Below are 144179 nucleotides of genomic sequence, written 5' to 3' on the forward strand. Positions count from 1 at the left end.
GTCAAGACTCTGTTTTTGTTTTGTTTTTCTTTGTTTCTGTTTGTTTGTTTGTTTTTTTGAAAGCTCCTAGTCTCAGGTGGAAGCACACAAGCACATAGGCCACGGTGAGTCAGTGTTACCATCTATGAAGTCAGTATCCAAGAAAGACCTACTGAGCTTTGCCAAATGTTCCTAGGAGGACTGGTCCGTTTGGATGGATGTTGTTTGTATCTGTGTTTAAGGGCTCCAGAAAGTACAAGGAATACAAAACGACAATGACACTTTTCATGTTTAGAGGCCCCGCCTGTGGCTTCCATGTCTTGATTGCCATGGGGACTTGAACGTGCTCTGCCCAGCAAATTCCCTGCCTGCATGTGACTGGATGGTCTCAAGGGTGTGACTCTGCAGTGTGTTCATAACGCTGTGGTGAAACATGACTGTTCTATTTTTGGTTTTCATTTCAGAGCCCTCAAAGAGAAATGCATTAATCTTTCATCTGTAGATTAATGTCTTACTTTTTATTTATATTTTATAAATCTTTTGCCATATCTTTTTGCTTCTTCAGTCTCCCAAAACAATCTTAATCGTAGATTTTACATTATTCTTCAAAAAATATAAATTATTAAAATCTGGTAAATGTTCTCTCCTTGATAATTTTTAGAATTATTTTAGACAATTGGGGCTGCCTGTGTCTGTCTTCAAATCTTATCATCTTGTATTATTAGAAGAGTCTTGTATTATTAGAAATCCATTTACCTTGAGAAAACTTAGATAAACAACAACAAATGAAGAGAGTGATGGCATGAGTAAGAAGGTAACCCTATTTAAATAGTGCAGGTGACTCCCCCTGACCTACCCCCAAACCACCCTCAACTCTGTCCCACTCACAGAGCGCATGCCTCAGTGAACTTGAGTTGGGAGCCATGAATCTGCCATGTCCTGGGAACCAAATATGATTCCAGTATTTAAAGACATACCTTCTTCAGGCATTACCCCTAAATGTAAGCCAGCCACATTTGAGACTCAGAGTCAGGATTCAGTCCCAAAGTTAGAGGAAAACAGCCAGTGCTGGGTGTTTGGAAGGCAGCATGTTGCTCTCCAAAATACTACCCTCCTCTGCCATTTTCCAAAGGTAATTTTGACTAGTTATGATTTTTACCACGTACACCAACTTCAGAAGTAAACCTTTATATATGGTATGAATTATAGTTTTACATTCAGTCCTATTCTTATTCAGTATCACGTTCATGTTTGATTCATCTGTCATATCCCTTGCAGCCCCCAGTGCAGTGCCTCAAACATGAGGTGTTTGAGAAACTGAATAAATAAGTTTCCAAGGATTGAGAAACACCTCTCTCTGATGGCCCCTGTAACCCATGTAACAAAGAAGTCACCGGATGGCTACTATCATATTGATACTAGCTAGTTTCTCCAAGTGTGGTGCCGAGATCATCTGCTTCAGAATTAATCAGGATTATTTAAAAGTATTAAAAGTAAATTCATGGGTCCCACCCTATGTCTCTTGATTCAGCTCCTCTGGGAATGAGGCCTCAGAGCCGGGCCATCAGTGTATCTCTAAAGCTCCTGAGATGATCCTAACGTGCTTGCAGGGCTCAGAACCATTGTGTCAGACACTCTTTCTTCCACTTCAGCCCATTTACAATCTGCAATATTCGCTACATTCAGCTAACAGTAGACGCTAGGGAAGAAGGGGAGAAGATCAAGGAAAGCAAAACAACATACAAATGTCAGGTCTGTGGGAAAGCTAAACCCTGGGCAAAGTGCTGCACAGCATGTGCTTTCAAAAGCAGTCAGCATCAACGTCAAAATAACTGGCTCTCACCAGGCTGGTAAGAGAATGACATTTGATGGATGTGTCAGAAAGAGGCTCTTTGCTACCTCATGAATATCGCCTATTAGCAATTTAAATTGAATCCATGTTGCTATTCCTAGGACTGGCTCATGGTGCACCTCATTAAAGTTAGAAGAAGATAAATTAATTCCTTGTTTTAGAGAACAAAATGTTTGACTATTCCCTGGAAGAAATAATACCTATTTTGAATAAGTTACTTATATAAAACTATGTCTATTATCTGTTATATGCTTCCCAATAACTATGTTCCATAAGTAGGAAACCTACTACTGTCCTCATGTTAGACAGGGTAGAGCTGGGTGGAAAAGGTAAAGTAGCCTCCTCAAGCCACATACCTGGTAAGTGCAAGATCCCAGGTCTTCTAACCCAAATCCATTTTTTTTCTCACTCAAGCTCATCAATACCATACTTCCTGTAAAAAAGAAAAAAAGATTCAGATTACATGGAAAACTCTCATCCACTTGCATCTCTCTTATGAAACTTATTACTTTCTCTTTTATATTTTACAATTACTTACAGAGCCAGATATTTCTGACTCTTCTACTTAAAGAGGGATGGTATATGTCTGATTCACTTTTATATTCCCCACAATACCCAGCCCTGAAAAACGGTAGGTAGTGAATAAGCATTTCTTGGGTAATTATATGAAAATAAGAAACAGATATATTTAATATTTCACTTTGTAAAACTTTATTTATTTATTTATTTTCTTTTCTTTATTTATTCTTTAAAAAAGAAAAGGGATACATGTACAGAACGTGCAGGTTTGTTACATAGGCATACATGTGCCAGGGTGGTTTACTGCACCTATTGACCCATCCTCTAATTTCCCTTCCCTCACCCCCCACCCCTCAACAGGCCCCAGTGTGTGTTGTCCCCCAGTCTGTGTCCATGTGTTCTCAACGTTCAACTCCCACTTATGAGTGAGATCATGCACTGTTTGGTTTTCTGTTCCTGTATTAGTTTGCTGAGGATGATGGCTTCCACCTTCATCAATATCCCTGCAAAGGACATGATCTCATTCATTTTTGTGGCTGCATAGTATTCCATGGTGTATATGTACCACATTTTCTTCCTCCATTCTGTCATTGACAGGCATTTGGGTTGGTTCCATGTCTTTGCTATTGTAAATAGTGCTGCAATAAACATACACGTGCAGGTGTCTTTATAATAGAATGATTTATATTCCTTTGGGTATATACCCAGTAATGGGATTGCTGGGTCAAGTGGTATTTTTGGTTCTAGGAATCACCATACTATTTTCCACAATAGCTGAGCTAATTTACATTCCCACCAACAGTGTAAAGGCATTCTTGTTTCTCCACAGCCTTGCCAGCATCTATTGTTTCCTGACTTTAAAAATCACCATTCTGACTGGTGTGAGATGGTATCTCATTGTGGTTTTGATTTGCATTTCTCTGATGATCAGTAATGTTGAGCTTTTCTTCATATGTTTGTCAGCCAAGTAAATGTCTTCTTTTGAGAAGTGCCTGTTTATATCTTTGGCCCAATTTTTGATGGGGCTGTTTTCTTTTTTCTTGTAAATATGTTTAGGTTCCTTATAAATTCTGGATATTAGACCTTTGACAGATGAGTAGATTGCAAAAATTTTCTCCCATTTTGTAGGTTGCCTGTTCACTCTGATGATAGTTTCTTTTGCTGTGCAGAAGCCCTTTAGTTTAATTAGATCTCATTTGTCAATCGTGGCTTTTGTTGCAATTGCTTTTGGCATTTTTGTCATGAAGTCTTTGCCCATGCCTATGTTCTGAATAATATCACCTACATTTTCTTATAGGGTCTTTATGGTTGGGGTTTTACATTTAAGTCTTTAATCCATCTTGAGTTAATTTTTGAATAAGGTGTGAGGAAGGGGCCCAGTTTCAGTTTTCTGCATATGGTTAGCCAGTCTTCCCAGCACCATTTACTGAATAGGAGATCCTTTCCCCATTGCTTGCTTTGTCAGGTTTGTCGAAGATCAGATGGTTGTAAATGTGTGCTGTTATTTCTGACATCTCTGTTCTGCTCCATTGGTCTATATGTCTGTTTTGGTACGAGTACCATGCTGTTTTGGTTACTGTAAACTCGTAGTATAGTTTGAAGTCAGGTAGTGTGATGCCTCCAACTTTGCTCTTTTTGCTTAGTATTGTCTTGGCTATACGTGCTCTTTTTTGGTTCTGTATGAAATTTAAAATAGTTTTTTCTAATTCTGTGAAGAATGTCAATGGTAATTTGATGGGAATAGCATTGAATCTATAAATTACTTTGGGCAGTATGGCCATTTTCATGATATTGATTCTTCCTATCCATGAGGGTGGAAAGTTTTTCCATTTGTTTGTGTCCTCTCTTATTTCATTGAGCAGTGGTGTGTAGTTCTCTTTGAAGAGGTCCTTCACATCCCTTGTTAGCTGTATTCCTAGGTATATTATTTACTTTGTAGTGATTGTGAATGGGAGTTCCATCATGATTTGACTCCCTGCTTGCCAATTGTTGGTGTAAAGGAATGCTTGTGATTTTTGCACATTGATTTTGTATCCTGAGACTTTGCTGAAGTTGTTTATCAGTTCAAGAAGTTTTGGGGCTGAGACGATTGGGTTTTCTATATACACAGTCATGTCACCTGCAAACAGAGATAACTTGACTTCCTCTCTTCCTATTTGAATACGCTTTATTGCTTTCTCTTGCCTGATTGCCCTGGCCAGAACTTCCAATACTGTGTTGAATAAGAGTGGTGAGAGAGGGCATCCTTGTCTTGTACCGGTTTTCAAAGGGAATGCTTCCAGCTTTTGCCCTTTCAATATGATATTGACTGTGGGTTTGTCATAAATAGCTCTTGTTATTTTGAGATATGTTCCAACAATACCTAGTTTATTGAGTGTTTTTAACATGAAGGGATGTTGAATTTTGTCAAAGGCCTTTTCTGCATCTATTGAGATCATCATGTGGTTTTTGTCTTTGGTTCTGTTTAGGGGATGAATTACATTTATTGATTTGTGTATGTTGAACCAGCCTTGTATCCCAGGGATGAAGCTGACTTGATCGCAGTAGATAAGTTTTTTGATGTGCTGCTGGATTCAGTTTTCCAGTATTTTATTGAGACTTTTCACATCAATTCATCAGGGATATTGGCCTGAAGTTGTCTTTTTTTGTTGTGTCTCTTCCCGGTTTTGGTATCAGGGTGATGTTGGCTACATAAAATGAGTTAGGGAGGAGTCCCTCCTTTTTGGTTGTTTGGAATATTTTCAGAAGGAATGGTACCAGCTCCTCTTTGTACTTCTGGTAGAATTCAGCTGTGAATCCATCTAATCCTAGGCTTTTTTTGGTTGGTAGGCTATTAATTACTGCCTCAATTTCAGAGCTTGCTATTGGTTTAATCAGGGATTCAACTTCTTCCTGATTCAGTCTTGGTAGGCTGTATCATCCAGGAATTTATCCTTGTCTTCTAGATTTTCTAGTTTATTTGCATAGAGGTATCCTGATAACAACTGGCATGCCCTTTTCTTTAAGAGCATCCCTCTCTGTTCCTCTTACAGTGCCACTATAACCAAAATCATTACTAACCTTGTTGCCAGTCCAGATTTTGAACACAAATGGGAATTGTATACCAGGAATCAACTACGGCTTAAGAAATCAATGTTTCAATTCCAGATCAAAATGTTCTTTCTTTTAAAGTGAAGGGACAAATAGACCACAGCTCTATCCTTAACAAAGAAAAAGGTTTAAAAAAATTATTTTGGCTGGGCACGGTGGCTCACACCTGTAATCCCAGCACTTTGGGACACTGCGGCAGGCGGATCATGACGTCAGGAGATCAAGACATCCTAGCTAACACGGTGAAACCCTGTCTCTAATAAAAATACAAAAAATTAGCCGGGCCTGGTGGCGGGTGCCTGCAGTCCGAGCTACTCGGGAGGCTGAGGCAGGAGAATGGCATGAACCCAGGAGGCGGAGCTTGCAGTGAGCTGAGGCCACTGCACTCCAGCCTGGGCAACAGAGCGATACATCTTCTCAAAAAAAAAAAAAAAAAATCAGGATTTTTTTCACTGGGAGGAGTGATGAGTAGGGCTAGAAGGGGGAGTTGGAAATGATTAGTTTCCAGATTTGAATGTCAAGTACAGGGTGTACTCGCTTTGTAAAATTCATTGAGCACTTTATATTGAACTTAAAGTAAAAGTTCACTCCTAAAAAGAAGTGAGACTCTTGGCACCATTTAACAATGGTGAATAGTACACTGATTCAAACAAGCTTCTACTGGGTATGATGTGGGGGATCATTTCTCCACAAATTGGAGGTTTTAACAGCCATGTTTCACATCTGGTCAGAATTCAGGTGCTTGTGAGTTGTTCCTTTGATCTGGAATTTTTCTATATTCACATTTCACTTTCCTCTGGATTTTTACCTATTATAAAGAGTATCTTGATACTATCCATACTCAGCCCTCTTATTATCTCACTCACCCATGCACCAAACACTCCTCAGGGCATGGACTATATCTCTTTGGTTTTGTGATCTCTTCACCCAGCTTGGGGTAAGCCCAAATTAAGTATTTAATGAATGTTCAGATTCTGAGATCTTCAAGGGCATGGACAACATCACTATCTGTAGAGAGACTTGTTCCTCTGTACCTGGCCAGCCACAAGACAGGCAGATATCAGAAAGCCTCCTTTCACCTCTGGTGCCATTATCCTCTAAAATCATCAGGGCCCACAGTTCATAAATAATTCTTTCTATTTCTTTCCAGAACCACAAAGCGTTTTCAGAATTCATAAATGGATAAGTTCTTTCAAGAACAATATGAAGAATATTCCTAATCCAGTGGCTCCACATGCAAACTTTGCCTCCTGACCACCCAAGGCATCATTTTAGTCAACTACATCTCCTTCTGGAGCCTAACTTTAGAAAATGCTTCCCACATTGTCTCTTTTAGAAGACAATTTTGATACATGATGTTAGAGGAAACAACTACCTCAACAAGTTTGAAACTCCTTCTAGAAATTGCTCAGCAGCAACACATACTGCTTTTCCAGTAAAAGCTCCTATTTGACAAAGGCGAAACTCCTTGGCCCCACCTGGTGGTTGCTGAATCCAGCAAATTCACCTTTTGCATTTAAGACCCTATCAGAAGCTGTACTTTGTCCTTTGACATCTATGGGGTTATAGATATTGAATCTCCTTGGATGATGAAGTGAGGTCTCATTCCAAGTGCTTAAGATAATGAAACCTGTATGAGGACAGATGATGCAACATCAGCAATTTTTGCAGTGCTATGAATTTCAGGTGGCGTGTTAATTCGAAGTAGGTTACGAGATAAAATACATGAAAAAGATACTCCAAATTTAAAACACGACTTTCATGCAATAAGCATAAATGCTTCCTCTCTAAGTTAAGATCTGGGGCATAGTCTGTAAATTTTAGATGCACATTTTCCTCTTTTGATACCAATTTCTGACTATAGTAAACCAATAATTCTGAGGGCTCTGATTAAACACATTGAACCTAGCAAATATTTGTACTTCCCTCTCTTAAACCCATTGAAATGACAGTAAAGATATGCAAAAGGACAGGATATGAATAGGTGAAATAATTAGGAAATTCTCTTAAAAATGCATGGCATATGGGATTACACTAACAGATAAAATAGAACAGAGAAAAATAACTATTCAGAGTACAAGAGAAGCCGCAAGAGAAGCTGCAGTGAAGGTGGAATCTGTTACTCTATGAAGAGACCCCTGGCATTGGGAACCTGAAAGAGAGCAGACACTAATAATGCATCTGGCTAAAGAATTTGTTGGCTGGCTTTTGGGTGGTGCATAATGAGGAAGGTTTATGTTTCCGACGTCAGTAAGAAAAATTAAGGGAAACTAGAAATTCCAGGAAAAAGAAAATGCTGTACAAAAATTCATGACAAAAATATGAAGCATTATTATAGGAATTATGGAGTCTAAGAAAACAAAATCTTGACTTAGAACTTGAAATATTCTACTTTAAGTAGATCTGATTTACGAATATAAATTATATCTCCTCTACAGCTGCACTCTGGTTCTGCAGTGAATAATATTGAACAATATCATAATATTATAAATGATGTTTATCTATTTTTGCTTCTCTGAATCAATATATAGACAAAGCGATGAAAACTTAATTAAAATTTCCATTCAGAATGTAAATGTTTTAAACCTTGGCAATATAAAAGTAGTGGTAGAAATGATGAAAAGTAGGAGTTAGAGGTGGGAAGGAGAGATGGGAGAGCATGTAGGAGTGACCGACTCCATATCATACACCATGATATGTCTGAAGTTGACAGAACAAGAAATAAAAGTCAAACATATTATTTAAAGTATAATCAATAGAAGAACAAAAAGAAAAAATGGGAGCAGATACAGGGAAAAACGAAGCAGAGTGGTTGCTATGAGCTGAAATAGTAATCTTTTACAGCAAAGAGTTAAAAGACAAGCTTAAGTTGGTAAGACAAGCTTAAGTTGGTAAGACAAGAAATAGATATTAATGTTGTATGAAATAGATACTTCGAGTTATAGTGATAATCCCTGGAAGAGCTAAAGACAGAAAACATCATGGGTGGTAGCCTCTTGAGAACCAGACTATGGATAGTGGAACTAGACACACTTTTCATCTGGCACCCTTATTTTTTATTGAAATTTTATTTCCATGAGCATGTACTTCTGAAATTCTGATTAGCATGCTGACATTATAACATCCCAAGTTTCGAACCTTTTTGATTTTCTAATCCTCAACCAATGAGGCAGTGACTGTATATAATGATCAAACTTGACAGCAGGTTAAATTTCCATGGTCTTCAACTCTAAGGTGAGTGGCCCCTCACTAGAGCTCTCCAAGTCTGACATATATTGCCTTCAGAACTGTAGAAGCAAACATTTCTGAACTATTTCCAACTACCTACTTGTTTGTCCTTCCAAGATTACCAGTTTTCTGTGGATGTCATCTTCTCTTACAACCAAGCATCATAAATCCCTCATAGATCTCCTTCATGAGGTGTGCTGTTCAAGTCCGAGAATGCCTCACTTTTAATGATCAGAAAAGAAAAAGCTGACAGAACTGAAATCTTGACAATAGGAACTTTCAACCTTCAGCTCTAGCAGAGGGTATTAATTTCACTTCTGGAGCACTCATAATCTAAGAAACTTCTGGATCCTAATGACAAGGATGGAAACAACAGTTATTAAATCCCGTAAATATCCCCTCTGCCTAATTATATAGCAAAGCCAAATGCTGAAGAACCACGGGATAAAATATAATGCTATGCATTCCACTTCCAGAGATATGAAGCTGCCATTTTTTCCTTCACTCTCTGTCTTCGTCCAGCCTCCAAGCATACCCCTAGCTTCACTTGACCTTTCTTGGTTCAACATATCCCCAGGATCACTTCACTTTGCTTGCTTTAACATGTTTTCATACCACGTCACCTTACTTGCTTTAGCACATAATACTGAGAGATGAATAAAATGAAAACTTCAGCTGAAATGATCAAAACTGCTTAATGGAAAAAAATACTGAAGTTTGCCATAGTAAGAAAAAAAAGAGCATAAATTTTGAAGTAATACAAAGCTGTCATAGGGTTTCAAACTAGGAAGTTCAAGTACCTTGGGTAAGGTCACACAGCTTGCAAATATTAGAGTCCAGCCCACAGTTGTTTTCTTAACTAAATAATGATTAGGCATAAGGGAGATGATCATCCTCGAACCTATAAATCTACTACAAACTTAATGAATATTGCCTGGCCTGAAAATTGATGATGCCACAAACTTTTTTCTACATATTGGCAAATTTCTACTGAGGTTTATTCTAAGCCTTGATGGGGTACTTAAGTTCAGAAAAATAAAAATATGGATTTTTTTCCTCATATAAACCACAAAGAGACTGGGACAAAAATCATTCCATCTAATTACACCAATCACTGAGAAGAGTAAATATAAGAGTGTTTTATTTCTGAAAAATTAGAATTATTTTAAAGGTAACCTATTTGGATTCCAACATTACAGAATTAACATAAAGTATATATTCCCTAAAACACATCAAATTTTTATCCGGTTGTCCTCTTCTTTATATAGCTAAATGTGAAAATGTAAAATGTATTAATTATTAAGGGGTGCAGTAAAAAAATTAAAACAATGCCTTAAATCTATACTAGCCACTTCTATAATATTAGCTACACTATTTTACCTCTAACCTTGGGATTTATATTGCTTGCTAGAATTAATCTGCAAATAGGTTACATCTTATCAGGCAATACCAACTGGTATTAAGCCGATATTAGAGCTTCACTAATAGAGCTGGTTGTTTGGAGCACTATGTTAAGAAGGAGTCTGATGTTGTCCACGTTTAGTGGTAAGGAAGACCCTAATCAATTAAAAATCTTTACTATGGAAGCAAAAAGAGAGAATGACAGTATGTGCTTATTATCCTTGTCAGGTGCTCAAATCTAGCACATTTTAAAACTCTCAGTAGTTTTGTATTTTTTAAATTAAAGCAGTCTTACAAGTTGAAATTCTATAATATAAAAACTCTCCTTAGACTCAAGAAATTACCAAAATTAGCAAACTTGTCAGGACTACTCAAGTTGCCCCAGGAAGAAGATGGATATATTCCAATACAAACAACAACGTGTCATTTGGATTTCTGGAGGGAAAAATCAAAGGAATCAAACGACTTGGTAACAAAAGTTCTCTAACTTAGCACCATCCTTCTCTAAATCCAGTCAATCTAGGAGTCATAATTATACATAGACTAGAAATGTTAAATTTTCTTTAACATTTTCTTTTTAAATAATTGAGTAAACAGAATAGACAGCTCAGTAACAAACCCATATGAAACATGTGTATATAAAGTTAACATATAATCAAGGAGAGATCATGAATCAGTGGGAAAATGAAGCATGATTCTGGGCCAGCTAATTAGCTATTTACATTTTATTTAAAAAAGTTCAATTAGATCCTCATCTCACACATATGTCAAAATAATTTTTAGGTGGATTAGAATCCATGGATTCTATGGATTAGAGCATGTCTATTATACATTTAAGTGTAAAATATTATATCTTTTTTGAAGCCTACAAAAAAGATATAAAATTTTAATGCTCTCTGACTAGATAAATATTTAAGTTTAAATGCAATGGAAGTAACGACAAAGAAAAGATCTGAGCCATAACTACCAAAAAAATTTAAACATATGTGTATTTTAAAAACACCAAAGCAAAAATTGGAAGAAAAAACTAAAGGAAAAAAAACCCATTTAAGTAAACTGCTGCAGTAAGAAATGTTTTGATTACCAAGAGCAGGCATCTATTCAAATGATTTCCCTGTGAAAAACTTATGGAGAATCTGACTGAGACAAAGTATAGGAAGTATAGCTGTATCTCATGAGAATAGGAAAATGGTTAGGCAGCTACCGTCTCCACCTCCATTCCTCACTGGTCCACATGGTCTCTTTTCTCTGGCCCTGCGCACACTTCCTTCTTTCTTTCTCCTGAGGAGAGAAAGAAAACCATGCCTGATCCTCCTCTACAACTTTAGTTTGCATGTGGCTTTGACTGGCTTTAGTGCCAAATCTGGCTCCAGAACCCAGCACCATCTTATTGACCCAGTCCTTCAGGGCCTTAGTCCTAAACTTCTGGGAAGACAATATAATAGGCCCAACTTGGGTCAGGTGTTTACGTATGGTTCAGTTAGGTGCGACCACTGGGGAAGGGGTTGTCCTATGGACATAGAACTGGTGAGGCCTACCTGCTTCTCAGCAGGTCTGGGTGCAAAGCATCTTCAGTGAATGGATGTAGGAGGAGCAGACAGCAAAGACACTACACATTTCATGGAATATAATGAAGTTCACATGGAGCTTCATCATAAGAAGTTAAGTAAGAAAAACCTACTGTAAAGTCTTATGGTCAAAATTCTCTCTGATATGTGGAGGGAGAGAGGCATGGATATGCTAGCCATACTAGACAAGAGTAACTTTTGTTAATCTGATGTATTGCATTCATTTGTACTTTCCAAAATTTTTACCACAAACATGGAGAACTCTGATAATCAGAAAAGAAATAAAGTAAGAGGCCAGAGGAAGAAAGTCAAAAGTGTGAAAACTAAGTGCCAAATATACAATTTAGGTTGAGTTCTCAGGTCATTTTTTGTGACATGTTGCAATTTTCAATCCCATTACTCCCCTCTACACTCATGGCTAGACTCTAGACTCAGTTAATGACAGACGCTTCCCTGAAGACCCCACCAACACTCACTCCACCGTTCTTGTGGCCATGTTGACCAGATGTCCTTCCAGGCTTTCTCTGTTCAGTGGCTGCTCCTCATCCCTCATGGCACGAATGAAAGTCAGCCTTCCTCAATTGCCATTACCCCAACCCAACTCCTTTTCCTCTGTGTCTCTCAGCCCAGTCTTCCTTGGCTGTTTATGCCTCTGTCCTTCCAGACATAGTTGAAGCTGATTTTAGGGAGATAGTCAGTCATATGAATGTTGCTTCATAAAGCAGCTAGCACAGGACATGAGCAAAAGTAGGTTCTCAATGAATGTTTTGCTGAATAAATGTTGAAAGTTTAAGGAATTATTTCTGTATTTCAGATATTTCAAATTGTCCTTATACTAAAAAAGCATTTTACCAAAAAAAAAAATAAATAAAAGTTTGTGGCATACTGAAAAAATCATGGACTTCAGAGCCCAGCAGATCAGTTTTGAATCCCAACCTCAACTCACTAGTTGGGTAAATTAAGCTTTTCTGAGCTATTTCCTCAACTTTAAAATGCAGGTAACAGAGTGGCATCAGAAACATGATAGAAAAGGAAGCTCCTGACTCTCCCTCTGCCCATGGATGCACCAAATAAACATCTACCACAGACCAATTCCCTTTAACAAAAGGTCTGGCTGGGTGCGGTGGCTCACACCTATAATCCTAGTACTTTGGGAGGCTGAGGCAGGCGGATCACAAGGTTAGGAGTTTGAAACCAGCCTGGCCAGCATGCTGAAACCCCGTCTCTACTAAAAATACAAAAATTAGCCGGGCATTGTGGCACACGCCTGTAATCCCAGCTACTTGGGAGGCTGAGGCAGGAGGATTATTTGACCCTGGGAGGCAGAGGTTTCAGTGAGCCAGGATGGCGCAACTACACTCCAGTCTGGGTGACAGACTGAGACTCCATCTTGAAAAAAAAAAAGAAACAAAGAGAAGGTCCAAGACCAACAGAGAGGCTCCTACCCACTGACAGCTGAGAAAACATCTACACTGAAGCTGAGGCACACTCAGGCATGGACCCCATGCCAGGCCCTGCACCATAAAATTTGGAAAGGAATCCCCCACACCCAGTCTCTCCCTGTGGAGAGGAGGATCTGGACCCCCAAAATAGGGCTCTAACAGTAAGTTTTCCCATGGTTTGACTCTTAATTTGCCAACTATGGGAGCCGAGGGGATTATACACACACATCCCTCTAGACTTAAAAAAAAAGAAAAAGAGGCAAGTGCACACCAACTCCGGGGACTTCAAACATCCCTCCAGCAGCCACCTGTTGGCCCTGTTTCTAACTAGCTTACAATGGGCAGTTAAAGGGACAGTCAATTATTAAACCACCACCAGCCTAGGATAAGTCTGCATTCACACCAAGTATCCTAACTTTTTTTTTTTTTTTTTTGAGACAGGTCATCACCCAGGCTAGAGTGCAGTGGTGCAATCTCAGCTCACTGCAACTTCTGCCTCCCAGACTCAAGAGATCCTCCTGCCTCAACCCCCCAAGTAGCTGGGACAATAGGTGCCTGCCATCACACCTGGCTAATTTTTCTATATTTTGTAGAGATGGGGTTTCGCCTTGTTGCCCAGGCGGGTCTCAAACTCCTGGACTCATGCAATCTGCCGGCCTCACCCTCCCAAAGTGCGGGGATTATAGGTGTGAGCCACTGTGCCTGGTCTAGCCACCCTAACTCTTATAACATCTACCTAAGGGATTGCAACCTAAATCTCCTAGCTCTGGGAGCAGAAGAGACTGGCATATACACGTATCTCTAAACAACACGCAAAGAGTTGTGTTTTTAAATGAGTATGCAAGCATCTCCAGGGATTTCATCTCCTTGCAGAGAAGGGGCTTAAGACATAATAAAACTCCCTGTTTCTCCCCAGAAGGGGTTTAGGATACATATTGAAAGCTAATTTTTAAAGCTATCTCCCAAAGGACTCCATCCTAAACCTAGTAGCTCTGACAACAGAAGGGACTATGCATATGTGAGTCTCCCTTGATCGTGGAACAAAGAGGTGGTTTTAAACAGGCATTCAAAACTTCTAGAGGCTATACTCTCTTGGAGCAGTTCAGAAAAGGGGCAGGAATGTACAGCTCTCACTTTCTCTTCAATAAGGGCCTATAGCACACACTTTGAGTGGCTCCTTGAGGACTTGGTTTCTAATCAACTTGCATTGAGAGCTAATAGAGCAAAGAAGCAATGGCCTTTAGGTAGCCAGAGCCAGAGCACAGTACTTCACAAGACCTTCCTCTAGCTCACTCCAGAGACAAATCCAGGCCTATTCCTTCCTTCTGGAAAGAATTGGCCATGTGGCCAGCCCACAACCTGCATAACTCCCACTCAAGGGACTGTCTCCTTAATGACCTAGCTACAGACTTTGCAATCCTAAGTGACCCAAGACCACAGAAAACAAACAAGTGGATGTATAATTATCCCAATATTAGCAACTACCCCTCTAGGATTAGAAGGTAAATCCTGACTGTGAGAATAGACATTTGCTGCAGATCCTCTCTTCAACTTACTGTACCTGCACCCAGTCACACCATGGAGATACAAAGAACTGGGATACACATCTAACACCCTAAACTTTCCAGCTACATCTTAATAACCTGGGTCCTAACATACCAGTCTCAGGTTACTATCAAGATGTGGCACATCATAAGCTCCAGTGAGCCACCAAAAACAGAGATAACAGTCTGGACAAACACAAAGATTTGAGAGGCACCTTAAAATCTCTGGCCAGACAGATTGGTGAAAACTCATATACAAAGTCAGTCTAATAACATGAAGAGAGAGATAGTTAATCTAATGCTCAGAAACAAAAACAGAGAATCAAGGAAGTGAAGAAACAGAGGAATATATTTCAAACAAAAGAACAAAGTAAATCTCCAGAAACCAACTTGAATGAAGTGAAGTTTTATGATTTGCCTAATAGGAATTCAAAATAATGGTTATAAAGATACTCACAAGGTCAAGACAGCAATAAAAGAGCAAGCTGAAAACTTCAAGAAGAGACAGAAAGTATAAATAATTACCAAATGGAAATCATAGATCTAAAGAGTGCTATAACTGAACTGAAAATGTAAATAGAGGGGTTCGAGAGGAGACTAGATCAAGCAGAAGAAAGGATGAGTAAACTTGAAGACAGATCACTGGAAATCATCCAATCTAAAGAGCAGAAAGAAAAAAAAAGAATGAACAAGAGCAAATATAGCTTAAGAGACTTCTAAGACACCATCAAGCAGAACAATGTATGCGTTATTGGCATGCCAGAAGGAAAATAAATAGAGAAAGGGAACGAAAACATAATCAAAATAATAATTGCAGAAACTTTCCCAAGTTTGGGGAGGGAATTAGAAAGCCAGGTGCAGAAAGCCCATAGCACACCAAATCAGATAAACTCAAAGAGACCCACACCAGGACACATCATGGATAAATTGTCAAAACTTAAAGACAAAGAGGGAGTGTTGAAAGCAGCAAAGGTAAAAGCAAATTGTCACATGCAGGGGAGTCTCTATACAAATTGTTACATGCAGGGGAGTCTCTATAAGACTATCAGCAGACTTCTCAGCAGAAATTTTGCAAGCCAGAAGGAAGTGGGGTGATATATTCAAAATCCTAAAAGAAAAGGACTGTCAACAAAAAATATATGCCCAGCAATCCTGTCTTTTGGAAAACAAGAGGTGATAAGGACTTTCTCAAACAAAAGCTGAGAGAGCTTATCACTACTAGATCTGCATTACCAAAAAAATGCTAAAGGAAGTTCTTCAATCTGAAGGAAGGGCTGCTAATTAGTATCATAAAAACATATGAAATTATACAGCTCACTAGTAAAAGTAAACACACTGTCAAATCCAAAGCACCCTAATACTGTAATGGTGATAGGCAAATCAATTATGTCTCTAGCATAAGTGTCAAAAGGCAAAACTACTAAAAACAATGCAAGCTTCAATAATTTGCTAAGGGATACATATTACAAAAAGATGTGAAGTGTGACATCAAAAACATAAAGTGTGGAAGAAGGGGGAGTAAAAATGGAGAGTTTGTGTATATAATAAAAATTAAGCTGCTATCAGTCTAAATAAACTAGTTATACATATAAGATGTATTATGTAAGCCTCAGGATAACTACAAAGCAAAAGCCTATGATAGATACACAAAAGAGAAAAAGAAAAAACCAAAGCATACCACTATAGAAAGTCATCAAATCACAAAGAAAGCAAGCAAAAGAGGAGGTAGGGAACAAATGATCTACCAAACAATTTGAAAACAACAAAATCGCAGGAGCAAGTCTTTATCTATCAATAATAACCTTGAATATAAATGTATTAAGTTCCTCATTTAAAAGAGATAGAGTGACTAAATGAATTTTTAAGAAGACTCAACTATATGCTACCTACAAGGATACTTGTCTCACTTTGTAAGGACACACAGACTGAAAGTAAAGGAATGGAAAAAGATATTCCATGCAAATGAAAACCAAAGAGAGCAGGAGTACCTACACTTATATCAGAGAAAATAGACCTTCAGGCTAAGACTGTTAAATGAGACAAAGAAGGTCATCATATAATGATAAAGAGGTCAATTCAGCAAAAGTATACAATAATTATAAATATATATGCACCTAACACTGGAGCACCCAACTCTATAAAGCAAATATAAATAGACCAAAAGGAAGAGATAGACTGCAATACAACCATAGTAGGGAACTTCAACATTCAACTTTCAAAAACAGACAGATCATCTAGCAGAAAATCCACAAAGAAACATCAAAGTTAAACTACAGTCTAGAATAAATGGACTAAGTGACATTTATGGAACATTTAATCTGACAGATGCAGAATACACATTCTTCTCATCAGCACATGGAACATTCTTCAGGATGGACCACATAGTAGGCCACAGAGAAAGTCTCAATACGTTTTTAAAAATTAAAATTATATCAAGTATCTTTTCTGAGCACAATGGAATAAAACTAGAAATCAATAACAAGATAAACCTTGGAAAGTGTACAAATATACGGAAACTAAACAACATGCTCTTGGAAAACAAATGAGTTGAGTCAATGAAGAAATTAAGAAGAAAATATAAAATTTATTAAAACAAATTAAAAAACGGAGACATAACATACCAAAACCTATGTAATATAGCAAAAGTAGTAGTAAGAGAAAAGTTTATAGCAATAAATGCCTACATGTAAAAAGTAGAAAAATTTCAAATAAACAACTTAATGATGCACCTGAAGGAACTAGAAAATCAAGACCAAACGAAACTCAAAATCAGAAGAAAAAATAATGAAGATCAGAACAGAAATAAATGAAATTAAGACTAAGAAAATATAAAAGATTAACAAAAAAATTTGTTTTACTGAAATAAATAAAATTAGAGATGAAAAAGGAGACATTACAACTGATACCACAGAAATAAAAAGGATGATTAAAGACTACTATGAACAATTATATGCCAACAAATTGGAAAACTTAGAAGAAAAGAATAAATTCATGAACACACATGATCTACCAAGGTTGAACCACGAAGAAATAGAAAGCCTGAACAGGCCAATAACCAGCAATGAGATTGAATCAGTAATAAAAATTCCCCCAAGAAAGAAAACTCCAGGACCAGATGTCTTCACTGTCTAACTCTACAAACTTTTTACAGAAGAACTAATACCATTTTTTCTCAATCTATTCCAAAAAACTGAAGGAGGGGGAATTCTTCCAAGCACATTCTATGAAGCCAGTATTACCCTGATAACAAAACTAAACAAGAACACAAACAAAAATGAAAACTACAGGCCAATATCCCTGATGAACATAGATGCAAAAATCCTTAACAAAATACCAGCAAACCAAATTCAACAGCACATCAAAAAGATTATACACAAAGATCAAGTGGATTCATCCCAAGGATGCAAACATGGATCAACATATACAGAATCAATAAATATGATATATTACATCAACAGAAAGAAAGACAAAAACCATATGATCAGCTCAATAGATATAGAAAAAGCATTTGATAAAATTCAACATCCCTTCACAATAAAATCCCGGAACAAGTTAGGGATAAAAGAAACAAACCTTAAAACAATAGAGGCAATATATGACAAATCCACAGCTAACATCATAATGAAGAGCGAACAGTTGAAAGCCTTTCTTCTAAGATCCAAACAAGACAAAGATGTCTACTTTCACCGTGTTTATTCAACATAGTACTGGAAGTCCTAGAGAGAGCTATTAGGCAAGGGAAAGAAATAAAGGACATTCAAATTGAGAAGGTGATAGTCAAACTGTTTCTGTTCACAGATGACATGATTTTATATTTAGAAAACCTAAAGACTCTACAAAAAAAACTACTAAAAGTAAAAAATAAATTGCAGGATAACAAAATCAATATACAAAAGTCAGTCCACATTTCTCTGTGCCAATAGTGGACAATCTGAAAAAGAAATTAAGAGAGAAATCTATTCCCAGGCAAGATGGCCGAATAGGAAGAGCTCCAGTCTGCAACTCCCAGCAAGACAAACACAGAAGGCAGGTGACTTCTGCGTTTCCAACAGAGGTCCCTGGTTCATCTCACTGGGAATGGTTAGACAGTGGGTGCAGCTCATGGAGGGAAAACAGAAGCAGGGTGGGGTGTCGCCTCACCCAGAAAATGCAAGGGGTAGTGGAACTCCTCCCCTACCCAAGGGAAGCCCTGAGAGACCATGCCATGACGGATGGTGTTATCGAGCCCAGATACTATGCTTTTCCCACAGTCTTCGAAACCTGCAGACCAGGAGACTTTCTCAGATGCCTACACCACCAAGGCCCTGGGTTTCAAGCACAAAACTGGGCAGCTGTTTGGGCAGACACTGAGCTAGCTGCAAGAATTTTTTTTTCGTACCCCAGTGGCACCTGGAGCACCAGCAAGACAGAACCGTTCACTCCACTGGAAAGGGGGCTGAAGCCAGGGAGCCAAGTGGTCTAGTTCAGCAGATCCCATGCCTATGGAGCCCAGCAAGCTAAGATCTACCAGCTTGAAATTCTTGCTGCCAGCACAGCAGTGTGAAGTTGACCTGGGACACTCAAGTTTGGTGGGGGAAGGGGCATCTGCAGTTACTGAGGCTTGAGTAGGCGGTTTTCCCCTCACAGTGTAAAAGCCTCCAGGAAGTTTGGACTGGGTGGAGACCACCGCAGTGCTGCAAAGCTTCTCTAGCCACATTGCCTCTGTAGATTCCTCCTCTCTGGGCACGGCATCTCTGAAAGAAAGGCAGCAGCCCCAGTCAGGGGCTTATAAATAAAACTCCCAACTCCCTTAGACACAGCACCTGGGGGAAGGGGTGGTTGTGGGTGCAGCTTCAGCAGACTTAAACAATCTGCCTGCTAGCCCTGAAGAGAGCAGCAGATCTCCCAGCACAGCGCTCGAGCACTGCTAAGGAACAGACTGCCTCCTCACGTGGGTCTCTGACCCCCATGCTTCCTGATGGGGAGACACCTCCAGCAGGGGTTGATGGACACCTCATACATGAGAGCTACAGCTGGCATCTGGTAGGTGCCCCTTTGGGACAAAGCTTTCAGAGGTAGGAGCAGGCAGCAATCTTTGCTGTTCTGCAGCCTCTGCTGGTGATACCCAGGCAAACAGGGTCTGGAGTGGACCCCCAGCAAACTCCAGCAGACCTGCAGAAGAGGGTCCTGACTGTTAGAAGGAAAACTAACAAACAGAAAGCAGTAGTATCAACATCAACAAGAAGGACAACCATGCAAAAATTCCATCCGAAGGTCACCAACAGCAAAGACCAAAGGTAGAAAAATCCACAAAGATGAGGAAAAACCAGTGCAAAAAAGCTGAAAATTCCCAAAACCAGAATGCCTCTTCTCCTCCAAAGGATCACAACTCCTCGTCAGCAAGGGAACAAAATTGTATGGAGAATGAGTTTGACAAATTGACAGATGTAGGCTTCAGAAGATAGGTAATAACAAACTCCTCCAAGCTGAAAGGGCATGTTCTAACCCAATGCAGGGAAGCTAAGAACCTTGATAAAAGGTTAGAGGAATTGCTAATAGAATAACCAGTTTAGAGAAGAACATAAATGATCTGATGGAGCTGAAAAACACAGCATGGGAACTTTGTGAAGCATACACGAGTATCAATAGCTGAATCAATCAACTAGAAGAAAGGATATCAGAGATTGAAGATCAACTTAATAAAATAAAACATGAAGACAAGATTAGAGAAAAAAGAATGAAAAGGAATGAACTAAGCCTCCAAGAAATATGGGACTATGTGAAAAGACCAAATCTACATTTGATTGGTATACCTGAAAGTGATGGGGAGAATGGAACCAAGTTGGAAAACACTCTTCAGGATATTATCCAGGAGAACTTCCCCAACCTAGCAAGACAGGCCAACATTCAAATTCAGGAAATACAGAGAACACCACAAAGATACTCCTCAAGAAGAGCAACCCCAAGACACATAACCGTCAGATTCACCAAGGTTGAAATGAAGGAAAAAATGTTAAGGGCAGCCAGAGATAAAGGTTGGGTTACCCACAAATAGAAGCCCATCAGACTAACAGCAGATCTCTAGGCAGAAACCCTACAAGCCAGAAGGGAGTGGGGGCCAATATTTAACATTCTTAAAGAAAAGAATTTTCAACCCAGAATTTAATATCTGGCCAAACTAAGCTTCGTAAGTGAAGGAGAAATAAAATCCTTTACAGACAAGCAAATGCTGAGGGATTTTGTCACCACCAGGCCTGCCTTACAAGAGCTCCTGAAGGATGTACTAAACATGGAAAGGAAAAACTGCTACCAGCCACTGCAAAAACAAACCCAAATGTGAAGACCACCAACACTATGAAAAAACTGCATCAACTAATGGGCAAAATAACCAGCTAGCTTCATAATGACAGTATCAAATTCACACATAACAATATTAACCCTAAATGTAAATGGGCTAAACACCCCAATTGAAAGGCACAGACTGGCTTATTGGATAAGGAGTCAAGACCCACTGGTGTGCTGTATTCAGGAGACCCATCTCACATGTAAAGACACACATAAGCTCAAAATGAAGGGATGGAGGAAGATTTACCAAGCAAATGGAAAGCAAAAAAAAGGGGGGTTGCCTGATAAAACAGACTTTAAACCAACAGAGATCAAAAAAGACAAAGAAGGGCGTTACATAATGGTAAAAGGATCAATGCAACAAGAAGAGCTAACTGTCCTTTAACATCCCACTGTCAATATTAGACAGATCAACAAGACAGAAAATTAACAAGGTTATTCAGGACTTGAAGCCAGCTCTGGGCCAAGAAGACCTAATAGACCTCTACAAAACTCTCCACCCCAAATCAACAGAATATACATTCTTCTCAGCACTTCATCACACTTATTCTAAAATTGACCACATAATTGGAAGTAAAACTCTCCTCAGCAAACGCAAAAGAACGGAAATCATAACAGTCTCTCAGACCACAGTGCAATCAAATTAGAACTCAGGATTAAGAAACTCACTGAAAACTGGACAAATACATAAAACAAACACAAATAAACAACCTCCTCCTGAATGACTACTGGGTAAATAACTAAATGAAGGCAGAAATAAAGGTGCTCTTTGAAACCAATGAGAACAAAGACACAATGTACCAGAATCTTTGGGACACATTTAAAGCAGTATGTAGAGGGAAATTTATAGCACTGAATGCCCACAATAGAAAGCAGGAAAGATCTAAAATTGACACCCTAACATCACAATTAAAAGAACTAGAGAAGCAACAGCAAACAAATTCAAAAGCTAGCAGAAGACATGAAATAACTAAGATCAGAGCAGAACTGAAGGAGATAGAGACATGAAAAACCCTTCAAAAAAAAATCAATGAATCCAGGAGCTGGTTTCTTGAAAAAATCAACAAAATAGATAGACCGTTAGCCAGACTAATAAAGAAGAAAAGAGAAAATAATCAAATAGATGCAATAAAAAATGATATAGGGGTTATCACCACTGATCCCACAGAAATACAAACTACCATCAGAGAACACTATAAACACCTCTATGCAAATAAACTAGAAAATCTAGAAGAAATGAATAAATTCCTGGACACATACACCCTCCCAAGACTAAATCAGGAAGAAGTGGAATCCCAGAATAGACCAATAGCAGGCTCTGAAATTGAGGCAGTAATTAATAGAATACCAACCAAAAAAAGTCCAGGTCCAGACGGATTCACAGCCAAATTCTACCAGAGGTACAAAGAGGAGCCGGTACCATTCCTTCTGAAACTATTCCAAACAATAGAAAAAGAGGGAATCATCCCAAACTCATTTTATGAGGCCAGCATCATCCTGACACCAAAACTGACAGAGGCATAAAAAAAAAAAAAGAAAATTTCAGACCAATATCCCCGATGAACATTGATGCAAAAATACTCAATAAAATACTGGCAAGCTGAATACAGCAGCACACCAAAAAGCTTATCCACCACGATGAAGTTGGCTTCATCCCTGGGATGCAAGGCTGGTTCAACATACACAAATCAATAAAGGTAATCCATTACATAAACAGAATCAATGACAAAAACCACATGATGATCTCAATAGATGCAGAAAAGGCCTTCAATAAAATTCAAAACCCCTTCATGCTAAAAACTCTCAATAAACTAGGTATCAATGGAACATACCTCAAATTAATAAGAGCTATTTATGACAAACCCACAGCCAATATCATACTGAATGGGCAAAAACTGGAAGAATTCCCTTTGAAAACTGGCACAAGACGAGGATGCCCTCTCTCATCACTACTATTCAACATAGTACTGGAAGTTCTGGCCAGGGCAGTCAGGCAAGAGAAAGCAATAAAGGGCATTCAAATATGAAGACAGGAAGTCAAACTGTCTCTGTTTGCAGATGACATGACTGTATATTTAGAAAACCCCATCTCAGCCCAAAACATCCTTAAGCTGATAAGCAACTTCAGCAAATTCTCAGGATACAAAATCAATGTGCGAAAATCACAAGCATCCCTATACACCAGTAACAGACAAACAGTGAGCCAAATCATGAGCAAACTCCCATTCACAGTTGCTACAAAGAGAAAAAAATACCTAGGAATACAACTTAAAAGGGACGTGAAGAACCTCTTCAAGGAGAACCGCAAACAACTGCTCAAAGAAATAAGAGAGGACACAAACAAATGGAAAAACATTCCATGCTCATGGATAGGAAGAATCAATATCATGAAAATGGGCACACTTCCCAAAGTAATTTATAGATTCAATGTTACTCTCATCAAGCTACCATTGATTTTCTTCACAGAATTAGAAAAAACTACTTTAAATTTCATATGGAACCAAAAAAAGAGCCCATAGAGCCATGACAATTCTAAGCAAAAAGAACAAAGCTGGAGTCATCATACAACCTTACTTCAAATTATACTACAAGGCTATGGTAACCAAAGCAGCGTGGTACTTGTACCAGAACAGATATTTAGACCAATGGAACAGAACCAAGGCCTCAGAAATAACACCACACATCTACAACCATCTGATCTTTGACAAATCTGACAAAAACAAGCAATGGGGAAAGGACTCCTTTGGGAAAACAGGCCAGCCATATGCAGAAAACTGAAACTGGACCCCTTCCTTACACCTTATACAAAATTAAGTCAAGACGCATTAAAGATTTAAATGTAAGACCTAAAACCATAAAAACTCTAGAAGAAAACCTAGGCAATACCATTCAGGACATAGGCATGGGCAAAGATTTCATGACTAAAACACCAAAAGCAATTGCAACAAAAGCCAAAATTGACAAATGAGTTCTAATTAAACTAAAGAGCTTCTGCACAGCAAAAGAAACTATCATCAGAGTGAACAAGCAACCTACAGAACGGGAGAAAATTTTTGCAATTTATCCATCTGACAAAGGGCTGATATCCAGAATCTACAAAGAACTTAAACAAATTTACAAGAAAAAAACAAACAACCCCATCAAAAAGTGGGTGAAGGATATGAACAGACACTCAAACATATGAAAAAAAGCTCATCATCACTGGTCATTAGAGAAATGCAAATCAAAACCACAGTGAGATACCATCTCATGCCAGTTAGAATGGTGATCATTATAAAGCCAGGAAACAACAGATGCTGGAGAGGATGTGGAGAAATAGGAACACTTTTAACTGTTGGTGGGAGTGTAAATTATTTCAACCATTGTGGAAGACAGTGTGGCTATTCCTCAAGGATCTAGAACTAGAAATACCATTTGACCCAGCAATCCTATTACTGCATATATACCCAAAGGATTATAAATCATTCTACTATATAGACACATGCAAACGTATGTTTATTGCAGCACTATTCACAATAGCAAAGACTTGGAACCAACCCAAATGCCCATCAATGTTAGACTGGATAAAGAAAATGTGGCACATATACACCATGGAATACTATGCATCCATAAAAAAGAATGAGTTCATGTTCCTTGCAGAGACATGGATGAAGCTGGAAACCATCATTCTCAGCAAACTAACACAGGAACAGAAAACCAAACACCGCATGTTCTCACTCATAGTGGGAGTTGAACAATGAGAACATATGGGCACAGGGAGGGGAACATCATACACTGGCACCTGCTGGGGGTGGGGAATAAGGTGATGGATAACATTAGGAGAAATACCTAGTGTAGATGACGAGTTGATGGGTGCAACAAAACACCATGGCACATGTATACCTATGTAACAAATCTGCAAGTTTTGCACATGTATCTCAGAACTTAAAGTATAATTTTAAAAAAAAGAAAGAAATCTAATTTACAATAGCTACAAAAACAAGATAAAACATCTAGGAATAAATTTAACCAAAGAGGCAAAATATCTCTACAGTGAAAACTGTAAAACATTGATTTAAAAATAATCGAAGAGGACAAACACAAAAAATAAAAAGATATTCCATGTTTACGGATTGGAAGACTTGATATTGTTAAAAAGTCCATAATACCCAAGGTGATCTACAGATTCAATGCAATCTGTAGAAAAATACAAATGACATTCTTCTCAGAAATAGAAAAAACAATCCCAAAATTTGTATAGTATCACAAAAGACTCCAAATAGCCAAAGCAATCTTGGGCAAAAAGAACAAAGCTGGAGACATCCCACTACCTGACTTTAAAATATAATACAAAGCTATAGTAACCAAACAGCATGGTACTGGCATTAAAATAGATACACAGACCAATGGAACAGAATAAAGAACCCAGAAATAAATCTATGTATTTACAGCCAACTGATTTTCAATGAAGGCATCAAGAACAAAAATTGGGGAAAGAACAATCTCCTCAATAAACTGTTTTGAGAAAACCGGATATCTACTTGCAAAAGAATGAAATTAGACCCTTACCTCCCACCATGTACAAAAATCAACTCAAAAGTCATTAAAAATTTAATCATATGTCCCAAAACTATCAAACTACTAGACAAAAACATAGAGGAAATACTTCAGGACATTAGTCTGGGTAAAGACTTCTTAGATTCATCTCAAAGCACATGCAACAAAAACAAAAATAGGCAAATGGGATTATATCAAACTAAAAAGCTTCTGCACAGCAAAGGAAACAATCAACAGAGTGAAGAGACAACCTAAAGATTCGGAGAAAATATTTACAAACTGTTGATCCAAAAAGGGATTAATATCTAGTGTATATAAAGACTCAGACATTAGTAGCAAAGACAAAAAAATCCAATTAAAAAATGAGCAAACACTCTAAATACACATTTTCTTAAAAGAGGCCAACAGGTCTATGACAAAAATGCTCAACATTTTTTGTTGAGGGAAACGCAAATCAAAAACACAATGAGATATCATCTTACCAGTAAAATGGCTATTATAAAAAAGACAAAAAATTCAAATGTTGGCAAGAATGTGGAGAAAGGGGAACTACTATGGACTGTTTATGTGAATGTGAATTAGTACAGCCATTATGGAAAACAGTACGGCTGTTAGCCAAAAAACTAAAAATAGAAATATAATATGATCCAGTCATTCCATTACTGGGTGTATATCCAGAGGAAAGCAAATCAATATGTCAGAGCTACCTGCACTCCCCTGCTTATTGCAGCACTATTTACAGCAGGCAAAATATGAAACAAACCTGTGTCCATCAACGGATAAATGGACACAGAAAGTGTGGTATATATACACAATGGAATATTATTCAGCCATGGAAAAGAATGAAATCCTGTCATTTGCGAAAACACAGACGACCCTGGCGGACACTGTGTTAGTGAAATAAGCCAGGCACAGAAAGACAAATATCACATATTCTCACTCATATGTGGGAGCTAAAAAAGTGGATTTTATGGAGGGAGAAAGTAGAACAGTGGTTACGAGAGACTGAGAATGGAAAGAGGAGAGAGGGATAAGAAAAGATTGGTTAACAGCTACAAAATTACAATTAGGTAGGAGGAATAAGTTCTAATGTTCTGTAACACAGCAGGGTGACTGTAGTTAACAATAATTTACTGTATATTTCAAATTAGCTAGATGAAAGAATTTTGAATATTCCCAACACAAGGAAATAATAAATGTTTGAGGAGATGGATATACCAATTAACTTGACTTGATCATTATACATTGTATATAGGCATCAAAATATCACATGTACTCTATAAATATGTACAATTATTATGTGTCACATATTCTCATTTATGGGATCTAAAAATCAAAACAAATTTTTTAATGCAGGTGACAACATCTTGCAGAACTGGTTTAAGAATTTTAAGTGAAATATATACAGGCAAAACTCATTTTATTGCTCTTTGCTTTACTGCACTTTGCAGATACTGTGTTTTTTAAAAAGAGGTTTTTTACAAAGAGGTTTGGGGCAACCTTGCATTGAGAAAGCCTATTGGCACCATTTTTCCAATAGCATTTGCTCATTTCATGTCTCCGTGTCACATGTCGGTAATGCTTGTGATATTTCAAATGTATTATTATTATGATGATGTCTGCTTTGGTGATGTGTGATCTGCAATCTTTGATTTTACTATTACAATTTTGGGGGTGCCACAAACAGTGCTCATATCAAGTGCATCATATTAAGATGGAGAACTTAATAAATATATGCTGTGTGTGTTCTGATGGCTCCACCAACTGGCCATGCCCCTGTCTCTCTTTCTTTCTTTGGGCTCCCTATTCCGTGAGACACAACCATATTGACATTAGGCCAATTAATAATCTTCAATGATCTCTAATTCTTCAAGCAAAAGGAAAAGTCTCATGTTCCTCACTTTAAATCAAAAGCTAGAAATTATTAAGTTTAGTGAGTAAAGCCTGCTGAAAGCCAAGATAGACCAAAGCTAGGCATCTTGCACAAACAGTTAGTTCTGAATGGAAAGAAAAAGTTCTTGAAGGAAATGAAAAGCGCTTCTTCAGTGAACACACGAATAATAGGAGAGCAGAGCAGCCTTATTGCTGATAGGGAGAAAGCTTGAGTGGTCTGGATAGAAGATCAAACCAGGTACAACATTCCTTCAAGCCAAAGCTTAATCCAGAGCAAGGTACTAACTCTCTTCAATTCTGTAAAGGTCGAGAGAGGTAAGGAAGGTGCAGAAGAAAAGTATGAAGGTGGCAGAGGTTAGTTCATGAGAGTTAAGGAAAGAAGCATCTCCATAAAATAAAGTACAAGGCGAAGCAGCAAGTGCTGATATAGAAACTGCAGCAAATTTTCCAGAAAAATCTAACTAAGATAAGTGATGATGATGGCTACACTAAACAACAGATTATCAACATAGGTAAAACAGCCTTCTCTAGGAAGAAGGTGACAGGTAGGATGTTCGTAGCTAGAGATGAGAAATCAATGCCTGGCTTCAAACCTTCAAAGAACAGACTCTCTTTTTAGAGGGTAATGCAGCTGGTGACTTTAAGTTTAAGCCAATTATCATATGTCATTCAGAAAACCCTACAGCCCTTAGGAATTATGTTAAATCTACTCTGCCTGTGCTCTATAAATGGAATAAAAAAAGCCTGGATGACAACACATGTGTTTACTGCATGGTTCACTGAATATTTTAAGCCCACTGTTGAGACCTACTGCTAGGAAAAAAAAAAAAGATTCCTTTCAAAACATTACTCCTCATTGACAATGCACCTGGTCATCCAAGAGCTGTAATGGAGGTATACAAAGAAATGAATGTTGTTTTCATGCCTGCTCACACAACATCCATTCTGTAGCCCAGGGATCTAGAAGTCATTTTAACTTTCAAGTTTTATTATTTAAGAAATTCATTTTGTAAGGCTTTAGCTGCCACACATAGAAATTCCTCTGATAGATCTGTGCAAGGTACATTGAAAACTTTATGGAACGGATTCACCATTTTAGATGCTATTAAGAACATTCATGATTCATGAAAGGAAGTCATATCAACATTATCAGGAGTTGGAAGAAGTTGACCCAACCCTTATGGATGAGTTGGAGAGGTTCCAGATTTTACTACATGAAAAACTGCAGATGTGGTGGAAATAATAATATTAGAATTAGAAGTGGAGCCTGAAGATGTGACTGAATTGCTGCAAGCTCGTGATAAAATTTTCACAGATGAGGAGTTGCTCCTTATGGATGAATAAAGAAAGTGGTTTCTTCTGATAGAATCTTCTCCTGGCGAAGATGCTATAAAAATTGTTGAAATGACAAAGGATTTAGACTATTATGTAACTTATTTTATTACATAAAATTAGTTAATAAAGCAGCAGCAGGGTCAGAGATGATTGACTCCAACTTTGAAAGAATTCTACTGTGGGTAAAATGCTATCTAATAGCATTCCATGCTACAGAGGAATCTTTCATGAAAGGAAGAGTCAATTGATGTGTCAAACTTATTTGTGGTCTTATCTTCAGCAGCTATCACACTGATCAGTCAGCAGCCATCAACATCAAGGCCAGGCCCTCCACCAGCAAAAAGATTGTGACTCATTGAAGGCTCAGATGATCATTAGCATTTTTCAGCAATATTTTTAACTGAAGGTATGGTCATTATTTTTTAAAATATAATGCTATTATGCACTTAACAGACTAAAGTATAGTATAAACATTACTTTTATATGCAATTGGAAACCAAAAAATTCGTGTGGCTCACTTGTTTATAGTGATCTGGATCCAAACCCACAATATTTCTGAGGTATGCCTGTAAAGTGACTGGTACATTGTAGGCACTTAATGCATGGCAGCTATTATTCATATTGGACCTGCTAACTTAATTGATGAAATAGCTAGGGAATACCCAGAGAGTCATGTACTTGTAGAAAATGTGTGATATTTATATTACTTCCCAAAGATTATTTTTAAAAATTTCATCACCAAAAATAACCAGTATATTTATAGATGTATAGAAAAGCTAGCACCTCTACAATGTGCAGGGCTAAAAATATTACGTGAAATCCTAGAAATGCTAGGATCTACAAGGGCTGTCTGACTAGCATTCAACACATCATTTCGGATTATCTTCTAAAGCTGAAAGGCCATTAATCCATTAAAACACATTATTTTAAACAAAACTCCGATCATCAAACTGTACTACTACTGTGCCATTCTGGTAAGCGGGGTCAGATTTTTTCTTTTTTTATTGGTCTTTTTTCTTGGTTGCTCCAAAATGAAACATGACTATAAAGTAAGATAATGGGCTTCCTTATGTGATGGTAAACAAGTTCCAAAGAGTTCCTAAGATGTCTCACTTAATACCAGCACAACTGAAATGGAAGCAAAACTTCCAAGAATGACGACTCATGACTTAGTTGTGGAGGCTGGAGGTTCTGGCATGTTCATTTTTAAAGACCAATTTCAGCACTTTATAGTTCCATTTACTAGAAATAGAGTCTGGAAGACTCTATTTCTAGAGTGGGTCTTATGGAGGCAGGTGGGGCAGGGGATTGTAGGGAGGCCTCCTCTAAATTATTCTGGACAGTCCATCATGCAATAGATTGACCTTCATGTCAGCCTGCAAGTAGATATTTTGAGGGTTCACAGATACAGAGGAAAGTACTTTCAGATGTTAGGAATTAAAAATCCTCAAGATATGCATGTGAATAATATATGCAGACAAATGTATCTTGGTTTGATGGTTTTTTCTCAGAGTCCCAGAAAATAAATTACTTAGTAAGCAATCCCAGCTTATAATGTGGTCTTTTAGAGTAAAAATATCTGAATCTAATCCTCCTGGAGTCAAAATTGTGCTAAGCACTGTTTATATCTAACAATATCATAAGTCTCTAATCTGTTGTATATGATATTCTATTGCCAGGCAAACTCAGTATTTATCAATTAGAAATTGGGAAGAAGCAGATTTTATTTTGCCTTTAAGTGACTCTTTGCATCCAGTTCTTCCTCCTCAACAAAATTTTGCACTTTGGGGTTAGTTACAAGAAGTATTTCCTCCCTAAAGCTCCACCAGGTTGCCTTCTGGTAGAAACTGTTTTTTCACGTGCCACAGACCCTGGAGGGCAGGACATCCAAGTTACAACAGTTCAAGCCAAGTGGCTGCAGGACCCATACAGCTGTGACTTCTGTCAGCTCTTAAATAAAACATTAGACATGTGTCTATTGTTTGTGAACTGTCCATGGTCCCTTTTCAGCTGGCTGGGGTTAAAGGGTATGTAGATTAGTAGGCCAGCTGTTTGGTAATTGTCACAGCCAGTTACTCGGTAACCTATAGTACAGCATTCTCTGGAGGTAATGTCTTTGTTGCTAAGCAATGAATTCAGGTAAAATGCGTTTCCCTGGTTCTTTTCGGTCCAGTTTTAGAACACAGGGTATTGGTTACATCGTCTTCTCCCACAGCCCATTCACACCTCTTTTGTTTTTCTACCCAGGCCATGAAATGAGTGCCGATAAGTTGGGACAGCCCTGTTTACTGGGACTTATCAACTGCTAATGCAGTCCAGGAGTAAGCAAATGGCTGGGCAGCAGTATTTCTTGGGATATGCTCTAAGGTAGCCACTGTCATAATGTCCCTTCCAGATCTTAGTTTGGGAATTGGCCAATATATCCATCAGATGGGCACAAAGAAGAGCAAAAACAATGGCAGGAATGTGATGAGAAGAAAGGTCAATGGATGCCTGGTGATGTGTGCCCACGTCAGTTACCAACTTTATTATTATTATTATTTAGTTTACATTTTGAAATACATACTTGCCCTCAATACTTAAGCATAAATGTTCTGTTACAGAGACCAAGAGCACTGGGTAAGAGGGGACTGTGACAGGAAAACCTCAGTTTAGTCCCCTCAGAATAGGTTTGAGCCATCTTCCTCCTCTAAGGAGTTTGCTGCAGACAACATCAACAACCAGCTTCTCAACTACATTTCTTCCTACCTTAAAATTGTGAAGCCATTATGACCTGATGTTACAGGAGATCATCTAAGGTAAGCCCCACTCACTATGTTGTTTCCCCGGCAGTGTTTCAGTAGAAGAGATAAAAGAAAAAGTGGTGTTTGGGTTCTCGGAAAAACCTATTAATTCAACTGAGCATTCTTACCACTTTCTGTGGAAAATCACGGTTCCTCAGAGCAGGGTGTGGGTTCTATCTGGGACTCTCATGTGCTGGGGCCCTGCCACCATCACTTCTTCCATGTGTGAGCCTCACATTAGCTATACCACACCAAATAGTTAGCAGGTAGACATTTTCCTCCCAAAAATGATATTCATGTTCAAAAGCGTTCACAAAGAAATTCCTTTCAATGGCAATCGCCATTAGGAAATTTTAAAGATTTCTTTTTTTCATGGTGAACCAACATATACCACAGAATATGAAAATCATGGGATACAATGTGCTTCAAGTCCAGCACAGAAGCTATGCTCTTGCTGAAGCTCTTGCTCAAGACTCCCAGCTGGCAAAAAGGGCCTCTGCCAGGCAGCCACTGCCCCACCTCACTGGGTGATGGTTAACAGCAACAGGGTCTGAAACACAACTCCACCTTTGATCTGCAACGTGGCCTTCAGCAAATTACCTGGCCTCTCTCTGCCTCAATGCCCTCATTTTTTAAAATGGGCATAAAAATAAGGTTGGTTAAAAACAGGGTTGCTATGAAATAATACATGAAATAATACATATGACCCCCTAAGTGGATAATAATTGCTAGCCTTGGTTATAGTTACGTCTCCTTTGGAGCCCACACTGTACCAAACTAAACAAACAAATGCCTGTTTAGTGTCCACTGTGGGCAAGGCTCTGCTTGTCAGTTAAAATCTTGTTAGAGTGAATGAAAATAAAACATTGAAACGAAGAGCACTTTTGGTATTCACTACTTAAGGTTCTTATATGATTTTTCTAGAGAAACAGACCTATAGAGAGTACTGGAGTTACACAGCAGAAACCTATACCGTGTGTGACATGCACCTCTACTTGCGCAGAAGTTTTTATGCCTGTATGTTTGCCCAGTGAGCCCACTGCGTTTGGAGGAGGCGTGGGCGTTTAGCTCTGCAGCTTCCCCTTGGCCCAGCGAACCACTGGCAACAACTAATGGTCAAGAAAGATGTTCAAGTTGTTGACTTAGGAAAGGATGAGGCAGAGAAAAGAAAAAAGTAAAAAGGTCAGGTTCAAAGCGTTGCCTATGGTTTTTGTCATTTTCTTGTCCGTTTCCTTTTAAATTCAAAGTGCTCAAAGTCCTTTAGGAACTCTTTCGCCATCTAGGTAAGTTGACATGCAATCTTACTCTCCCCAGTACATGGATATGAGATGATTGAGAAAATAAGCAGTGGGCTGGAGCCCCAAACTATAACAAACAAACAAAACAACGAAACATTAATATCTACAAAATTCCATGCAGGTTTTCCTAAGGCCTTCTCCCAAATCTTAATTCATGGTTTCCCTTGAAATGGCAATTTAGATAAACCAGCACTTAAATGTAAAAAGAGAAGCTCTGGGTGCTTCAATAAAAGGGACTGATAAAGAGAAGAGAGATGAGTAGTATTCCGTGCATTGAGAGGCTAAACACCCAAAGGGCTGGCCACAGCTCTAACCTGCGTTAGCAGGTTGAGCCCCTCGCAGCTCAACTCCACAGAATCCTCCGTTGGGCAGAACTTACCATAAACATGGATTAAGGACCAAGGGCCGCAAAGTGAACTCACAGACCAAAAAGACAAAAAGAATCCTCCAGCAGAACTTTTGTGAAGAAAAAAAAGGAGAAATCATAGTCTGACTTCTGAGGCTTCTGACAGTTTAACTTTAATGGACTCTGTTTATGTAAGGAGTAAAGGCTTGGGTTTAAAAGAAATGTTTTAACTTCATAAAGTAGGTTAAAGAAGCCACTACACTTCTCACTTGCATGGTAAATTTATTAGTTGACAGCTCTAAGTAGAACACAAAAGAAAATACCCTGCCACCGGAGGCTGAAGCGGGCAGATCATGAGGTCAAGAGATCGAGACCATTCTGGCCAACATGGTAAAACCCTGCCTCTACCAAAAATACAAAAATTGGCAGGGCGCGGTGGCTCTCACGTGTAATTCCAGCACTTTGGGAGGCCGAGGCAGGCGGATCACGAGGTCAGGAGATCAAGACCATCCTGGCTAACACAGTGAAACCCTGTCTCTACTAAAAATACAAAAACAAAATTAACCAGGCGTGGTGGCGGATGCCTGTGGTCCCAGCTACTAGAGAGGCTGAGGCAAGAGAATGGCGTGAACCCGGGAGGCAGAGGTTGCAGTGAGCCGAGATGGCGCCACTGCACTCCAGACTGGCAACAGAGTGAGACTCCGTCTCAAAAAAAAGAAAAAAACACAAATATCCTGCCACCTGTGTAACTCACTGAATTGTTTTGTTCTTAAACTTCGCCCTTTCTTAGATTAATAATCAGTTGTAACATAGGCTCATAAAATGAAAGTGGGTTTTCACCATCTTGTCACATCTTATATTAGCACTATCACTTTCTTATAATGATTTCCTCGTTATAACAATTTCCTCATATATTGGGATGCTCCTTTGGACAGCATTACCTCATAAAGAAGTCATTTTGATATTTCAGGAATAAAACCCCTTTGGATAGAGTCCAAGAGCCACTATCACTTTAAAACAAATGGCTCTTGGTGACAAATATTAAGACTCCTGTGTGTTTTAACTTAGGTTCTGAAGAATTAAATGTCAGAATCCTAAACTAAGACACATTTGCTTTTTTGCTATTTCCCGCCCCTGAGTATTACAAGACACAGTATTTTGACAGTGTTTTTACATTTATACTTCACACAAACAAGGTGCAATTGAACATTTTATCACCACACAAAATAAACCTAGGCAAACATCTCTTTCTTCCTGTCTTGTATGTTGTCATTTGGCCATGAGGCATCATGTTTGCCTCTTTATTCCTGTTTTGTGAGTGAGTTGTGTTTTAACTAAACTTTCTTTTTTTCCTGGAGTTAGCAGTGATCAATTAGTTGCCTCCTTACCCTGAACAATTAGAGAGGATCTCTCTCTGTGTGTATCCTTCCTACTTCCTTAGCCCAGAGCTCTCCACCACTAGAAGCAATTCTTATTTTTTTTTAATTTTGAGACAGGAGATATTGGGAACATGCAAATAGACAGTAAAAGGCCTCCCAAAAGTATGCTCTTTTTAGAATGCACTTATCATCAGCATGGTACACATCTACCTGATTATTTCTTATCTAGACAAAACTCTAGTGAGGGTTTTTTTGTTTGCTTTGGTTTGGTTTGGTTTTTTCTTTTTCTGTCTCACAAAAACCAAGTGTTCTCCAGCAATGAGGCAACGGAAAAAATCAATACTTGCCATGTACCATGTAACCAATAGAATAAGGGGAATGATTTATGTATGGTTGGATGCAGCCTGAATCAGCTGGGGCCTCGTACAGAGAGGAAGAAAAAGAGAGAGGAAGAGACACAGAGAGAGAACAAGAGAGAAAAAAAACAGGGGGAGATAGCAGGGAGCTCAACTGCAGTGATTATTTCTACGGTGTGGCCAGATTTTTTTTTTTTTTTTCTGCAGCAATAATCCCCCTTTCCGGCACTACAGGACACAGGGAAAGCCTGCAATTTATGGAATATCTGATGGCTCAGCTTTCCCCTCCTTTCCTCAGAGTCATGATGCCATGTTCACATTAAGGTGCACTGAGAAGGGGAGAATGATGTATGGCCTGCAGTCCTTCAACTTTCCAGTCATCTCCACCCTAAGAAAGGCTAGTGATGAGTCGGCAAGCATTAGTTGACAGAGAGTCAAATTATCAACAGGATTAAAAATAAATAAATAAAGTGCTCCAGCAACGCTTCCTAAGAAGACCAGCGGGAAGGGCTTACAGACGAGAACTACTCTATACCCCAGGAGTTTCTGCTGGAAATATAGTTTGGTTAACTGGAAATCCAGGGCGCTGCAGCATTTAAAGGTATTTCATCCTGAAGGTAACTTTTAGGGTAGCTGATATTCTTACTCAAAGCTTAGATATGAACTGTAGTTATGTGCTTGTGGTGGGGAGGTGGAAGTAGAAAGCCCTAAGCCCAGCTACTTCACAGCTGGATACCTGGTACTATTGTATATTGAATTCTAGTAGATGTGACTTTTAACTGGGTTAATCGTTTGCTTCAGGATGACATAATATATATGGAGATATATATATATATGTTTATTAAATAACATAATCGTTTATAAAATTCCTACTCCCTGCTTCAACCCAGGATGAACCTTGCAGGACTTGATGAGAAGCAAATTTGACTATTTCTTTGGAATATCTTTGTTTTCTGCGGTGTATTTAAATGGATCTAAATTTGTTTTCATGAGTTACCTTCTTTATACATTGTGTTTGAAAATGTGGAAAGGTTGACAGCATTTCATTTCCATCAGTCTGTTGAACAAGACTGAATGATGTCCTTTGATGAGGAACACTGATGCCATACAATTTTTTATGATCTTTTCACATTCTTTAACCCAGACACAGTACTAACACCACAGTTTGATATTCCGCTAAAATATCCTATATTCTATATATGATTCATTACACCACACAGAATCCATGGAAAGATATTTTAAAGACTGAGTATGTCAGAATAATGTCACGTCGTTAATGTTTGCTTAATTTGGAGCTGGTAGTGTTAACACCCAAAAACTGTTAAAATAGTTTTTCCCCTTTCAGTTGAAAGTGTCTACTCAACCCAATATTATCATAAACTCTCTTGACAAAATGCCGTGCAATTTTAAAAATTTGTATGTTTACCTTATATAAATAATCTTAAACTCTACTGACAAAATACCATGCTGTTTAAAATATGTAATGTTAACCCTATAAAAATTATCTTGAACTCTCTTCACAAAATGCCATGTTGGTTTTTTAATACGTACATTCAAAGTGTAGTGGCTGGCAATTTTTGGCATTTTTCCACACACATATTTATCATCTAATTTTTGCTTTCATTTATGACATAATTATTTTTGTGATTCTTACATTCTGTATTTAGCTCCTCATTTACACTGAAGAGTTTGTGGATTTATTTCATAGTTAAGTCTGCACGCATAGAATAAAAGATTAAAAATAAAGTGCAGATAGCTACAAAAATATAAAAAACTCTTCTCAGTAGTCCTTGTCTTTTAAATTGCTCGTCACACTTTAATACCATTTTTATAGGTGTCATTAAAGAGCAGTTAAGTTGAAGCTTTATTAGTTATAAATCAGTAAATACTCTCATGTCTGCACTTAAATATCTAGTCATTGAGATATTTGATCTACCTTATTCCTTACAAAATTATTTTGGCAAGATTTCTATGTAAACTTCACTAAATATATATAATTTTTTTCCTCTGAACAAAACTGAGAACAATAAAAATGTAGTCCATAAGTAAACTGTACATAATTAAATATCTTTCCATAATTATAATACAGAACTGATTATCCAAACCAGCAGAAATTATGCATAATCATTTTAAATGGGGGAGACCAGGTAGATATCTGCTGCCTCTCTCTATGTAAGGAAAGATTAGAACTGTTTTTTACATTTTGATCTTGATCATCATTCTCCCTTTCATTCTTCTATTGGCCCAAACAGGTAAAACTACAGAAACCCATTACCATCTTTATTTTTGGTTCCGCTGCCTCAGCCAAGCCATCCAGGTGAGGGTTAATAAACAGAGAAAACCTGGAGAGGTTCCAAATAAAGTGAGAACTATAAAGACAAAGGCCAACGCTGCAAACATCTCAGCCAGAAAGAACACTCTTAGCACCCTACAAGCAGGTATGTGCTTACCAGCAAACTAAAGCAAATGGAAATTAAGAAGCATGATCGCCACCAGCAAGGTGCTTGCTGAACTATAAGGTAAGTACAACTAGGACCTTATTGTAGATGTATTTTTAGAGCTATGTTGCTGCCACTTAAGAAAAACTATTATCTATAGCAGAGAAAAAGCTTAAAAGCCTGCCAAAGGCCACAGAGAGAGTTGAATGAGTCTGGCCAAGTCTATTATATTATTTGAGATGGGCCTTCCAACCACAGGTACCTGAGGGGTTAGCAAACAGAATCCTGGCCCTAACCATACCAGAATCACCCCAAACAAGTAATAAACTAACTGCAGAGAGCAGACGGGTAAACAAGAAGCTCAAGAGCTGGATTTCATTGTTAGTTAAGAGAATTTCCAACACATGTCCCTTCATTTAAAAAGTGTATTTCTACTAAATGTAAACTTCCCAAGTTCTAATTAAAGCTGGTAATGCTTCCCAGTATGAGATTAATTTCCTATCAACATCTGGAGTTAAAATTCATAGGTTCATATATTAATGGATAAAACTCATGTTGGCATCTTATGCTGTGACAGAAAAACATATCTTCTCATTGTAAGCAAGAGTCTTCAGTGAACGCCTACTATGGTTTATATTCTCCTTCATCGGTGGTTAAAATTTCACTGATGAAATACCCCTTAAAGAGAAAATCAATGTCTGAGCTTAACCACCTGCTTTGTTTTAGCACCACAAATTATTTTAAAAACTGATTAACATGAGTAACTCACTATTTAGGAAATACAGAAAATAGTGTTTCATATTGCTATCTGTCATGCGAAAAAGAAGTTAAGTTGACATACAGTCCTTTGCTCAATAATTAATTAATCCACTTAATACAAATAAATGAAAGAACTGATCAAAAAATCCACATTTTTAAAGTCTAATTTCATCTTCGTATGATGAATAAAAAATGAAAACATTCTCATGTTAGAAATAAAAATATTATTACTTTTAAATACGTCTGCTTCTATCTAAGAGACAACTTGCAGGTTCTCCATAAAGGAACTATTTCTCACTCCATTTCTTTTTTCTGCAATTAGTCTATGGCACCCAGAGCATCATGGATTAGTCTAGTTTAATCTGAACATAATCGGATAGCAAGCTTCTATTTTCTAATCTAAACAAGCTCACGTTAAAAATACATAGAACTTGGATTCTATTTAACAGAAAGGCTAAATAAGCAGAATAAAATATGACAACACATTTCTGTACTGTTAAAATATCATTACCTGTACTTTGCAGACCTTGCCAAGGCATGAAAGCACAGGCAACAGTCTACTGAAAATATGAAAAAGACGTATGTCCAGACCCACACGTCACCTGGTTCCCCTGATAGAATGAGGTTCTTTGGCCCTCGTCCTGGCTGTTTGCATTTGCATCTTTATAGATTATGAGGAGATATAGATCCTTCCGTCTCTCACAAAGCTGTCCAATTCTCATCACTACTTAGAATGGTTTTACTTTATGGGCTGCCTCATTTATGCAAGCATAATTTTCTCTCATAAGATCTAAATGAGAACACATCTTTCCTCCCTACCCCCAGGGAATAATCCAAAAGATGGGAGGTTCTTAATAGAACAATTAATTGTGATAAATTTCTGATTTTTGCTCCTTCGTCCAGGGCTATTTCCATGGCAACATCCTCTCATCCTATTGTCGGGTTGTTCTTCATTCACACAGCAGGTTAAGCCCAGGGCAGCCAGGGCAGGCTGATGGTCAGCTTTTATTTTCTCTGGCCCTTCAGCAAAGGTTAGTTGAGGTCACCAGAAGCCATAGGGTAATTACTTTTCCTCCTCAGGGTTAAAGGTACACAGATTGCTATTGGGACAACTGTATGGATGACCTTCAGCTTTTAATGTTCAATCTTCTTTTCTTTCATCAGAGAACGAATAAGTATAACAATCATGATGCAACTCTCATGCCTAAAATTCCAAGTAGAAAGCCAATTTTTATTGTGTAAAATTACTACATATTAGGATAATATACTCTTGAAATCAATTTGGAAAACCCAATGTATAAAAAGGTTTCCTATCACTTAAATTTAAAAAAAAATCCATGATAGAAAATTGCAGCTGTTCACTGGTTTTCCTGTTCAATTAATCTGATATTCATAATTTCCCAGGCTTCAATCATTTCCTGAGGGTGCGTTAAGGCTGAGAAGAAAATGGAAGCCTTCCTGGCTACACTTGGGGGTCTATTTTTTTTCCCTTCAAACACCAATTGTGGCCTTAGCCCCCTAAACTGACTAAGAGTACATTAGATTAAAATGAGTTTCCTCTCTTTGCTTCTCTATTCTCAGAGAAAGTCAGCCTCTAAAATAATTGGAGGAGGTGAGTGGAATCTTTCGAGATTAAATGCTTAAAACACATTGCCCCACTCATTTGAAGAGCCACTTTCAGATTTCAGTTCTCCATTTCAATCTGGAATTTTAAAGGAATAATTGTTATGGGTTCCAAAAATGGAGCCAGACATCGGCCAGAATGCATGTGTCATTGTTCTACCACCAGGCAAAAGACACAGCTCCCTGAACACGATGGGTTTCCTAATAGTTCATCTCAAAAAAAGATGCGCAGAAGGGAGCCTGAGCCCCTTCTGCAGGGAGGGGCAAGGGCCATCTGAAAAGGACCATCTGACCCACTCTAAAGCCTTACCTAGAGGGAACCATCCCTCCGAGTCTCTTCATCTTTATCCAAGAAATTGCCTAGATGAGGGAAATGAGAGCAGACCCTCCACAACCACCCTGAAAGAGGTGGAGACATTATTTCTGCCCACTTTGTCAGACTCACCTGTGTATGACTGGAGATCAACCAGACACTTTATTTCCCTCCAGTCCCCTGTCTCCCTCAACAGCCCTGACCCAGCTGTCTGTCCAGTGCCAACTTCACAGTCTTCATATGGAATCATCCTTCTGCCCAGGAGCTTACTGGGAACCCTCCATATCCACACCAAGGCTGCCCCTACAGATTGCTTCATCAGCTGCTCCCTCCACCTGGCTTGAACTTCACACCCCCAGCCTCGCCCCTTTGGCCACTGTGCCTTGTTCAAGCAGCCTGTAGCCCCCTCGTGTGTGATTTCCCCCTCCATGAGCTTATGCCATCCCCTCTAAATGGCAATTTTCTCTTTCAATACCTGCTTCTTCGAAAGGTTGGTTTACAATCCAGTTCCTTCAGAAATTCCTCCATTTTTATCCTCTGCTATATCTAAATTAAATAAATACATGTAATAAATATACATATGTCATATACCTGTTACATATAACATATATACATATATACACTGAAGCTATAGAAAATGCATCTAAATATCTGAATCCCATTAAATAGCAACTTTAAAGAAAAAACCCAATACCTTAAATTATTCCCATTTACAAATTCTGGGGCCTATTACAACACTACTCTTTTACATATTTTACATACAAGAACAACTTAGTATTCATTTTGGTAATTTTTTTTCACTGTATTTTTTATTGTCCTTGCTACAGCTCTACAAAGTCCTCTGTGAGCAAAATATTTTGGCATCATTGTATCATAATATTCCCAAATTGTCTCCTTTTTGTTCTCAATGACCATCAATTAGTATCTGCTGAATTATTAAGTCATGTTTAAGGAAGATAACAGAAAATAAAGTATGATCACATGCAGCTATATTTCATATTATAAGTGATTTCTGAAGTCTTCAAGACTCATAGAGTACAGTTACAGATGTGGATGGTAGGTGATGGAGATATTTGGAAAAGGAGATCAGAAACTGAAGGAGGCATATGTCAGGGTCTGGCATGTGACCTGGCTGCATATTACCAGGTGAAGAGAGGAAGATCTAGCACTGCCCACAGCTGGTTGGCAGCAATGGCCCACTGGTAAAAGAAATTGCCCTTTCCTCAATCACAGACCAAAGTCAAAGGGACCAACTGTGTCTCTGCTCAGGGTTCTCTGGCCAGGGGCATTTGATGAAGGCAGGGCTGTCAACTCTAAAAGTTGGCTCTGGTCTGGTTAGCTGGAGCTTCACAAAGTATTAGAAAGAGTGATGGACTCACACAAGGTAAACCTTAATTAAGAAAGTTATTATTTTCCTTTCTGCAAAGTTTCCCCGCTTTCCAATCTCCACCCCAATATCCCCACACGCTCCAGTTCTCCAGAGTCCCATCTCACAATGGGATTTTAATGTCAATAGGCCATATTTCCCCAGATCTGCTAGGAAAGATGCCTGGATGAAACATTTAGGCATAAGCAATGCATCTCTAACAATGGCGTTTCAGGCATTTTAATGACAGAGATATCTAGAAGTAATTATTAACATTACATTGGTGCAAAAGTAATTGCTGTTTTAGCCATTAAAAGCAATGGCAAAAATCATCTTCCTGTATTCTGCCAGATCACTCTATGAGTGCTCTTTGAGTCACCAACAAATTAAAAGCATAGTACCTGGGATGTATTAGGTCAAAGCATCTGGCAACACAACAGGTTGTATATTTTCACTCATTTCAAAGGGGACACAAACATTCTTCCTCTTTAGGCAAGAGATTCGACCACTTGCCCTTGGCTGCTTCTGTTTTTTAAAGCTCCTTTATTTTCCCTTGATATCCAGAGACACTGAGTTCTGTGTCCATAGTAAGCTTCTCTCTTTCCTATTTTGTAGTAAAAGTGTTACTGGAAGGTTTAACATGGAGGTATCTTCACAATTACAGTTGATTCTTCCTCATACTCCAGAAATAGACGTGAGTTGTCATCCCTTCTGATCATTGTCTTCGCATACAGAATGTAAGGCTCTTTCCTAAAGAGCCTGATAACCTTCTTTAGCAGTTGTTGAGTGGTTACAGAAAATGGTAGGGAAGTGGCATGGCCCACAGCATCAGGCCGCAGTGCCAAATAAGTGATAAGTGCTCAGGCACACGCCACCATGCCTGGCTAATTTTTAAAAATTTTTTGTCAAGACAGGGCCTCACTACTTTGCCCAAGTTGGTCTCAAACTCCTGGCCTCAAGCGATCCTCCTGCCTCGGCCTCCCAAAGTGTTAGGATTATAGGTGTGAACCACCTTACCCTGCCTTCATTTTTAAATAAAGATAATTCATCCAACCTCCACGATTGTTATGAGATATAAAAATAAAAATATATAAACTTAGCCAATGACTACTACAAATAGTATTATTATTTGAAATATTGCTTTTTATCCAGCTGTGATCTGGAAACTCTACATTTGTTCCAAGTTAGGATGTTATGAAGGCTATTTGAGAGATGTTGTCAGTGAAAGACCAGACGTTCTCTCCTCAGTGGCCCACGTGCAAGTCAAAGGACAGATTTTACAGAGGTCTTTCTGAGAGACCCTTCCTTCTCCCTGAAGTTCTGTGATTTTTTTCCCCATTGAAAACACCTGAAAGATTTTGGCATAATTTTCTTCATTTAAACATTTTTACCAAAAGCAAATTATGCTGACTGAATCAACAGAGAACACTGAGAGGAAATAGAAAGATACTGACCTGGGAGTCAGGAAACACATTCTAATGTCCTGGCCCTGCCACTGGGCAAATAAGTGCCTTGAGCAAGTCAGTTCACCTCACTAGATTTCTGTTTCCCCATGTGAAAAACAAGTCAGTCGAACTAGCTATCACGGTGCGTAAGGTACTTATTACACACAGGTGCTGTTCTCAGGGCATTACACATACAAACTCAAGCTCACAACAATTCTATGAGCTAGAGAGCATTTTTCACCCCCACTTTATAAATGAGGAGACTGAGGCACACAGAGGTTAAAATAGTCTTGTTCAAAATCATGTAACTGGTAAGTAGTGGAGATGAGATTTGCATCTACTGAATCTATTTCAGCATCTACACTCTTAACCACGATGGTGTGCTGCCTTTCACCAAGGGGAGTTTAGATGGTACTAAAGTCCCTTTCAGTGTTTACATTCTATGGATCTATGAGTTTAAAATAACCCCTAGAGTCTCAGATTCTATATTTTAGACCAGTGGAGCAAAGAGCTTATTAAAAAACCTGTAACTTTTGACTCACACTACCATCTTACACCAGTACCAAAAAAAAAAAAAAATGTTGCAAGTGCTTTCACAGACATGAGCACCTTAGATTGTAATTGGATCTTGTGTATGTAGGGAAGGTAATAGCACCATGCACAAGACCAGAAAAATGAGGCCCAGATTGGTCAGGACTTGACTATGTCACTCAGTAAAACTAGAGATGAGTCTTACTTCTCCAGTAAGACCAGAGGTCTGCAGGCTGGTGCTCTGGGGTCCATCCAACCTGAGTCACACATTTTTCCTAGGACTTCCTCTTGGACTCAGCAGAGACTCACTAAATTTTGAGGTGTGACAGAGAAAGGAGCCTTCCCTTCTAAGGTTCTCCTCTGTTCCCCCCTAGTCTAACCTCTCACACGGACACCAAGATGTCTGGCCTGATATTAAGGAAGTCAGCTCACACAACCCTTCAAAATTTAGAAGAAAATATATGGGGGTTGCTGCAGAATGAGCTGCCCTGTCTTTCAACTCCATTTCAGGCCTTCTAAAGTGCCATCTGACCTTGCAGCCTCTGCCAGTTCTTTTCCTCCTCCTTCCTTCACTCTTACAGGTGCCTTCTGCCCTGAACTGGGAAAAAAAAAAGAAAACTGCTCTCTCAAACATCACCTGTAACTTCCGGTTCCCAGAACCAGCTGCTTGTTCCCTGGATGCACCTGGTGCTTTCCCACCCAAGCCTCTGCTCACATACTTCCCTCCCTCTGGAACGGGCTTCCCACCATCCTACCTTCAAATCATATGCTTGTTTACAGATTTATCTCACACGTCACCTCTTCCAGGAAGTCTGTCCTACTCCTTCAAATCAGACATTATCTACGTTTTTCTTTGATCACTCACAGTACCTTTCTTGTGCCTTTCTCATGGCATGCTCAAGTTCTGCTTTTTCCTGCTGTTGGGTTTATACTTTCTTATTTCCCATCAGCTTCTTCATACCCAGACTGCTTTTTACTCCTCGGCATGCTGAGAGCAGTGCCTGGCACTGATAAATATTTCCTTGACCTTCAATTAATCTTCAATTAATCTTTTATTCTGTAGGATTCACCTTGTGAGAATATATAGCAAAGAAACGAGATCATTAGACTCTAGCATCTTTCCCAAATTTCACCAATTGTTGCAGGAGGTGGGGGGGGTAAATGTCTTAAATAAATTTCTGACTGACAGAGCTCATCCCAGAGGCGAGAACATCCTTTCTGTAACTGCCATGTAGCCTGTCTCCAAAGAGGTTTCCAAGTGTGAACACGTCAGCCCGAGACTCTGTTAATTGGATCTTCAGCTGCTCAGGGTCCTCACTGCACAGCAGCTGTTTTACTCCAGAAATGGTGAGCTGGGGATGAGGAAGCACAGGAGACAGCCTTAGGAAAATCCTCACTCTTCCAGAGAGCTCCATTTTCACTTCTGCTGGTCCTCACCATGGGAGAGTGTGGGATCAAGAGACCAAGGAAAGGCCAACTGATGTGTTTCATTCTTCTTTTTCCCCTTCCACTTTAACATATTAGAGGAGTGTTATTTGAAATTTTTACATTTACAAAGAGTTTAAGGTTAAATTATTCTGGTGGAAAAGAAAAATGCCAATCCTTTCCCCTAAAGACAGCAAAACTGGTTAGCATGAAAATGCTCCCAGGATGTTCAAGTCTTTTGGAGTTTCTCCTTACCAATAACTCTTCATGAACACCCCTCTGTGAAGTAGCTTGAAACAATGCAACTGGTGTCTGAGTGTTTTTCAAATAGGCATATGGATCTGGAGAACTGGAGCTAGAAGATGCCATCTATGAACCAGTGCTTTAGAGATTAGGCTTGGTGGAGAAGACAGCTGGGTTGCCCAAGCCTCCCTCATTGCCTGCAACAAGGCAAACACGGGCACCTTTGGGACTTAGACGTGATCTGCCAGCACAAGGGTGTCCATTGTTCACTTGGCCAAATCGGGGGCTTTGGAATGGTTAAGAAAAAAAGCAAAGCGGCCCTCCTTCTCCATCACACAGCAGTATACATCAACTTTTTAAAAATTATATCCCCCCTGCCTTGGAGTCTTTTTAGCCTTTTTTCTAATTGCTCCCCCTTGACGTTGTAATGCCACAGATACATTGTTTATATATCTGTTTATGTACTGTGACCCTTTGAAAGGCCACAAGCCATTGTCATGACTCAGATTTTTTTGCGCCTCAAACACTGATATTTGTACCCCTTCCCTACTCAGAGGTGGGCAGGGGGGCGATATGCCTCCATGAAGAATGCATGTTGCAGGCCCACCCAGAGGGTTGACAGGACACTTCCTGACCACCACCCAGGGTTTCTTTTCATCTTTTCTCTCACTCCCCTTCAGATTTGGTAGGAGCCTGTACCTTGTAGAGCACAGAGCTAGAAGGCCTAGGTTGAGCAGGTGGCTGCTCTATGGAATGCCATGGCAACATGAGAGAATCAGGGCAGAGAGACTGACAATAGTCTCAGAGAAATGGTGTGTTTCATGAAGTGAAATATTAGGTTTCACAGTAGTAAGTGTTGAGCTAATAATTATTATAAGACATGGATTTAATGGGTAAAATTTTCAGCAATAAACGTATCCAAAGAATAGCATTACAAGAGTTCAGAAATTAGATATTCCATTGCCCCTTTTACCAGCAAAAGGGTATGAAATTGGATTTTTCCTTCAATATAATTCGCTTTTCCAATATTATAATTAACTTGACAAATAGACCTCAACTTCTGCACCTTCCCTTTTGCCTGAACACTTTATAGGCACAACATAATGATTCTAGTTATTAGCTCACTTTAGGCTAAAAATAAGAGGACTAACAACACATTAACATTTCCATTATCAATCAGAAAATGGTAGGTCAGCTCCTTGAATGATATGTTGCTCAGCACATTAAATCCTTGAACTCAGCAAAAATATATAAATACTTTTGCTCCTGAAGTTATGGTTTAAGAGAGTCATGTGGCAACATAAATTGGAAATGAGGAGGACAATCAATTTGGATTAGTCTAAACGGAAGAATAATGGATTGCTAATTTTTTTTCCTCTATTTAGTATAGAAACTGAGCGCCCATGCTATCAGTTTGGTATCAAAGAGGAAGCAATGAGTATCCAATCAAAAACAAACTTCTACTTGCTTTTGTGCTGGTACCATCTGCTATACACATATCACCTTGTGACAGGGTCAATGGACATCTACCAACTGATACCGTTAAAACAGAGTGAAGAACAAAGTATTCTCCTTTCACTTGGGCACCAGAGGACCTGGTTTTTCTGCTTAAAGCTAGTGCCAATGCTGTGTTTCAGTCACTGCAGATTCCACAGATTTATCATCGATATCCTCCCACACATTCATTACTGCCAACATTTTGAAACTTCAATAGTGCCTCCATAACACTAGCTTAATAGTGTCTATAACTGGAGAAAGAATCTAAGAACTGCAGGCTAAATCCAATCATGCCCATTTGTCTCCGGCTGTTTTCCCTACAAGGGTAGTGCTGAGTAGTTGCAACAAAAACTGGCTTTTTGAACTGCCAAAATGAAAAATAATTACTGTCTGGCTCTTTACAGAAAAAGTTTTCTGACTTTGGTAACATGGATTTAAAAAATAAATAAATAAAAAGAAAAAACAAAAAAATCCTTTTCTTCTACAGTTTTCAGAGTTTTCTTAGATAGAATTGAGAGTTTAATATTATTTTTAGAGCAAAATAATATATACTTGTTTTTCTACTCCTAGGAATGAAATTTGGAAATATACACTCAGAAACGTAGTAAAAGCATTATTGATAATGATATGGATTTTATAATGGCCATCTGCTATTTTTATTAAAAAGTAATATTAAATTTTCTCTTCAAACAATAACTATGGATGTTCATTATAGAAGAGGCTGGCATTTCTCCAAAGCACAGTTTTCTTAAGCAAGGAAGCATATTCAAGAAATGGACGTAGGCCGGGCGCGGTGGCTTACTCCTGTAATCCCAGCACTTTGGGAGGCTGAGGCAGGTGGATCACGAGGTCAGGAGATTGAGACCATCCTGGCTAACAAGGTGAAACCCCATCTCTACTAAAAATACAAAAAAAAATTAGCCAGGCATGGTGGCAGGCGCCTGTAGTCCCAGCTACTCGGGAGGCTGAGGTAGGAGAATGGCGTGAACCCGGGAGGCAGAGCTTGCAGTGAGCCGAGATCGCGCCACTGCACTCCAGCCTGGGCGACAAGAGCGAGACTCTGTCTCAAAAAAAAGAAAAGGAAAGAAATGAACGTAAAATAGAATTTTCATACATGAATATAAATTTAACCCTAATATCTCAAATGACCTCTTAAAGAATAGTAAGGCAAAAAATGTAATTAGTGCTATATGGTGCCTGAATGTGATATTAGTTAAGGAGAACCAGAAATCAGAGAACATGAATATGGCAGTTAGTGATTGCTCTCACCCATATGATAGTATGTTTATATCTAAATTTTTAAAATATATCTGGCCAGGCGCTGTGGCTCACGCCCGTAATCCCAGCACTTTGGGAGGCCAAGGCGGGTGGATTGCTTGAGGCCAGGAGTTTGAGACCAGCCTGGCCAACATGGCAAAACCCTGTCTCCACTAAAAACACAAAAATTAGCCATGCCAAGGTGGCACATGCCTGTAATCCCAACTACTCGGGAGGCTGAGGCACGAGAATCGCTTGAATCCAGGAGGCAGGGATTGCAGTGAGCCATGATCATGCCATGTACTCTGGCCTGGGCAACAGAGTGAGACTCTGCCTCAAAACAAACTAAATTTTAAAAACGCATCAACATATCCAATCTACTAATGTTTATTAAATATCTACTATCAAATATAATAATGATATTAAATATAAGTAAGTATATAAAATTTCTACTATACAGTACTGAGAAATAAAGCTGTAAAACGCATAGCCCCTGCTGTCAGAGAACTTAAAATCTATTAGGTATACTAAGATTTGCAAACAGACTCCTTAAATTCTGCTTTACATAAATTTTTAAATTTCAATACATTATTGAACATATAGAGGTAAGAAAACCTTCATGCTTGATTTAGACAATTATTTGATTATTATAACTCAAACAGCATGAAAAAAGCCGACTGCATGCACCTCCCAAAAAAATTACCTTCCCTTCCCAGGTATCGCAGTGACTGAAATTCTACTGAATTTTAGGAAGTCATCCCTTTAGGTTAAACATTTCCCCAATTTCCTTCCAATACCAATGGGTCATTATTTAGATTTTCCTAGGCATATTTAACTGCTGGTATTTTAAATATAAGAATCACTTAAATAAATTACTATAACAGATTACTTTTATTTTTCTAGTAATTTTAGACCAGGCTGCCCAACATGAAGAAACCTTGTCTTTACTAAAAGTATAAAATTATCTGGGCATTGTGGCGCATGCCTGTAATCCCAGATAGTCAGGAGGGTGAGGCAGGAGGATCGCTTGAACCGGGGAGACAGAGGGTGCGGTAAGCCAAGATCACGCCATTGCACTCCAGCCTGGGCAACAAGAGCGAAATTCCATCTCAAAAACAAACCAAAAAAAAGAATTACCCCAAGATGATTTAACATGTTTTCATATCATTTGTCTGTTAGATCACTTTCCACCATGGGAAATAGTACCCCTTCCCCATGAAGGCATGAGGAATTTGGTGTGAAGGATCACTTATTGGGGACCATTAAACAAAGAAGGTTGAAATCCCACAAGATAAGTTTAAACCCCTCACAATCTATCAAGACTGCGCATGTGTAAGGAGTTAATGTTTCCAAGAAAATCGAGAGTCAACAACACAGAGAAGGTGGTCTTCTCAGTTACAGCCACACTCCTAAAAATCAATCACAGTCAATAGTCACATCGAAGTGAGATGATGGTGATAAAGGGAAAGAGAAAAAAGAGATAGATACTTCCCATAAATTCTGCGTTATTGATGACCAACCACACAGAGGCTAATGTTCACAATAAGAATGAGCATTTATAAATTCATGTGTTAAAGCCCCGTTACATTCTAATGCAAAAATAACCCTTTGTTAACTTGAGATTTTTATGTCTTGATCATAGGGAAAGCCACATGCAATTATTTACTTTCTATTTTGTTTGCTGTATTTATGTATAGTTGACCTAATACATGTCATAATACATGAATATCTTGCTGTGATTGCTTTTCCTTTCTGTCTTTCTTTGTGTGTGTTTGTGTTTAGTTCTGTGAAATTTGGTCACATGTAAAGATTCATGTACCTATCATGTAGCTATCACAATCAAGATACAGAACTGATCCATCACTACAAATAATTACCCGTTTACCCCTTTATAGTCACGCCATGTCCCTAACACCTGACAACCACTGATCTTGTCTCCATTTCTATAATTTTGTCATTTTGAGAATGCTCTATAAATGGAATCAAGAAGTACGTAAAATGGAATCATACAGCATGTATCTTTTGAAGATTCATCTATTTTTTTGAATACATATGTGGCTCATATACATACAATAACATACATATGTTTAATTGGTATATTCTTGCCTCAAGTTTTATAAAAATGTTTGAAGTTCAATTTGATCCAATCTATAAGACATTAGAGACAGCCCCGGGGGTAAGTTTGCCAGAATGCAAACTGAAGGGTGAATCATTTCATGACGACAGCATAGCTCTGTGTGTTTAAAAGGGCTCAATAGCTCTTAGGGCTGAATTCCATCTTGAAGCTCAAAAGTAGTTAATATTAGAGTATTTTGGAGCAAATCTCTGCAGCTTCAAACTGTCTTTGGGAGGTGTCACTGTAGAGAATGCACAACGGGAAGAAAGGCAGCTTTGCTCTCCAGCTGCCACGTCCACCTTGCCTTCACTCTGGTTCTCTAGCAACAGAGAAACCCCAGGAGGGATTTTGCTAGATACGATGAAGTTAAAGAGTTAATGACTCCTATCCAGACCATAAATTAACCTGTATTTTTAAAAATCTGAAGGAAGAGGTGTTCTAGAGGACTAATGAACACGTATGTCTAAAAATAACTCCTTGTTTAATTAACAGCACACTTCACAGTCACTCTAATTAAAACTGCTGGCCAGACTGAGGATAATCATCCACATCTTTCACAGGCATCATAAAGTTCAATGAAATCATGTGAGCTTTATGGGGAAATAACATGTAGGCTACTGTGGAGAAGGGTATCAGAGGGGGATATTAACTTCATTTAAGCAAGGAAGAAGCAGTAGACAGGAAGCCAAGCTGTGCAAAAGGTCAGGTGAGAAAGGGAGGGACCAAGGACAGAACCAGAGTGGCAAAAAGCTGATCTCCAGTTCCAAGTAATTTCTACAGTTGATCTATGAAGTGAGGAGGGCCCCCCACCCCCCACCCACAACAGACAGTAACCACCTCTGCCTTTGGTAGGCTAAGCCTGGAAGAAGAGTAGTCAGCTGTCTGAAATGGAAGGATTTCAGGACCTTACTCTAAATAACAACAGCCAACATATACTGAGTACTTATTTTGTGCCAGGAATTGCTAACACTTATTATTTTATGTATTACCATAAACCATCTTACAGATGACAAAACTAATGCTTATAAAAGTTTAGTTACGGCCGGGTGCAATGGCTCACGCCTGTAATCCCAGCACTTTGGGAGGCCGAGGCGGGCAGATCACATGAGGCCAGGAGTTTGAGATCAGCCTGGCCAACATGGGGAAACCCTGTCTCTACTAAAAATACAAAAATCAGCAAGACATGGTGGTGCACGTTTGTAATCTCAGCTACTTGGGAGGCTGAGGCATGAGATTCACCTGAACCTGGGAGGTGGAGGTTGTAGTGAGCCAAGATCATGTCACTGCACTCCAGCCTGGGCGACAGAGTGAGACCCTGGCTCAAAAAAAAAAAAAGTTAAGTTACCTGCCCAAGGCCCCAGAGCAAGTCAGCAGAGAAGCCAAAAAAACAGACCTAGGCAGACTGAGACACCACGCTGCCTCACTGAACAGGGACAAAACCTACTTCACAGGACCGCTGTGACAGCTCAAGAGAACCTGACACCTGCTAGGTGCTTAGGATATATTCCCCAATAATCTACCCCAATGGCCTGCATCAGACCTAATGAAACCTACCAGTGAAATCTCTTCTCTTTGGGTAAGGCTTCGTGTCTCTAAGAGAGTACTCTGAAAAATAAACAAGCCAACAAAAATACAGGCAGAACATTTTATATGCATATAATATTCCTGAAAACTTTATCAGATTTGAAGATGGAAAAATGGAATGATAGGCTGATACATTCTAAGAGCAGTTCCATTCTGAGAAAGCTAAAATGTTAGAAAATACACTTCCTGTTATGGACCTGGCCTTTGATGATTTGTTTCCTGCATTTGACACATACTTTTTAAGTTTCCAGCTTAAATCCCAGTGAATGACTGAACGAGACTAACAAATATTGCACTGAGTGACATCAAACTTTATAACACTGATATTAGCACCTTTCTCACCTCCATTCATTTTTATAACATTTGAAGTAGAAAAAGCAAAAGTCAGATACAGATTCAAACATTACCCAAATACTGACATACGAAAAGATAGTAATACTCCCATGTCTACACTGGCAAACAGTACTACTGTGAGTCGGCTTGAAATGTCTGTTCGTCGCCTTAACCCAGCATGAAAAAGGCAGTTAATGTACGCTAATGCTTAATATATGGGGAATGTGAGAAAGTCACAGGCTACATTAAGCCACTCCACCAATTACTACCTTTTGGGATTTAAATTTGTTAGGTCACAAAAGTAAGTGATTATAGGGTCCAGACAGGAATGCAAATAATATGGCAGCCTGGTACAAGGCGTGATGGGTGAGGATTATGGTGAACTGGAGCAGCACATGCCTGTCTGGAGAGGACAGCTGCTATTCAGCTAGTGGCTGCCATTAGGAAAGGTAGGGCCCAAAGACACACACCATTTCTCAGTGTGTGTGTGTATGAAATTTCCTGATGTTTAAAACTAAGTAACTAATAATTAAAAAAATAAATAAATAAACATTGTGCCAGTCAAAGAAAATACTTCTGAGGTTGGATGCAACCTGCAGACCAGGAATCTATACCCTCTGGGTAAAAGGCAGCAAAGGGTAAATTTTGATTGGCTGAAAAGAAAGTAAAGGGTCCAGGGAGTGGGAGCCTGAATAGGCAGAGTGGGCAGTGCCAGAGACACAAGTGCGAATGCGAGGATCTCCTCTCTCAGTGTCTCCAAAGAGGGGCAGAGAAGATGAAAGAAATAGAAGGTGAAGAGACAAAGGACAGGGGCTTTGCTTTCTTCACACTGTGTAAATTGTTAGCAACGGCTTGGGATGTGTAAAGGAAAACACAGAGCAAAAAGGCCTGAGATGTGCGTGAGCATGTTCAATATTGTGAGACACAAGTCAAATGAGTGTGAGTAAGCACTCACTTTTACCACCCTTGGGTGGTGAGCTGACAACAACCACAGTGGTCGATGCTTCTAGACATCATGGGCTGTGTGGTTTACAGGGATGATCACACATTTAATCTTGACAACAAAATCAAATAGTCATACTGTCCCCACTTTTCAGATAAATAAACTGAGTGTTAGAGACATTAAGTATCTTGCCCAAGGTCATAAAGCCGGTAGGTAGCAGAGAAGGCATTTAACCCCGGACTATCTGACTCCAGTGCTGAGTTCTTAACCAGTGTCCACTGTTGTGTCTCTGCTGGGCTTGATATGGGGCCACAAGTCTGAAAAATGAAGTCCTTCTGAAATGTCATGGGTGTTCAACCTCCAGGAGTTTCAAACTCTAGAGAGAGCTAAGGAAGCTCATGTTCTCCTTTTGCGGACAATGGCCTTCTATTGGTGGCAGAGTAAGGTGGTAGTGAGAACGGTGGACCAACATTCGTGTTCCATTAGCCTCCACTGCATTTTCTGTGCTGCATGTTAGCCAAGTCACCAAAGCTCTCTCTGAAGCTCTCCCGGATTCAGTTCCTCGGCTGTACAATGAGGACAATACTGCTTCAGCTGCCAAAGAAAGGAAGCCTCAAGAGGATTTCTCAAAGCCCCTCCTAGCACGTTTGTTTTCAAAAAATGTTTTCTATGCAATGCCAGCATTGCTAGATTCCTTCAGCATTTTTCTCTTATTCTTGAATGTCCCAGAGAGTTCACCACAGTGTTCCCAATTCTCAGGCTCATGATCAAGAGCCCCTAACCCAGTCTGTACACACCTCTAAATTTGTGGGTTTTAGCTTTTCCCTCTTTTAACCAGAGGGATGGTAGAAAGTTTTACAGAGAAAATAAAATCCCAAGGTCCATGCCCTAAAGATGAAGGCTAACAATAAAGATACATATGTAAAATTGGTTTTTAAAAGTTCTTTTTAAAATTTTTTGCTATCACACTAACCAACAGCAAAATATTCCCTTCGCCACACAATGTTTGATGTGAGGGAATGAGATTTTCAGAGAAAATCACTCTTAAACCTTCACAACTAGACCTCGGTGGTAACCGAGAATAGTGACAAACCTAAGTAAACCCCAAAATAGGAGAATTCTGATAAATGTATGTTGATGGCAATTAGGATAACTAACTCTATAGTTTAATTAATATTAATATATTGTGTTGTATTTAAGCTTGAGTTGAGTGAAAGGGGTTGAAGGGAATTGCACAAACCACTCTGAGTGCCTCATGCCAGCCCCATACGTGAAATGACTCAGGCTCACCTACCCTGCTTTGCATTTGGGAGACTTCCATCCTGCAGGCACCTTTCTTCTACATATGGTTGTAATATGCAGACGTGCTGCTGAGTTTAGGAATGCATACCCTGATTCCTGCTCTTCAAAATTCTGAGACATCTGGTATATTCAACAACATCAGCAGTTTTGGGGAGCCAGATGTATTCAGCACTGCAATTTTAAAAGTGGCTTTAAGGAGCAGAGCCTCCCTTTGAGCCTCCATTCTCCTATGCCTGACAGATGCTGAGCTGCAGATGCTCATTCACAAAAGCCCACATGTGCATCTCCACCTGAAGGATGCTCTGAAGGCAGAGCCAACTCACCTCCAAAACTGGACTTACCATTTTTCCAACCCAAACTACTTCCCATTCTTTATCTTAGTTATCGCCAGCCCTAGCCACCCCACTGGCCCAATCTATAAACCTGAGAGTCATGTTCAAAGTCCCCCATCTCCCTCAATCCTCACATCCACCTATTTGTCAATTCTAGGCCAGAAAGCCCCCACCTGCCAGCGCATCAACAATGAACTGGCCTAGACTCTGAGCACTTCAGAGGAGAAAGGGAGGCGCAAAGGGCCTGCTCCTCACTCAGCCACATCTAAACAGCCCAATCGAGGGCAGTAAGGTGCAAGGACAAGAAACTACAGGGGAGAGCATATAACGGGAAGTATGCCACTTCAAGTGAAGGTATCTCTAGCCTCTCTGAGGGCCATGGCACTGTAAGACCAGGCTGAGCATAAGCCTAATACCCATCCACCAGGGAGCCCAAGCACATGATGAGAATGTCTGTCAGCCAGAGAGGAAAAAACCTATCCCACAATAGGACCAAACCACAACCTGCAGACTCCCAAAATAGAAGAAAGAGAAATGCTGAGCTGTTCTAATGGCAAAAGCAGACATTGACAAAATGTAAAAATAACAAGGAGAATAATAGTCATAACTTAATTCCTGCCCACAAACAGCATCTGAATCTATGTGACAATGCTACCCATGACTCATCCCTACAAGTCAAAGTTGGAGCCAAATGGGCAAAAGAAAAAAAATGGCATTTGATGGGAAAGATGCTTGCAACACAATTAATTTTGCATAAAGAATGTATAATTTTCCAAGGATTTGACTTAAAGCATTAAGCCAGACCGTATATTGTTCCAATCAATTAGGCCTTCCTGCATCAGCACTTTTGCCTTGCAAGCAACTGAGGACATCATGCTCTCTAATCGGGAGGAAAAAAATCATACTGATTCATTTATAACCATTTGTGTTTATTATTTTTCTAGGGAAAAAACAGAATAACTCTAAAACAGATTTGAAAGTCTCTGCAGCTGAAAAAGATGTTGTCATAAAATTATACCCATTTGAAAGGAGAAATAGCTGGATGCTACTTAGTGTTTGTCTTGGGGCTTTTTACCATTTTGAGATTTTAAAATGTGAATTTTCTTCTATGAGAAATGCCATTCAGAATTATCCAAGTCAAAAATGGAGTCTTCAATACTGTTCTACTATCTTAGATTTATCAAAATTACAGAAGTGTATATAGTATAGCTAGAACGAGCTTGGATATAATATGTTCCATCCTTTTCAATCTCCCTATGGAAATGTAGCAACTTCTGTGATAAGATCTTTATAAATAATGATAATACTATTAATTGACTATTTATTGAATACTTAGTTTGTGGCAGGCACCATGCAAAGCTCCTTATATATTTTATCTCATCCAGTCATCACCAAATCCTATGATATCGTCACAATTACTAACCCAGTTTCACGGATGATAAGACTAAGGCTACCAATTAATGCATTTTCTATTGACTGCCTCAGTGGATGTAAAAGTATAAGGGCACTGAAATAAAGACCCCAGTACAAAATCTTTAGAGAATTGCCTTAGTCCTATACCCAAAAGGAATAACAACTTACAAGTTTCCATCTCTTAATCCTGCAGAAAATATCTCTATTTTTAAAAAAGCTGGCCGGGCACGGTGGCTCACACCTGTAATCCCATCACTTTGGGAGGCCGAGGCGGGCGGATCACGAGGTCAGGAGATCGAGACCATTCTGGCTAACACAGTGAAACCCCATCTCTACTAAAAAATACAAAAAAAAATTAGCTGGGCATGGCGGCGGGCGTCTGTGGTCCCAGCTACTCGGGAGGCTGAGGCAGGAGAATGGCGTGAACATGGGAGGCTGAGCTTGCAGTGAGCCAAGATCGTGCCACTGCACTCCAGCCTGGGCGACAGAGTGAAACTCCGTCTCAAAAAAAAAAAAAAAAACAAAAACTTGCATCCAAATACTTTCCTAAGAAAATTATAATTCAGCATCTTATTCAGCGTTTAGGTTACTTCATTACTTATTAGACTCTCCAGAATGTAAAGATACAAATTTTGACTGTTTGTTTAATGTGGAGTGTCAATTATACTAGATATTTTGTGAGTTTAATTTATTTTTCACAAGATGATCATGAGATGCTTAGTATCTTTCATATTCCATGGGTATAAACCCAGAACAAAGAGATAGACAGCTGATAAGGGTTGAGACTGGGATTTAGACGCAGGTTGTCTAATTCCTAAAGGAGGGTAAGGGACTAGGAGTCCGGTTAATTGGCTTGCAACTGTGGAAAAAATATTCTGTGACAAAAATACATTGAAACAAAGAGCCAAACGGTAGATAGTTTATTGAAGGCTTTTAACTATTTGTTTGATTCCTGGATCCAGATGACAACACATAGTATATTGTCATGGTCCCACATTTCTTTTGAAAATTTCAACATGGACCACATGAGAAGTAAATCCCTATAACTGGAAACCCAGTGCTCTTGCCTTCTGCAACATGGAGTCATCTGCTCCTTGTTTCCATCCAAATCAGCATCAGGAGCCATAGAAAATGGGCCTCACATTTAAAGCAAAGAAAAAGAGAAGTGGGAAATCACACAAATGGGAACACTCACAATTCCGTTCACCGTTTTTTAATCTGTGATTGTGCCCAACACTATTACCGTGGATTTATAATTCAACCAATGAAGTCAGTAATGCTGGATGACTTACATTCTTGACAACTTGTGGCAATTGAATTCAGCATTCTGCACTTCTTTTTTTTTTTTTTTTTTTTTTTTTTTTGAGACGGAGTCTCGCTCTGTCGCCCAGGCTGGAGTGCAGTGGCGCGATCTCGGCTCAGTGCAAGCTCCGCCTCCCGGGTTCACGCCATTCTGCACTTCTAATAGCAGTAGCAGCAAATACTCAGAAATGTATGGCATGAATGTATTCACTAGTATCTTCTTATTCTGAATCCCCTGAATTGCTCTCCCAGTTTCAAAAAGTGTCCCTGAACCCTAAATAACAGGTGAACCATGCAATGTAAATCAATAGATTTTTCACGTTCAATAATTGTTTCTCTCTGGGAGATTCCCATTAGTCCCAGAAGGAAAAATATTTTGATTGACCTCAAGGAACACAGCAGATGTGGACAAGCTGTGTGTGCTTCTGACCTTATCAGAAGAAAAGCAGGCCTTGAAAATCACAGGGGAACACCCTGGACATGTGCATATTGGCTGTGGGAAACCAAATGGCTGGTCAAGTGTGTGTTCTCCTTCAAAACCAACCAAACCAATACATGCAGACTGTGCAAGGGAAAGGAGAAAAAATGATGTGTGAATTAACAACATTTCTTTATGTTTAAAACAGTCTCATGAAATAATAATATCAAGGGAAAAAATGGTATGTTGTGAGCATCTGGGAATCTTTGACCCATTAGTAAAAAGATTTTCTACATAAACTTCTGGAAACCGAGTTGCTTAAGCCGCTGAGTACAGAGGAGAAGTTTACTCTGTTACCTTTGAATGCCACGTTTCCTGCTCTGCTTGGGGGTTATATGGCCAAATAAGATCACAAGAAGAGGGTGAAAAATCAGCAAAATGTATTTTTCATGGAGAGTTCCAACCCAGGGGAATAGGTTAAAATACTTGAGAGAGAGAAGGAAGAAAGGGAGGAAGAATTTAGGGGATATTCGGAGAAGTCTTTACTTTGAAATGGGAGGAGTTCTTAGTTCCACTAAAATCACTTTCTAGTACCAATAAGGCCAGATCAGCCTGGGGTGAGAGCAATTCCTTGTCCCCTGCCAAGAACTAGAAGAAGTAGAGCACATTGCTAGTATAAAGGAATCTCAGGCCGCAGCTCCCTGACATTTCTGAGAAAGCAGCGCACTACTGGGCAAAGCACAGTGAGGAGAGTTTGTGAGGTAAGTTTTTACAATCTGAGGTTTAAATTACACCTATTATGCATCAAAACCAGTGCACTATTGGACAAATGGAACAGATGCAGGAAACAAAAGATAAGCCTCGATTCATATGCCAGGAGAGGACTTAGAAGAAATCCAGGATGCCACCTAAAAACCCACAGCAGGTGTGGCCTAGGGGGAAATTTTAATCATCAATCCTCCTCTTATAAACTTCTCATAAGTTGGTTAAAGGCCTAGAATAATTTTCATTTATTCATTTATTCAACTAGTATTTAAGTCAAGCCTCCTATGTGCTGAGTCAGTATAGCTAAATCGTTGTGTACAAAGTGGAGAGTGGATAGATGGGCTGGACTGATAGACAGGAGCTAGACTGGGGTGGAAGCCTGATGGCTGGGGAGCCAAATTTGGCAGAAAGGAGAATTTTGCTGACCAGCATAGTGTTTATTACAACTTTAATCTTCAATGCCTCCAAACAAGTCATGCACATTTTTCCAGCAAGCACAGGGCATACTATTCTGAATTCCCTTACACTGAGGCAGGTTAACAAATTTATGTTATCTGGCTGGCCTCTGGCATCATAAGCATTTGTGTTTATGATCCCTGAGCCAGGTCATGGCCAAGGGAAATACTACCTTCCCTTACAGGTCTATTGCAAACACATGAGGATGTTTTGAGTCATTCAATAACTGGCAGGTACTACTGGAAGTTGTGACCCAGAACCAAGGAAGCTCAACATCCTGCAATGTCTGGGAAAGCTCCTCACAGGGAAGATTTGCCTGTCCCCCAAATACTTAAAGCACCTCCTTTGAGAAACACTGGGCCAAGTAATGTCATGGTACAAAACGTGCACTTTAAATCTTAATATTTATTGTCTGGTTGATAATACTAGTCAGTATTATCAATTCAAGTAGAGTCCTACTTGAATTATTAACATTTCTAAATTATGAACAAGAGAACACAGATTACAAAAAGAATTCAGAAGAGAATCTTGATTTGTAATTGATGCTGAGAAAGAGACAACATGTTTTGCTATATTTTAAAAGAGGGCGATATTTTCTTCCTTGAAATAGTAGCAGTATCTGGCTTCAAAATAGAGAGTCTCTGTAAAAACAAGATGTTCCTTCCACTGCGATTTCATACAAGCACCTAATTAGAGAAACCGTAGGGAGAGCTAACCAAAACCACCTTAAAGGAGTTTAACTTTTAAATGTGAAATTTCTGTATTATCTTCCTTTGGATGGTAGGAAATGCTATTGGGATGTGAGGGGCTGCTTACTGCACACATCAAGAACCAGAACTATGTCATGGAAATGTTTCTGGTTGGCCTCGCAGGACACAGACCACAATGGGGTGGTTCAGCGCCACCCATGTCGACACACTCACTCTTTCTTTCTATGTTCTCTATCCTGGTGTAATGTCCAGGAAAAGAAATTATAATGCTATAGGCAACTTCAAAGACTGTGTACAAAAGGACAGAGGACGTGTTTCCTGGGATCCAAAGCCAATTTGCTGGTACTTTATAGGCTTTCTGACTCCACAGATATTGACAAGGGAAGGCCTGCTCCCCCAAGGATGATCCTGGGAAATTACTACCCAGGAGTGCACCCCGGGTGAAATGCATAACGGCGGATGATAATTCTGTGGTCATACCATTACTTCGGTGTTTAAGCAGATCAAATCGATGAGAAAATGAGCCAGAGATGGGTCTTCACATAATAATAATCGTTAAAGAGGAGCAAGGGGGCATTCTTCCATTGCAAAAGAGGAAGGTTCCTGTTAGGTTTTCTGACGAAAGCATAAAACCTTAATTGCTATTTCTCCTGCCCCTGCTTTCCTTACTGTCAACCTTCTTGAAAACTGAGCCCACTCTTGATGCCCCCATTCCCTTATTCCCACTCTTATCAGTCAGGCTGGTAAGAAGATTCTCCCACCACATCCACTAGGGAGCCATCCTCAAACCCAACAGCCTCTTCCATTGTCACTGTCCCTACTGCGTTTTCTCAAATTCATTCATTCATTCACTGAATTTTTATTAAGAAACCACTGCATGCACCATTACTCCAGACCTGAGTGGAAATGGCAGTGAGCAAAAGTCCCTGCTCTCCTGGACCTTAGAGTCTAATGTGGCAGAGGGGAGATAGGCAGATAATAAGTGAGGGGAAGAAAATGAGTTGGATCATTTCAACTAGCAAAAAAATGCTACAAAGAAAATCAAATAGGCACAGTAACCAGGAAGCAGACTATGAAGGAAAAAGGAGACTGTCTACTGGGGACAGACCATCTGGGTTCATTTCCTTACTCTGACACTAATTAGCTGTAGGAGATTGCATCACCTCCTTGTGCCTCAATTCCCTTGTCTGTGAAAGAAAGGGAAATTGAAATAATAATAAAACGTACATGCTTCATAAGGTTGCTCTAAGGGTTAAATGAATTAATAAATGCTTTCTATATGTGTATAGAACAGAGTCTGGCATTAATTAAGAGCTTCTTCTGCATCTGTTGATATGATTATATGATCTTTAAGGCCCTTTCCAGTCCTGCAATTTTGTATCTCTATTGAACTGAATTTCCACTAGAGGTGAAAAATGGATCTAGGCCAGTGGAGCTACAATATACTTTATATAAAGCCATATCCTTTCTTTCTTTATCCTGTTAATGGGTCTGCTAATTAGAAAATAGTAACCTTCTCAAGCTACATTGCTATGTTAAAGTACAAACAACAACCAAAACCTGTCTCCTCTTAAGACTCAGATTTTACCAAAAAAGAAATCTCCTCTTCTGGTAAATATGAGATTCCACTGGGAGGCTTTTCACTCCTTCCTGTGTGCAATTAACAGCAAACACCTTGTCACAAACATTTTTGAAAGGTCAAAGATGGCAACAATTTTGCTAAAGAGACAAATAATCAAATAAAACCCTATCCTGGTAATTCCCAGGGTTCAAAGAACAGCATAACTCTCATCAATAATGAGACACACAAAAGGGATTGTGGGATAAAGGGCGGGTCTAATTTGAAGTATTAAAAACTTGTGTAAGTCCTTTTTACCCCCAGTATACCATGTGTTACACAGCAGATACTGAAGCTGTAAACAGTAAATTCATACTTAACGATGTTAGAAAAATAAGATTCTGATTATGAAACAAAAGGTTGTTTTCACTTGAAGAAGTAAATAATAGTAAGAATAAGGAATTTTGCAAAAGCCAAGGTAAGAATGTTTTGCCTCTGTAATAAGTCAATTATTGAGTTCAAATTTTGAATGTATTTTAATAATATTTTTATTATTGCCTTTTACCCTTATTGTAATGCAAACCATAAGTGTTTAAAGAACACTTATTTCTAAATATATATGTTTATATCTTTAATGTGCCTTGGAAATAGCATTTTTTATATATTTGCTATCTATTGTCATTGTCTTGAGAGTAAATTTAACTTTTCATACATTGAAGAGACAGGTTTCCTTTCTAAAATTTTCATTGTATGTTTTAATTTTTTTTAAGGCAGGCATTTCCAGCCCTTATGGCAGATTGTATATTCCTGGCAAAAGTATTTTATCACTTAAGTTGCATTACACATTGATTATCTATTATCTGCTCATATTAAGAAGCTTCTATCATCAGTTAATGTTTACTAAACAATCAATACAATCTAAGTGAAACAAGAATAGACTCAAATAAGTGGGCTGAAATTCAGAGAAAATTGAGACCGTGTGCACTTTGGAAGAGCACTCTTTGTGAGAACTCATTTCTGCTTAAAAGATTTAATTTATCTGTTTTAATGCCATCAAAGTTAATAATGGATGACATGTCTTATAGCTTCAACGATGCAGCAATTTGTCAATAAAACAGAGAATTTAGAAAGCAATTCATCAATTCATGATTTTTAATTGGACCGTGGATGGTTAATTTTAAGTCATTAGACTCTCCAATAATAAAACCCTAGAAAGGGAGAGTTAATTAATACAGAAGGGAGTAACTGTTTCCTGTCTCTTCAGTGAAGAACTGAGTTCCTGTTCCACCCCTATAACAAGTGGCACTTTTTAATTTAAGCACCTTTGCGTGGGATGAGGATTAGGTGTGTGGAATGGGAAGGAGTAAAGTAGAGAAAGAGAGTGGCCTATGTGTAGTGTGTGTGTGTGTGTGTGTGTGTGTGTGTGTGTGTGTGCGCGCGCGCGCGCGCGCGTGCGCATACCTACTTCCCAAATATCTTTCTCCCAGAGACCCAGAATAAGTCCAATATACTCTAGGCAAATAGGAAAGAATACAAATTTCCCTTAAATCTTTCTCTGAAGATTTCTCAGTCTTGCACTTATTGGTAGGGCTGCATGTTGCTCGTGTGTCTGTCTATTGATATTCCATTATCCATTGACTGTCCAAGCTGAAAGGGATCTTGGTGATTATCTGGTCCACCTGACCCCCTTTTACAGCTGGGGAACCAGGAACCAGAGGTTCAGGAATACTTAGAGACCTGTCTGTAGTTACACAGTTACAGACAGCGCCAGTCATTCTTACAATTTACACACCCAGCAATTATTCCACTCCACCGCACTTCTCTGATCTCTCCTGCCTAAGAACACAACTTCTCATGCTCACAATGGAGAAATTAATCAGTCTGCAAGTTAAAGATTCATTTTAAACAAATTGGTTCATTATTATTTAATTGAGGCGGCTTTGGAGCAATAAAAGCCTTGCTCACCAAAACTGAATAAGCAGCTCATGAAACATTGAGCTCAAGAAATGCAAAAACTGTCACGAGTCAATATGTGCTGCCTTTCTGTTTGATAAATGCCACCCAATACTTCAGAAGTATCAGAAACTAATGGTGTCCCAGCATTCCATAGGCATACATTAATGGGATCAGGAGCATAAAATATAAACAATAATGTACATATCGATTGCTCTGGACACTTGAAGCCCAACAAACATTTGAAAGGTCAGTCATTTTACTTGCATCAAATTACAGATAAGTCATTTGCTTGAAGCTGGAAACTTGCCTCTCCGTGTAAATTTATCTCATGACCTATAAACTTAATCGTGCCATACTTCTACTAGCTTCCGTAGGTTGTCTGACGTGAAAAATGTACCAGAAGTGCTTAACCCCATAAAGCATATACAAATAAACAATATGCAGAAAGGATATAGTGTAAGAGAAGTCCACTCTATAAACTAAATAAATACAATGAAACAGCATTTTACTCTGACAGAACATGTTTCAAGATTTCTGTAAAGTCAATTACTACATGAGCTTACAAATGAATATGTATGCTTTCAGAATGTTAAAAACTACAAGTTTATGAAATGCAATGTTACAGTTATTTTTACTTTTTTTTTGTTCTTTGTTTTTTGTTTTTTGTTTTTTGTTTTTTTTTTGAGACAGAGTCTCGCTCTGCCGCCCAGGCTGGAGTGCAGTGGCACGATCTCGGCTCACTGCAAGCTCCGCCTCCTGGGTTCACGCCATTCTCCTGCCTCAGCCTCCCGAGTAGCTGGGACTACAGACGCCTGCCACCACGCCCGGCTCATTTTTTGTATTTTTAGTAGACACGGGGTTTCACCGTGTTAGCCAGGATGGTTTCCATCTCCTGACCTCGTGATCCGCCCTCCTTGGCCTCCCAAAGTGCTGGGATTACAGGTGTGAGCCACCATGCCCGGTCAGTTATTTTTACTTTTACCTAAAAAAACTAAATTTGGTTTGTCCAGTTTGCACTGGAGTTTATCTTTGGGCAATTTTTTTCTCCAGAGAAAGATTTCTTTCTTTTCAGAGCCCCTCCAAAATAGAATTTAAAAGCTCATTTGAAAGTTGTCTAGATATCCATGTAGAGATGTTTCTTTACTAACATTCAGCACCAAAGGCACCTCTCCCCTAGAGTTGGGCTTCTATCTAGCAGTCTCTCTGATGCTCCTACATAGGGACAAACTGGATATCAGGGGATAGTTCACAATCCCACAGCCCCAGTTCCTTCCCTGAAGTGATAGTGTTCCTCTTTGGAGTCAGTATCCCACTACTGAGTTTGAAAAGGGTGAGTAGGACACTGAAGGGTTGAAAGAAAAGCTTGCAGTTTGTGTCCCCTTTATGAGAACAGCAATTTTACCTTTCCTCTGACAATGCCTCTAACCATCCTAAGCTTGGAGAGTTCCCCCATTCACTACTAAGTAAGAATATCAGAGTAAGAACCAAGCTTGCAAAGATGTCACCCACTAAATAGCCAAAGCAGGCAATGTCCTTCATTAAGAGGGCTTACAAAACGCTTAGTAGAATTTCCTCTGGCAGAAGGCATTCCTCTATGTGTAAGTGAATGAAAATACATCTGCCCTTAGGTTGACAGCTTTAATCCTAAGCATTTTCAGCTGTCTTGGTTGAGAGACGGTGACCAGATATCCTTTTTCTGAATTTTGCATTACAGATCTTTTCCAACATTCTACAACAGCTAAAACTAGCCATTTTGAAAATCAGATTTCTTTACTTGTGAATCACAATGTTTTGAAAAACACTTTTTAAACTCTTGTTCCTTTAGTTTAACAATTAGTAGCCATCGTAAAATCATATACTTGCAATTTACATTAAAAGACCATAATTGTAATAAGGAATCCAACAGAATTAAAAACCACAAAGGAAAATAATGATTTATCTGGTAGCCAAATGACCTGAAGTTAATGTTAAAAACATCATTTTATCATTTTATAAAAAAAAAAAAAATCTATGGAAGAGATTATTCTACGTTATACTATACATAGAACCTTAAATGGACTAAAATAATAAATATCATTTTAGACAAAACCTAATTATTATACTTGGTCAAAAGAGGAAGACCATTTCAAAGACAGACAGCTTGGATTATTGTTTTTCTGCAATTTAAATTTTTAAGAGCTTCAAAAAGTGGCTCAGACATTTTTTATCACAATCAAAACTCAATTTGGTCAATAATATTAATATTTTTTGAGTGAAGAAAACTCAGGACCAGAATAGTGATTATATCTTTGATAAATAAGTTTATTCCGAAACCCAGACTGTAATTTCATTTTGTGCTAAAGCTGTTAGGAAGAAGGAGTGTTCATGCTAAAGAAAGACAGAGATTTTTAATTGCAAACGCTATCTTTTTGGCATATTAAAAATGCACCTTTTATTGTATTAAGTTTTAGTCACATAAGATCTGCAGGCTAAACATTCCCTGAAAAGTAGTTCTCTGTATTTCAGAAGCTATTTTCTGACTTTTAAATTTTAAGCTGAGGCTTTGATGACCAATAAACAAGAGACAAAAGAATCCTACTTCTCTTCTGCTTATAATAAGACAATACAAAAAAATGTTAAAAGCCATGTCTTTGTTATATTAAAAACTGTTGAAGCATCCTAAAATCCAAGCTTATGGTGACAATTAAGGGCAGAACCACTTGTCCTATCAAGCTGAAGTAACTATATGCAGCAGCTCTATCAAGGATATCTTCAGAGCAAAAATTAAAGGACATTTATCACATTCTCTCTTTGACTATTTCCTTGAAAGCTAGGCTTTCAAAGCTAAGGCCTAACACATAAACTATTTTTCTTCTACTACTAACCTAGGATTCTTTCTTTCTTAAAACGTACCATCCACCTCTCTAGACAATAACTCCAGAGGACCTAATGATTGTGCTCCAAATCCCACTCGTGGCATTTCAGTTTTAGAATAATGAAACTAGGCTATTGATGTCACCTGAGTTTCAAAAGACTGTTCTCTGCCACAGTTCCTAAACTCAAAAGATTTCCTTTTGCCATCAGGTGTGTGGTGATGTGAAAGGGGAAATGAGAGTCCCTACTGGGATGGTGTACATCCTCACATTTGTGAGACCAACCGCCACACTCCCAGCTTTTCTTGTTCCCTGACAAGGCTTGTCCCGACCCTCTCCTGGGACGCTTTTGACGGCAATTGCAAACAACAGAAGCCAGCAGGAATATGTAAGAACAGGTGCTGGGGCCTCCTGGGTACGCCTGTGCTCAGAGAAAGGGCCTCCACAGAGCTGTGCCAAGATAGCCCACTTCCAAGTTGCCCTCTTGCCCTTTGCCATTGCAGGATTTTTGCTCCTTTTCATGCAGCAGATGTTTGGAAAGATTTGCCACAAAGCATTATGGCTTCTAAGGTGCTTCTGCCAAATTTTCTTGGTCAGCTTTTAAGGGACCTTGGTTGGAATCTCTGATAATATAAAATAAGAATGGAAAAGGTCACTCTTGGGTTTGTGTTCAGATAAGGGAAATGATAATAAAAGGCCAGTACTTTTCCATATTACTCTATTATTCCAGGTGGCTGCTTTCCACTTCCTCCCACATCTCAGGAAAAGGGACATTCCTAGGTCCAGAGGATCTCTAGCATCAAAGAGGAAACAGATCACATAATACTTCCTCCACAAACAGGTCACAATATTCGTATACTCCTACATAATAGACACCACTTTGGGAGCATCTGGCTGACTACTATTAATCCCCATCCTTTATCCACTGATTAAAATTGCTCTGTGATTAAGAGTGCTCTGTACCATGGGGACAGTCATCCATGCAACTCAACAACCACTGATACTCAGGGTGGCTGCTTCTAAAAGCATGGTCCCTGGACCAGCATCATCATCAGGATTACTTGGGAGCTTTTTAAAAATGCAACATCTCAGGCCCACCCCAAACCTATTGAAACAGAATTTAAAGAGATCCAGAATGTAACAAGATCATGTCTAAGAAGCTCTATGCTACAGCTTCTTAGAGCAACTCAGTGCTCAGGATTCAGAGAGTGAGACAATGCCCTTCTCCAGTGCAGATTTACACTGTTTCAAGAGCACTTTGGTGCATTCTCTAAACCTCAGACTCTCCAGGAAATACGGGCAAGAATCAATGAATCTATGTTATAGTTCATTATTAGTGGTAGCAGAACTCAAACTCAGAACTCCCAACTCCTAGACTTCTGCAGTTTCTGCTACCTCAGCAGAGGAATACAGAGGAATGGATGATTCCTCCACATCTTAACGGTGGGAAGTTTTTCCCGTTCGCATTATTATTATGGTGTAGTAAAAAGAGGGCTTCAAGTCTTGGGTCTGCCATTACTCATCCCTATGACTTTGAAAACAATCGCATCTTTAAAAAAACAGATTAGAAGCCCAAAGACATTAGGCCAGACACTGTAACTCATGCCTATAATCCCAACACTTTGGGAGGCTGAGGCGGGAGAATTGCCTGAGGCCAAGAGTTTGAGACCACCCTGGTCTATATAGCCAGATCCTGTAGCTACAAAATAATAATAATTTTTTAAAGGACATTTATAAAATAAGGTTAATTAAATAAAAATAGAAAAGTTGGGCCATGATTTAGCAGTAAGTAGCAAATACTACAAAAATATACAAGTTCTAATCTAATTTGTAATCTAATTTCTGAAAATGTAACCTAAAAAAACACACCCAAAGAAGAAAATGTTATATGTACTAAAATGGCCACCAGAATATTATTTATAACGGAAAAACTGAAAGCAACCAACAAACTCTGTCATCAGGATATGGCTAATTAAATTATGGAACATTTAATCATTTAAAATGATATTTACCAAGAATTGGTAGCCACATGAAAAATTCTGGTACGACGTCAAAAGGAAAAGCAGGGTATAAAATTGTAGTACATTATGATTCCAACTATGTAAACAAAGGTACATATCTAGAAAAAAAGAAAAATATTTGCAAAATGCATCATATTTTATCAAGATAAGTAGAATATAGGTAATTGTTTTATAAATTTTCAGTACTTGTTAATTGTTTCTATTAGCTCCTTACAAGAAAAAATTTATGAACAGGAAATGAAAACAAATTAGTAACCATGAGACCTAATACAGTTACTATAAATTGTCACTAAATCTGGTTCTGAACTCCATGGATGATGATAACAAAAATGAACAATTATTGACCACTTGCTCTATGCTCAGGACTTGTACTAAAGGCTTCAACATTGCTCATTAAATCCTCTGCTGTCTGTAATATTATTACCTGTATTTTACAGACAAAAAGACGGGGCTTAAAAAAAAATCAGGATTTAGATAAACCACGGAGTAGGCTAATCTGGGTCTGTTTCTTCATCTCTGTAAGGAAGGGTTGGACTAACTGACCCTTAACATTACCCCAACTCTGAGATTCTGGCATTCTGAAAATCAAAAGCATAACAATGACAATCAAGAAAGTCTACACAGGCATTATGCAAAGCAAGGCTATGCATGGACACTTCAAGCAGCCCTCCTTAGGTAAAACCTTAAGGAAGACCAACTTTGCCTCCCTGTCTTCGCCCCTTCTCCATCTGGAGGTGCCTCCCCTCCTGCTCTCCTTTGCTTCTCTTTGCTTTCAGAATAACTATCAGCAAGATTAATTTAGATCCACGTGTTCCCTCTACCTGGGGCATTTGCCTTTCTTCGAATCTTCTCTCAATGCAGTGAAAGTTGTGTCCTGCCCCCTTAAGAAAGGATTTCAGGCATAAGCACACTGGTGGAAGAAGTGTTTACCAATCAGGGACCCTGTCTGCCAGCAAAGGCAGCTTCCTTCCTCAGCCGCTCCTGGGCTGAAGGGCAGATGAGGAAAACTAGGAGAAGGAGCAAAGCCCCAACTCAAATAGTACCTATTGAGACCTCTTTCAGATGCATTCATGCATATATACAGCTGAAGTTGTCTTGCAAAACTGATGGACAAAATTCAACCTTGTGATATTAGACACTGTTACTTACGAGTTAGCTAGTTTTCACATTGCAAATAAATCACCACCTGGTCACTTTAAATAGCAAAATCACCTTCTGGACGTGCAATTTATAAAAACTATTTCACATAAAGCATTTCAGGTGTTTATACACAAGGTCTCTCAAATCCCTGCAAAATCTGCACACGTGGAACATTCAGCAAAATGTAAAAAAAAGTACACACTCGTATGAATACAGTAATTAATTTAATAATACTTCTTCACAGTGTCTTCTTGACAATGTAATTAACTACTAAACGATAAACAATTACTTGCTATAATATAGTATATCTAGTACATACATATAGTATTATTCTCATGAAGCAATATTTTATAACTATTTTCAGCATTTGGGAGAATTGGGAAAAAGAAACTACTATTTCAAGTAGAATAACTAAACATTAAAATTAGGAATAATTCTGCTAAAAAGATCTCAGCTTTTTTCAGCATTTTAATTCTAAGCTACTTTTTTAAATTTGTGTTTATGGAAATGTTCTCTACATTTTTTAAGGAACTGTATGCTAAAAATGGTATTCCAAATTAATGATTTTTAAATTGTATCTAAATTTTTTCATTAAATATATATAACTTTTAAATGCAAGCAAAATAAATTTGTACTTTAAAAAATATGAAGCGTTTTGGTAGCGGAAAGGAATGCCTTTGTGAGCTCCTTTATGTTTCAATTGATACACTGTCTTCTACACAAGTGCCGCATGAGCTATACCACACTTGATTTAATTGATTTTATTATTATCAGGCCTGTTAATGTTTTAGAATTGCTTATGCCAGGGAGAAAGGGAAAGAGTGTTTGTTCTGAATGAGATTTATTTTATAAAGCACAAGCTCAACTCATCAAAATCTCTATTTTTTAGCAAGAAATTAATTTGTTGTTCTCGCACATGTTTAATTAAACTACATTAAGAAAAAAAAAGGCCTTAGAGTTGAGAACTTTCCAAACCATTTATTTTAGCTACAGAATTGGCAAAAACATACAAGATGATGTGCAATTTCCTTATTTTGGAGGATTAGTTGTTTGGAGTGTGGTTACGGAGTTTCTCAACCCACGCTTTTTCAACGTTGATAACCACTAAGAAAAGACATAGAATACTCAATTCTGTTCACTCAAATTTGGTAGATTCTGGGAGTGAGTTTCTTACCCCAACATTAGTGTTACAATGCACACGAGTTTAACTGTAGTTAGCTACTTTCATTCAGGGCTCTTGTTAGCATCTTATAGTAAAGGCGTGGATGAGGAGGGGGGCAAATAAAGCTTTGACAGATGGTACTCAGCGTTTGACTCCTGCTGAGCTCAGCAGGACCTGTGGTTTCCAAGGTTAGGGCTGTCAAAATGGCTCTGTCTATCAAGTGAATAACAAAGTGTAGACTGCCTGTCTGTTTCCTATACAAAACTTAGATTTCATTTGCCATTATTGTCGGCCTTTCTGCTGATTTAATAACTTCTAAGGAGAAGAACTAGGGGTTCTGATGCAGCCTCACTATTTAAGAAACTACTTGGAAAGGGAATTCTCAAGGGCTGAAAGAGGTAGGCCGCGATCTGATCTCTTTCTCTTTGGTTTCTCTCTAAGGCTTCAAGACTTAAAAAGGATTCAAAAGACACCAAAGGTTCACTTTTGGCTAAAAGCTAAATGTGAACCTTTCAAAATGAACTCATTGCTGTCTTCCTCTCAAAAGGGTAAAATTTTTTTTTATTAAGAATCCTTGGGATAGTGGATAATTATTCAACTAGAAATATTGAGAATGAAAATGGAACTGCTTCTATTATGAAATACATGGATCTGTTTAGATGTGTTTGTCAGGGCCTGTTTTTCACCTTTCATAGCTCTTAATATTAAAAACTCTCCCATTTTTTTTACCTATTTCTAAAGCCTTCAGATGGTCAGATAAAGTACCTGATGCTGAAAAACAGGAAATTGAATCATGTCTCCAAAATGTGCCTTTTGTCATGCACTGTTACAGCTATATTTCTTGGTAAGTCTGATGTTCTCCTTTATGCATATTTTGTGATTACAAGATTGTTATTGACCTCTTGGGATTTTAATAAAAAGCTTGTGGATTCATAAACCCAGGCTTTCTATTAAGATATGCTGAAAGTAGGATTGGGGTTTTGCTTCTGAATAAACTAATTATATTTCAATATTTATATTAAATATTAATACACTTAAATTTAATACACTTAAAGTGAAACACCTGATTGTTATTTCAGAAATGTGGCATTTAAAAAATGACAGACTTAGACTTTTGTCCTGTCCCAAAACTAAGAATTTTAGTTGTCATTTTTGAGAAGCTGATAAAGGGAAATCTCGTCTCTTTTCAATGCTGGCTTGAGCAAATGTTTCCACTAGTGTAGTGATTACTCCCAACCAGCATATCTGAAAAGGTGACATTCTCCCTACGATATAGTTGAAGAAATTTCTTCTGCAAATATTTAGTTTATATAAATCCCATATTCATAAAGGGAATGTTATTTGGAAGAATGGCGATTTATTGTGATTTTTAGTACAGTTCAGTATTTTGAACATTAAACTTAAAAAAAATTTAGGCTTTAAAATATTTACCTTCTTTTAAAACTTATTTTAAAAACCCTAACCCAGTGTTTTTTCTGAGACACAGGGCCTATATTACATATTAGATATTCAGTAAATGTTATTGAATTGAAATAAAAAGGATAATGACTATTGAGTAAAAGATGAAAGGAATTCCTGAATTGAAATAAAAGGGAGACAACTTTTACGTCAGATTATTGTAAGAAATTATCAAATGCCAATTTAGCATAAATCCTTTTCCATTTGTGCTTTGGTTTTATCCTGGAAATGTTTGATGCTTTTAATCATCTCTGTAGATAATAATGATAATTAAACAGAAATTTCAAAAAAAATTCTAAACTAAAAAGCAGTTTTCTTCTCCCATTTTCTCTCTCTGCCTTTAGCTTGCTTTGTTCAATAGGGCAGTTTCTAAGCTTCTTTCTAACAGCCTGTACTATCACTACACCATCCCTGCCCCCAAAGGAGGTTTTGTTAATGGTAAACTTGCTGAATCAAATTTGCTTTTTATGTGTTTGCATTTTTTGAAGAGTCTCTGAGGGGTTTCTTCATGTGTCTATGGGGAAAATGTGCTTCTGTATTTTCATCCAAGTTCATAAACTATAAGGCTCTGGAAATTAAGTCCATCTCTGGCAGGAAATCAGCAATCCTGGAGGAAGGAAACAGAACTAAAACAGATACAATGTTTGAGCACTATGATCACATACCATACTTAGTCTCCAACCAAATCCTTTCTGGTTCTAACCCACAGCACTGGCCCAGAGCTCTGGGACCAAGAAGTCAAAATATCCACGACTAACTAATATAACTAATATGTTCTAAGTGCACTAAGCCCTTCAATCATTTTGTCGTTGTTTTTAACTGTAGTAAAATACACATAACATAAAATTTATCATCTTAATCATTTTTAAATGTACAGTTCAGTAGTGTTAAGTACATTCACATTATTGTGCAGCTAATCTCCAGAACTGTTTTGATCTTACAAAACGAAAACTCTGTACTCATAAACAACACTCCCCCATTCCCGTCTCTTCCAGGCCCTTGGGAAACACCATTCTACTTTCTGTCTTTATGAATTTGAGTAGTCTAGGTACCTTACATAAAACTGGAATCATTACAGTATCTGTCTTTTTGTGCTGGCTTATTTCACTTAGCATAATGTTTTCAAAGTTGATTAATGTAGCATGTGTCAGAATTTCCTTCCTTTTTAAGGCTGAGTAATATTCCATTGTAAGTATATGCACCACATTCTGCTTATCCATTCATCTGTCATTTGACACTTGGATTGCATCTACCTTTTGGCTGCTGTCAATAAGGCTGCTATGCACATGGGTGTACAACCTTCAGTCGTTTCAGAATGTGATTACTACATGCTGCAGAGTAAATTAAGACATACCGGAGAAAATACTTGAGAAAAGTAGGCAGAAAATTACAATAATAAAAATAATAGATAACACTTATTGAGAGCTTTCTGTGTACCGGGCACTGTGCCACACACAGCACTGATCTTAACTTTCTGAGATATGCACTATTATTACCCTCATTTTGTAGAAGTGAAAACAAGCACAGAGAGGTTGGTTAACTAGTCCAAAGTCACTCACCAAGTAAGTCACTGGAATGCAAATCCGGGAAATGGGGCCAGAGTTGATTCATTTGGAGGAGGAAAGAAGTTACAGAATCCGTATTCATGGAGCCACAGCCAAGTACCCTTAGGGAAGATCTCCTTGACCACTGCACAGAGCATGACCTGAGCAAAAGGGCACTTTTTAATAAGAGCCAGAGAAAACAGCTCTGTCACCTGCTAGCTGCAGGACCCTGAACAAGACAACTGCCCTTCTGGGCTTAATGTTTCGTCTGTGAAAGGAGAGACTGAATTGAGTGTTCTATGGCCTGTGATGTTCAGCATCCCTCATTCCACGTGAATTGTTATCTAATACTTTATGACTTGGTTATTTTACCTACTTGAAGATAAGAAAATAATTTAACATTTTCAAATATATGCTTAAGTCTACAAATTTTGATAATGACTAATTTTCTGATTTTCATTTCATTGTATTCAAATTATTCCTTGATATAAAAAATATCGTTTTTACTCCTCTAATGAATCTAAAAAGAAAGAATACAATGACATGGTACCAACAGGAGTGTGTGAGGTAAAATGTTTCTCCTTCAGAGGGCCCTGAGCTATGCCTACCTCAACAAAAGCGAAGTAGAGAGTTGCAAACAGTGCTCTTTAATATATATTCAAATAATTAGGGTTATGTGACCCCCTCCCCTTCACCCTGCCACTGAGAGAAACAAGAAGGGTGAGCCTGAATTAATGTTTTCCTCTTCACAGTAAAAATGCATCACTTCATTGTATCTCTAGAAACATGGACTGTACATAAGTATCCTTATTATAAATAATTTTACTAGCTCTTTTGGTTCTATGGTTATGAGTTTAGGTTATGATTTTTTTGTGTTCGCTTTCAGAGCATAACCCTAATTCTGTGTGTAGTGATTGAATTGGATCCAAGGAAACAAAGGAAAAATATTTTTTAAATAAACGTTTTAAATTTTTTTTTAAATTCTGAGTTCCTGGAGAAGAGTATTTGAATGCCACTGATCTAATTTACAAGTAGGTGCATGTTTGCAAACCCATGAAGAACACTTACCAGAAAGAACCTTGCAAATCAGGCTCAAGAGAAGACTTGAGTTGCACTTTTGTTGTAATGCTGTACAAATCAAGTGGCAAATGCTTATCTGACCAAAGTCCAAGTGTTTCAAGTAGAGTGCAGTCAAGTGATTGATCAGGTCTGCATTTTTTCAGGGATGTCTGCAGATAAAGTTCAATATTAACTTAAGGGAATGTTTTCATTTTCTTTTAGCCAGCATTTATGGCAAGATAGACAATTTTACTTTAAACCAAATTATTACAATGGAAGCACTTTCCATATTCCAATACATGAATTTGTTATTCTTCGTATAGTAACTACATTCAGCCTCCAGCCAAGATAAAGAATTATGTGATACATACTTCATCTTCCATCACTGCTTTCAAAAGATGTGAATTCTGCAAACCAGACAGAAGAGGGAGCTATCCATCTGGAAATTAACCAATCCTTTCAAAAACATGTCAAATAAATACAGAAGAAAATTCTAATATAATCAAGTCTTATTTAGTCTTGTATTTTATAAAAATACTATAATTTTTCTGGTGCATTAAAAATGACAAAGAAAACGACCAGTAAAGGCAAAAACATTGAGTTAATTAATGAAAAGGCAAAATATACAAACGATTAAAAGGCCAATTAAAAATACACTCACATTTTACGGTTTGATCTCACATTTTATAGCAAAATGTAAAACCAGAACACACCTCCAAAAAGGGCAAAATAATACTCTGCTGCTATACATATTACTAATATCACCTTCCTATAGATCCTGTTCTTAAAATGGAATGCTGACTTTAAAATTGATAACATCTGGAAATAATGGCAAAAAGGAAAAACTGTTGGGCTGCATCTGTCTTGAAAATGCTATGTAATAAGATTTACTTAATATATTTGAAAAAGGAAAAATGTTTTGTTCCCCAATTTGTTGCAACATCTGAAAGTTCACAAGGTTATGACCCCTCTTTAAGAAAGCATCTCCCACCACCTGCAAATACCCCAGGAAAAGCAGTTGGAAACAATAAAACACGTGCTAGTTAACTGTTACCAGGGAAACGGTTCTGGTTCACCAATCAGAGCGCCTGTGCTTCCCAGTGGCTTTGTCCGGGGGAGACATGCGCCAGCTGTTAGTGAATAACCATTGTTATAGATCATCAGGAAATCACAGTCAGCAGGCAACCCAGCCCCACTGGAAGTTTATTTCTCATATTTGTTCATCACCAGGGCAATTCTCCACCTTTAAAATATCCTCTTAGGCTGGGTTAACTAAATAACACCATACACGGGTAAGGTCATTTAAAAAAGGCAAGTTGCAAAATGGTCTTTTTGCCAGCAAACAGATTTCTAACTTTGATTCCAAATGCATCATCCTCCTGTCCCCTTCACTTTCCAGTGGCAATTTTAAGACTGATATCTAAAGTCTGTGCTCCTTTGAGTGCTGTTCCTCCTTCACCTAATTGGCACTCCAGGCACCAAGAGCTTTCACACCATACCCTCCAAGACCTGTCAGAGATCATTTGGCAGTTCCCATGCTGGAAAGACCAGTGTGATTTGCAAACGGGGAGTTCTGAAGAGGCTGTTTGGGCTGTCATGAGGAAAGGGGCTGAAAGGACAAAACCCTGGTTCCCTCCCTCGCTAACACACACAATTCAACCAGAATAGCCCCACTTTATCAATTTTATTATTTTTATAAATTTATAAATTCATATATTTTTTGAAATAAGATGGCATTACTTTTTAAAGTTTAAAAACCAGCTCTCAACCTATCCAATCATCAGACTCATCTTAAAAAGTAAAGTCATCAAGAGTTTTAGTTTCAGGTCCAGCATGTTAGGCTTTTAAGAAGTCACCACTCTAACAACAAGTAAAAAAGCCAAACAAACTGAAAAATCAACAACTCTTCTTAGATCTGTCAGAGAAGTGAGGTCACAGGACAAATCACTGTCCCCCAAATTGGAGAGACAGACAGACAAATAGAATCACAACTTACTACAGCAGAAGTCTATGAGCAGTCTCTTTCTCAGGAGTCAGTGCCAGGGTTAGAAAACCAGAACTGCAATTGCTAGAAGATCAGTGTGGACGAGTTTAAGAATTAAAACTCAGGAGGACCCAGACATAGTGGGTCCAACACACGTTACCAATAGAGAAGCAAAAATAATAATTACACCTGACTGGTCCTCAGAACATGCAAGCAAGAAGAGAGTGGTGTAAAATATTTAAACTATTGAGATAGAAACTACCAGCCTAGAACTCTATACGCTGTGAAATTATCCTTCAAAAGTAAAGAAGAAATAAAGACTTTCTCAGGCAAAAATTGAAAGTATTTGTTGGCCAGTAGTCCTGCCTTGCAAGAAATTCTTCAAAGAAGTTCTTCAGAGCAAAAGAAAATTATATAGGTTAGAAACTCAGATCTACATAACGAAAGGAGCAATGGAGAATCAATCAGTGAAAGTGAAATAAAACTTTTATTTTTGTCATTCTTAAATGATTTAACACAAAACTGTTCAAAATAACAGCAATGATATATTCAATTATGTATACTTATATGTTTTATATATATGTGCACACACATAAACATACATATGTATGCTAATGTACGCTTATATGTAAGTGAATGAATAATGGCAATCATACAAAAGAGAGAACAGAAGAGTTAGGAATATTTTGTTATTATAATGTACTTGCACTGCTCATAAAGCAGTATATTGTTAATTGGACTTGAATTCATTATAAATGTCTATTGCAAACTTTGGGGAAAAACTACTAAATTTTTTTTAATGTGACTTATGTCCTAAGAAAGAAGAGAAAATGAAATCATATAAAATGCTCAATTAAAACTACAAAAGCAGAACAAATGTAGAAGACAAAATAGGAATGAAGAGCAAGAAGAACAAATAGAAAACAATAACAAATATGTTACATATTAATCCAGCTATAATAATAATCACTTTAACCTTCAATGGTCTATATATGCCTATTAACTGACAGAGATTGTCAGACTGGATTAAAAAACAAGACCCAACTACGTGTTGTACACAAGAAGCCCACTTTAAATATAAAGACAATAAAGATTAAAAGTAAGCCAGGCGCGGTGGCTCACACCTATAATCCCAGCACTTTGGGAGGCTGAGGTGGGTGGATCGCCTGAGATCAGGAGTTTGAGACCAGCCTGGCCAACGTGGTGAAACCCCATCTCTACTAAAAATACAAAAAATTAGCTGGGCATGGTGGTGGGCACCTGTAATCCCAGCTACTCGGGAGGCTAAGGCAGGAGAATTGCTTGAACGAGGGAGGTGGAGGTTGCAGTGAGCCGAGATCACGCCATTGCACTCCAGCCTGGGCAACAAGAGCAAAACTCCATCTCAAAAAAAAAAAAAAAGTTTAAAAGTAAGGGTATGAAGAAAAAAATACCATGTAATATTAATCGAAAGAAAGCAGAAAATCTGTTTTTAAAAAAGCAGGAGTAGCTATATTAATTTCAGAGAGAGCCAACTTCAGAACAAGGAAAGTTAGGAGGGATAAAGAGAGCTATTCCATAGTGATGGAGGGGTCAATCCTCTAAAACAACATAACAATTTTTAACGTGTATGCACCCAACAGAGCACCAAACTATGCGAAGCAAAAACTGATAGAAAGGCAAGGAGGAACAGATAAATCCACTATTATAATTGGAGACTTTACCACTATCAGAAATGGACAGATCCACTAGGCAGAAAATCAGTAAAGACACAGTTGAACTCAACAACACCATCAATCATTGGGATATAATTGACATCCGTAGATTATTTCATCCAACAATATATTACACATCCATCTCAACCTCACATGGAGCATTTGCCAGGATAGAATACTTTCTGGGCCATAAAATACATCTTAACATATTTAAAAGGATAGAAATCATACAATGTATGCTGTTAGAACGTAATGGAATTAAAGTAAATATCTATAACAGAATGACAACCGGAAAAGCTCAAAAAACTTAGAGACTAACAAACTTTTAAATAACATATGGGTCAAAGAATAAATCTCAAGAGAAATTAAAAATATACAGTTTATCAAAATTTGTGGAATGCAATGAAAGCAACATTTAGAGGGAAGCTTATAGCATTGAATGCACATATTATGAAAGGAGAAAGATCTGAAATAAATAACCTAAGCTTCCACTTTAGGGAACTAGAAAAAAAATTAAATCCAAGGAAAGCAGAAAAAAATAAAAATTAAAGCAGAAATCAATGAAATTGAAAACAGGAAATCAATAGAAACATGCAACAAAACCAAATGCTGGTTCTCTGAAAAGATAATAAAAGTGATAAATCTCTAGCCAGGTTAAATAAGAAAAAAACATAAGACTAATATCTCAATGATAAGCACTAATATCAGAAATGAAGTAGAGGACATCATACATATACCACGGGCATTAAAAGGATAATAAAGGAATATTACGGACAACTCTATGCCCACAGATTTGATAATCTGGATGAAATGGACCAATTCCTAGACACAACTTGCCAAAAGTCACACAAACAGAAATGGACAATGTGAATGGCCTATATCTATTAGTTAAATTAGATCAATAATTAATAACCTTCCAACACAGAAAGCACAAGCCCCAGATAAACTTGCCCATGAATTCTACCAAACATTTAAAGAACAAATTATATTAGTTTTCTACAATCTCTTTTAGAAAATAAAAACAGAGGGAATACTTCCTCACTCATTCCATGAGGCCAGCATTACCCTAATACCAAAGCCAGACAAAGGCTTTACAAAAAAAGACTTCAGACCAATGCTTCTCATGAACAGAGATGCAGAAATCCTCTACAAAATATTAGCAAGTCAAATTCAACAATGTATAAAAAGAATTATACACCATGACTAAATGTGATTTATCCCAGGTATGCGAGGATGGTTCAACATTTGAAAATTAATTAATGTAATCTAGCGTATCAGAAAACTAAAGAAGAAAAATCACATTATCATATCAATGGATGCAGAAAAAGTATTTGACAAATGCAATGCCTATTTATGGTAAAAAAAAAAAAATCTCAGCAAACTAGGAATAGAAAGGAACTTCCTCAACTTATAAACAATATCTACCAAAAAAACTACAGCAAACATCATACTTAATGGTGAGAAACTCAAAGCTTTCCCACTAAGATCAAGAATAAGACAAGAATGTCTCTTCTCTCCACCGATTTTTAACACCATACTGGCAGTTACAGCTAATGCAACAGAACAAGAAAAGAAAATAGAAAATATACAGATTGGGAAAGAAGAAATAAAACTGTCTTTGTTTGCAAATGACATGACCATATATATAGAAAGCCCAAAATAATCAACAAAAAAACTCCTGGAAATAAGCAATTATAGCACGGTTGCAAGATATAAGGTTAATATATAAAAGTCAATCACTTTCCTATATACCAGCAATGAACAATGAAATTTGAAATTAACAACACATTGCCATTTATATTAACACCCCAAAAATGAAATACTTAACTATAAATCTAACAAAAGATGTACAAGATCTATATGAAAAACTACAAAACCCTGATGAAAGATATCGAGGAAGAACTAAATAAATAGATAGCCCATGTTCCTGAGTAAGAAAACTATATTGTCAAGATGTCAGTTCTTCTTAATTTGAACTATAGATTCAAAGAAGTCCCAATCAAAATCCCAGAAAGTGATTTTGTGTATATTGACAAACCAATTCTAATGTTTATGTGTAGAGGCAAAAGATCCAGAATACCAACTCATTCAAGGAGAATAAAATTGGAGGACTGACACAACCTGACTTCAAGACTTACTGTATCACTACGGCAGTCAAGCCAGTGTAGTATTGATGAAAGAATAGGTGAATAGATTAATGGAACGTAATAGAGGACCTAGATATAGACCCACACAAGCATGGTTAGCTGATCTTTGACAAAGGAGCAAAGGCAATACAATGGAGCAAAGAGTCTTTTCAAGAAATAGTGCTGGAGCAACTGGACATCCACATGCAAAAAATAATAATAATAATCTAGACACAAATCTTATATCCTTCACAAAAATTACTCATAGTGGTTCATAGGCCTAAATACAAAATGCAAAACTATAAAACTCCTGGAAGATAACACAAGAGAAAATTTACATGACCTTCGGCATGACATTGACTTTTTAGATATAACCCCAAAGGCATGACCTATGAAAGAAATAATTGATAAGGTGGGCTTCATTAAAATTTAAAACTTCTGCTCTGCAAAAGATTATGTTAAGAGGTAGTGAGTAGATAAGCCACAGACTGGGAGAAAATATTTGCAAAAAAACACATCCGATAAAGAATTGTTATCTAAAATACACAAAGAACACTTAAAACTCAACAATAATAAAATGAACCCAATTTAAAAATGGGCAATATACCTGAATAGACATATCACCAAAGAAGATATAAGTAGCATATGAAAGATTTTTGATATTGTATGTCATTAGGGAACTGAAAATTAAAATGAGGTACCACTAAACACCTAAGAGAGTGGCTAAAATCCAGAACACTGACAACACCAAATGCTGATGAGGATGTGGAACAACAGGAACTCTCAGTCATTGCTGAAGGGAATGTAAAATGGTACAGCCACTTTGGAAGACCGTTCATCAGTTTCTTTAAAAACTAAACATACTTTTACCTTACAATCCAGCAATCACGCTCCTAGGTATTTACCCAAAGGAGCTGAAAACTTATGTCCTCACAAAAACCTGCACATGGATGTTTACAGCAGCTTAAGTCATAATTGCCAACACTTGGAAGAAACCAAAATGTCTTTCAGTAGGTGAATGGATAAATAAACTGTGATACATCCAGACAAAGGAATATTATTCAGCACTAAAAAGAAATGAGCCAGCAAGCCATGAAAAGACATGGAGGAAATGTAAATGTATATTACCAAGTTAAGAAGTCAATCTGGAAAGGCTAAATGCTGTATGATTCCAACAATATGATATTCAGGAGAAGGCAAAAACTATGGAAACAGTAAAGACCTCAGTGGGTGGCATGAGTTAGAGGGGAGGAAGAGACGAATAGGCAGAGGATTTTTAGGGCACTGAAGCTATTCTGCATGATACTACAGTGGTAGATACATATCATCATACATTTGTCAAAACACAAAGAACACCAGGAATGAACTCTAATGTAAACTGGATTTGAGGGTGGTAATGATGTGTCAATGTAGGTTCATCTATCATAACAAATGTTATCACTATGGTGGGGGATGTCGTTACCAGGGGAGATTGTACATGGATGGGGATAGGTTATATGGGAACTCTCTATACTTTCCACTCAATTTTGCTGAATCTAAAACTGCCCTAAAAAATAAAGTTTACTAAATTTTTTCTTTAAAAAGAGACTTCTCCGTCCACATCTTGTAAGTTCAGTTTCAGGAGGTAGGTCTTGGTTGGGGCTTGGAAATCTGTCTTCTCCATAAATCCAAAATGTTTCTGATGTACAGCCAGGGTTGAGAATCACTGGGTAGATCTTGGCCTCTGATCTTTTAAGATGTAACTGTACTGTTCAATTTTTTTTCAGGTCTTTACTGTCTGCTAGAAATAATCTTATAAATTCATCTGTACTAATGTTGATGGCAGATAATGCTTAGATATTAAAAATTTGCATTTATAGAGGGGTCTTTTTCTACCTAAGTACTTAAACTAACAAGAGCCCTATATTATAGGCTGGCAGCCTCTAAACAGCCTACTCATAGAGGCAACTAAAATGAGGATTCTGTCTCAAAGCTCTGTTCCATCCATGCCTTCCCAAGGAGCAAAGGAACAAACAAGATATCAACAATTGGAGAAATGGCAACTATAATTCCATCATTCACAACTTCAGTTTTCCTTCAAGAGAACAAGTGACACTGTTAATCAGGCCCTGCAAGCACAAATAAACAAAAATAATAATTTGAGAAAAGAAAATGAATGATGGCCTAAGAAGTCTAGTGTTTCTTCCATAACCAAGGTATAGTAGTCTCATCCTTTGGAGCTTTAGATGAACAGACCGAGGATCATAGAGTTTCTAACACAAGCCCCTTCTTTCTATGCAACCCAGAATGATGTAGTTCTCTATTTTTAAAAGCAGCAAAAAGGATGGAAGTGTTCTCCCTTGAAGCCCAGATGTTTTCTATCTTTCTAAGCTGCAATTATTTCAACACATTATTTTAGCTACACTTACATCAGATCAGAGCCACCTGTTATATCCTCTGCACACTTATGAGAGATTTACTGTTAAGTTTCTATTTATGGTTTATTTAGGAAAGTCAGAATGCAATTGAGAGGACGCTTTTAAAGTCATCTTGAGGTCCAAGGATGTGTGTATAGCAGATTAACAGATAATCAAGACACTGTGTTGTGTAGTGTAAACATAATCAACCCTAATTTTGTGATTCATTATTACATAAATTTGGACATAACCCAGGACTAAAAAACTCATCATCTGAAATTCAACTACATGCCTGAAAAACATAATATAACATTGTTATACTTTAAGGAAGTTATTAATCTACTCCTAAACCAAGTATTACAAAAAATTATATTATAATGCATTTTATTGTAGGAGGATTCTTTATTACCAAGATTTACATATTTAAATATTCTCTCATTTTATCTTGTCTGAAATTGAATGTCACTGTAATATCAATAAAATATGTGAATATATATATATTTCCTTTCTAATGGTAAACAAGCATTTGCAAAAAACATCCTAAGTAATAGCCAATAATTAATAAATGTTTACTGAGCACCTACTATAGGCCAGGAATTATTCCATGTGCTGGGATATAGAAGAGAACAAAATATATGAAGTCCCTGTTCTAGGAAAATGTTGGAATAAATTTATAGTTGACATTGACCCAAAACCCGACATTGTAGTGTTAATAATATCACAATATTCACAAGTTAGATTTTTGAGCTCTAAAGTAAATATTGCATATCATGCATTATTCCAGCACTTTAAAGATAAGCAGCAGGTGATGGTATTATCATAAGACCATTATTAGGCAGAAGAAAGATGGAGAGAATAAAAGTAAAAAGCACATCTCCTCATTCTACTCATCTAATCTTGTTATTACTTAGGCATAACTAAATTACAAAAGACTAAGAAACTCAACTGCAAAGTCTAACATTAGATAAAATTGCTTGAAACGCAAGGATATTTACCTGGATTGACCATAAGGCTTTTGGTGTGACTAACACACTGGTAAAATAAGCACATATGAAACAAACAGCATAATTTGAGAAAAAAAAATGAATGATGGCATAAGAAGCCTAGTCTTTCTTCCATGACCAGGGTATACTAGTCTCATCCACTGGTTGTGGCTTGGGAAACTTCACTTTTCATCTTTTCCTTCATTCTCTATGGAGATGTGTGGCAAAATTAGAGAGTATCCATTCTCATTTATGCACCTATCTGAATCCCAGCTATAACTCCTACTTCCCATCCAATTTTACTTGAATAAATATAGTTTTAAAATTTAGCAAGACCAGAAAGATCGCTGTAGAATGACGACAACTTTTTTCTATCTTAAGTACAACTTCAAAGTGGCAGACTGGAAAATCTCTGCAGGCAAATGTGATGTCACTGAGGAAATCACACACTTACCCGTAGAGATTCTACAGTCTGACATCTTCAAGCATCGAACCATTTCATCAACTATGCTTTTGTTATAAGCAGTTCTTTGGCCTGGAATAAATCTAGCATGGCCAAAAAGCCAAGCTATAGCCCACTTACTGAACTTTAACTTCTTCTAAACCAAGGTGACTACATGCCTCGTGATGGTTGAATCCCACTAAATTAAATTTTAAAATAAGAAGGTTGTTTGTAACATGGCTTAAAGCAGTTGTCAAAGTTTGATTCCCAGACTAGCATCAGCAGCGTCACCTAGGAACCTGTTAGAAATGCAAATTCTTGCACCCCACTAGAGGCCTCCTGAATCAGAAACTCAGAATGGGCCCTGCAATCTGTGTTTCAACAAGCTTTCCAGGTAATTCCGATTCATGCTCAAGTTTGAGAACCACTGGCTTAGAGAAAGCAAAAGATTATAACTGGAACACTAAAATAATCAGACAAAATAATATGTATTCATAAAAATATTGTCTAGAATACATTTCTAAAGTAGTGGTCTTAATAAGTATAAGCATTAATAATAATGGAAAGAAACATTTTCATTTAACTCTTACTTTGCCAATAGAATTGCCCAGATGTACTTATTTCCTTAGAAATAAGGAGTTAAGAAATCTTATTTAAGAGGAGAAAACGTTTTCATGTTTGGGAGGATTAAAAGGGTACTGACATCATTCAAGTCATGAGCCATAATTCTTATTAGATTTTATTGCTACATTCTTCACACAGCTTTGGAAAGTTATTCCTAAGAGCACAAAATATGCACTTAGACTGCACACAGAGAAGGAAAATGCTCTCACAATGAAATTATTTTAGCCTGGCCCAGTAATATTTGAAAGACTCAAGACTTGTTCTCTCTGAAACATATCCTGTCAAAATAAGAGATGTTTGTTTAAATTTATATTTTTCAACATCCTTTATAATTTTCCCTCTTAACAGTTTAATTTGTCTGTAAGCAATCCAATTTCTATATACTAAAAAAATTATTTTCCCTTCTCTAATATAATAAAAATGTCATGACTAAAAGGTAAAACAAAAAATAAAAAGTATTAAAAATTATTATTGAAATTGGTCTTCAATGACAATGAATAAAAGCCATAATTTGATTTTTATATATTCATAATATAGTATCTGAAACACTGGTATGCCTGTTAATCAATAACTTCTGGTAGGTAGCATGTTAAAAATTCATCTTCAGTTTCATTCTTAGTGAATTCATTTGGATTATTTCTGGACCACACCAATTTCCCATGATGTGATGGAAAAAATTGTAACATTCAAAAATTGAATTAGATCACACACAAAATGTCAACTCACTCAGATTATAATAATAAGGTTTGGCTTGTTCATTGAAAAGTGGAGCCCAACTATGTCCAGAGTCTGTAAACTCAGTGCTGGAGATCAACAAGATGTTTTAGACACTTCACCACTTCAGGTGACCTGAAAGAAGTACATTTCCTTAGATGAGGATAAGAAGGCTTTCCAAATATCAGGTTTCTTTGCTTTCATTGGATTTAATTCAACTCAATATTGATGCAATTGCTAATCAGAAGCTCCAACTAACAGTCTAAAATGCCTTTGATAGTAACAAAAGAAAAAAATTATTAACCGTATATGCAATTTGCTACACAAAATATTTCAAAACATGAGGTTTCATTAAAGGAAACAATAAAAACATTGCTAGGAATTTAGCATCCTCCCAGGCAGTAGGAGTGTTTTAACTATTTGATAGCAACGACCAATAGTCACTATTGCATGAAGCACTCTATACATATTATTTAACTTAGTTTTCTCACAAACCCAGTGAAGAAGGTATTATTGGCACTCCTATTTTATAGTCCTTTTTTCCTCCTAACAAAGAAATTGAAGTTCAAAAAGACATAAATTGGAAGGAAATAAATTATCTAAATGTGCATAATTCTACATCTCAGACAAAATAGCACAGAGGAACAAGCATGGAACTACAAGTCAGGAAACTTAGGTTTTATGTTGTTTGTTTTTGTTTTTTCAAATTTTTATTTTGAAAAAAGTATAGACTTACAAGCAGTTAAAAAATAATAATACAGGGGTTCTATGTACCTTCACTCAATTTCCCCCAATAGAACATCTTACATAACTATAGTAAAATATCTAAACCAGGAAATTGACATTTATACAACCCATAGATCTTATTCAGATTTCACCAGTGTACAAGCACTCATGTGTGTACATGTGTATAGTTCTATGCAACTTGCCACATGTAGATTTGTGTAACAACTGCCATAGTCAAGATACACAATTATTTCATCACCACAAATATCCCGGTGTTACCCCTCTCTAGTTACACCTATCTCTTTACCCTCTTGATGCCCCATCCCTAACTTCTGGCAACCACTAATCTGTTTACTATCTCTATAATTTTGTCATTTTTAGAATGTTTATAAATTTAATCATGTAGTAGGTAACCTTTTGAGATTGAATTTTTTTACTCAGCTTAATTCTTTTGACATCCATCCAAGCTGTTGCATGTATCAATAGTTTGTTCCTTTTTACTATTGAGTAGTATTTCATGACATGGATGCAGCATAGTTTGTTTAATGATTCACCCATTGAAGGACACTTAGTTTGTGTCTGTGTCTTGGTATTACAAACAAAACTACTACAAACAATATAGTCTAAGATTATTGTGTGAGCATAAATTTTCATTTTTCTGGGATAAATGTCAAGAGATGTGATTGTTGGGTCATATGATAAATGCATGTTTACTTTTTGATTGTTATTACTTTTTTAAAAAATTATTTTAGATTCAGCGGTACATGTCCAGGTTTGTTACATGGATATATTGTGTAATGCTGAGGTTTGGGGCTTCTGTTGACCCTATCACCCAAATAGTGAACATAGTACCCAATAGGTAGTTTTTCAGCTCTTGCCTCCCCACTCCGTTTGGGGTCCCCAGTGTCTACTGAGGAAATGTAGGTTTTCAGTATCTGATTCCCCTACTTAAATTAAGCCTCTCTGATTTTGCTGATCTTTACAACAGGCAAATTATTCACTTTCCTGTTTACTTCTCATGGCTGGTAAAATATTTGTTAATAATAAAGAACTGGAAAGATGTAGGACGTAGTCATTATGCTTAGAGTGAATGGGCAAGCTTTGAGGATAGCCTAGACTCCTGCTGCTGTTTCTCACCACCACAGTCTTCTCCCATTGCTGTGGAAACTGCAAGAGAGAGGATGCTGGTGGGAGGACTATTTTGCCTCCTAATCGGCCCCTCCTAAGGACACTGGCCATGTATCTTTGATCATTTTCCTTCCTGGGCACAGCCATGCCTCTTTGCCCTAGCCTTAGTGATACTAAAGACACAACCCTTAATTAAGGCAAGCAAACAGCTTCTCTTGAAGCACTGTGCTAGGTGACTCCACATGGTCTTTCTTCCTCTGATGGGGTAACAGGGTTCCCTCTCTTCTTTCAAAGGATGTCAGGGTTTTCAATAAATGTGTAACAAAAATACACCAATGCCCAATGGCCTATGCAGAAGTAAAGCTTGGCTACAATGTGCCATCTCTCAAGGACCTGAAATTCCTTTCTGGATACAATCTTGACAGACATTTCAGAAGCTCCACCATTCACAGAAATCAAATCTTTGGATTTGGAAAGGAAAATAGCGGCCACTTATTCCAGCACTCTTATATATTGAGCACTGACTGTATACTGGGCATTTGACATACACAGTCCCATTTAGTCCCCATAACAATGTTATATGAAGTCAGACTATTACTGGTCTCAATTTGCAGATGAAAAAAAGCTGAAACTCCTAGAGGCTTAATAAGGGCCTTGAACCAGGTCTGCTTGACTCCAAAGCCCACAATTTTAACCACTAGCTGATTTTGAGGCCCAAAAATTAAGTGGCTCCAGGACATATAGCTGGTTAGTGGTAAACCTGAAACTACAGTCCAGTTTACTTTCTACCACATGACACTTATCCCTAAATAATTAACTTGAACAGTCTACATTCTAATAAAAGTTCCTGAAAGAGTTACTCAATTTTTCATGTAAGCCAAATGGTTGACTCAAAATCAAAGCTACTAAATTATAACCCATTGGCTAAAGTAGACGCCAAGGAAGAAAGATTTATATAAATTTGACATCTATTTATACTTTAACCTCAATGCGTAAATGCTAAATGCTGTTGCTGAGAACACAAAAACAACATAAAATGCACATAGTCCTATGAAATAGATGCTTCATCTCTTCCTAATTGTTACTGCTAACCTAAAAATCAAGGCAGAACAAGTAATTAATATATTATTAGCATAACAGGGATCATTTGGGGAGTTCCTAAGACCGAGCTTGAGTTTGCATTCGCAAACAGGTAAATGTTACCATATTCATTATTCATCATCAAATGTACAATCATGTCAACTCTGTATCCTGTAAAGTTTCAACTAAAGAATCCATTAAGGATATTATAGTCTATAAAAGTCAGATAACTGTCCTATTTAGCAAATGTCTTTTTATTTTCTTCTTATCATCACCCACCACGGTGGCTGCCATGGAGAACCTTCTTCAGTTCACAAATGACTATCCACTAAAGTACAAGTATGCACATAATGGAATCTGATCTAATATAAGGTGTGGTTAATTGCTATACTAAGTTGTAATATTGACTCCTTGAAGCAAAGGGCGTGGTTTTAACTCACAATTTGTTTTCCTCTGTGATACTTCTGTTCATCTTCTTTCCTCTTTTGAGACAGGGTCTTGCTATTGACCAAGCTGGAGTGCAGTGATTGATCGTAGCTCACTACAGCCTCAAAATCCTGAGCTCAAGCAATCTTCCTGCCTCCTAAGTAGCTGGGACTACAAACATGTGCCACCACACCCAGCTAACTTGTTAAATTTTTTGTAGAGATGAGGTCTTGCTATGTTGCCTAAGCTTGTCTGTAACTCCAGGCCTCAAGTTATCCTCCCATCTTGGCCTCCCAAAGTGCTAGGATTACAGATGTGAGTGACTTACACCCAGCTTTGCTGCTTATTTTCTTTCCTTATTGATATCTGCAAAACCCAGAGCCTGTGTTTGGTTGTGGAGAAGGATAGAGGTAAAGGGCAAATAATTTCAATCAGTGTATAAAACTCACCACTAATACACAAAGAATATTGTCTCTCCTGAGGCTCCAAGCAACAACTGCAGAGAACTAAAAGTCATATATCTTTGCACAGATTTTTGCTTTAGGGGGCCAAAGATCACCATGTATTATATAAAAAAGGTAACATCACCATTGTCATTATAAAGAAATATTTGCTAAGCACACAATGTGCTTGGGACAGTGCCAAAAGCTGTAATTTCTTGAAGGCTTTAAGCAGCATAGTGCTTTTAAAACAAAAAATGATAAAACAGGGATTCCTCCTTGAACCTCAATTTTTCAGTACCCTGTTGGATTTGGAAGGTGTATAAAATTGTCCCTTATTTCAGGTTTTAGTTATAATTTATGCAGATTTCAATAGGTTGCTTTTATAGAATTGGATGGATTTCAAGTGTTTTCTCCAACTCATTTTTCGAACAAGCCACTTTTCTCACTTTATGCATGAAACATCCTAACTGGCCACATTTTACTTTAAATGTCTACGTTAGAAAGACACAAATTTATGTAAGAAACTAAGCATGTGAAAACTCTGAGTAGTAAATATTTATAAAGATGGTAATGTTCCCTTTCTTGACTTGGGTGGTAGTTATGTGGGTGTGTTTACCTTGTGATAATTCATCAAATTGCACACTTATGATTTCAGCATTTTTCTCTAAGTGTATTTACCTCAATATAGTAACTTAAAAGTAAGTATTTATGAAGACTCCTGGCATTCGCTCCCCAAACATGTGCAAGCCAATCAGAATAGTTGAGTATGTATTGTCCCTGCCTGAGGGATGTGCATTCTTCAATCTCCATCCTAAAAGATTGTTTTTAGGACCTCAGGCCTTAGGCATCAGGTACTATCCCCTTGGCCTTTTTCCCCTATGGGCTTTCTTCCCTAAACTGAGCCCCTGTCTTCTCTAATTGGTCCTGAATTTCCCTTACTATCTCCAAAGCAGTGGAGAAAATGTTTCATTCATCTTTTTCCTCACAGTACTATGTCTAGCCACCCTTGCTGTTGCCCTATAAAGATCCAGGTGTCCTTTTACAGGTGCTTCCTAGGTGGCTTTCTTAGGGTCCTCTTCAAAAGGAGCTCTTAAAATTAGAGAATGACGCTGCCTCCTGGTATCTGTCTCTCTCAGTCTCCTTTTCTCACTATATTGCTGGAACTCATATTTCTGAAAAATGAGTTCCATGTTGCTTTGTAACTCCATGGAAAGGTATTGCTATTGGTTATTCGCCCATTTTCAGTTTGATTTCTGTAACAGCCTTCCTGATAGGGTTATTGTCAAGATTAAATGAGATAATCTACATAAAATGCTTAGTAGAAGGCTAAGAACATGGTCATCCCTAATTAAATAGCAGCTTTTGACACTGTTATTAGTACTGTATGGTTCCATGTCAGGCATTGTTAGGCATTTTACGTAAATAATTTTATTTAAACTCCCAGCAAGCCTGTGAGATAGATACTGGGATCCTATTTTTTAGTGAGAAAACTGAGATTTTTGTAGGGGTTATGCCTTTTTCCTGGGTCACTAGCCAGTTAAATTGACAATGGGGATGCATTTGCTTCTAGAATAAACACCTTCTTGTAGGATGTGAATCCTGCCAGATTGTGGCATGGCACTCAACTCCTCAAAGAAGCCATTGAGTTCCAGTCAGGCACTGCGAGAATTGCCGAAGAAATCTCAAACTTGGCCCCTGCCTCCAAGAAGCTGACAATGGGTAAGTCAACCCTTTTGCACTCTTGCCCAACATTCTGTCGTGGAGACTTACAGGCTTACAGGCTGCAAGTATCTAATCATCTTCCATGCTTTCATGTTTGTTGCCTTTAGCATCACTTCCATCTTCCCAAACCAAGTATCCTCTTAGAAAACTCTGACAAACAGCCAGGCGTGGTGGCTCACGCCTGTAATCCTAGCACTTTGGGAGGCTGAGGCAGGTGGATTGCCTGAGCTCAGGAGTTCGAAACCAGTCTGGGCAACACGGTGAAACCCTGTCTCTACTAAAAATACAAAAAAAATAAGCCAGGCATGGTGGCGGGTGCCTGTAGTCCCAGCTACTCAGGAGGCTGAGGCAGGAGAATTGCTTGAACCCGGGAGGCAGAGGTTGCAGTGAGCCGAGATCGTGCCACTGCACTCCAGACTGGGTGACAGAGCGAGACTCCATCTCCAGAAAAAAAGAAAAAAGAAAACTCTGACAAACTTAGACTGACATTTCTTCTCTTTTGCAAGAATCTTCAGAGATCTGGATTCTAAACACTGTCTCCTAAATATTTCCAAGAAAAACTTTTCTCCTTCTTTTACTGTGGATGTACTCTACCAGAGAAGGTAGATCCAAGCTGATTCAGCCATTACAACTTCAATTCCATGGAGCAGATCAGTGGCTCATGTCACTGAAGTTAATTATTATTATGTCTCTGGTCTGCAGAAAGAGCACCTCCAAAATTTTCTTTTTTTATGAAAGAGAAGGTGGCATAAGTTTAGTCTTAAGGGTTGCAACGCAGTTACATATAGGCAGCCCCCAATGACTATTCTAACAGAAACTACTTTATTTCTCTCCAATTACTCATACTATTATCATTATCCAACGTACTAATAATGGCTTTCTCTGAGGACATTACTTATCCACTTGGGTCACAGGGATGTAGAATGCACCATATCTCTTGAAGTGGAGCTGGCTTCTTTTTAAGGCTTTGCAGAAGCTTGAACTAGAGAAGGATAAAGCCTTTTTATGGGAACCATCCTTTGTATCAGTAATACTTATGTTCTGTTGTTAATTGTGACTACCTATTCAAGAATGTCTCCACCATTCAGAATGTGGAAAACATGCCAGTGGGAAGCTCAGCTCAATGGCAGTTCCGGCTTTGGCTTTGGACTCGACACCCACTTATGCACACTATGACTCAAATTCCCTTCTCGTAATGCCTTATCTCTAGACACCACTCTCCATGAATCCCTTTCCCTGTTCGTAATCACTTCTAATCCTCATGTTCCTCTGTCTGACCTTCTTTTCCCACAAAAATCCAGAAAGTATGCACTTAATAAACAAACAAATCCATTGACAAAGATAGATGTATTCAGGGCAGCTTTACCAAAATTCAAACTGGTATTTAACACAATTCCAGCCAAAATGCTCATTTGTAACTCCAGCCAACTATTTTATTGAAATCAATTTGAAGCCAAACATTTTCCAAATGCCTACAAGGCTGCAAAAATAATAAATAATGTTTGGCTATTTTTCAAACCTTGGAGGATACAGAGTCCCAGTCCCAGAAATAACAAAAAGACAAGGTAAAAGGAAGCAGACTTGAAAAGAGTTATTGCTTGGATAGTGACTCTCAACCAGAAATCAAAGAGCAGAAGTTCATTTAGGGAAACTTCAGGTAGTTATCATAACTGCTAGGAAATTAGGATACAGAAGGGAGTAACATTGAGTGGATTCTCATGGGTCCTCTCATCTACCAGCACTTTTTCAGTTGATTTATATAGATTTTCTACCTTTGTTTTGAGTTAATTTCCAAAAAGTAGGATGCAAAAGATACTCAAATATAACAAAATTCATACTACTTCAGCACTAGCTTGAGTTTGAGTATCCAAAGACCTGAGATGTTTCAGAATTCAAGGCTGAAGTTTGAGGGAGGACATGTCTCAGATGATGGAGAGAAAGAAGAGAAAACTGAATTGCAAATACAGCTTGTATCAACTCTAGATACCATAAGGTTCAGAGGAATCAATAACATCATGTAAACTCAGAAGCCCTTCAACTTAGAGATTGAGACATCTCTTGACATATATACTAACTACCCTAGTACATTGATAATAAATCAGTAATTCAAGCAAGATACAGAAATGGATATGAAAAAATTCTAGGAAGGAGGAAAATAACAAAAAAGACACAAGCATAAAAAATGAGTGGGATTTGGATAACGTTTGTAAACTCTAGAGGTGGAAGATTTGTAAAACTAACAGAAAAAGTAATTGAGTTAACCAAAGGACATAGGAGTAAAATTAAAACAAAATAAAATTAGCATTTATGGAGAATCTGTGTATCAGATTCTGTACTAGTTAGACATTTTCACGAACACCACATTTAGTTCTTAATCTCATGCACAAGTATTACCAACACAGAAACTGAGGCTCCAAGAAATAAAACAATTTGCCTTAAAGCCCACAGGTAGTAAGTATTAGAACCAGCAGTCACACCAAGGTCCACCTCACTCCAAAGCTCATGTGCTTCCCGACACCCCACACACCATTCCACAGCCAAGATAGCTGCAGGAAGGGGTAGTCCTCCAGGTTTTCAGAAGATATCCAAATAATTACAGCTTTGAGTAAATAACACTAGTCTTCAGGGAAACAGGAAAATTGCCACCATCTGAACAGACCCAATGACCAAACTGAAATTTGTTACTCTCAAATACAAATCTATAGAGAGTCTCTAATAGAACTAAGATCACAAATGCATACATTGCGGTGCACCCAAAAGATGCATATAGAGACATCTTAGATAATATCCTCAGAATACTTGAACAGAATGTATAGATAGTGTTAGAAACAGCTTACTCCTTGATACTTTGCTACTGTATTTCAGTTTATCTGGCCTGTGGACTATCTATCCACATTAATATAGCTTTGTTGCCAAAACAACTTTGTATCAGTTTCTTCCTTTTTCTTTTTTAAATGCCCATCACAGCAACCCAGTAAGGTAGGCAAGGCAGAAACGTATATGTCTTTGATTCCATTGAGAGCCTACCTCCCTGTGCAGTTGTGGACATGACAACTTAAGATTAATACAAAGCTGTCTCATCTTCCACATCAGCATATGATGTTTCCATTTATGATCTTTTCTTAATGTTTTCTAGCAGAGGGAAGAAGAACTACATACTCCTGTCACTTCTCTATAGTAACTTTTCACTATTAAACTTTCTAGAGAGAAAGGAAAATCAAATCTAAGATTAAGAGAAAAGAAAAAACTGAACATCATGTTGCTCTGAGAAGCTCTTGTTTTTTGATTAAGATAAAATCTGCTTATTTTTAATACTGAGCAATTTGACTCCAGAAAATAAACTTAGAACAATATTTAAAAAGTTAAATCCTAATGATGAGACATTCTTATTTTACAAAAGTAGCTTTGTACTTAGGAGTCCATATGAGGCACAAGATTATATTCAATTGTTCTTCCTCAATTGTTTTGTAACTTTATATTTACCTGACTTTTAAAATGAAAAGCCACTTTTCTAACTCTGTAAATTACCACTCTCTTAATTGTGTCAAGTCTCAATTATTAAAGGACAAGTTATGAGCTAAAATCCATAATTCTTTGCTTCAACAAACATTTGATTTAGTTTGACAAAATTTTTTTGAGCACTTATTAAACATCAGATGCTAAATTGAGAATAGTATAGTTGAGGATATAAAGATGAATAAGCACGGTGCCAACACTTGGAAGTCTGCAGTCAATGAAGGAGAAAGCATGTGAGTGAGAAAACACCATTGTGTATTACAGGTGCCAAAAAAGGGAGACTGGGGAGAGAAGGCAGTGTGTGATAGTTTTCAATGTGTGACTGTCACACAAGGGTGTGTGTGTGTGTGTGTGTGTGTGTGTGTGTGTGTGTGTGTGAAAAAGAGAGAGAGGAGGGAGAGAGAAAGAAGAAATAATTCCAAGTATGGGCAAACACAGCTCATTGGATTCTCAGAACTTGTTAGAGCTGGAGTCTACAATGTAGAGGAAGAAATGGTCTAGTATGAAGTGAAGCTGGAGAAAGGCAGTGGAAAATCTCCACCGAAGTGCACATCGCAGCCACCAAAACCAGACCTACTGAATCAAAATCTAGAGGTAGGTCCTGGGGATCTACATTTGTAACAAGTTCCCTATGTGCTTCTTACACTCACTCAAGTTGAGATGCCATCCACGGCAGATGGTGGGGAAACTCTGAAGGCGTTTCCTCTTCCTTCCGTTCTTAATCATTATTCTTACCATTGATTAGCCCCACCCAGTGGACTGAGGGGCTTAGATCATGGCTCAGTCTCACTTAGCCATGACAGTGATGTGGGCAAGAGGGGAGGACATGAACACCACCATCTATGAAAGGTAACAGCCACCGCTATTGACACATCTGCCCATTTGGTGAGTATACGGTCATTACTTTTTCAATGTAATTGCTGGTTTTCTTGTCTGAGGACAAATTTTAGAGTGTTTGGCTTTGATGTTTCCAAGTTCTCCATAAAGCTTGTTTAAAAAATCGTTTTTAGTGATTGGTTTTACATTCACCTGTACTCCTACTTGGCTGTTTCTTACTATATATGGATTAGAGTAAATCTTTTCTAAATGCAAAGATTATACTTTTATGACATTACATGCAATATAGCACATGCCAGAAATCTGCGAATTCAGCAAGAGGAGTAGCTTGATAATGTCTCATCAAGAAAAATGCAGAGGGGTACATCAGGGCTTCTGCTGGTGCACTCGATGTATGAAGATGTGCTTCCACCTGAGGCAGCCACGTGCCTCTGCTCATACACTTTCTCTTGCAGGTCTAACACAGATGGCTGTGAGTTGGCTTAATCTCAGCTGGCAACTGTGAGATGTTCATACAATCCCTCACAGTGGTCTCTGGGATTATGCTAAACAGAGCAATTTCCTAGCCCTCACGAATCAAAAGACTTGCATGGCAACCAAAATTAAATACCAAATTTCTATTTCATGACCAAGGCGGGGGGAAAAGTTTCGATGGTTACTGTTTCATGCTCAACCGCTTTTAATCTTACTAAAGTCTTTTTCTAAAGTGCTGTTGTGCTGGAAAGGAAACCAGCCTTGGGAATTAATTTGCCTTTATTGGATTCACTTGCTACTTACTGCGCTCCTTCAGTGCTACTTGGTTTTTTAAAAAATTGCAGCCAAGGGAGTTTGGGTGTTAGAAGCTGAACCCAGAATGTTTTCCCTCTGAAAGCTCCTCCCACTCTCTTTGTGGGTGCTACTCCATCAAATTCCAAACAGTCTAAAAGAGGACGATCTCCTGCCAGGCCCTCCTTAAACTTCAACTCCCCAGATTATCACATTTAATCGCCCTTCCTCATTCCTTCGGTAAGTGTTTCACATTCATCTGCCCTAAATAATATTGAAATTTAGAATCAACTATGGCTTAGGCTGAGGTTGCCATGAAACTTTTGAGCTGTACCCAACTCTAATTCTCGGTGATCCCTGGAAACAGATAATCCTTTTCCACAAAAAGAATAAGAACAAATGTAATTCTTCAGGGTGAAAAATCAAGGCCAGTTATCTTCCTCATTCACCCAGTAACACAAAACAAACCAGATGAACCAAATTTATAATTAAATGTGGGATAACTTTAACAACAAAAATTATTAAAATACTATTTCCAAGGTCTTGACTGGCACATATCCCCTCAGGTATCCTCAGAAAGAGAAGTCTGTATATCTCAGTTTGACTAAATTACATTTCTGGGCCGGGCGCAGTGGCTCACGCCTGTAATCCCAGCACTTTGGGAGGCTGAGGCGGGCGGATCATGAGGTCAGGGGATCGAGACCATCGTGGCTAACACGGTGAAACCCTGTCTCTACTAAAAATACAAAAAATTAGCTGGGCATGGTGGCGGGCGCCTGTAGTCCCAGCTACTCAGGAGGCTGAGGCAGGAGAATGGTGTGAACTCAGGAGGCAGAGGTTGCAGTGAGCTGAGATTGCACCACTGCACTCCAACCTGGGCGACAGAGCGAGACTCTGTATCAAAAAAAAAAAAATTACATTTCTGTATCAAGGCACATTAGTATGACCTATTAGATTTCCTTGCCAGAAATTGATGTTGAGCAGTAGGAGGTAAGTTTGAGAACTAGTTATTCACATACTAACAGCACAAATACTGAACCATAAGCCAGGAAATAACTTACCTCTGGTAAGGAGAGGGCTTTGTATTAATTTTCAGGACTCATTAAGGGCTCTTTTAAGCTGCTGCTGAAACTTTCTAAATGTTGTCTGTATCCTCCTGCTAGTTGAAATAATCATTTTTTCAAATATGAAAAAATTCCCAATTCCAATTTTTGGTGACCATTTTTCAAAAAGGGAAGAAGATAAATGTAATTAAACAGAGTAGGAAATATTTTTTGAAGAGCTGAGTACATATGATGCATCAGGAACCATGCTTGTTGCCTTGCTTGTGTGTACACTCAGTGCACTCTTGCAGTCTCCAGATGTTCCCAGCGCTCTCTGCACATAGAGGCACAGGGAGCTTTTGAAAATGTCAATATCAAGGGCTGTGCCACTAATAAATCAGAATGCCTGGGATGGGATCTGGGCATCGCTGTTTAAGAGGCACCCAGGGGATTGTAATGTGCAGCCAAAGGTGAGAATCACTGTATTTGAGCTCAACAGGGAAGCTGTGGTTGGAGTGCAGTGAGAAAAACTGGAAGGAGAGGATTAGAGGGTATAGCTAGGTAGACTATGGTAAGAATCTGGGGTTTTAGTATGAGGGACTCCACAAGCAATTGGAGAATTTTCATTAAAGAAGTGGCATGACTTATTTACCAGTAACACAGTTTAATAGACTTTTCTTAGAATCTAACCATGTATAAACTTTAAAGAAAAATAGTCATTGTGGACTGCAAATAACTTCCTTGTCATTTAACTTTAGGAATGTAAGACCACAGGATAGGCAGATTCCAACCAAGGGGAAAGCTAGTATGAAAGAACAAAAAGGAAACTAGCTCAGAAATCAGGAGCCCCAACTCCTTTAGGCAACAGCTTGAGTCACTGTTTCAAGAAAGAAAGAAAATCACTTATCCTTTCAACACATAGACTCTGACTTTTCTTTTAAAGCTTAATAATTTTAGAATTACATCCTGGTAGTAATTAGCATCAAAATAAGTGAAGGATTTGGCATCTCTGTCAATGAGACATTCAAAATATCATTTGTTAGACTAGGTTTATGCCAGTCTTCAGTAAAAATAGAGTACAACAGGATTCCCACCCTTTTAGTAAAGAGGCTCTGTCTTGCTGATGACCGAAGACCTTGTTAGGGCTCCTGGGAACTAAGTCCTCAGCATTCCTAGCTCATCATCTCATTCACCAGCACCTAGACCATGGCACTTATTATCCCTTTTCCACCTATACCATGAAGACTATGAAAGTCAAGGTGCAAGCAGCCGGCCTCTTAATCAGAGCAAACAAGCAGAACCTACTGCCAGTCCGCAGGACTAGACCTTAGATGTCTGCTGAATCTGTGATCCTGAGCTTTTGTTGAAAACCGGAATTATATTTCTGCCTGGTAAAGATGGCCCCAGGCTCCAAATGTTTGTCTTCTGTGGAAATCCAGAATAGAGTTTTCTGTGGCCCTCCCCCATGCTGTACCACTAAATGATGAACAGTTATTGAATGCCCAGAAAGTCCCACTTTTCCCTCCTTTGGCAGCCTGCCCTCAGCCCAACCAAAACAATAGCAAAACAAAATAAACAAAAATGGCTTGTGTTTTTAATGATCACTGCAAGATTCACCATGAAACTCCTAAAGATGAGTCTCTATAACCGTCTTATCCAAGCCAGAGCTGTCTATCATTAAGGTAGAGCAGGACAGAAAGAGCTTTTCTGGTTACAGACTTAATTCTATATCAGATAAGCCCCCTCAGGATCCGTAACCCTGCAAGGTACCCAATTTGGGCTCGTCACCTGGCATGGACATACCAGGAGGATCTCTCTGGAAAAACTCTTGAAATACCCTGGAAAGGGTGATCCTCTGCTTTTTAGTTCTATTATACACACCTCAATTACTGGGAAATACTCTTCAGCATATACAATGCTCTAAAGATTGCTCAAAACTGTGACCTGAATTTCAGGATTCTGTTTTATAGTGGCCAATCTCAGTTGTATTGCTTACTATCATTTTGCATTGTCTACAGGCATGTTAGTTATATTTCCAAACTCAAGTAGTGATTAGTTGGCCAGAGAAAAGCAGAGTTTCTGTTCTGTGATTTCTCTGCGGTGAAAGGAAATGAAAACAGGAAGTTACAAATGTACTCCTTAAAGACCTATAATAATATAGTGACATTCAACAAGCAACATCCTTGAACTACAATAATTACTAGGACTTGAACTTCTATAGGTGCTCAATTCTGGCCTTTTTCCTTCTAGATCATCACATTCACTTACCAAGGTCCTGTTTAAGATCACCTGTTTCCAATAACTCAAATAGTCTCTGCCTAGGGTAGGGCACTGGTTCTAAAATTATGGCCTCTGGACCATATCACTAGAGAACTTGTTAAAAATGCCAATTCTTGGGCCCCATCCCAGATTTACTAAATCAGAGACTCTAGGTGTGGGTCTCAGCAATCTATATTTTAACAAGCCTCTGGATTATTGCTCAACTTTGAGAACCACTGGCCTAGAGGACCTTTTCACCCACCTTGATGAATCTCTCCTTCCCCATCTGATTCCCTGCAGTAGTTTGTAATGAAAGATGACATTTTAATATCCAGTCATCCCAGCCAACTGTATCCCAGTCCTTGGGACTTTTAAAACTTGCAGTCTTATGCTGGACACTCCAGATAATAGCCAAAAGAAGCCTAAAATTATGACAAGGCTCCTGCCCTGTTATTTTTAATTAATGACACTACCTGAGGAAGATCACATAGAGCATATTTGCAACAATCAAATCTTAAGAAAGCCTATTCTTCACCTACTTTCACTTTCTTATCACAATTCATCCCAGCACACAAATGACACAATACAAACTGGTTTCCCAACCACCACAAGAGTTGTTAACCCAAGTCCCTAATCTGTCAAATCTTGCTGCAAAACTCAGAAACTATAACTACAGAGAGACAATACTATCTAGAGGGGAACATCATGACGAACTGGCTTCTCAGGTGCTCCTCCTGGGGTTCCTTCTCCAGTAAGGAGTCTTTAGGGTTTCTAAGACCACTCTGCTTACAAGTCTTTGGCTTCATTTGAATACCCTTTAGAAAAGATATACAGATTTTAGGGAAATGTCTGGTAAACAATTGAGATACTGTATTTGATCACATATAAGACCTCTAGAGAGAGAAGCAATAAGCTAGAAATTATGTCCCTAAGACACTTTAATGTACTCCAAATTTTCACTATCTGTAAAATGAAAATATGATTCACCTTAACTCTCAAGCCTATTTGGAATCCAGATAAATGAGACAGAAAGCCAAAAGTGGATTCTTCAGTCTCCATTTCTATGATCTTCACCTCTCAGCTCCACCTCTATTCTACTTCTGAATCCCCTACCCAATTATTTCCTACCCCTTATGTCCAAAATAGCCCATGTAAACTGGAAGTCCCACTGGACAGAATGATGAATTTGCTAAGTAATATTAGAGTCCTTCATTCATTCTATATTTGGAGGCATTCTAGAGGATCAACTAGAATTTTCTAATGAGAGATTCTCCAAAAGATGACCAGCAAAATTATTAATAAGGTAGAAAACCAGTAACACTCTCAGAATTATAGGTTTGGCCACCACATTCTTCAAGTTGTTACAGGCCTCCCATATGTACTAATTCTAAATCTAACTTTATCATTTCAGTGAGCTAGAATTCTAGTGTGGTTAAAGTAATATAATAAACAAGAAAACTTTTGGAAGTGATGAATATGTTTATTACCTTGATTGTGATAATGCTAATATCAGTGTATATATATATATATATATATATGTGTGTGTGTGTGTGTGTATATATATATATGTGTGTGTGTATATATATATATATATATATGTGTCCAAACTTACCAGATTATATACATGAAGATTCTGTATACCATTTATACCTCAATAAAGCTGGCAGGGAGGAAAACATAATAAACTTATCTTGAAAATGAAATACAGTTTATCCTAATCAATGAATCTAAAATTAAACAATTCATCAGAATTATCTCATTCAAATCCACTTGAGGGCTTTAATATTTTTTAAATTATCATTTAAAAACAGGACTGAGTGGCTTAAGAAAAGCTATTTTTAGGCTCGGCGCAGTGGCTCACTCCTGTAATCCCCACACTTTGGGAGGCCAAGGTGGGTGGATCACTTGAGGTCAGGAGTTCAAGACCAGCCTGGCCAACATGGTGAAACCCCATCTCTACTAAAAATACAAAAATTAGCTGGGCATGGTGGCAGGCGCCTGTAATCCCAGCTACGTGGAAGGCTAAGGCAGGAAAATTACTTGAACCCGGGAGGCAGAGGTTGCAGTGAGCGGAGATCGTGCCATTGCACTCCAGCCTGGGCAACACAGCAAGACTCCATCTCAAAAAAAAAAAGCTAAGGTGGCTTGACTAGTAGGTTAGATATAGAATTTTAAAAAGCTATTTTTAAAAAACCCTTTATAAATGCTTATTCACACTAGCACAATAGTTTGCCATGAAATAAATGTCTGTGCTAAGTTAGTCATACACGTTATATTGTAATATATCTCTCTTGGTAAATTGGGAAAATTATTTGTTAGTATGACTTTGGATTGCTTTATTAAGTGACATTAAAAAGAGTTTTTTAAATTGCAAATTTCATATGAAGGAACAAAAGAGAATAAAGTTGTTGCATTTGGAAATAAATGATATTTAGTATAATTATTACATAGTTTTTGATGTCGCAGATACTGCATCAGGAACTGATTGGATAAGAATCAGTCACCATCAGTTCCTAATGCATTGCCTTCAGCATCTAAACAAGCACCAGTAAATACCTCAAGTTAGATTTGCTGTGATGTGCTCATGGTCATCCAATAAAATACACAGTCTTAATTTAACCCTGAAGAGAAATGTTTCTTCAAGAGAGGTGATCCCAAGATGCTAAAACACCTATCATTTACCACCATTCTTGTGGATTTATCACTGAAACCAGAAGTACAAATCTAGTTGCGTGTTTATGCCTATGATACATTCGTACCTTCCTTGCTAAATACATTACTAAGAAAAACAACCTAAAGTTGCTGATCATTTTTCTGTTTTGGGAGGAAAATGAATACTTTTTTGTTGGTTTATCTTTGCTATTTTTTTAACTTAAGTGTTTATGGAGATTAAATAGGTATTGCTATTGGAATAAGGATTATTTCCCACTTGTAGCACTAAAATAAATGTTACTATAAGAAAAAGTGCTACAAAGTAATTACTATTAAAAAATACCATAGTAGCTGGGCATGGTAGCTTACTCCTGTAATCCTAGGACTTTAGAAGGCCAAGGCAGGAGGATTGCTTGAGCCCAGAAGTTTGAGACCAGACCAGCCTGGGCAACATAGCAAGACTCATCTCTAAAAACATAATAATAACCAGGAATGGTGGTGCATGCCTATAGTCCCAGCTACTTGGGAGGCTGAGGTGGGAGGATTGCTTAAGCCCAGGAGTTAGAGGTGTCAGTGAGCTATGATCATGCCACTGCACTCCAGCCTCGGCAACAGAGTGAGACCCTGTTTCTAAAAAATAATAATAATAACATGTTAAATTCTACTTTCAATGAGTCTAAATTCACACATATTTCCAGAGTTTTCTGGTTGGAAGGTCAAGATGGCTTGACTAGTAGGTTCATTATACTTCACTCACTAATTCATTTATCAAAAATTTATTGAACACCTATTATGTGCTAGGTACTATTCTAAGCACTTGCGATAAGGCAGTGAGCAAAACAAAACAGGCACAGTGGCTCACATCTGTAATCCCAGCACTTTTGGGAGGCCGAGGCGGGCAGATCACCTGAGGTTGGGATTTTGAGACCACCCTGGCCAACATGGTGAAACCCCGTCTCTACTAAAAATATAAAAATTAGCCAGGCATGGTGGTGCACGCCTGTAATCTCAGCTACTTGGAAGGCTGAGGCACAAGAATTGCTTGAACCCAGGAAGTAGAGTTTGCAGTGAGCTGAGATCATGCCACTACACTCCAACCTGGGCAACAGAGTGAGACTCTGTCTCAAAAAGAAAACAAACCAAAGTCACTTCCTAAGGAAATTTACACACTAATAAAGGAAGTAAACAACTAAAAACTTAATTTATATTATTATTCATAAAATCAAGAGTTTTCAGAGGAGCAACAGTCTTGAAATAAATATGCTTTGACATGGATTGAACATTATTGGATACAAGTAATTATATAAATTGTGTGGATACTTACCATATAGTATTGTTTACCTACATAACAGGAGGGCTCTCTGAAAGAAAATGATATTTATTCAGAAATAGAGCATTGCAATGGAAATACATGTGCCATTGTAAACTATGTGCATATTCAGGGAGGTAAAGGAAGACAAAGGTTTGTAAAGGAAAATTGAGGAGGATTAGATAATTGTTTTAAGATAATTATCCTTGGCTACAAGGATCAATAACAATGGTGGCACTAGTCCAAGGTTGGGTAGGCACTTATTCGGCAAATGTCTTTAAAGAATTGTTTTTTTGTGCAAGGTTCTGGTTTTTGCAAAGTCTTTCATGATAGTTTTTGTTATTAGGCATTTATGAATGAGAATCTTCTCTTCATTATTTTTTTCCCAGCTCTATTTGTCAGGGTAGTTTTTTTTAACATGAGTTACTCTATTTTTATTCTGACAACTTTTACATTTCCCCCTTTTTGATCAATATCTTTCTCCAAAAACATCACTGATCAATTATCCTATATTTAGATTTTGATATCCCTCAGTGCCTGGCCTGGCTGGATCTGGCCCAGGTTGCTGGTCTGGTCTCATATAGGAGGGTGTGAATGGCAGCTGGGAATCAGCATTAAAGCCCTTTTAAAACCACATTTGAGCAACAAAGAAGGCTTGAAGGGAGAGGCTCTCAGGCTAAGTCTACCAGGAGTCCATTATTAAGTTCAATTTTGTCTGTTTTGTAGCCTTTGGCTGTCACTTCAAAGTGCTGGGACAGCATTATTCTGTTAGAAGTTGTATTTCTGAAAAAATGTAATGAGTAACAGATACAAAATTCGAGAAAGGGAAATTCAAAGTAAGATTAATAGTAATATGACAATCCCAGTTTGCATGTAGTTTAAAGCCATGAAACCTATGCTTACAGGCAACCAATCGAGTAAATCAAATGACCATTATCCTGCCGAAAGAAAAAGGTAGACATTAAGAGGGGTAAGAGTCTCATCATAATATGGAATCTTGTTCTGACATCTTCGGAAAAGCTCTCTATGGTGTAAAAACTTCAACCTCTTGTCCTCGTTTTCAGTTTAAATATCTCCGTTTAAGGAATTGGAGAGTTTGGTGAACTTTTTCTGGGACCCTTACATCAGGCATGAGACTTGTTTCTTAAAATTCATCTAGTTTCAGCTTATGAAGCTTCAGGAACAGAGGTTCAGTTTTTAATAATTTCAAGGAAAAAAAGTTGAATTGGAGGGATCTGGAAGAATTCATGATCTAGTCTAGTTTATAGGTTGATAACAAGGACTTGAAATAATACACAGAGCTACAATCTAATAACAGGTGTATTATAACTCTCCTTTAGAAACATCACTTTTTCTTTCTAAATTGGTCACTTAGGAATCTCAGATTTAAAAACCTCTTGAGGCTAGGAAGCCAAGCCAAAGCAGACTTTAGATTTTATCTATAGTCTTAAGGTTCCTGGACCTGTCAGGAAGTGAAATTTTTAATCTATTCACTTTAATGCTGAAAACCCTTGAAGCCAGGCATTCTGTGTGCATTTTCAAATATGATATTGCAGTCAAAGCCTTGGTAATATAACTAACGCTGCCAGCTATAAAGAGAAAGCAGATTTTTATTGGTTTAATTTATTTGGAAATTTTCATCCAGACATGTAATTTATGTCTATTAATTCCACATAAAATAACTTTAAAATCTCAAATTATATGAAAATTTATTTATAAACATTTATCTCTTTCAAATTACCTAATTTATTTATTTTTAACAATTTTATGAAAATTACTTATGAAAACTGAGATATTAGGAAAAGCTCTAGTCGTCATTTCAAGTTATTTTCCTGTTAACCATTGTTCAGCCTGTGAATATCAGGTGCTCACCTAAATAAGAATCTTAAAGTTAAATATATGGATATTTTACTGATAAATACAGCTGTTTTTATTAAGCCAACAATATTAAATTAGTCTTATCAAGCAATTACACAAACCAAGATCATTCTGTTTTAGGCTGGGTTTAGTCTTATAACCTTTGTGTCAAACCTTGACATCTTAAAACATCTAGCAGAGACAAATATGAAACTGTCTGACCAGTAGACCCTGGGAAAAATGTATACAGACGATTTTGAAGACATTTTTATTTTTATTTTACCAATGATTTTAAAACTAGCTTATTTAAAGATTTGCTTAAGTCACATGAACTAAAAGGCATTTGGGTTAATTACCATATATTTTATATGAGTGCTCCATTTATCTAAGCCAATCTGAATAGAATTTCCTAAGGGATTTCTGTCTGACCATACTAGATTTTAAAATATAGACACAACATATAACATGATATATACACATATGCATAAACATACCTAAACACATATATACACAAAGATCTTATAGCTTTCGTTTTAGAATTTTAGTCACAAGACAGTGAAACATACAAAGTCACTGGTTTATAAAAGACAATTAGATCCATATTACATTCCTGACAAAATGTAACCCATTTATGTAGCTAAAACTATTATTTCTCCTGATAAGTAATCTAATGAAGTTTATGGACCAAAATTTTGGGTAAAGCAGTTTCTGTAGTAGTTTGATTTATTAAAAAAAAATTTTTTATCCCTTTTTTAGTTTCAAATAAGTTTAGGGTTAAATTTTCAATATTTACATTTTAGCTAAAACTGGCTGAATTGTATGAGAAAAACGGATCTCTAAGTGGCCTTGAATTTTTAGTAACAAATCGCTCTTTTCATTTGCTCTTCTTGTTTGCCTGACTAGTTAATGTGGGTGGAGAAGCATTTTAGCAAGGTTTTTTTTTTTTTTGGCTTTTTCTTTTTGGCCCCTGCATGTCAGGCAACGAAATATTTATGCCAGACAGAGACACCTTATTTCATTGCTCTGAGCTCGAGATTTTGACCTGTTTGATCTGAGAGCCTAAGTTTTATATACATTTATGTAGTTACGGACTATCAATCCTTCAATTAACTGCTCCACTGCCCTAAGCAATTGTTAGTCAGACACACCTAAATGTACATTAAAAGGGATTGCTCTTAGGTTTAGATTGTTGCTTACCATGAAGCTGTTGTAATTTTTAAAGTCATTAATTTGAAAGCCCTCTAAGGTTTTTTTTTTTAATGTTGTCTAGAATGCCACAATCACTAAGTTTTATCTCAGCACCTGTAGAAAAGTCAGCATATTCAAAATAGGCAGAAAAAAAAATAGAGAAAGATAACTTGGAAAGCTCTACGTGTTAACCATATAGTTCTAGAGGTTTTTAGACAGTTTGAACAATGACCATTTGGGCTCTGAGTCTTCCCTGATGTAATTTGCTCATCAGTTTAGAAATGTGTGCAAGTATAGGCCATTTAGAAACGTGCGTTAAGTATGGGCCGTAATATAGCTGGCTGGGGTCCCAGAAGACCTCGTATACCTTAATGTTTGAGGATCCCATTCTGTTTCTTATCAATCTCTGATGAGTAAAGAACATCCTATAAATCCTGTTATAGGATTGGACTGATGTTTTAGATGGTGGCAACTGCACTAGGGGCTTTTAATTAGCCATCCAGCACACACCATTTAGGATGTTTATTTTTGCTCTTGGAAGATTTTTAGAAGCAAGCAAGGGAAAGGAGTGAAATAATTTACAGATGCACATAACCAAGCTAAAATGAAATTAAGATAAGAGTATTCACAAAAATGTTAACCCAGGTGTGCAGATGAAACAAAATATTCAATTAGGCATACAGAAAGAACCAAAAGTAAATTCACGGGGTAAGATGTGCCTCAAAGACAGAATGTAAACTCCACAGAAACAGGATTACTCAAAACAAAAGGACACTTGCCTTTTATACCAAAAATGACTTGTCAGAAATACATACATATATATATATCTTATTATCGTAGGAGGCATGTAAGGTCTTTTATGTAGGGTGGTCTTGTAACCAAACCAAATCCTGAATAAAATCAAGAGTTTCTACCAAAAAGAGGGAAGCTCAGCCTGAGAAAAGACTTACCAGGGCAGAAGTGAGCCATGGAAGCAGAAAGCTCAGAGGTCTCAAATGAGAACTGCATACCAGTCCCAGAAATCACCTGTTCCTTCTGATAGTGATCCTTTCTCAGGTCCTACTTCTGGATGCCATTTATATCAACTTAAATGGCAATCAGAGAGAAGCTTTCTTAAAAATATGATATGAATTTGGGAATAAGTAATTGCATTCCAATGGGAATACATGTGCCATAGTAAACTATTGCATATTCAGAAGGTAAAGGAAAACAACGATTTTTAAAGAAAAAATGAGGATTACCTAATTGTTTTGAGATAATATCTTTGGCTACAAGGATTAATAACAAGAGTGACACCAGTCCAAGGTTGGACAGGCAGCTGCTGAGCAGAGGTCCTAGCAGAAGCTTGTGCAAGTTTGCAGTTTTTGCAGTCTTTTGCGATAGTTTTTGTTTTCTGGCATTTATGAATGAGAATCCTCTCTTCATGTCCTTCCCCAGCTCAGTTTGGCAGAGGGTTTTTTTTTTTTTTTGGCACAGCAACTCCATTTTGATTCTGACAACTATCACACTATATACTGTACAGATGTTATGTGTATCTATTTTATGGACTTAGCTGAATATGTTCCCTGAAGGGAGAAAAGGCTACTATGCAAGATATCTGTATTCACTTTCCTGCAGGTAATGTGAAACATAAATTTGAGGTTTCTTAAATATAACTCAAATATAAACCATATGGCCCAGTTTCAGTGGAGTGTTGCATTAAAAAGAAATACAGGCCAATGGCCATAAGTCATTCAAAAAATTGTTTCCACTTCTATTTATATCTGAAAAAGAGCAGAAGCAAAAAACAATTTATAACCTTCAGCACTACTTCTAGGAATCTCTTCTGGTTCTTAATGCCCCCATAGTTGCTCAATGTCTATTTTCTAACCCTTAAAAGCCCCAGCCCATTTGGCTTATCTATATCTCTTTTCTTCCTCCTTTCCTCCCACCTCTCCAGTTTCCTCTCTCCGTCACTCTCTTTTTTCTCTCCCTACCCACCCTTACAGATCAGACCCTTAGCTTTTCATTCTATCGGTTCCTTCCATTCTTCCTTGCCTGCCATACCCAACTCTGTTTCATTCTCTAGACATTTACATAGCTAGCTCTTACTTTGTCTCCACACTTTTTAAGAAACACCTTCTCCAAGTGCCCTATTTAAAATATCCCCTCCAATCCATCACTTTTTATCCCCTTATCTGGCTTTTTCTTCATAGTATCTATCACTACTTGACATTTGGTTACATATTTGTTTGTTTGGAGTTTTTTATTGTCTGTCATTTCTACCAGAATAGAGGTACCTGAGAGCTGGAACTATGTACTGTTCGCTATGTTATCCCTAGTACCTAGACCATTTCCTGCACATGGTGGGCTCTAGAAATTATTTGGATAGTAAGTGGATTAATGAGAAACGAGTGGTTTGTATTGAAAATCATCATTTTAATTCTCCTTTCCAGAGAAATAGTATATATCTGAATATGAAAGTTTAGAAACCCTTCTAGTTAGGTCTTCAGGCCTTTTCTCCATCTACAGTCTCTTCTGAGGGAAAGTAGGGATTGGGTATTTAGTTTCATATCTTTAAATACTATCCATATGTTAATGAATCACAAATTTATATCTCTAGCCTGACTATTCCTTGTGCTCCAGACCAATATATGCAATTCTTGGATTGGACTGATTGAGAAGGAAGGGGATCCTGAATGTTACAATAGCCATAAGTAAGAAGACAGTGATAAAGCTGGGGATATTAAGCCTCTAAGTTTTGGTGAGTTTTTGTCCTCTCCACTCTTATCTGAGGAGATTAACTCTGCAGTGCCTGAGGAAAGTATAATGACCTCCCCTGAGGCATTTGCCATGCAAGACAATGCTGAGTCTTCTCACCACTCACCCCCCACCACCCTCTTCCCACCACCCCACCCCCCCACCCCACCCCCCACCGACCCCGACTCCCCTTTGCTTCTAGACCTATAATTAAACTCAAGTCCCAGCAGGCATCTAAAGATGAGGTACAAAGTGTGGCCCATGACAAGGTGTGCTGTACTTCAAAAGAACTACAGTACTTAGGTTTTCTAACTTACACAGACAGAAATGCATGGAACATGTGTGGAAAGGAATATTAAGGGTATGGAATAATGGTGGAAGGAACATGAAATAAGATCAGGTCAAATTTGTTGATATGGGCTCACTAACCAGAGATTCTGTGTTTAATGTTTCAGCTTGGGGAATTAGAAAGGGCTATAATTGTTTGACTGGTTGGTTGGTTGACTGGTTGGCTGAAACATGGATCAAAAGATAGCCCACCATTAGCAAATTTGAAATGCCCCATATCCCTCAGTTTAATGTAGAGGAAGGGGTTGAAAGGCTTAGGAAAATTGGAATGTTGGAGTGGATTTTTCATTTAAGACCTACTAACCCATCCTAGAATGGTCCAGTAAACGTATCTTTCATCACAATTAAAAGAAATAAATTTGTGAACGGAGCCCCAGCATCCTTGAAGAGCTCTGTGATTGCTCTTTTCCATAGGCCAGATTTCACAATGGGAACTGCAGTTACTGAACTGGGAAACCTAAATGCAATGGGAATAATTCGATTCTGGGATGGGAGGGGCCAAGTGGCAGCATTCAAACCCCAAAGGCATGGTAGGCATGATTACCAGAATGAACAGCAGAGTCGAAGCAGCAGTTAAAATAACATGGCTCACACAGACCTATGGCATTGGCTATTTGATCATGGTGTTTATAGAAGTGAAATAGTTAGGATGCCTACTAAGTTCTTACTTGATCTGTATAAGCAGAAAAGTTCCACGTCAAATGAATAAAAGTCAAACTTGAACCATAAAAAGAGTCACAGCCACTCAACTGATTCCCAGACTTAACTGGTTTACAGACCCAGAACCCCTTGAATGAAGGGGAAGCCAGGTACTCTTGAAGAAAGACCTTGATACACTGCCAAAAATTAATACTGTTTCTCTCAGCCTACCCCAAAGGGATCCATGGCCTTTTACCAAGGGAACTGTGAATTTGGGAAAAGGAAATAATCAGATCTTTTGGGAATTACCAGACATAGGCTCTGAACTGACATTAATTCCAGGAGATCCAAAAGTCACTGTAACCCACTAGTCAGAGTAGGGGCTTAGGAGAAATCAGTTTAATTCAGGCCTATCTCACAGTGTGTCCAGTGGGTGCCCAAAGCCATCCTGTGGTTTTTTTCTCCATTTTGGAATGCGTATTTGGAATAGACATACTCAGCAACTGGCAGAATCCCCACATTAGTTCCCTGAACTCTGGAGTAAGGGCTATTATGGTGGAAAAGGCCAAACAGAAGCCACTAGAACTACCCATACCTAGGAAAGTAGTAAGCCAAAAGCAATACCACATCCCTAGAGGATTTCAGAGATTAGCACCACCATTAAGGACTTGAAAGATGCGGAGGTGATGACTCCTACCACATCCCCATTCATTTTTCCTATTTGTCCTGTACAGAAGACAGATGGATCCTGGAGAATGACAGTGGATAATCATAAACTTGAGCAAGTGATGACTCTAACTGCAGCTGTTGTACTAGATATGGTTTTATTGCTTGAGCAAGGTAACACATTCCCTGGTATTTCTCATGCAGCTATTGATCTGTCAAACAGATTTTTCTCAATGCCTATTAGTAAAGACCCCCAGAAGCAGTTTGCTTTCAATTGGCAAGGATAGCAATACACCTTCACTGTTCTACCTCAAAGGTAAATATCACAGTAGTTCATTACATTATACCATTATGCTGATTGGACCTAGCGAGCAAGAAGTAGCAACTACTCTACCACTTATTGATAAGACATCTGCATATAAGAGGGTAGAAAATAAATCTGACAAAAATTCAGGGACCTTCTACCTCAGTGAAATTTCTAGGGGTCCAGTGTTGTGGGGCATGTTGTGATATCCCTTCCAAGGTGCATCTGACCTCACCTACAACCAAGAAAGAGGCATAATGCCTGTTGGGCCTCTTTGGATTTTGGAGGCAATGTATTTCTTATTTGGGTGTGTTATTCTCACTATTTACTGAGTGCCTTTTTGTAAGATATCCCTGAAGGACAGTGGTGAAGGGAAATCTGCCCAGTAAGAAGAATACCTGGTTGTGCACTTTGCTTAGCAAGAAACATGGCCAGATGTACAACTATCTACAATGTGAATGGCTGTAGCTAATGGTTTATCTGGATGCTCAAGAGCTTAAAAGGAACATGATTGGAAAATTGGTAACAAATTTGGGGAGAGGTATATGAATAGATCTCTCTCAATGGGCCAAAATGTGTAAAAATATTTGTGTCTCATATGAATGCTCATCAAAGGGTGACCTCAGCAGAAGAGGATTTTGGTAATCAAGTGGATAAGATGACCTGTTGTACAGATACCAGTCAGCCTCTTTCCCCAAACACCCCTGTCATCACCCCGTGGGCTCATGAACAAAGTGACCATGATGGCAGTATGGGGGTATGCTTGGGCCCAGCAACAAGGGTTTCTACTTCCCAAGGGCAAGCCAACCATGGTCACTACTAAGTGCCCAATCTGCCAGCAGAGACCAACACCAATTCCCCGATATGACACCTTTCCCCGAGTAATCAGCCAGCTACCTGGTAGCAGGTTGGTTACACTGGACCTCTTTCTTCATGGAATGAGCAGTGTTTGGTCCTTACTGCAGTTATCACTCACTCTGGATCTGGATTTTCCTCCTCTGCCTGCATTGCTTCCATCAAAACTACCATCTTACAGAATGCCTTATCCACCCTCATGGTATCCCACATAGCACTGCTTCTCATCAAAGAAATCTCTTCACAGTAAATGAAGTTAGTCACCACCGGTGCCTTTCATATGAAGTAGCAGAAAAAGGGAAGGAAAGAAAATAGTTAATATCCAAACATTGTTCTGTTCAATTGGAAGCTGAGACTCCTTGGGGCTCCTAATACCTCTAGCAAGCAAGGTGTACTGGGCAAGGCCATTGACCTCAGTTACCAAGGGTAAATCAGGTTGCTGCAGCACATAGTAGGGGCAAGGAAGACTGTGTCTGGGAGCCAGGGATTTCATGGTACACAGTTCAGTAGTCCTATGCCCAAAAATACTGATCAGTGGGAAATTATGGTAACCGAATAAAGATAAGATCACTAAGAATTTGTATCCCATAGGCATAAGGTTCGACTAACCCCACCAAGTAAAAAATTCTGACCAGCCAAAGTTCTGGCAGAGGGCAAGGGAACATGGAATAGGTGGAACACAGAATTAACGTAATGATTATCAACATAGGACTTATGACCAGCTACAGAAGCAGGGACTACAGCAGCCCCCAATTTAACAGAATTGTGACGTATGTTCCCTGGTAGAAGTCGTCCTCTCTTAGACACCAGGATCTCCAAACCCACCCAGCCCACGGTTTTAAGGAGAGGGAATGGCTAATTAATTGTTTATTATTATTATTAGGTATTTATTGTTATGATGATTCTTAGGTATAATAGTGAAAGAGGCAATTTCTACCTCCACCCCTCAAACATGAAAACTGCCTGTATTGCCTGATGGATAAACAGCCTCCTCCTCTATAATGTTCTTTCCTCAATCTTTGTATTGGTTTGTTTCTGGACTCAGCTCAAATGTGACCTCTTCAAAGTAGCCTTCCATGACCACCTGTCATCTAAAACAATGCACTGTCTCCATCCCTACAATCATTATCTTGCTGCATATTTTATTTCCTTCCCAGTATTTCACAGGCTCTGAAATTATCTTTTTATTTCCTTGTCTGTCCGCTTTCTTCCCCTACTCCACAAAGCCTGTGACTTTGTCTTATTTCTTCAGTACTTAGAACAGTTCCTGGTACATAGAAGAAGCTCACAAAATATTTCTCAATAACATAAGAACTTCTGGCCTCCAAGAATATAAGGCAAGAGAAAACCATGTACCAAAGTTCAAGTATGAGCCCTTCAAATATGATTCCTGCAGAGGGGACAACTCTTTTGCTACAAGGAGAAACTCAAGAAGATAGGTGTAGAACTGACAACTATTCTAAAATATTCTGTAATTATCTGTACTTTCTATCTTAAAGTGACAATGATGGAATAGGATTCAGAAGGGAAATATTTAAGCGTGCTGCTTTGACTTAATTATAGGCACAAAATGAAAATTTGGATTTTTGAGAGAAAGAACACTAGAAGCGGCCCATACTGACTCTAGTATAGCCCCTCTTTGAAAGAGGCAAAATGAAATTTGGAATGTGTAGTTTCGGGGTGCTGCGTTGGAAGGACTGTAAAGAAATTTGTGAGGGCTGTGAGGACAACTGTGTCATATTCTCTATATCATGCCATCACTCAGCAAAGCTCACAGCATTAAGGATGAGAGGTGGAAGCATTTGAGGAACTTTATAAAATGCGTTTGCATCCACATCACAAAAGTGAAGCTGGGCTACACCCAGCAACTAATTTCCACAGTGGAAAATGCACCATCTGAGGTGCATTTCATTTCCTGGAAGGCAAATGACAAACCACAATGTAATTTCTCACACGTTTGACCTAAGAATCCCAATCCTGTTGTGTTTATCTGGACCAGAGGCACAGAATGGGCATGTCTGTTCCCCATTACTGCCTCACTGAATTGGATGGAGGAACAACTTGGGAATGGGGACCATGGCCCATGTCATGTCAATTACAGATAGCAAACCACCCGCACAAGTACCCTAGTTTATAAATAATAGGCCCTCTGAGAACCCACATGACATCCTAAGTGCTGGATGGTACATCTGAAAGCACTGAGAGAGCTGAAAATCACAGACAGCCAAGTAAGTCCCTGCTGAATACATATCTAAGGAGCTTTGCATGCATTGTTTATTCCAGCAACTTTATGGAATAAATTACGTACAACAAATTAGTTTCAGATGGTAGGATATGAAGAGCTGATGTGCTGTATAAAGGAAGGTGAACTCCCACTTTTGACCCAACCACTTCCCATCTCGGGCATCTCAGACTCAGAATTCAGATGCAATTCATTTCTGAAATGCAGTGGAGATCAGAAAGTTAATAAGTGATGAGGTTTAGAGATTTCAAAAAGAAATTTATGAGTATTGTTAACTCATTGTATTATCCTATGATTTCTGGTTGTTATATGTGAAACCATAGGTAAAATTGAACCCATCCTTCCTTCATTCCTTCATTATGCATAGCAAGCAAAAACAAATGTCTTCCTGACATTTCCAACCTGCACAGAAATTCCGTAATAGATTCAACTCAACACACATTTAAAACCTCATTGCCTACCATACTGGGATGTCATCAAATTCCTGAAAGAGACATAATGTCTTTCTCTATTCACCCTGAAGTCATAAATTATTTTTTAAATTAACACAGTAAAATTGACTTATTTTGGTGTATAGTTTTATGAATCTTACTACATGTATAGATTCATGGAACCAACACTGCAGTCAGGGTAATAATTCTAGCATGCCCAAAATTGTCTAACATTACTACTTTACAGTCCCTCTCCTACTTTAAGCACTAGCAAACCACTGGTCTGTCCTCTGTCACTATAGTTTTGTCTTGTCAAGAATGTCACATAACTTTTGTCATGTAACTTTTCACTCAGCAAAATGCCTTTGAGATTCATCTAAGTTGCTCCATGTCTCAATAATCTGTTCCTTTTTATTGCTAGATGATACTCTGTTATATGGATAAACCACAGTTTGTTCATCTATTCACCCTTTGGAGGACACGTAGTTATTTTCAGTTTTTAACAATTACAAATAGAGCTGCTGTAAACATTTATGTATGAGTTATGTTGTGAACATAACTTTTCATTCTCTTGGGTAAATACCTAGAAGTGGGATTGCTGGGTCACATGCTACACGTATGTCTATAAGAAATTGCCAGACTTTTTACAGAGTGGCTATACATAATGTCTTTTTGATAAGTAAAAATATAAAAACTATTAAAATGACCCCCGACAGCTTGTTTACTTGTGTTGAGGGGATTCCAATAGTTATTCACCATGATAAAATATTGTTCTTAAAATAATCAGAGGCATTTGACTTCATTTCTTTCTTTTTACTTTTAAAGCTTCAATTAAGTCTTTCATATTTTAATGTGATTTTTAAAACAAAATTAGGTGCTTAACATCATAGAAGCATAAGGCCTTGAGGAAGCTACTTATACATGAAGAGATTTTAGTCAGAGAGAACTAGGAGAAAATTTCATCATAGCTAGTTTAAGCAATATAACCCAGTGTCACATGTATCAAGTCCAATTTTCAATTCATAAATAAGCCTCCCCCTCCCTTCCTCCAAAAACGTCCACCCCAAGCTAATTACAGAAGAAAAAGGAACATGAACACCAGCCAGAAAAGATTCACAGTTGCCACTCTTTAGTTGCTACTTTAATGGGAAACACATGTGCAAGATACCACCCAGGAGACAACTGACCAATGTGCTCTGAAAAATGGAATGTCACAAAAATGAGCCACACAAGATGGCTTACTCTATTGAATAGGCTGAACACATAAAAATGTTTGATACCCTTTTGTTCTTATATAAATATGGGGAGGTCCTGAGATGAGATGCTGAGACAGAAATTAATTTGTAGCAACAAAGTTGAAAGGCAATGATTTAAATTAGCCCTCCCTTCTTATCTCATCCACATGCCCCACAATAGTTGACCATCATATTTGGAAAGTACTTAGCAAAGTTTACATGAGGAGAAATCCTGCAAAGAAATTGGAAGAAAGGACAGAGTGGCGATTGTTCTTATTAAATAACAACACTAACACTCATTAGCTACCATCACTACAAGTAGCCAGTTCTGTTCTGAGTGCTGTATGCACAGCATCTCATTATATCCATAATTTACAGGGTAGAATATCTCCACTGTATTAGTCAGCTAGAATTGCCATTAAAAAAAATACCATAGACTGAGTGGCTTAAACAACAGAAATTTATTTCTCATGGTTTTGGAAGCCAGAAAGTATGAGATCAAGGTGCCAGCTGATTTGGTTCCTAGTAAGGGTTCTCTTCCCGGCTTGCAAACGACCACCTCCTCGCTGTGTCCTCACATGGTGGGGGGGTGGGGGTGGTACGGAGAGACATAGGGTGAAAGGGAGAGTGACAGAGCTCTCAGGTGTTTCTTCTTATAAGGGCACTAATCCCATCATGAGGTCCCCATCCTCATGACTTCATTTAACCCCAATTATCTCCTAAAGGCCTCATTTCAAAATACCAATACAGTAGGCTTTAGGGCTTCCACTCATGAATTGTCAGGGAGAGTCAGGGAGGAACAGTTAAGTTAATAGCATCCACTTTACAAATAAATGATGTTTCAAGAGAACAAGGAGTTCACAACAGCTCACTCAGTTGGCAATCAGCAGAGTTTGAACTTGAACCCAAGGGTATCAGACTCTAAGAGAAAAATATCTACTATTTATTGACTGCCCACTAAGTGTCAGGTGTACCTATACAACATCTCTATTCTCTACGGGAAACCAAGTTTTTCCCATTATTCTTCTGAGTTATAGATATGGAAACTCTAGCCCCAAATACTTAACCAGCTATTCACAACCTACCATCTAAGCGTAACATACTGCATAAAATTTATCCTAGTGCTTATCAAAGTGAGGCCCCCATCATCACCTGGGAACTAATTAGAAATGCACATTTTGGGACCAAACAGCAGACCTACCTAATCAGGAACTCTATGGTGGTGTCCACAATCTGTGTGTTAACATACCTTCTAGGTAAATCTGATCCATGATAAATTTTGAGAACCACTCGTTTGTTCTATAAATTTATTAAAATAACTAATACTTTCAAAACTCAATAATAAGTGGTATATCCAGAATTCATATACAGGTCTGTTTGGTTCTAAAGCCTGTGGCTTTCTGCTATACTATACTTCTTCCATCCCAACTTTACAAAAGGAAGATCTGTGATTGCAGAGCCCAGTTCTGAATTCTGCTTTGCTGCTGTAATTCCGATCAGTTCTCCTACCTATAAAAATGTGATACAGGGAAATGTCAAAGGATAATCCCTGAGAATTCATAACGCTGCTTAATACTAACCAAGAAACACCTTTGGTTCAAACTATAAACCAAGCTTTGTGAAATTTTTATTTGGGCCTGACAATTTTGTGTTCCATTTAGTGTAAATGAGAAACAATCCAGTATATGGAAACAGTAAGTATGGAACAAAGTTACTTCTTTTAAAAAGAAAAAAAATAATTTTATCCCTCTTTGACTGTTTTTAATCGTGTTTAATCCATCTAATTGATCATTGTTTTATCTACATGTTTTCGCTGTATAATTACACCATTTTCTCCCTCCAAGGAATAAGACCATATTATATCCCTTTATACAATCTTGATAATTTACACAAAGGAATAAAAATCTGCTTATAATAGAAATGGAGATTTCTATTTCTAATTTTTGGAGTGGTAAATGAAGGTATCTGATCTCACACCAAGTGCCTTTTAAAATCATTCGCAAAATAAAAGCACTTTGAAAAGGGTTATTTCCAGTGCAAATATAGTCACCTGCTCTTGTGATCAATCCACCTCTAAAACATTATATTAATATTTACAATATTAATGAACATGTGCCAGTCACTGCACAAAGCCTTTTTACACGTGGTAAAACTCATTTAATCATCACACACATGTGAGGTAGCTTTTGGGATTATTCCCATTTCACAGATGAGGAAATTGAGAATCAGGGAGGGTAAGTAACTTGCCAGAGCTCCTTCAGCCAGGAAGTACAGGACTCTAGATATTAAGCTTATTAAAGAGCTCTTGCTGAACATTGATTCAGACACTGACACTTGGCTCTGGATGGATGGGCTCAGTGTTGCTCTGCATCTGGATTACTTCCAAAGGTCCATCTGTGAGCCTGCCTGACCCCCGGGATGGGGCGGCGCAGCCTTTGCAGCCTTGGCACTCCATCTGGAGAGACTGAAAGGGAACAGCAAGGTGGTGACTCAGTGGCCTTGACTGTCCCTCGGTCTCCTGGGAGACAGAGAGCAAAGTGATAAAGGGACAGAGTGGGAACTGTAGTTCTCGTTTCTCTATTTGTTTTCCACTTGATTCTTAAAAACAGACCTATTAATCATTTAGTTCATGACTGGTAATTCCACTGACTCCCAACACATTTGAGTCAATGAAGCAAAAACTAGAAAGTTGTGTGTTCAAACTTCTCAGATGGGAGAAGAATTAAAATCCTTTGAAAACATTTCACCGGCCAGCAGAAAGACTCACATGTTTTTCTGCTTCAGAGTTGTAGATGGATGTGACTTAAGCCCTAACTGGGAAAAACTTTGTGTGATTTATAACAGCAGATAGATATTCTGAGTAAGCTTCTCATACTCTTTTATTCCACCTACCAAAAACAAAAGCTGTTTTCAGCAGAGCCCAATGAGGTGAAAAGGGCTTTCCAAGGAAACTGTTGCGTGTGCTTCTTGATTCTGTCCTGATTTGGGAAGTTCATCTAAGCTGAAATTACTCTGTGGAGCTGACAGGAAGTTTGTCCAATGACTTTTGCCTTTCACAGCCCTGCTCTCCTTATCTCTACAGACACGCTTCCCACTTTCTTTCTTTTCTGGCTCCCTTCCTCCTTCCCTTCACACACACCTTCACACCTCCCATCTACTCTGATTGTATTAATTGATACCATAAAGAACACTGTTATAAAGGGAGGCACAAGTGTTGTAATATTTGAGGGGCTTTTAGTGCAGGAATTAAAGGCTAATACTTGGCCTGGCCAGACCTATCATTGCATGCTATGTCCAGACTCTCCAAAACTGTGAGAGCCTGCTTTGAGTCCCTCTTTCATATCTTTGTAGCATTTGAGTTCACTGAATATGTTGGGAGCTTCAGATAGAAAAAGACCCTATCCCTCCCCTCAGGGAGCTGATGCTTGCCCAGCAGGGACAGTAGGTTAATGAGTAGCAAAGCTCTCCCTAGTTAATCTGGCTCCAAGTGTAGTGTGATGGGTCCCCTACCAGGTTAAGTAAGGGTATATGTCCACTGCCTGAACCTTAAAGGCCAGGTGGTGAGCTAAGGCTGTCGTGCCCAGCCGAGGAGCAGGTGTCTCTGAGAACACAAACATACCAAGGAAAACAGTCCCATCACACAGGCACAGTAGGCAAAGAGCCAAATAATTAGCTTAAATGAGAGATGGGAAGTGGGATGAATCTCTAGAGCTGTCCTGCTGCTGCCCAGGAGTGCTTTGTAAGTAAGTCTTAATAAACCCATCTACTCACCAAGCTGGACTTGTCCAAAACATTTTGGTCTCCTGATACCTTCCCAGTTTGGGGGGGTGGGGGGTGAGGAGGAAACATTACAGTCCTAAGTTTTTCTCACAACACCAAGTGGATTCATTTAGAAGGCAATTTCCTAGCAAACATCAAATTCACAGCTCTCCCTGGATCAAGAGTGGTAAGCTTTCTAGTAAAATGATCTTTTTGGAATCAGATCTACTTAAGTCTAAATCCCTGTTCTACCTTGGACAAGTCACTGAATCTCATTGAGCCTCAGTTCTCTCTACTATCAAATGCAAATGACATCTAACTCAAGACTCTACATGAGGATTAAATGAGGAAATGTTATACAAAGCTCATGGCATAATTCCTGGCAAACAGGAGATACTCAGTAAAGGGTAGTTTCCCTTCTTCTTCCTTCTCTCTTCCCAGGCCTCACAAGAAGAGGAGTGTGGCCTCTTAGTGAGATGATATAAAAGAGACTCTAACAATATTAAACACTTCAGTAGCACCTACTACATCCCAGGCACTATTCTAAGCACATCTATATTTCAGCTCATATAAGTCTTCCCTAAAACCCAATAAGATAAGAGCTATTATCATCTCTACTTCATAAATGAGATAGCAGGTAACTTTCTGAAGTCACACAGTTAGTATGTATGTGATGGGGCTATGATTTGATCCCAGTTTATCTAGCTCTTAACTATCACATTATTAGGAAACAGATAGTGAGAGAGGTGCTAACTGTATCTGGAACTCTAGTACACAAAACAAGCAGTCCTCAGACAATGAGCTCTGTTTGATTTGCACAGTGTTTTAAAAATCAAGTCTATATTTCTGACTGCTCTCAAAAAAGTTGGAAGATCTGGCACTAGGCAGCTCACATACTGATGTGGCAACAAGCCTTTGACTGGTGGCTGCTGTCTGGACTGAGGTCCCCAGTTCACCAGTCTCCAGTACTCACAGTTGTATTATAGGGCCGGCTTCACTTTTGACCTGCACATACATTTGAGCTTGTCGTCCAGAATTAGGCAATGATGCTAAACATGGTCTTATCCGTAATGACACAAGAATCGTGTTCAATAATGTGCACCCAATGGTTAAAATGTTTGAATTAAGTGAAGGAAAAAAATGAACGTAGGAAAGAGGTCTGCGTGAAAAGCAATCAACAACCAGGTTCAAACACAACCACGCAGAAAATGCCTGGATAAGACTTTGAGCCCTATGTGCAGAAATTGTAAACTCCTGCTGTTCTCCATATCTCCACACCTAAATAAAAATCTGAAAATGCAAGTTTCCTTATAGTCCATGGAGCGAAGACTCTTTTGCCTTCAATGTTAAATGCGTTCCTCTTTGGCATAGCTAAAAGAGGGAGTTTAAATTTTCATGTACTACTTAACCCAAACAATATTTTTTTCTCTCTCTTTTTTTTTTTTTTTTTTAGCTCTTTAGGCCTTAATGATTGACATGATCTTGGAAAACAGTTAGGTATGTAGCAAAACTCTCCTAGAAACCTGAAAGATGTGGCAAGAAGAAAACATGGAGCCTTTTCTGAACAAGCCTATGAGAGAAGAAGAATCACTTCAATTTATAAGTGTGGATTCTGGGGCTAAAGAACTTACATACAACCACACAGCCAGCAAATTACTGACCCAGCATATTCTGAACCCAGGTCTTTATTCTTTCCAAGACTTCACAGCGCCTTCCTCAGAGCATCTCTACATGAAAATCTGTATAAAGAAGTGATCTGTAGTGTCACCATTTGTATCAAAATGGTATCACAAACTTATTTAAAAGACTTTATCTAAAAGTCTTCAGATAGAGTTTTGGCCAGGGAAGAGCTCTAATATCACACATTAATAACCTCACCTTTGTAACATGTAAATTGTTTTTTGTTTTAACATCTCAGTTTCATTAAACTGAGACCAGAAAGAGCCATCATCTTTTTACCAATTTGTAATCATTTTATTGTATTATGGACCTGCAGCAATGCTGACTATATTTACAAATCTGTGAGTGAAATTTTAAAACCATTTTCCTCTTCTAATCTCTCCCATCCTGCCTTCTTAGAAGCACACAGAGCATCTCAACCACTCCCAAATTCCCTGTTGGAATGCCCTTAATGATTCTGAAATATTTTGTTATTCCCCAAACACCTCCCTAAGACGAATCACTGGACTCCATGCTCTTCACATTGCCAAGTTGAATCGAGTTCAAATGTTCTATCTAACCAAACTCTAACTTAAAACAAAGCCACATATAGTAGATGATGTGTAAGATATTCCGAAAATACCAAGGCAACAGGGAAAAAAAATCTGTGTCATCAAGAAGTCCTCCCAGAACTTCTTGTAATCTAGAATAATCATTTTTGTCAAGCTCCTGTAACCTAATCATAGCACACATGTGTATATATGTATAACTAATAACATAAATCAACTTTCATTTTAATAATGTATAGCTTAAGTTTTCTCACATCCAAAACAATTAGTGTTGCCAAATTTAAGATTATTTCTCTACTTTAGACATCAGAACATGCACAAGGACTTGAGGAATAAACAAATCCAAGAAAACAATCTTAGCCTGATAAAGTAAAAATTTTGAATAAATTCATAAATCATTTAAAACACAATCTTATTAAATTAGCTATTTCATAGTATGTTATGAATGTAAAAGCAGAACACAGAAAAGGCATTTTCCACAAAGATATAGGACTTAGTAGGATTTCCTTTTATGTTAAAAAATGGCCCATGGAAGAGCAGTTTTCAGAATGACCAGGGCATAGTCAGACACCTCTTTCATTGGAAGCTTCACCAAAGGGCACACTTCTCCTGAACTCAGAGTTTTGAGTCCAGACCCAGCTCTTGCCAAAGTTCACTGGGAGTTTTGCTAAGCTTCAAGACGATCCCACCTGAAAGCTCTTTGGAGACAAAGTTAAGGTAAGTTCCCCTTAATATTTCCAGAACCATATGAACATATAAGCAAACTGTGTAAGGCTACGTAGAAATGATTGAATTTTAATTTTTTCAAACTACAAACACTTTAAAGACAAGGATTCTCCTCTATACTTATTTTGTAGTACTAGCACCAAGAATAATGCATAGTACATAGTTGATACTTAATAAATTCAATACTTGTATGAATAAACTGAAAAATTCTCACAAGACCATTGAGGGCAGTTCTACAAATCTCCCTGTAGCCCTGCAATTTTCAAAGGCTTCATCACGCAATTCCCCTCACAACTTTTTGGTTCACTAATCATAAAGCCACACGGACAGAAAGGAAAGAAATCCCAGAGACCAAAAAGCCGTTTGTTTTGTCCATCTGGTCACATATTTATAGCGTTTCAGAGCTAAAAATGGTATTAGAAGTTGCCTTTGAACAGTCCCGTTTTACATGTGAGAAAACTAAAGTCTAAGCTCTTGGGTGAAGTGACTGAGCCTTGATCACCCAGCTGACAAGCACTAAAGCACTTCCCGATATTATTTCCTCCATATTCCTCTGCAGTTAGCCCCCGCCAACTCCACCAGAAAGTATTTGTAGACTTAGGTATTTCCTTTAAAAGCCTCAGATGACTTTACTCGGGGTGTGGTGGAAGGGACCACAATTTTATTATAATTTACCAATAGCCAGGAGTTTTGTTCCACTAAAACATATGTATTGACTGATCTGCTGAATCTTGCTTCGGGGGGAAGGTTTTTTTTTTTTGAGCCCATCTGAAAATGTTAAATGTTTCATTACTCTTAGATTATTAAATGAATAACTCCAGGGAAAAAATGTATCATTGTTTCTTATGAGTATTAAGACAAAGAGGCAAAACTTTCAATTTGACCACAAGAGGGCAGCTACAACATTTCCTCCTAGGTCTTTGGGGTTCTGAACTATGACAAACTGGGCATTTGGGGACTCAGCTTGCCATCGACTCCCTAATAATACCTTTCAACTGAATTCCCAATATGTCACAAAACATTCTCTCATGGTGTTTCCTGGGATGGTTTTTGTTTTGTTTTTAAAGAAATTATTTTCCAACTTCTTTCCAGATCTACAGAGTCCTCTGCTTTAGAACTCTGTGCCAAAGTTACCATCTACAAAGATCTTTGGAGACCAATAAATTGTTAGGCTAATTAGAAAACCCACAGAAAATGTTTTATTTTAATTAAGTTTGACCCCAGATAAAAATAAAAACAGTAATGATTATCTGATTCCACCACACTTAATAAAGCTTGCTCTAAGTGCTTCACGGGATTTGCCAAATATTTGCCTCATCTCAGCCTTCATTCGTCATTCCCATTTTCATGATATCCTAAAATCTTTCAAGTCAAAATTTATTGTGGAATTTTATCACTGAGCTAAACGGTGGGAGGTCTGCAAATAAAAAAGCAGAGATTAGTAATAGCTACATTCCATATTCTTATAGTTGCACAAAAACATAAATTCAAACTTAGTTCATCTGTTAGGTGCATGAAGAGTGGGGAGTTAATTTGAAAAGTAAGTGCTAGATTTTATATGTATATATGTGCATGCATCTGTGTGTAGGTGTGGCTGTGTGTATATACTCATTAATTTTTTTTGTTTTTTCACTAGTAATTATAGATAAGTAGTTTGGAAATTTACTATTGATGTTTGTAGATTTTGAAGATGTACATAGCGATGTATTTCCTTCACATTTACTGTGAAGCCTTTCCCTTAACCATCCTATTTAAAATTGCAACCCCTGTCCCCCCCACCCCCACATATCCTGTCCTCATTCCCTGTTGTATTTTTTCTCTTATCAACATTTGACACACTTTGTATTTTACTTGGTTTTTGTTAGTCTTCTTCACAAATACCCCCTCCCCAACTAGAATAAAAGCCCTATGACGAAGACAGAATTTTTTTCTATTTTGTTTATTGCCATGTCTTCAAATATTACAATAGTGCCTGACACATCAGAGGAGCTCAATAATGCAGCAACATGGTAAATCAGAAAAATTGAAGCATTTTTACTAGAAACTGATATTTTAAAATCCCTAGCATTGCCAATTTACTTCAGTACATTTAAGGAGACCTCCTAAAAAGAGATAATAGCCCACTATCAGAACTGAAGCATATTTCCTAAAGCAAGTATCTGAAACAATACGTGGGCTCATGATTATGGCTGAGTGTATACTCTTGAATGCTCAGACTCAGCAGGTCCTGTTTCCCAGAAGTCAATCAGACCTGGACTGAATTCTCAGCAAAAGTGGCCTCCAAAAGTCGTCACAGCATCACACAAGCAAAGCAGGGGGATAAAGGAAAGAGCAGTGACCTATCAATAAGGAGCCCATGGTTCTAGTTCTGCCTCTGCCACTAGCTAACCAGGAGTTAAACCATCCATTGAAATTGTTAGTGCTTTGATGTCCTCTAAAAAATAATGGATATAACACCCTGTTTATATCAAAGAACTTTGGAATCCAGTGAAATGTGAAAGTATTTTGGTAAGTATGGACTATTTTTCAAGTAGAAGATGTTATTAAAATCAATGTTTCCTGTACTGTGCTATGTAATGCCACCATTTGGTGTGGCCAGTCAACAATTTAATGGTTTAATGAACAATTCTAGGCTGGATCCAGTTCTATCAGTCAAGTGATGGTTTGTCAGGCCCTTCTTGGTACTCTAACCCGTAGACCTTCTTCTTGCCGCTGTTGGGTTTATTTGACCCCAGAAGCTCTGCCCCATCCTGCCTCTAGGATGAATCCTAAGTGGAAACAAAAGACACTAAGGGAGCTCTATCGCCGTAATGAGGAATTCACCTCATGTCACCATACTTAGTTAGTCCAGCCCTGATCATATGCCTCAATGCTGGTAACTGGGCATCTTCTTTCTTCTCCTTCTGATAATCAGATCAAGAATTCACCTCCTCTTGAAAGCATTTTCACAGTAGGTATAAATATTTGCTAAATTAATGACAAAAAGACTTTACACCAGTGTTCCTCTTGGTTTAGAGCTCTGCCAGGTCCTTGTCAGTACGTCCTTTAATCCCTTACCTCTTCACTCCTGGCAGCCTTCCCTGATGCTGGCTGACCATCAGTAGCCTACACCTGAGAGCATCAGAAGTACAAGATATCTTCCTCGATTCCTACTGCTACATTCATCCACCTTTAGGACTTCTCACTTATTCCATTAGACTCTGTAAAGCCAGCTGCTTTTCTGATCCATGCTTGGTTGTCATACCCAGTGGATACCACCTTCCATTTGCCAACTGTTCTCTCTCAGGGTCTAAAACAGGTCTATATCCTCAGGGCCTGCCTCACTTGGTTCCTGTTCCAGCTCGTGGCTTAGCCATACCACAGGACCCTCACTGGGTTAACTGGAAAGATGCTGTTTAGTCATGGCTACCATGGCAGAACCCTGACAGCACACAAAGCAGTGCAAGTAATATTCAACTTCAAAAAATGTTATCTTTCAAAAATATGCTTGCAAATAGATTCTCTAGCACTTGAGAATGCATATCTCTACACCAACAACTCATACACTTCAGTAGTCATTCCTTCAAACACATTCACTGAGTATCTTCTTACTTTGCACGGTTCTTGGCACAGGAGAAGAGAAAGTGAGACACAATCTTGTTCCTCCAGAAGTTCACAGAAGAACAAAGGAGACAGTGATAGAAATGATACATATGCAAGGCAGCATGTGGAAAAATAGAGGACTATCCGCAGTACGGTGAGAACAAGAAAAAAGAGGTGAGCCCTCTGCCTGGGCGGATCAGGAAGGTTCCACAAAGAGACATTCCACTGAGGCCTAAAGAATGAGGAAGCATGCACCAGGCAGATGAGTGGAGAAGGGTGTTCCTGGTATGTGGTTGTCAGGTTGCCAGACCAACACCCAAGTGTCAATTTAACCCCAACTGTAGCTCCGCCAGTGCTGCAGGCTTATGTCAGAAACAGAAATGGGATAGGTTTTTGTAGGCCAGCCTGGGAATACTTGTTCCTGTTGGGAGATTAGTTCTAAAACCCTCAATAAAAGAGAGTTGGCCCTGGGCTTATGCCAACACACATGTACCCACTGCCACTACCACCACTCATCACCTTGGGCAAACAAGAAAAGCAGTTCAGTGTCAAGAGGAACAATTCTTGCACTTTCACTTTCTTTCACTAACTGGTCTTGTGAATGCAAGGTCATGAGTAAGACCTTTTGGGGACTGCACATACAAGACAGGTCCACACTCCAAGGAGCTTAACAACAGGCTATGCTAGGCCGGGTGCAGTGGCTCACACTTGTAATCCCAGCACTTTGGGAGGCCGAGGCGGGTGGATCACGAGGTCAGGAGTTCGAGACCAGCTTGGCCAACATAGTGAAACCCCATCTGTACTAAAAATCCAAAAATTAGCCAGATGTGGTGGCACACACCTGTAGGCCCAGCTACTCTGGAGGCTGAGGCAGGAGAACCACTTGAACCCAGGAGGCAGAGGTTGCAGAGAGCTGAGATCATGCCATTGCACTCCAGCTTGGGTGACAGAGTGAGACTCTTTTTAAAACAAACAAACAAAAAAAACAAAAAAACAGGCAACAGGCTATGCAGGCAAGACCCGTGCATATAAAATAACTGAGAGTCCAAGGCAGTAGCTGCCAAAATAATGACACATTCTATAAGCACTACAGTCCTAGCCATCACTGCTTTCTGGAGAGAATAATTCAATTTAGTTGAACAAGTGTTTTACATTAAATGCCCACTAAAGGTCTGTTGATTATGTAAGACTGCATTCTGAATTTCACAAGGCAGGATCCACCAAGTTCCATAAATGTAAATAAGTTTTCCTCCCAAAAGTAACAGGTTAAGTCAACTCTGGAAAGACTATGGGGAGTTTAATTAATAGGAATTCTGGTTTACTCAATACAAGAAACACATCAAACTGAATAGGTATGAAAAAGCATTTCCCACCAGTTGAAGCTGTCTGAATTAAAATGAACCGCCTTGGGAGGTAATAAGTTTCCCGTCAAGCTAGATAATTACTTGGCAGTGATTTGGTAGGGGTGATGCAAGCATTCAATGACTAGTAAGCTCCCTTCCAGTCCTGTGATTGTGTGAATTTCTTTAGCTCCCCCTTGATAACACAATAAACAAACCTGGGAACCCACACTGCAAGGTTGTCAATGTTGAAGATTAGCCATGGGTTAGGCTTATTCAGGGTACCAGAGCCCATTCTGAATGGTGGTGAGGAAACAGAGAATGGGAAGGTCGAACTTCTACCAAGAACCTGACCAAACTCCCAGGGTGCTAGTCAGTATCTGGGGAGAGCTTCAGAATGCCAAAACTCATTAGTGCTCAAAAAAGGTCATAGTTATTAGACAAGGGCACTCCATTATGAAGTCCTAACTAAAGAACTAAAAAAAAAGCCCCTTGAAGACAAGATGTGTAGGATTCTAGAGTATTTTGAAAGGCTCTTCCAATGCTGACTCCTGAGGGGCCCTCATGAATGTTAGCACATCTAGATTCTTGGGAAACTCCAAGCAAAGCTGTTGTCAAAGATGTGCCCAAGAAGAGTACCTCCAAAAGTAAACAAGCAGGAGGTAGACAAGACAGTTATACAGGTCTCCTGAGTAAAGTATACAGGACTGAGATGGTGAATGCAGAAGAGGAGTAACAGCCTGAGGGGTCCTGGACAACCAAGACACTGGTTGTTTAAAATCCTGGCATCTTGTAAATTTGTTTGAGTTCATTGTAGATTCTGGATATTAGCCCTTTGTCAGATGAGTAGATCGCAAAAATTTTCTCCCATTCTGTAGGTTGCCTGTTCACTCTGATGGTAGTTTCTTTTGCTGTGCAGAAGCTCTTTAGTTTAATTAGATCCTATTTGTCAATTTTGGCTTTTGTTGCCATTGCTTTTGGTGTTTTAGACATGAAGTCCTTACCCATGCTTATGTCCTGAAAAGTATTGCCTAGGAAAAAACAAACAACCCCATCAAAAAGTGGGCGAAGGATATGAACAGACACTTCTCAAAAGAAGACATTTATGCAGCCAAAAGACACATGAAAAAATGCTCATCATCACTGGCCATCAGAGAAATGCAAATCAAAACCACAATGAGATACCATCTCACACCAGTTAGAATGGCGATCATGAAAAAATCAGGAAACCACAGGTGCTGGAGAGGATGTGGAGAAATAGGAACACTTTTACACTGTTGGTGGGACTGTAAACTAGTTCAACCATTGTGGAAGTCAGTGTGGCGATTCCTCAGGGATCTAGAACTAGAAATACCATTTGATCCAGCCATCCCATTACTGGGTATATACCCAAAGGATTATAAAACATGCTGCTATAAAGACACATGCACACGTATGTTTATTGCAGCACTATTCACAATAGCAAAAGACTTGGAACCAAGCCAAATGTCCAAAAATGATAGACTGGATTAAGAAAATGTGGCACATATACACCATGGAATACTATGCAGCCATAAAAAATGATGAGTTCATGTCCTTTGTAGGGACATGGATGAAGCTGGAAACCATCATTCTCAGCAAACTATCGCAAGGACAAAAAATGGTCTTACTCATAGGTGGGAACTGAACCATGAGAACACATGGACACAGGAAGGGGAACATCACACACCAGGACCTGTTGTGGAATGGGGGGAGGGGGGAGGGATAGCATTAGGAGACATACCTAATGTTAAATGACGAGTTAATGGGTGCAGCACAGCAACATGGCACATGTATACATACGTAACAAACCTGCACATTGTGCACAAGTACCCTAAAACTTAAAGTATACTGAAAAAAAAAAAATCCCGGCATCACGCAGTACCTCAAAGCAAATTGCAAACAATGTCATTCGCTGAGCCCCGGGTATCCTGTCTCTGAAACGATGCCACTGTGTAAGAAAAACAGCCCATGTTTGGATCCCTATTAAACCAATTCTGGGCTCTGTAACTGATACAGGTTTTAAACTCCCATGGGCTTCAAAAATCAGGGGACTAAATTAAAAATTTTTCACAAAGTCCCTATAAGTCCCTTATAGATCCAACTCTAGGATCTATAATCCCCATACACAAAAGAGAACACGTTATAGGAGAATAAAACAGTTACCAGCAGGTCATTCCAAAACATGCTGGAAGAAACTAAATAAAGCAAAAAATCTTGATTTTTGATTTTGTTTCTATGACTTCTCATTTTTTTCCATTTTGGGACTAAACTGTGGTTTAAGTAGTTAAGCCAAATGAATAGAAGCGAAACCAATATACTACACACCAGCAGCATTCTTATTTTTGTGGAGAAAGAAAACAAATATGTGCTATTTGATCGTGTAAGAAAGATAAATCTACCAAGCTTCCACAGACAAAGCCCATTAAATCAATAGGGGTCTGCCCAGTGCCCAGGGAAACCCATCAAGAGGAGCCAAATCATTTCGTTTTTTTTTTTAAAAAAAGCTATCAACTTAACATTACAAATCATTTGCTGTTCTCAAGAGAATTGCCTAGTATTGCAAAACTTGATAATTACTGATTCATGACTGATTTAGGAAAAACATCGGCTTAAGTAATCAGGCCAGAGTACTGCTGCTGACCGCAAGGCTGGCAGGAAACCTAGCTTTTCTTTCATGAATGTTTAACATTTTACAAAATTTAGCTTTTAGCATATCACCAGTGGTTTGATTTTTCAAAAACCTGGGAATACAGAACATACCAGTTATGTATTATCAAGCACCTATCTTTTCTCTAACTTTTCTTCAAGTATCACTAACCAGAAATGCAGTGAATTATGAGAAAGTGATTCAGAAATCAGACTTGACATGGACTGTTTGCTATGAAATGGTAGATCTTAGACTCTTTGAAAGAACTCTACAGACACTATAAACTGACAGTACATTCTGTATAAAATAGCAGGAAGAATTTAATTAATGTTCTAAGCCAATCCTACACACCACAGACTACACATGCCTACATTAGGGCAATACACAAATCTCTCATGTAAGCTTTACTAAAGAGTCACTTCATGTGGCCAGCAGATAACAAGTATATCAGAAAATGTTCATCTGTACATGCCCTTGGGAAGACATTTTCCATAAGGATACGTGAATATCGTATCTCCATAAAGAAAACTATTCTGTCTCTGTTGGAATTGTTTTTCTGCTTAAAATTAGGCAATTAAGAATGTTTTCTTATTCTGCAGAGGAATCACAGAGAAATGCTATCCTACAGATTCAGAAACTGCCTCTAATACCATAATAAATTTTCTTTTCAGATCTTTTCTTTTTTCTTTAAGATTCTGCTTTCAAGTAAACATGCTTTTGTTAGTAAAAGCCAGATTCTTGTCAACTTAGTTTCTAACAGAAACTCTCTTTCTCTCTCTCTCTCTCTATATATATATATAATAATTTTATATATTTTGTAATATATATAGAGATATATATTATAAAAATATCCAAATTGTAGGTCTCGTCACTAAGAAGACCTATATCATCAATGTTCTTGCAGGAAAAAAGTCAAGTATTTAAAGAACAGAAAATTTAAGTAAGCATTTAAGGGCAGTAGTAAAACAAGTACTTACAAACTGCTGATGTGCAATTTGATATAGAACCCCATATAAGCAAATTGACAATATATATTAAGATGTAAAATGGTTATACCCCAGATCCAAAAATTCCACTTTGAAGGAGATATTATTTTAAATACAATTACAATAGGAAAAATTTTGTGCACAAAGATATTTACTGCAGCATTATTTTTAACAGAAAAACAGAGAAACAGCATATATGTTGAACAGCAGGAAAATGATTAAGGAAAAAATTATATAATCTCTCAACAGATTACTATGTAGCCATGAGAAATACCTATGAACATTGGTAATAACATAAAAATGCTTATAATATTAAAAAACAGAAAATAAGCCAATATTATAGATACACATACATATATAAAAATGCTTGCTTATAAAAATAAAAGAAAACCCTTCATGTAAAAAAAAAAGATGAAAGGAAATATTGGATGCTTTTTTCTCTTCTTTCTTTTTCTGTATTTTCTAAATTTTCTTCAATAAGCTCCTTAAGGAAACATTTTGAATAAAACAAGAGGAATTCTAAACAGACATGGATTAGAATTGATGCTTAATATTCCTAACCAAAATTATATTAGGTCTGAGAGAGGGCAAATCTGAAGAAATTTTTGTGGCATTACTGTTTACTGAATTAATTCATAATTAATTCATTCAATGAATAGTTATATAAATTGTCTGAGGGACAGAGGGAGGGAATCATAGAAGTCATTGTTAACCCAAGAAAATCATCTAGTCCACATTACGCAGCAGCAGGAAGAATGAACCCTAGGGGGACTGAAATGTAAATTAAGAATTGAAATAATATAGCAGCAGAGAAGTCATATGAAGAGAAACTTGGGACAAGGCAGAGAAGATCGGAAATATTAGTACTGCAGAGATGCACTGAGGTCAAGGAAAACAAGGAGAAACAAAAAGGCACAGGAGTTAACAAGTTAAAGACTACTTGGGAAACTAAAGCTAGAAATCAAGTCCTGGAGGGTGAGTGGTGAGGAATTGGAGGCAGTGGGTGCAGATTAGACCCAGGGTCATTTGCTTCGTCCTTTGCAGAATAGGGGAGACAGGCATGAGTTTGGAAGCAAGAGGAGGGAAGAGACAGAAGATTGGAGATGTGGAAACAGCCCAGAACCATCCTGTCCCCTGCATGCCCCCGACCATCAGAGGCTGCCCATGTACCATATATGGCTGTTCCTGACACGGAAGTGCACCTCAGCTGTCTCTAAATATCTTTGAGACTTTATCTCTAAACCATGCCTCACCACAAGTCGTCTCTCCTAATCAAGCCATTCTTGTGCTACTCCCCTCATGCACTCACATGGCCTTCTCTACCTCTGGGAATGTTCCTTCTCTGCCCCTTTCTCACGTTCTTGTTTCCTGCTACTCTTCACTGTCAGGTTCCAGGGCTCATCCATGGTCCTTGTATTAATCTTCTAGGGCTGCCATAACAAAATACCACAGCCTGGGTGGCTTAAAACAACAGACATATTCTCTCACAATTCTGGAGGCTAAAACTCTAAAATCAAGGTGTTGGCAGAACCATGCTGTCTTGGAAGGCCATAAGGAGGGTCCTTCCTTGTCTTCTCTTACCTTTTTGGAGGTCCTGGAAATCCTTTGTGTTCCTTAGTTTATACATGCATTACTCAAATCTCTGCTTCTGTCTTCACATGGCTTTCTCCACTGTGTGTCTGTGTCTCTGTTTTCTCTTCTCACAAGGACACTAGGCATTGGATTAGGGCCCACCCTAATCCAGTATGACCTGATTTTAACCTAACTAATTACAACTGCGGAGACCCAACTCCAAATAAGGTGACACAATATGAGGGCAATATGGCTGCAACATCTGTCACCCCATTGATCACCAGGGTTGATTCGGCTGATCTGGCTGGCTAGGCAGGTGTCCTCTTCCTCCCTCACTGCTCCATGTGCATCCCTCCAGAAGCTGCGCACTCGGGGGAAGAAGGCGACCATCTGGATAGAGGAGGACCAGTCTTTGGTCAAGGATATACAAGTAGCTGCACTCCCCTGCTAGAACCTCCAAACAATCCCAAATAAGGTAAGAATCTTAGGTTCTGGGTAGACATGAAATCCCGGGGCGGTGAAGGGAGGGGACTCTTCAACTCAGTACAGTCCTCATCCAGTCCCAGAGAGTGGCCATTCCACTGTGGTCTCATCTGCTCCCAGTCCATCTATTCTCTGCTTGTTACTATGAAATCTGTATCCCTGGCCTTAAGCTCAATGCTACTCTTTAGAGCTATGCTTCCCACTGCCCGCTGGACAAATCCACAGGCCCCTTAAACAAAACAGCCACTTCCAAAAGAGAGTCCAAATCCCATCATGGGTCCTGTGTTTTCTATTTTAATTCATAACAAATCTATCTGGCCTCCCAAGTTAAGAAGCATTAGCATTATCTTCAACTTTCTCTTCTTCCTAATCCCCTCCCACCACATCTGATCAGAAAAATAGTCCCTGTGGATTCTATCTCACAAACCTCACTCAAATTTGACCTCTTCTTTCTACTTCCATTGCTAAGGCCTTAGTTTGCTCTCAGCCTTTCCTCAGACTATATAGGCAACACAAAGGCTCAATTCAGTAAAATATAGCACACCTATGTGCTAGGTGCTGGGCATACCAAGAGGAATTCAACACAATCTTGCCCTTGTGTAGCCCTCAGCCTCTTATCTGGTCTCCCTGCCACTAGGCTTAAATGCATTTTCTTGTCAGAAAACAAATCTTATAATGGCATGTTGTGGCTTCCAATTCTCTTTTCACTGTCTTTTTCCTAGAAGGTGAAATGCAAATCCTCCTGTAGTCATGGAAGATGTTTCACAGTCTGCTTCCCGCTGTGCCGCACCCTTCACATCCAGCACTTCATCTCTGCCATGGTGGGCTTCTCATTCGTTCCAGATTTATTCCTGAGAGCAGTGTTTTCTTTTATCCAAAGAGGCTTTTCTCCCTTCTGTGCCCTGGGAAGCTCCTACCTACCTTTAAAGTGCCGCCCAAATGACCTGTCCTTTCTTACCTCTTATCAGAATCCAACAGGGTTCCTCCACACTCCGTGCCCCTACAAGACTTTGTTCAAATCCCTGTATAATCACATTTGCCACATTGTTGAAATTTATCTTTTTCACTGTCTGTCTCCATCACTAGACCAGGAGCTCACAGAGGACCAGTACCAGGCAGCACTCATGTATCTCAGTCTGAATGAATGGAATTATAAATGCACCCTGCTCTCTTTGTCTTAATCCTACCCAAGGTTCCAGGCCTGGCTCAGTCCCGAGCCCCTTCCCTGGACTTTCTCAGCCACTCACTCCAGGCTATGAGTGTCTCCCTTCTCTGAAATGACCACAGTACTTACTCTCTGTATCACCAGCTTGGTGCTTATAACATGGTACTTTGTGCAATTGAATGTCCCAGTCTTCCCTTTTGATGCACTTCAAAGTTTCTTTTCCAAACTTAGTCCAATAATTTGCACTATAGTAGATGCTCTGTAAATATCTGCTAATTGGTTATTCAGTTTGGGGATGAGGGGGTGGAGTCCTAAAGAAAATGAGAAAGAGTGAGTTCCAGGACAGGTGGTAGTTTTGGCTATAGAATAGGTAGAGTATATTTTCTCCCATGAAACTAAAAGGAGGGGAAGAAAAACATAGGAAAATTATAGAGGAGAATACAAAAGTCCTAATTAGGACAGCCTTGGTCTTATTTTTAAAATAAGCATGGAAAAATAATATGCTGATTTAAGTATGCTACATGAATCTTAAATACAGCCAAATAAAAACAAATCAACATTTACCATCTACAGCTAGAGAAAGAGAAGGCAAGAGTGCAGGTAATTTATCTAAAATGGAACACATCATGTACACACTTTATGTAAACTTGCCTCTACATGATTATTGGAAAGGATGTGAGTAAAAGAACTGTAAAGTGTAGGCAGTTCTGCCCTCTATTCCATTGAAGGAGCATTCACTCCCCATGTGCCCCTTGTAGTCTAAGCAGCTCCTGATGCTGATAAAGCCAAGCCCACTTCTTTAGTGATCTGTGTCTACAGCAAAGGAAACACTAACTGTACAGCACTTGCTGAGAGAGAGAGTGTTAGTATCTAATGTAGCACATATTTGTGATGGGATATACTAAAATTTATGAGCAGTTTAATAGGCTTTCAAGGATATTGACTTTGCATAATTTTCATATTGTATATTGACTTTAGTACCAAACCCCTAAGTAAGATGTGACTCCACTGCGTAAGTCAACTGGCCTATACTGATAGGTAACCTGCATTAAGAACTCTTATAGTATTTGCTATTTATACTACTCATTTTGGCATTTAGTTGTATGTTTAATTGCTGGAAGTTCAGGTGTAAATATGATTATGTTATCTAGACTGTAAGTTCATGTTATCTAGACTGTACGTTGGTGACTGTAACCACATCTTAAGCTTTTATACCCCACAGTGTGTATGGCACAATGCCAAGGACCAAACAAAAGTTCTTAATTACTGAAAGGCCATTTTATCAATGTCGCTTTCCGTCTAATCAAACTCTGACTCTAAAAAAATAACTAAACATGTCTTATATTCTCTGTTATGCTTTCTAGGGTCCATTTTTAAGGAAGAGGCCCTTGTTTAACTCAAAGTTACTTCTTAAATATTAAATAATTGGCTGTTAACATATTCGATTAGGAAGGCATGAAGAGGTTCAGTACAAAGGGTAATTTAAAAAGTTATTGTCATCAGCATTTTTCTAGAAAGATAATAAAAATCACTTGGGAAACAAGCCTGCCTTTATTGGTGGCCTGGGAAGAAACATCAAATCAAGCTAAGACCCACCCACTCCTTTAGAGAAAAGATAAAACAAGAGAGTAAAATCTCCACGGAATAATCAACAAAATACAGATATTTGAGAAGATGAATCAGGATTTCTTCAGGTTTAAATAAATTATCATGTATCATCTCTAATTTTAAAACAACATTTTTAAAGTAAAATGAGCCTTTCATTGCTGATTCCTAGCATACTATTTCCTTAAATCCTTTCATTTCATTAATATAGCTCAGTTCACAGTGCAGCAGGGACCAGATGAAGATTGAGCAATTACTGAATGTCATGGGATTATAAAGATAAGCTATTTGGATAATTTAAGCTAAAAAAATAACTCTTCTTTATCTCCAGGGTGGGTTTGGGAACTTTGGTTATTCACTGAATTTGGCCAGCCTACATTTTATATTACCAGAGAAAACATTCTAAATGTGCTTCCAACATTAGAAAATCATTTCTGTTTTCAACATGTTCTGTGATAAAGAGATGTAAGATTAAATACCATCCCAGTTAAAAGTAAGTTTGCTGCCATTTTTACTATATTGGTCAGCTAGCTTTTTTTAACTCTTAAGTCAAAGTTTGGGGCATTAAAACAAATAAATTCACTGTTTTTTCAAGCATAAATGATATACAATAAGCCTCAGAGAACAGAGGTTACTCACTCTGGTTATGTTTTACTTTCTTGCAAACACATACTCATGCTCAACTGAACTGCCTCCAAGCGATTTTTAAGTATTAAAGGTGAACACAGCCCTCATTTTTCAGGGATATTTTGGGCAGCTGTTGTAAAAAAAAAACCAAACCTGATGTTAAATTAAAAAGTTAAAAGGCGCTAATCAAGAAATTACCCAAAGTTTAAGCTCACATAAAAACAAACTAAAATGAATGATGTGTAACATTGAACAGGAAAAACATTTAGAACCCTTGACAACGGGTTCAAATTTCCTGACCTGCTGGACAAACTCCCCTTTCCACATCTTTCCTAGATTTCATCAGATCCTGTTTTTCTCTCTATAATAAACTGTCATTTATCTAGAATGCAATCAACCAGAAAGTTAAAATAAACAGGGTGGTGTTTTCCTATGCTCCCTTTTCCGTTAATTTGCAGGTGTTTATTGAATGCCTACTATGTTCCCAACACTGTGTTGGACACTGGGCATATGAAAGATGTTGCAACTGTTGCTTAGAATTCTCGAATTCTCAGAATTCTCAGAATTCTCGAATTCTCAGAATTCTTAGAATTCTCTTCAATGAGGAAAGAATAACAAGCAAACAAGCTTTCAGAAACGTAGTCCATAAAGCAACTTCTAATATGTCTGTAAAAGCAATCCTGTTTCCATCCAACCTGTAACTGCCTTGTTCACCTATAATTACCAGGCTAAGCAATAACAGTCAAAGTTCTCTGACTGTAAGTGGAAAATACTGTAAAATCCAGAAGTGCCAAAGAGGGTCAAGTCTCTTCCATACACTTTTAATTTTAAATGTATTTCTATTTTTTGACCTTTTTTATGTGATTAATCATTCATATGTTCTATTAATAAAACTAACCTGTTCTCCCACCTTATAAATAAATGAGGATTGAAGTCTCTTCCCATTCAATGCAAGGTCCAGCATGGAGTTTCAAAGGATCAACAAATAATTGCTGAATGATAGAGATTATGCCCATAATGCAAAACCCATGTTATTCTTACATGGATCTGTGGCAATGTAAGCTACAAGTTTCAACTGGAAGTTAAATTTTACTTCTCAGTACAGTGAATTTCTAGTTTGCATGGAAATAATTCCATGGGTAGAGAGAAACTTGACAAAAAAGTGCAAATTTAATCTATGAGGAAGGGCATAATAATATTCCATAGTGGTTATCCATGCACCTCTGTCTCCATCTTCATAGCCGTCATTCCTGGGAAAATAAGAAAGTCCAATTTTCCCCATCCAAATTAATACATATCTGTTTCTAGTTCTCTACTAGATCACCAATAATTATGTCACAATGGGTAAATTCAATATATACAAGATTCTGATTTTAGAAAAACAAAAAACATGGAGTCAGCAAAAAATCTTTTGCTCTCCAGAGTCTCCTATTTTAATGCTCCATTTTATAGTATCCTGGACATTTTTTAGAAAAAAAATTTCTGTTAGAGAAACTGGTGAATAAACCAAGGAATTAAAAGTCCACCCTCTTTCAAAGAGTACAAAGGAAATCAACATACTTTTAAAAAAACACAGAATTATTCATTTTCACAATTGGTTTTCCATATTATGCATCTAATAAATATGCTTGTAACTTCGACTGAAACACAATCCTTTTCATTAATAGTTATACCTTTAGCCATTATTATTTTATATTTCTATTTTTTAACAAATTACCTAGATGTTGGGACAACAAGTTAACTGAGAAAAAAAATAAAATTAGATTCCTACTTTTCATGTTTCATCGAGATTAACTCCAAATGAAATAAATATTTAAACATTTAAAACACAAAACCATGCAACTACAATAAGAAAATGTATTTGAACATTTGGATATTCTTGAAGTGGAGCAGGACCTCCCAAGCTTAACACCGAAAACCAAATTCATGAAAGAAAATATTGATACACCTGACTACCTCAAAGTTTTAAACTTCTAGGTTTATAATTCCAACAATATGGTGCATCCCAAGGAATTTTTCTGTACAGGATACCTAAAAATTCTGAACAAAACATTTTTAAAAACCTTTTTAGAAGCAGAGCTTAGATGGCAAGAAAATAAAGGAATTTTCATAAGCAAAAATGATTTAAAAGCTACAATCCAAAAAGGTAACCAAGCACTCAACAGCACAGTTGCCTGGAGGCATTTGCAGAAATTTGTGATTTCTTACAGTTTGGAGAGATTGATTTTAATGAGGAATAGGAGACAGGACCAACCTAAAACAGAAATTAAGATCAAGACATTTCCACAAAGCTGAAATAATGAAAGGAGATATTCTCAATGAAAAAGGTAAACTAAACAAATGAAACAAAACTATCCCACTGACTCAAGAAGCAAGGGTTCTGGATTCTGGTTTCTGCATAAAGGAAAAAAAGAAGAGAATTCCTAAGAACTCATAGTCTCAGGCAAACTTTCATTTTGGTTTGGCAACAGGACCCACATTATCTATGCAGAGGAAAACAAAAAGATTACAGACTAAAGTAGCTCTTGGTTTCATTCCCCAGTTGGCTTGCAGAAGCAAATTTAAACTCTCTCTATAGAAGATAACTTTAACCCAGGCCTCAGATTTCCCACAGATAGAGTTCCAATGATTATGAGCTCACAAATAAAAATCACAAAACAAATAAGGAAACAAGCCACTATGAACAACAGTCAGCAGAATAATTATGCAATTCAATCAGACTCACAAAAATTGCTGGTATTGGAATTATCAGATATTATATTTAAAAATACATGAGTTTAATGTGTTTACAGAAAAAAATACTGAAAATGATGAAGAAACAAGGGAGTATAAAAATAGACAGTGGTGAAAAAGACAAAACGTTAAATTGGAAACCATCGTAATATTAGAAACCTAATTGTCAAGCTAATCTTCAAGTTAGAGCTGAAGAGAGAACCCATGGGTTAATAGATAAATCTGAGTACCCATATGCAGCAACAAGAATCAAAGATTGACATATAAAAGAGAGGTCAAAAGATTGGAGAAGAGAGTCAGAAGAGAGAGACATATTTAATAGGACAGTCAAAGATAACAAAGCAAATGAGGAGATGGAAGAAAGTTGCTAGAATTGTGGAAAGGCATGAATCTTCAGATTCAGAATTATAACAATGCCAAGAAGGAAAAATGAAAATAAATCCGCACCTAGAGACATCATGAGAAATTACAGCATACCTGAGTTCAAGAGATCTTAAAAGAAGCCAGAGAGAAAAAAGAGATTATCTACAAATGAACGATTATTAATAAAATTATTGCTGACATCCATGAGCAACCATGAAAGCCAGAAGATTATGGAATAACACCTTCAACATGCCAAATAACAATAACTCTCAATTTGGAATCTTATACCCAACAAAAGTATCTTTCAAGATAAGCATCATGAAGACATTTTCAGACAAGCAAAAATGGAGTTTACCACCACGTATCCTTTCTAAAGGAACTTCTAATGGAAACACTATAGAACAAAGAAAGATATGAAATTCAGAAGGAAATGCCAAGAGAAAATATACTAAACATGTGGATGAAGTCAATAAAAATTCACTGCAATGATAACAATGTCTAAATTGTGGGATTTTAGAAAGATAGAACAAATATAAAATAATAGTAAAGGAAATGGTTATCAAAGTTAAAGTGTTCTAAGGTCCTGAAGATAGCGATGTCCTTTGAACATTTTTAAGCTAAATATGCATAATAAAATTTTTAAGATAACCACAAAATTAATAAACAGTAGGTACAACTAAAAACTAGAAGAGGAAAAAGTAGAATAGAAGAAACAGCATAATAACAAACCAATCTGAAAGAAGGAAAAAAAATAAGGCAAAGAGAAAATGAAAATTAAGATGGTAGCGATAAATTCAAAAGCAACAATAATCACTGTAAATGAAAATGACTGAACACTCTCCTTCAAAGAACATACCAGACATGAGGAATAAAAGACTACAAATTGGCCAGGTGCAGTGGCTCACGCCTGTAATCCCAGCACTTTGGGAGGCCAAGGCGGGCAGATCACAAGGTCAGGAGATCAAGACCATCCAGGCTAACACGGTGAAACCCTGTCTCTACTAAAAAAATAGAAAAAGTTGACCGGGCATGGTGGTGGGCGCCTGTAGTTTCAGCTACTTGGGAGGCTGAGGCAGGAGAATGGCGTGAACCCAGGAGGCAGAACTTGCAGTGAGCCAAGATAGTGCCACTGCACTCCAGCCTGGGTGACAGAGCAAGACTCCATCTCAAAAAAAAAAAAAAAAAAACTACAAATTAAGTTCAGTGTATACTGCTCAGGTGATGGGTGCACCAAAATCTCACAAATCACCACTAAAGAACTTACTCATGTAACCAAATACCAACTGTTCCCCCAAAAACCTATGGAAATAAAACTTTTTTTAAAAAAAAGAACATATCAGACAAATACTAACCAAAAGAAAACCAAAAGACTCAAGTCATTGCTATATAATAAGAGAGACAATTCGTTTTTATACAGGAAAAAATGAAATTGGATCAATACCTGTATCAGTTAACTATTGTTACAAAACAAACCACCTCAAACTCAGTGGTTTAAAGCAGCAATGGTTTATTATCACAGAAAACTCTACGAGTGACCTGGTATTCAGTTGAAGTCAACTGGGCTCAGCTTAGGCTGTGTGGCTGGTGTAGCTCACCTCTTGGGCCTAGTGGACTAGCTCAGACATGTTCTTCTCTGAGCAATGGAAGAAGCAGAAACACACTAGGCCTCTTAAGGCCTAGGCCTTTCTTCTCATTCTTTCTTCTCATTCTTGAAAGAACTCATGTCTTTCTTCTCATTCTCTTGGCCAAAAAAAGCCATGTGACTAAAGCCAAGAGCTGGAGAAGTATCATCCAACTTTACAGGAGAAACTTGAAACCACATGCCAGAGGATATGGTTACAGGGAGGGGTGACAAATTGGGATCAATAATACAACTACCACAGCATGTGAAACCGTGTACAAAAATTGCAGATGTGTAACAGCAATTAAATAGTATGAAATAAATAAATGTGAAAGACAAAATTTTACATCTTTCAGGAATAAACAGAAGAATATATCCTCAGGGTGGAAAAAGGCTTTAAACAAGAAATCAAAAGCACAACTCATGAAGTAAAGCTTGATAAATTAAAGAATGACATCAAAAGATATCAAAGGAAATGGAAAAAATAAGTCACGAACTGAGAGATGGCATTTTCTGTGGCGGGGGGGCGGGGGGGCGGGGTGTGTGTGTGTGTGTGTGTATGTGTGTGTGTGTGACAGAGAGAGAGAGAGAGTCTTGCTCTGTTGCCCAGTCTGAAGTGCAGTGGGAGTGATCACAGCTCATTGCAGCTTCAACTTCCCAGGCTCAAGTGATTCTCTAACTTCAGCCTTCCGAGTAGCAGGGACCACACCCAGCTAATTTTCAAATTTTTGTAGAGATATTTTTATGTTGCCCAGACTGGTCTAAATCTCCTAGGCTCAAGTGATCCTCCTACTTTGGTCTCCCAAAATGCTGGGATTACAGGTGTGAGTCACCAGGCCTGGCCAGATGATATTAGACCATGGTCATTGACTGGGTTTATATGCCAATGAGGCATTTCTGGTTTACCAAATTTATACAAATCTCACTTTAATTGATAATCACAGATGCTGTAATTTAAGACCTCCAGCTATAGAGCTTTCATATTAACTGCTGATATATTACTGTAAATCATCTGAAATAACCAACTCCTGGGAGCACAGCAGAGAGGGAGGAAATGCCTCCGAGAGCGACTCTCTCCCGGCCTTTTTCACACATAAAACTGACTTAGGATTAGTATCCAGAATTTATGAAGAATACCTTGGAATCAGAAAAGGGAAAAACAAACAACCCAATAACCAAGTGGTCGGTCCAAAGACATGAAAAGGCATTTCTCAGAGGACCAATAAATAGATGAAAAAGATGCTTGCCTAATCAGTAATCAGAGGAATGCAAAGTAAAACCACCATTTTACAGCCACCACTGATTTTAAAGTCTGAAAATATCAAACATTAACAATAACGTGAAACAACAAGAACTCTTAAACACTGTTGGTATAAGTATAAAATGATACAAGCCCTTTGGAAAACAATTTGGCTATTTCTAAAGAAGAAAATATGCATATTTTATGAGCCAGCAATTCTAATCCAGGAATACATCTTTTGCACATATGTGTAAGAAAGTTTATTGTTGCATTTTTGTAATAGAAAAAAACTGGAAATAACAGAATGAATAGTGATATGATCATAGAGTATAATAACGTGCATGCATTAAAAGGATGCATCAACATGGATGATACTGAAAGGGTAATGAATTTCCCAAAAAAAAAAGAAGTCACGAAAGAATTTGTAAGATATGATTCTAGTTACACATAGTTCAAAAATGAATAAAATTAAATAATACATTGTTTAGGAATTATCTATATGTGGTTTCTAAAACTACAAAGACAATAAGAACAAAATTCAAAACATCCATTATCTCTGGAGAGAACAGGAAATGTGATATAATAGGAGTTCATACAGGCTTCAAAGTTTTGAAAATGTACTATTCCTAACCTGGGAAGTGAGTATAGGGTTACTTGTTTTATTATTATTCAGAGTATATGTATGTTATTTATACAGTCTTTTGTATAATTGACATATTTAATTTTAAGGTAAATGTTAAAAGTTTAAGCTATGTATAAAAATATTACAAACATCAAGGCAAATGAAAAACTGAAAAATTTTTATATAATGTCTAATAAAGAGTTGTTACTTTTGAAAATTCTACAAATAGATTCAATAGGAAAATAGGCTAAACACTGAAAAAGATCATCCTTAAAAATTACAGCTATACAAGTAAATATATGAAAAGGCATTCAACCTAGTAATTAATGAAATAGAAATCAGACCAACCATGTATATGAGTAAGTATGAGTGATGAGTATGAGTGAAAATGGCTTTTGCCATTTTCGACTGTGAGAATATTTTAAAAAGAAGAGTACGGAATGAATGATCACTCATACTCAGGAGGAGGGATTATCCACTGGTGTAGTATTTCTGGGGAACAATTTGGTGAGATAGCAAAAGCCTTAATATGTGCTTAATAGCCTAGTAATTATGCTTCTAGAAATTCATTCTATGAAAAAATCAGTTAAATGCATAAAATTCATGTATAAGAACAATGATTAGAAAACTCTCTAACAATATAAAGTTGGAAACGAATCTTCAATAATTAGGGATTGGCTAAATAAATTATGGCAATCTAAACATCACATTACACAAGCATTAAATGATAGCAAAGATACGTAATTGTGGAGAGGAAAATTTATTGACAATAAAGAAAAAAATTGAAATATAATAGGCACAGTGTGATGACATTATTTTTTGTTTGTTTATTTTTTAGAGACCGGGCTCTCACTATGTTGCCCAAGCTGGTCTTGAACTCTGGGCCTCAAGCAAACCTCCTGTCTTGGCCTCCCAAAGTGCTGAGATTACAAGCGTGAGCCACCATGCCTGGCCTCCACTTTAAAAATATATATATTTATATGGATAAATAGATATTAAAGGATGTATTTCAGAATGTTCGCGCTTGTTACCTCTGGATGGTGAGATTTGAGATGATTTTAACTTATACCTTTTGGCTTGTCATCATCTTCTGCAATAATCACGTATAAAGAATAACTTTTGTGATGTTAAATATAGTACTTAGGAAAATAATATTGTGGGTAAAAAGTATCAGAAAATACAACTTTTTAAAACTTCACACTTGTCTTTAGAGTGAATCTGGCACTTTTCAAAGGGAAGACCTTGAGGCTCAAGAAGGATTGTGGAATTTCAGAATAACTACAGAACATAAG

At 38.1% G+C, this 144179-nt stretch overlaps 2 long non-coding RNA genes and 2 other non-coding genes across 4 annotated transcripts in view; all 4 read left to right on the plus strand.

The window, feature by feature from the left end:
* LOC109025590 (uncharacterized) overlaps positions 1 to 10008 on the plus strand; it is a 15756-nt gene extending 5748 nt beyond the window's left edge. The window contains exon 2 of the long non-coding RNA XR_002004524.4: positions 6591 to 10008. This is a non-coding gene — a long non-coding RNA (uncharacterized lncRNA). The remainder of the gene's footprint in view (positions 1 to 6590) is intronic.
* Positions 10009 to 30994: 20986 nt separating this feature from the next.
* LOC134756712 (uncharacterized) lies at positions 30995 to 121264 on the plus strand. Its single transcript, XR_010129804.1, has 6 exons — positions 30995 to 31222; positions 31315 to 31509; positions 35081 to 35474; positions 37126 to 37392; positions 70875 to 70977; positions 120780 to 121264. It is a non-coding gene; the product is annotated as an uncharacterized lncRNA (long non-coding RNA).
* On the plus strand, positions 95501 to 95610 carry MIR216 (microRNA mir-216). The gene has a single exon (NR_106254.1). It is a non-coding gene; the product is annotated as a microRNA mir-216 (primary transcript).
* On the plus strand, positions 101536 to 101645 carry MIR217 (microRNA mir-217). The gene has a single exon (NR_106255.1). It is a non-coding gene; the product is annotated as a microRNA mir-217 (primary transcript).
* Positions 121265 to 144179: the final 22915 nt, after the last annotated feature.

The sequence above is a fragment of the Gorilla gorilla genome, chromosome 12 (genome assembly GCF_029281585.2).
Source record: "Gorilla gorilla gorilla isolate KB3781 chromosome 12, NHGRI_mGorGor1-v2.1_pri, whole genome shotgun sequence".
Taxonomy (NCBI): Eukaryota; Metazoa; Chordata; class Mammalia; order Primates; family Hominidae; genus Gorilla; species Gorilla gorilla.